Below are 144,179 nucleotides of genomic sequence, written 5' to 3' on the forward strand. Positions count from 1 at the left end.
TAAAAAACTAGTAACACTAACCTATGTAAGGGCATCAAATGTAATTACTATGTCAAGCGATTATTCTGTTATAACTTTTTATAATCAGGGCGAGACTTTGTGTTCACCATGTATATTTAATGCTGATACAATAATAAAACGCGTAACTGCCAGTGTGCTGAATACAAGTATGCAAAGGTCCATCCATTGTGCCGTACAGGTATCGGATGCCATTTTGTGGGTTGGAGCTCGATGCCTGCTGCACTTGGTCTGTCAGTACAAGGATGGTTAATGCTGGTTGTGGATGACGCAGGAGCCATCGTTCGATGATGTTCCTGTATGTGCTCGATTGGAGACATATCTGGTAAGCCAGCAGGCCAAGACAACATGTCAACACTCTGTAGAGCATGTTGGGTTACAACAGGAGTATGTGGGCGAGCGTTACTGTGTTGGAAAACATCCCCTGGGATGCTGTTCATGATGGCAGCACAAATGGTCGAATCACGAGACTGACATACAAATTTGTAGTCAGGATGCATGGGATAACCACGAGAGTGCTCCTGTTGTCCCAAAAACCGCACCTCAGACTATAAATCCAGTTGTAGGTCCAGTGAGTATAGCATGCAGACAGGTTGGTTGCAGGCTCACAACTAGCCTCCTTCTAACCAATACACGGCCGTCACTGGCACTTAGGCAGAATTATCTTTAATCAGAAAACACAACAGACCTCCACCCGGTGCTCTAATGAGTTCCCGCTTGACAACACTGAACTATTGTTATTTTAAGAGGCATTATACAATTCGACCCGCATATATTAGCCGTGCATGTTAAGGGGACACGATCCTGAACGTGCTGCATTTTTAGCATTATCTTCACTCTCATAGTGAAACTGATCTATAAATGAGAGATAGCTCAAAATACTTACACCCAAGTAGGGTCATTAGTCAAAGCATTTCCCAAAAAATCATTGAGATATTTATTATATTTTGGTACTGACAACAATATTTATAGTAGTATAAAAAACGGAACCCTATTTGGTACGGTACCATTTTCTTTGGAACCACTGACTGCACGGCTTGGAAAAAGTCAGAGTACAGACAACATTCACATAAGTGTTTTATGCCTCCAGTTTGCTTCTCTGATGCTGACCTGTGAAAAAGACATTTATTTTACTACAACAATAATATTTAAAAATGTAGCTCAAATATCACCGACATCATCATCATGTTATAAATTTTTTCAGGAAATAGTAGGCAAGGGAGGTAGAGGAAGGCATTCTAAATATCTGTACCAATTTTTGTGAGTTTAACTTCAGTCATTTAGGAGAAAAGTGTACCTGAATGCTGAAAATTCAAGTTTTCGGTAAATCGCAAAAGGGTGATTTACAGATTTAATAACTTATCACTATGCTACTTTAGAACATTTCAGCTGCACACTCCAACTGTCTTCCCGTTTCCTTATCCTCTATATTCTTTCTCTTCATTCTTTTCTTTATCCTTGACTCCTTGGTAGCAGCATCTGCAGCTGTCTCTGCTTTGATTATCCGCCACTTATCAATAGCAGTTAGAGCTGAAGCCATATTACTTCCCATCAGGATGTTTAATTTCTTCATAACATTGATCCTTGAAATTGCACCATCATTCAATGGTATTACTGCATCCATTACACCAATCTTCAGCACTGTCGGCCCAAAAAATACAGTTTTGGGTATTCTCTCCCATTCACAGCTGTTGAAGCTTTCATTAGCATTCTGAGAGAGACCATGCATACATTTCTTAAGTAGATTTTTGTTTGCCAGATCCCTATATATAGGCCTAATTGCCTCCATTACGGCAAGTGGTAAAGAATGCTTGTGGGTATACATGCCTGTGGCATTGCTCTCCCAGTACTTGCACCAGGAATCTTCCTCTTTTGAACACAAACCGTGCTGTGGGGTTTCATCTGTTGACACTCTGTGAAACCATGTTGCCCAAACAGCTCGTCTCAAGTTCTCCAAATCTCCTACATTTCTCCTTATTGCTAGTCCATAATGTTGAGTCAAAGAATCAATTTCACTTTTTGTAAGACGACCTGGACCACCAATGTGTTTTCTGTCTGACAGTTTTTTTCCACTGAAGTCTTTACATAATTTTCTCAGCCGAGCTCCCATTCTTTTTTGTGCATTCCCAGCACGTTCAAACTTTTTTATCAGAGTGTCCCCATATGGTCTGTCACTAACAACAGTAGTGTGTCCTTTACAGTCTCCATTCCCAAGGTAGCCTACATACCTCACACCACGACTGACCTCTGTTCTTCTAAAAACGTTTAGAACTCCTTTCGTTTCCATGTTTACACTTGGGCCATGGGTGCCAATAAACTTACTTGAACAACCCTGGCAGTGTTTTGTTAGACATTCATAACCTAGTATCTTACCATTTTCAATAAATGTGGCAGTTACAATCCCATTCAGAGAAATATAACCTCTCTTCTGCCAAGATCCATCAAATGCTGCTACATTTACTGTATTCTCAGACATGCTACTGCTTCTTCTGCTGCTCTTTTCACTAAATGTTCAATTACACCACATAAAGTATTATGTATTTATTTTGTTGTATCTGTCAAACCTCAGTGGAGGTGGAGGCAAATCCATCACTGCACAAAAAGTCTGGGCAGCTCTCCTTCCCCTTCCAATACATCGCATTGCATAAGCAAGCTAAATATTTACGCTGTAATGTCGACTGTCAGTTACTGGCGATGCTATAGTATCACTGTGCATTTTACACGAGTTACAGGCAATCACTAACTGACTTGAAAGATCCTTCCTCGCGGAAATGTCTTCAGAAACGTCAATCCCATCTTCACAATTGCAGTACTTACATTTCACAGCACTCTTCAAAAGTCTTGACAGCATGTTTAGGTTCACAATAACATTTCCGTCGCTATTGCTAATCACAGTACTACTAGGCTTGTTCTTTTTTGATTCAGAAAGCGAAAGTTTATGTCTACAAGCACTGCCAGTAGACATAGTTCCCGTGGGCGACTTTTGAAGCAACTGATGTACATTATTCGGTTGTGTTTGGAACTGGTTGTCCCGAAACTTTCGTTAGGGGCTAAATTTCCTCCCTCTCGGCATTTGTAGCACAGGAAACACACACCCAGAAACAAAATAACACACATTAACTACAAAACCACACACGTATGAAATCCGAAATCATATATTCTCAGATCTTTGTTTTCATTCGAACCATAGCCTTCTAGACATGCCTGTACTTTGGTTCCAGGAGTCAGTGCCTTCAAGAATACACCTGTGTTAACGATCCGTATCTAACGACGGAAAAAACGGAAGAACAGAATAATGCAGCACGTCTTCCGACTCACTTCAAACTGACTGATGGGCGTGGCCCCTGTGCAACATTACATTGAATCTCAATTTTAGAACGAACAGAAAATGAGAATGCCCATAAACTATAGATTTTTAAAATCGGTGTGAAATGGTCTTTCCTATAGACCAAGAAATTTTTTTTCAAATTTTTGGTCATTTTCACGAGCATGTCCCCTTAAAGCACCATTTCCAGGATGGGAAGGTGCGCCGGTCACGAATCGAGTTCGCTCAGCGAATTAACAACGAGGGTCGGCGTGTCGGCAAGCCTGGATATGGTTTATGCAGGGTGGTTCATTGATCGTGACCGGGCCAAATATCTCACGAAATAAGCATCAAACGAAAAGTTACAAAGAACAAATTTGTCCAGCTTGAAGGGGGAAACCAGATGGCGCTATGGTTGGCCCACTAGATGGCGCTGCCATAGGTCAAACGGATATCAACTGCATTTTTTAAATAAGAACCCCCATTTTTATTACATATTCGTGTAGTACGTAAAGAAATATGAATGTTTTAGTTGGACCATGTTTTTCGCTTTGTGATAGATGGCGCTGTAATAGTCACAAACATATGGCTCACAATTTTAGACGAACAGTTGGTAACAGGTAGGTTTTTTAAATTAAAATACAGAACGTAGGTAAGTTTGAACATTTTATTTCGGTTGTTCCACTGTGATACATGTACCTTTGTGAACTTATCATTTCTGAAACGCATGCTGTTACAGCATGATTACCTGTAAATACCACATTAATGCAATAAATGTTCAAAATGATGTCCGTCAATCTCAATGCATTTGGCAATACGTGTAACGACATTCCTTTGAACAGCGAGTAGTTCGCCTTCCGTAATGTTCGCACATGCGTTGACAATGCGCTGACGTATGTTGTCAGGCGTTGTCGGTGGATCACGATGGCAAATATCCTTCAACTTTCCCCACAGAAAGAAATCCGGGGACGTCCGATCCGGTGAACGACCAGTCCACCTGTCAGGAAATATGCTATTCAATACCACTTCAACCGCAACGCGAGCTATGTGCCGGACATCCATCATGTTGGAAGTACATCGCCATTCTGTCATGCAGTGAAACATCTTGTCGTAACATCGGTCGAACATTACGTAGGAAATCAGCATACATTGCACCATTTAGATTGCCATCGATAAAATGGGTGCCAATTATCCTTCCTCCCATAATGCCGCTCCATACATTAACCCGCCAAGGTCGCTGATGTTTCAGTTGTCGCAGCTATCGTGGATTTTCCGTTGCCCAATAGTGCATATTATGCCGGTTTACGTGACCGCTGTTGGTGAATGACGCTTTGTCGTTAAATAGAACGCGTGCAAAAAATCTGTCATCGTCCCGTAATTTCTCTTGTGCCCAGTGGCAGAACTATACACGATGCTCAAAGTCATCGTCATGCAATTTGTGGTGCGTAGAAATATGGTACGGGTGCAATCGATGTTGATGTAGCATTCTCAACACCGACGTTTTTGAGATTCCCGATTCTCGCGCAGTTTGTCTCCTACTGATGTGCGGATTAGCCGCGACAGCAGCTAAAACATCTACGTGGGCATCATCATTTGTTGCAGGTCGTGGTTGACGTTTCACATGAGGCTGAACACTTCCCGTTTCTTTAAATGACGTAACTATCCGCGAACGGTCCGGACACTTGGATGATGTCGTCCAGGATACCGAGCAGCATACATAGTGTAAGTAGGCTGTTTATGTTTTCTCTATGTACGTAGGCTGTTTATGTTTTCTTATTGGCAACGTTACGTAGCGCTCAATATGAAAATCACTGGCTGTGCTGTGTGCAGTCTGTCGCTAGTTTACATTGTTGTCTGCCATTGTAGTGTTGGGCAGCGGCAGCTGGATGTGAACAGCGCGTAGCGTTGCGCAGTTGGAGGTGAGCCGCCAGCAGTGGTGGATGTGGGGAGAGAGATGGCGGAGTTTTGAAATTTGTCATGAACTGCTATATTTATATATGATGATATCAAGGTAAATACATTGTTTGTTCTCTATTAATATCTTTCATTTGCTAACTATTCCTATCAGTAGTTAGTGCCTTCAGTAGTTTGAATCTTTTATTTAGCTGGCAGTAGTGGCGCTCGCTGTATTGCAGTAGCTTGAGCAGCGAAGATTTTTGTGAGGTAAGTGATTTGTGAAAGGTATAATTTAATGTTAGTTAGGGCCATTCTTTTGTAGGGAATTTTGAAAGTCAGATTGCGTTGCGCTAACAAAATATTGTGTGTCAGTTTAAGCACAGTCATGTATAATTGTTCAAAGGGGACGTTTCATATGTCGACCCTTAGCCTAGGATACCTCACTGGAATCTTCTGATTTTTTCGTGTAGTTTGTGTATTTAGTGTAGCTTTTGTTTATTGCTAGCGCGTAATTGTAGAGAGAATCTCCTTTGTAGTTGTAGCCTTTCATTGTTGTACAGTAAAACAGTTGTGGCATGCATATAGATTTGCACCAAGTAGTTCGCAGCTACGCTTGCAATTAACTAGATATTATTTTCAGTGCTATGTTAATGTGTTCTCCTATTTTTGCACTTCAAATTGTGCTTTTCTGTGTTATCGTGTGAAATATTGTGACAATTATGGCGTGTGAAAAACGTAACACTAGGCTCCAAACTAAACTGGGAAATAATAGTGACGACGAGCGTAGCTTATCAGCGCCGCAGAGTAATGAATTTACTAATGTTCAAAGTAGTAATTTGGTAACTGTGCACAGGGAAATGGAGCGGGCGTCAAACAATGGCGTGGACAGTGGAACAATTAGTGAAGAGGGAAGCATTATCGATCGATCGGTCGGCAATAGCTCGCCTCAGGAAGCCGAAATGACACGACACGATCTCGTAAATACTGTAGATTCAGGTTTTGGATCCTCACCGTTTTCTCAAATAAGTCAAGACACATTTTCTGCTTGTCAAAATGTGAATGTTTCCGGTGTAAATTCACTGCCGAAAAGCACTGAGGAACATGTTTCAGACACCAATGCATTGTTATTACTATTAATACAACAAATGGGACAAACACAGCAAAAGCTTCAAAAGTTAGACACAGTGGAACAAAATCTTAAAAAGTTAGACACAATGGAACAACACCAGAGACAAACACAGCAACAGTTAGACACAATGGAACAAAATCTTCAAAAGTTAGACACCACACTTGAACAAACACGTGAAGATTTAACTACTGAGTTACATAACATTGAATCGAAATGTCAAAAAGTCTGTAATGACGTAAAAACACAAATTTGTGAGCATTTTCAACCTATTTTTTCGCGGCATGCAAATGCATTACAGAATCACGAAGCAGCCATAAAAGAACTGCAAACCATTGTTCATGAAAATCATGAGACCTTGTGGGCTAAAATTGACTCAGTTGCATCTACCGATTCGGTTAAGCAACTTGCAAAAACTCAGAAAAACTTGAAGGACACAGTAGATTCGATTTCAACACAAATGGACACTCTGAAACTTGGTTCAGAAAAACACACTGAGGAAATAAGTACACTATCGGAGAAAGTAGCCGAACTTTCGGATCAGGTCACTAATCTATCTACAAAGGTAGATGATGATCTGAATGACACAAGACCTGTAGCCTTCACTGACACAGAAGAGTATGAACAAATTATAAAATTCAAACAGAATCAAAATCAAATCAATACACAGTACAAAAGAGAAATCCGGGAAGTACAAGATCAGCTGACACAGGTAATACAAGAATTACGTATTTCAGAGGATACTCTCGCCCCAATACAGGAAGAGGGACACAGAAATATGGAACAGCCACAAAATAATAACACAGGGCATTTCGGAAGTTATGAAAGAAATTGGCAATGTGCACCGAATTTTGAGATGGAACGGCCGACACGACCTAACAATGACCGATATGCGACTCGCCGACATGATGATTTTGACTATAAGCTGTTCATTACTACACGTAAATTCAAAACATTTAAGAATTCTGGCAACGACATTCATCCACAAGCATGGCTCCATCAATTCTCGCATTGTTTTCCTCCCAACTGGTCGTTAGAACACAGATTAGAATTTATGTGTGGCTACTTGGAGAATGAACCAGCTGTAAGAATGCGATCGGTAATTCACGATTGCCACAGTGAAGGAGAGTTTTACCATGCCTTCCTCTCAGCATATTGGTCTCAAGCCACACAAGACCGAGTAAAACATAGCATCATAATGATGAAACGTTTCGAACAATCTGAATTTTCCAGTCTTATGAAATATTTTGAAGACATGTTGCATAAGAATCAGTATCTTTCAAACCCATACAGCCCCTCAGAACTCATCCGCATTTGCTTAATCAAACTGCCTGAACATTTACGACATATTATTTTGGCAGGACGTTGCAAAGACAACATTGAAGCATTTCAGGGACTCTTACAAGAATTAGAAATTGACACTGACAATCGCGGAACGCGAAACCAGGAACACAACAATTACAAGTCACATCCGTCACAATTCCGTGACGACAGAAGCAATAACTATACACGACAAGCCTATTCTTACAACGTAAATCGTGACCAAAACAGACACCACCCGTATTACAACCACTGGCAGAGTAAGAGTTACAGAGAAAGATCGCATTTCTGTAGTAATGAATATGACAGAGATAACCATAGAAACAGACAATATGGGAACCAAAATAATTATTATCAAGGGAGACAGAATAACTTCAGACGCAACAGTTCGGCGCACAGTTACGATTCAGGGAGAAATTCTCCACCACGTGACGGACGACGAAGAAACTACGGAACCTACCGACATGACGACAGACGATATATTCGTAACGACAGACCTGAATTGCATCAGAACTGGCGGGATTCAAACAGGGCAGGGCCTTCTCGTCAGAGTGAATTTGTAGAAGTTAGGTCTCCTAATCCCAATAACGGCGCGCGCCAACAAAGAGACAGACAATGACTCGCACAGCAGGCAGCCGCGTGCGCCCGCTGGCTCCGAGAAAAATAACATAAGACTCTAGCCTTGAGAAAAATTTTAGCATTCTTTACCGATGTATACAACATGATAATTGCTTTGAAGTTGAAACCCTGTGTACTAGGAAGAGTAAAGGTTTACACCACATTTCACATGTGAAACCATTTATTGAAAGATAATCTGCTTTTTAACTTTGTCTCTGCCATAAAACGTTTCACTTCACGTTACTAGTATCCTTTAGAAACTGTTATCACGTAACTATGTTTTGAAGCTTACTATCCAGTCTAGAACCTAGGGTACATATTTAGACAGTAATTACCACTGCATTGTGATAGTGAACAGACGACACAGTGTTGTTATTTGTACATTCTTGCTTGTTAGTGGCACGATTATGTAACGTCTATAAGGCTTACATACTTAGGACATATACTGGTACTGCTAATGAGATTTTAATGCAACATTTTGGTTTACTTGAAAATACATTATGGATTTAAAGTACTTTCTGTGAGATACCAGACGACACAGTGGTTAGTTTATGTGACATCTACACGGTTTTATCACGACGCTACTAATGAGTGACAATTTACAATGTTGTTTTTGCGGTGTATCTGTTTTATATCTGTACAGTTTTTCTGAATTTTTCTGGAAAGTAAAACATGTTTTAGTAGTAACTTTTGTGGTATAGCTACAAGGAGACAGCCTTTTCCGTAGCACCACAATACGTTACAGCACAGTACTTTCTTCATCACGACAATAAGCGTAATAACTAAGATATCTATACGCAAAGCATTTCACTTTTGTTTATCATGAGGTAAGTACGTTGACTTTTGCGGAACTTAGCTTTTGGAGGACAATAACTACGACACTTCCACAGAGATTATCTTACAACAAGACGCACAGTTTAGCGCTACTGTACACGTATTTGAGTGATTAATTTTGTACTTAAAAGATTAATTTTTAAAGATATTTGAAGTACAATGATACAAAGGTTTTCCGTGATACATTTCATTCCATTGCTGTAATCTGTAACACCTGAGGGTATAATTACATTAATCCTCAGGGGGGTACATGCTTACTTTGTGTACCATGTGTGTGGCAACCACAAGGAACCCTAGCTAATATGGTATTTGCTTATACAACTTTACACATCGGTACCATATTTCTCTAACACACAAATTACACAGCTATCTGATCATGTAACTGAGAGATAAACTTTTTTTATTACATCAGTGACAGATGTTTACGCAATTACACAGTTGGATAACTTCACACTTATGAAATTGTATTTTGTCTGTACTTTGTGAAATGCTCATATTTTTTCGGAACCATTGTGATACTATGAGAGCTTTGAATGATGTATTTGGTATGGATTCATGACTTTTAAAGTACGTTTGAGGCAGATGACACTTTTGACATGAGCAGAGAATTTTTTTAATTATTGGAGGAAGCTACGACGATTTTGAGATTTGACTGAGGTGTTATGATGTTATTTTTACGACGACGATGTGTATTATGCTGCTGAGGTATGTTTATGATTAATAGGCTGAGGCTATATGAGTTATTTGATTATGCTTCATATTTATAATGACGAAATATTGACAAGTGTCGATGGATACGTATATGTGTAATAAGGTAAGGAGTAATGAATAGTGGGTAGGGACTCTTGACTTGTGAAACAGGATGTTGGAAACCAAGAATCGTACTTTAAGAGTTATGAAATGTGTGTAAATGCGTGAATGTATCACAATGCCGGCGAAAATTTTTTTGGACACTTATATTTATAGGATTTTGTTTCTACAGATTTGCAACGCTAATTCTTGACCTGTGAAATATTTTTATGTGAGACTGTCACTGTAGCGGAAACTGCTGTCATAAATATTTCCGTAAGAAAGTTAAGTGACCACCTGCACGTAATGCGCGCGGGCACCCACCTGAGCGACAGCCGCCCGAATAAAAAAAAAAAGCCATTAGCCTTTCAGCGGCACAGGTAGAAAAAAAAAAGGGGAGGCCATTGTCCGTGCTACTGACATTTCCTTGTTGAAAGCATACTGTGGAGCTCGTAATTTATGATATTTACTGAAATGCCTAATAAAATGACAAGAAATATTTTTACATCTGCACACCTGATTATGACAAGCGTCTTTCTATGAGAGTTGAGAGAATTTCTACTAATTTATGAAATGTCACATGACTACAGAATGATATTTTTATGCTTTGCTTTTCATAGTTGCTTATTTCATTTGATATCTGGTTTCCAGCTGTGTTGCAGCACTGCTTTTATAAAATGAAATGCATTTGCTAATGTGAACACTTTCTGTCAACAGATCTATTAAATAATTATTTTGTAATCCACATTCTTTAAAAAAGGAGCACTTGGAAAGGAAAGAACAATAAGAAGGGATTAGTAACAGTAACTGGACACACAATTTTCTTTTCAAGTACATGGTAATATTTTTTTTTACAATAAGTTGTTGTGGTGCACCACTTTAATTACATAGATATTAAGATGTGAATATACATTTCCCTTATCTGCATTGTTGTTTTTACTGTAATATTTTTTCTGCTTGAGCTATGTCATGTTTAGGTATAAGTTACTGATGTTTGCCAGGCGTAGTGTTACTGAATTTGACTTTGTGTTACTCTGCTAAGCCAATTTTACTACTCATTTATTTTTCTTGTTGCTGCACATTGGCTCATATTAGTTGTAATGCTGAATTGCTTGGTAATTTAGATTTACTGTAGCTTGCTTTGCGATTTTCCATTTTTTTTCATTGCTGTTTATAGTAATTGTTTTATGTGCTGCTGCATTGCCTCGTTCCTTAGTTTAGCATCTGAGCTCATTAGATTTAAGTTAGCTTAAGAGGGGGTAGACTATATAAGAAACTGACTATGGAGAATAGGTAAAGAATGCATTGAGAAGTTACACGAAAAAAAGTACAGAAAACAGGTTTAGGTAGGATTTTCTTGGAAATAAATGTTGAGGTAAGAAATGTGTGAACATATAAATACAGAAAGCATGCTTAGATAGAATTTTTTTTGGTGGAAACAAAGGATGAAATAAGAGGAAAGATATATGAAGTTTTGGGTTGGACTGCAGTACCACATGTTACACTGACAACGAACCCTGTCCTTTCCTATTGGTGTTATCCCACTATGTGTTTGTGTACCCTTGTGTATTTGTTTTCTTCCTGTCTCTGTGTAATTTCATAGAATTTTTTTCTTCTTTTAATATTAAGCTACATTCACTATGATGAGGAATACTGTTATCCTCGAATATAATTGGCATTAATAATATGTTATTTACTTTGTAAAGATGTTAGACATTATTAATTCTGTTCTGTCTAATGCTCATGTGTGAAGTTGATGTTTCAAAAGTTATTGTGATCTTTTATGTATGTACTCATGTCATAATTCCACTGATGTATATGTTAGTTCGATTCTTTTGTAAAGCCTGTACTACAAATGTTATCTGTATTGTTATGTTTTTAATGATGTATTGTGTACCTTTGTTATTGTATTCTTATGTTATGAAATTGTAATTGTCACCAGTTCATGATATTATTAACTTGTTAGTTACACTTCACTGCACACGTTTCTGTTGGTCATAGTATATGGACAATATGTGAGAAGTAGGGACTGTTAGTGTTTGCACGTGTGTTAATAATTCAGCAAGGGACTGGATAACAGCATTGCTGGTTCTAAGGACAATTCCAAAAACTTTGTGAGTGCACAAGTGGTGGTTTATGGACTTGCTATATTCTCCGCAAGACTCTTCGATGGTGAATGTGCACCTGCACAATCGCAACAGATGGCTGCTGGCCTTCTCTACAAGGACTACAGTGGGTCTGCATCTATGATGACCAACCAACGCCATTATTTCTACAAGGACTGCAGTGGGTCTACACCTCTGGTGGCCCACCAATACCACAATCTCTACCAGGACTACAGTGGGTCTGCTCTGTGATGACCTACCTACCAATATTCTTCAAAACTTCGAATGACTCTGCTGTGGGTTTGCTCCATTGTGGCCCATTACCTGTCAGCATGTCAAGAGTCAGCACTGTCTTTCCGTTGGAAGGACAACACTACTTCTTCAGGACTGCATGGAAATCCACTGTGTGCAATTTCTTTTACTAATGAGACTTTGTGAAAAAAAACCTGTAATTACTATTATGATGAATGATCAGGACTATCTTTATGGACTGTGAGAAAATTTTAGCTTTTGACCAACATTGTATCAATAAGTGTGTGCATTTGATTTCTTTGTTATTGTAATTATGAAAATTTTTTTCAAATCTGTATTGGGCATTGCCCAAACCAATTTGTAAATTTTTTTGTGGGGAGCATGGGGGCTATGTAAGTAGGCTGTTTATGTTTTCTCTATGTAAGTAGGCTGTTTATGTTTTCTTATTGGCAACATTACGTAGCGCTCAATATGAAAATCACTGGCTGTGCTGTGTGCAGTCTGTCGCTAGTTTACATTGTTGTCTGCCATTGTAGTGTTGGGCAGCGGCAGCTGGATGTGAACAGCGCGTAGCGTTGCGCAGTTGGAGGTGAGCCGCCAGCAGTGGTGGATGTGGGGAGAGAGATGGCGGAGTTTTGAAATTTGTCATGAACTGCTATATTTATATATGATGATATCAAGGTAAATACATTGTTTGTTCTCTATTAATATCTTTCATTTGCTAACTATTCCTATCAGTAGTTAGTACCTTCAGTAGTTTGAATCTTTTATTTAGCTGGCAGTAGTGGCGCTCGCTGTATTGCAGTAGCTTGAGCAGCGAAGATTTTTGTGAGGTAAGTGATTTGTGAAAGGTATAATTTAATGTTAGTTAGGGCCATTCTTTTGTAGGGAATTTTGAAAGTCAGATTGCGTTGCGCTAACAAAATATTGTGTGTCAGTTTAAGCACAGTCATGTATAATTGTTCAAAGGGGACGTTTCAATAGCACACGCCCGTTGGGCATTTTATCACAATAGCCATACGTCAACACGATATCGACATTTTCTGCAATTGGTAAACGGTTCATTTTAACACGGGTAATGTAACATGAAGCAAATACCGTCAGCTGAGGGATTGTTACGTGATACCACGTTTGTGACTATTACAGCGCCATCTATCACAAAGCGAAAAAAGTGGTCCAACTAAGACATTTATTTTTCTTTACGTACTACACGAATATGTAATAAAAAAATGGGGGTTCCTATATAAAAAAAACGCAGTTGATATGGCAGCCATGGCAGCGCCATCTATCGGGCCAACCATAGCGCCATCTGGTTTCCCCCTTCAAGCTAGACGACTTTCGTTCTTTGTAGTTTTTTCGTTTGATGCTTATTTCGTGAGATATTTGGGCCGGTCACTATCAATTGACCACCCTGTAGATGGTTTTCCACATCCCCATAGATGAATACCGGTCTGTCACCCAAGTCCCGCCTCCGCTACACAGTTCGCAAATATTTAGAAAACAATCGCCCACTCCCACATGCATAAATCTGCACTCAGACGGTTGAGATACACATATTCCGTCCCACGGTGTAACAGAATGACAAGAGTAAAGGTATGCAGCCACTGCTTAAAACTAACCTTGCCAGATTCGTACAACACCCATGCCGATCCTGTTTTGATGTGGGACAACACACAAGAAAAAGAATAAGAAGCTCTATGAAATTTCATATCGATTGATGTACGAGGAGGTACCCAAAGGAAACCGAACTTATTTTTTTGGTGGGCAAAGCTTTTTTAGTACCACGTTCTGCCGCTAGAAGTGCGTAGAGCGAATATTCCAGAGTCAGTAAGCCGAGTGCCGTCACTGAAGAAGGTGAGGACTAAGCTATGGAGTAATCTCAAACGTTTCATTGGTTTTCCCGTTTCAGAAATGATGAATTTGGTACATAGGACATCCACAACTCGGAGGCATGATAATTAATTTTCAGATATCCACTACAGTGCACTAATATTTATTTAAACCACTACCGGTTTCGAGATTTTGAGGTCCCATCTTCAGGTGTGTGAAATTATAGTACCTGGTAAAACATAACAAGTGGTTGGGTCAGTCAGTGAAATAGTTCCAATCACTGCACAGTGGCGGAAACTGTCTGATGCACGGTAGGAGTGCCAACCACTGCTGTCAATAAGTTTGCCCTGACTGGGCTGACCGCACATTATGTATTACGAAATACTATTAATGCATTGGTTTAAATAAATGTTGATGAAATATCAACTGATAACAAACTTCGTTCTGGTTGTACTTCCGCGGCCCGAACACATGAAAATTTTGAAAACATTCGCGCAATCATAAACGCAGACTATTGCAGAAGTCGGGAGTGACTTAGAGCTCAGTGCAGCGAATTGTGACAAAAGATTTGGGAATGAAAAGATAGCTGCCAAATTCGTGCCACGGCTGCTGACTGCTAAACAAAACGAAGGTGGCATCTATACATGCTGTGCTTTGAGAGAAATGTTCCACAATGATCGAAACTTCTTTTCAAAAATTACCGCAGGTGACGAAACTTGATGCCACGCTTACGCTCTTGAATCAAAATAACAATCAAGCCAGTGGAGGACTTCACATTTGCCTCTCCCCAAAAATTGCACATAAAAACAATGCCGATTTGTTCTTTCGATGCTCAGAGGAGATGTCCATTCAGAGTATGTTTTGTGGGATCAGACACCAGGCTTACTATTTGGAAATTCTGAAAAGACAGCGCAACGGTGTGCGGTGGAATCGGTCTGATTTGTGGCAGTCGTGTGACTGGTTTCTCCATCGTGACAATGCTCTACTCACACAGCCCTGTCTGAGGGCCAATTTTTGACCAAAACTAGTATGATCCCTGTTCCTAACCCAACCTTTCTCCATGTGACTTTTTTTTGTTTCCTGGAATGTAAAGAGACATGAAGGAAAGCATTTTGCTGATGTTGCATTATAATAAGTGAAATTCATCTGTGGAATAGTAGAATTTGACAAGGAGCAACTTTTTAAGATAGTTTTCAAATTTTACTTTGCTGTCTGTCAGACATTTTATATCACAGGGTAAGTGATCAAAAATTTTTGTTGCAGGATTGTGCACCCATTTTTGTGGTAAAGACAATCTTAATGTGGAGTAATAAATGTCATTTTTCCTTCTGGTACTGTAATTATGGGCATCATTGTTCCTTTTGAAACGCAGTGGATCCAACAGACATCATGAGTGAATAAATATGCTATGAAGCAGTAGTCAGAATGCCTAACACCTTAGACAGATGCCTATAAGATGATCGCGGGTGAACACCACATACATTCCTTCAACACATTTTTGGGAACTACTGAAGAATGGGATACAACTCGTCGGCTTTGACCAATGACGTCATAATTTACCAGAGATAAAGTACTACACAGATTTAACAGAAAAGACGGGAGTTCAGAAACTAAGGAACGCAGGACAGAGACAATAGATGGTAGACATATATCACGTATATCCATATTTCTAACATAAAGTATATTGCTTGTTTGAGTCCTACTATCCTGTTCTCCAGTTAGAATACTTAATAGGAGATCGAACTGAGGAACTTGGAATGCTCTGTTGTGTTGAAGGAATTCTGATGCGGATTCTGGTAAGTTGGAAATTTAAATACAGGATTGAAGCAGGAGAAAATAGCTATTGTCAAAACAGATTGAATCCTTTAATATTATAAATTATTCAACAAAACGGTAAGATTCTTCTGCTCTGCGATAGTGAACCTTATATTAGAAGACTGAGCAGTTACCATATTGCCAAATATATATATACAGTATATAAGAAATACCCAGATGCACTTTACTGCCAAACGAATTAAAACTCTAGTATAATGTATTGCCTCTTTGCTAAAAAATTTCAACTCAGTCTTCTTTATACTGTCAGCTCAGTCTAAATACTGATGAGAATATATATTATGCTTATTTAGGGGAGTTTTTCTTACTTAATTTTATAGACCGAATACTATTTTTATGAAGGCCTCCAGAAAGCAAGTTTTGTATATTAGGTTAAAAAATAAATAAATTTTTTTTCAGAGCAAATAGAATCATAAGTTTTTTACGGTCCTCTTTACCAAATCCGACCTCCCTCCCCCTTTGACAAGATCCTGGGTGAGACCATTTGAAAGCCAGTGAATGATACTTTTAAGGACCTTGATTAGCATTTTTTCTGTATGCTCGGACTGATTACGGTACTAGTGTTATCTGCAAAAATACTAATTAAGCTTATTGTACATTAGTCAGAAGATCGTTTAAACATATACTGACGGAAAATCGCAACCCCAAGAAACAGTCCCCTACATAAATGAAAGTTGGTAGGCGTGTTTCTGCAACATGATGTCTGTTCAAATTTCGCGCCATTCGCATAAGACTGGCGCCAGTAGAGCCAATATGAGGATGCAAATCAGGTTTGCTTTAAATACACGCTGTACTGGTCATGAGCATTAGATACCATTGGGACTGGACGTGGTAAATAAATAATGCCTCCTGTCGGGTAGACCGTTCGTCGGGTGCAAGTCTTTCGATTTGACGCCACTTCGGCGACTTGCGCGCCGATGGGGATGAAATGATGATGATGATTAGAACAACACAACACCCAGTCCCTGAGCGGAGAAAATCTCCGACCCAGCCGGGAGTCTAATCCGGGCCCTTAGGATTGACATTGTGTCGCGCTGACCACTCAGCTACCGGGAGCAGACACTGGACGTGGTGTATTGATGTTAGTGAAGAATGACTTTAAGGTGACAAAGACGCCATCATCAGCACCTCACTGAGTTTGAACGAGGTCGTGTAATAGGGCTACGAGAAGCTGGATGTTTCTTCTGCAGAAAGACTTGACAGGTCCGCGTGGCACTGCCGAGAGGGAAGGCCATCGTGTTCGGTGTATGGCTCTGGCGCATCGTTCTGCACCTACAGCAGCAATTTGAGCATCAGTTGGCACTACATGACGCAACGAACCGTTACAAATTGGGTACCTCAAGGACAGCTCCGAGCTAGAGGCCCTGTAGAGTGCATTCCACTGACCCCAAACCACCGCCATTTGCAACTTCAGTGGTCTCAAGCAGGAGGGCTTTTCTCTTGAAAGCTGGTTCTGCCTCGGTGCCGGTGATGGCTGTGTATTGGTTAGGAGGCCAGTTGAGAGCCTGCAACCAACCCGCGCCACGCGGAGTGGTCCTGCGGTTAGAGGCGCCACGTCACGGATTGCGCGGCCACATCCCGCCGGAGGTTCGAGTCCTTCCCCAGGAATGGGTGTGTGTGTTGTTCTTAGCATAAGTTATTTTAAGTAGTGTGTAAGTCTAGGGACCAATGGATGACCTCAACAGTTTGGTCCCTTAGGAATTCACACACATTTGAACCAACCCGCGTGCTAGACACACTGGCCTGACACTTGGAGTTATGGTCTGGGGGGTGTGATTTCGTATGACAACAGGAACACTCTCGTGGTTATCCCACGCACTCTGGCTGCAAATTTGTGCATCAGTCTGGTGATTCGACCTGTTGTGCAGTCACTCACAAGCTGCATTCGAGGGGGTGCTTTCCAACAGGATAACGCTCGCCCACAAACCGCCGCTGTTGTAACCGAACATGCTGCACGGAGTGTTGGTATGTTGCCTTGGCCTGCTCGATCACCAGGTATGTCTCCAATTGTGCACGTGCGAAACATCATCGGACGATAACTCCAGCGTCATTCACAAACAGCATTAATCATCTCTGTATTGACTGATCAAGTGCAACAAGCATGGAACTCCATCACACAAACTGAGATTCGGCATCTGTACAACACAATGCATGAACGTTTGCATGCTTGCATACAGCATTCTGGCGGTTACAGCAGTTGTTAATGCATCAGCATTTCACATTTGCAATCGGTTATCTCGCACTTACATTAACCTGTGATCTTGCAATGTCAATCACTTAAATATTTTACCTACACAAATGCACTCCCGAAATTTCATTACTCCGCATAAATTATTTTAACGTGTTGCGATTTTTTCCGTCAGTGTACACGAGTAACAACAGTGGATCTAATGTTGAGCCTTGGGGAACCCCATATGTGACTTCTCCCGTTCAGAATAGTGTCCCCGGACTACATTTGCTGAATTAGTAAGAACAACTTTCTGCATTCTTTTGGCTAGAATGGGACGCCTGCCGTTCAAATTACGGATTACGCCAACCGGATGTCTTCGTGTTGCGCATCCAACGATACTCCACACCATCAGGCCGAGTGCAGCCCCCGTACGACGACGGCGGCTAATGCAGTCTCCTCGGTGCTGTCACGCTGGATACGCCCATTGTAATGTTGTACGAAAGATCAGAACACATATGAAGAGACGCCGTTATGCCGGTACTGTGTCCAATATTGTGCCTGAGTCCCACTGTCACCGCTCCTCTTTCTCTTTCTCTCTCTCTCTCTCTCTCTCTCTCTCTCTCTCTCTCTTCGCTGCAGCCTCAAGGGAAGCCACTGTGTGTGGGCCTTGCTGGAAGTCCGCAGTGACCCAGACGTCGTCGCGCCAAGTCCAACCAGGTACGTCACATGGCTGTATGGTCCTTCTCGGTCGAGTGAACAATGCTTCTATCCTCTCTGGCGCTAGTCGCACAGGGACTTTGAAATGGAGGGTAACACTGAACACTCTGTATTCGCATGATGGTCGAGTCATACTGACTAACGCGAGGTACAATTGGGCCAACCACAATCTCTACAGGCCATGGCAGACGTTTCTCCTTTGTGCTCGATCTTCCCACAAACGAGTAACATTCAGATTCTGTTTCTGAATGAGAAAATGGCTGCTTATCCATGTGCCACTGCGCTGAAATGATAATTATTTGCAAATCCGAGCATGTAGAAGGAGGGAGTGTTGTACCTAGAGGATAGTATACATAGTGTACAGAGTGTAAAGGAACTGCTCTTCACACTTTTTTTCACGAAGTGTAGAAGAGCAGGATATACTATAGGTAGTTATGAATCTTGCGATTCACTTCCTGATTTCCGTAACACACGAGGTATGTTCGAAAATTCCTGAACTTAGTCCACAAAATTTTTCTACGGTAACCTTTTACTTACTACGCATGGGCTTCTTCGAAATACTCTCCTCCACAATTGATATACCGATCGCAACGCCGTTTCCACTTCCGGAAGCAGTGTTAGTACGCCTCTTGCTGGATCGCGATAAACGCCGTCTACGAAGTTTCTTTTATCTCGTCTATCGTTGCAAATCTTTGTCTTTTCTATAGGCTTCTAAACTATGGAGATTAAAAAATGTCGGCAGGGGCCAGGTTTGAAGAGTACGGAGGATGAGGCAGCAGGTGATGAATGTGCGGGTGCGTTACCGTGATGCAAGAGCCACGAATTGTCCAACCACATTCCAGGCCGCTTCCTTCTCACGTTTTCTTGCAAGCGTCGCAACGCGTCGCTGTAGTAGCGTCGATTAACAGTCTGTCCTTGTGGCACGAATTCATGATGAGCTAATCCTTCAAAGTGAAAGAAAATTATCCTCATGGCTTTGACATTTGACTTGACCTGACGAGCTTTTTTTGGTGTTGGAGAACTGATAATTAAATCGCCACCTAAGCTGCAAACAGGCGTTGATATACATCATTGGAGACATGTTGAAAATGTGTGCACCGACCGTGACTCCAACCCGGGATCTCCTGCTTACATGGCAGACGCTCTATCCATCTGAGCCACCGAGGGCACAGAGGATAGTGCGCCTGCAGGGACATCCCTTGCACGTTCCCCGTGAGACCGACATTCCCAACATGTCCACACCACTACATTCGTAGTGCGCCTAACAGACGTTTGCCTATCACACTCATTACTAGTGGCAGATTAATCTACCAAGTCCCTTACGAGTTGGGGCATAGCATGTGCGTTCGCACAAGAAGGTCAATGGCAGGGTAGCCGTATTTTAACTATATATGAAGGATACGAAAGAAAAGGATCTCTTTTTGTGGTCACATTCTGAGGACACCAGAAACCAGATTATCAAGGAAAATTATTGAGAAACTCTGGAATTTGAAACAACAAGGAGGATGGCTTAAGGAAATAAGAGAGGATATGGAAGAACTGGAAATAACTCTGGATGATTTGCAGAACAAAACGCCAAATTTAAAGAAGTTGAGGGACACAGAAATAAGATTTAAAACAAAAATTGACAAACGACATACAATAAAAAGGGTATTTACAGATAAGGAACGACGAAAAGCATCGGAACGAATGAAGAGATACTGGGCCACTCGGAAGGGGAAAATACCAAAGAAGAGGACCAGAAATGATTGACTGAAGTGGTCCAATGAGGCCGTAAAAGCAGAAGAAGAAGAAGAAGAAGAAGGTAGTATCTGTTCCCGAAAGAACAGATACCATTGATGACCGTGCAGCTTCTTTAGAATGAAATGATAATTAGATCGACACCCTAGCGGCAAACAGGCGTTGATATGCATCATTGGGGATATGTTGAAAATGTGTGTCCCGACCAGGACTCAAACTGCCATGTAAGCAGGAGATCCCGGGTTCGAGTCCCGATCGGGGCACACGTTTTCAACATGTCCCCAATGATGTATATCAACGCCTGTTTGCAGCTAGGGTGTAGATTTAATTATCATTTCATTCTACAGAAGCTGCACGGTCATCAATGGTATCTGCTCTTTCGGGAACAGGTACTACATTCATATATAGTGTTTGAGAACCTTTCCCGACCCATTGTGAAGATTGAATCCTGGTCTCAACATCATAACCATAGACTCACGTCTCACCACTAGTTATGATTCTCCTGAGGAACATCTGGTTCTCATTTGCGCGATCCAAAAGCTCTTCACAGACTGCGAAGCGAAGGTCTTTCTGGTCTTGACTCATGAGCCGTAGGACGAACTTGGCGGCAACATTATGCATTTCAAGATGCTGTGACAGGTTTTCATGACATGATCCAACTGAAACGTTACATTCTTCTGTAATCTCTCCGACAGTCAGTCTTCGATTGGCATGCACAATGTCATTGATGTTCCTGGCTTGAGCGTTGTCGGTAGACGTCGAAGGGAGTCCTGAACGAGGGTCATCTTCTAACTTCCGTCCGGTCATTTTGAAGCCGAGTGAACCATTCGTAGCACCGAGTACGGCTTAAGCGTTCATCACCGTAGGATTCCAGCATCAAGAAAAAGTTTTTGGTTCAAATGGCTCTGAGCACTATGGGACTTAACATCTATGGTCATCATTCCCCTAGAACTTAGGACTACTTAAACCTAACTAACCTAAGAACATCACACAACACCCAGTCATCACGAGGCAGAGAAAATCCCTAACCCCGCCGGGAATCGAACCCGGGAACCCGGGAGCGGGAAGCGAGAACGCTATCGTATGACCACGAGCTGCGGACGAAAAGTTTTTCCTGAGTTCCACGAGAATTGTGCCGAATTATATAAAATTAATGGTTACAATTATATTAGCTAAGAATACTTTATATATGGGATGAATAAAGGGTTCAACTATGTGTTATCTGCTTCAGATTCACATTATTGGTTAATAGTAGCATCTTCCAGTTGTTGTAAGCATCACCCCGACTGTTTTTTGTTATGTGTGTGGCGTCTTCCTGGGATCGAAAGCAGTAAAGCGTAGAATAAAGGACGCTAGCAACTTGGGCTCAGCATACAGCTCTTAATTTGGTATCCCTGTGATGGACCAAGACAAGAACTGGTCACCACATGTCATGTTTGGGTGTTGCAGATCCATTCCCGAGGCCTGGTGTAGAGGAGAAAACAGAAAAGCGAAATTTAATGTACCTAGAATTTGTTTTGAACCAATAGACTATAAGATGGGCATGAAAACCAATGTTTCTGCGTATCATACTTGCATCATCTCTTAGGCCCATTCACTCAGTGAGCAGTTACCTTTTCCTCCTCCTCCTCCAATACTGAAAGAGTGTGAAGATTGCAGTAGTGAATCAAATGCCGAAGAAGACTTCTTAGAGGATGCTACATATCACTACCCCACACAAAATGATTTAAATAACTCAGGGATCTAGGACTTACAAAATATAATGCAGAAATCCTAATGTCGAGACTAAAGGAGTGGAACCTATTGGGAAAGAGTTGCAAAATATCCAACCAGAGGAAACACCGTGAAACTTTCTCACAGTAGTTCACTCGGACAGACAAACTGTGCTATTACCACAATGTGCTAGGCCTTTTCAATGAAATATTGTTTAACTATGATCCAATGAACTGACGATTCTTCATCGATAGCTTCTGCAGTTGTCCGAAATCTGTTCTCCTCCATAATGGAAACAAGTATTCTTCAGTTCCAACCATTCATTCAAGTCACCTAGAGGAAGATTACCCAAGTGTTCAACATCTCTCTCAGGTGGTAAAATATGCTGAGCATCAAAGGGATGTAACTGATGATTTCAAAATGATGGCATTTTTGGTGGGATTGCAAGGAGGAACACAAAGAATACTGCTTCCTCTGTCTTTGGGATAGCAGGGATACAGGCAGTCACTGAGACTGTTGAGTGTCCATTGAGGACGGCGTTTGTGGCTGGCCAGAAAAACATGAAGTGGGAACCCCTTGTCAAACAGGAAAAGATTGTAATGCCTCCCCTCCATATTAAGCTTGGACTTATCAAGCAATTTGTAAAGGCGTTAGACACAATATCAGACGCAATGAGCTACCTCCAGAATGTGTTCCCCGAACTATTAGACACTAAGGTGAAGGGTGGAATTTGGCTGGGCCCCCAAGGGAAAAAATTACTTCGTGACGACATATTCAGCAAGCTTCCAGCAGTTCAAAGAAACGCCTGGAAGAGCGTCTGGGATGTAGTGAATGGTTTCCTATGGAATCACAGGGAGGACGGTTGCAGGTATGTGGTAGAGGGTCTTTTGTAGAACTACAAAGCAATGGAGTGCAGAATGTCTCTGAAGTTGCATATACTTCACTCACACACAGACGTTTTCAAGTCTCATGTGGGTGCATATTCAGAGGAACAGTGTGAAAGGTTCCATCAGGACCTTCAATTGTTTGAAAGAAGGTACTGAGGCAGTATAATGAGCGAATGCTTGGTGATTACATCTGGAGACGGATCAGTGAGAGTGATGTAACTTAAAAGAGGAAACGCAGGAAGGCAACACAAAAAATGGTTCAAATGGCTCTGAGCACTATGGGACTTAACTTCTGAGGTCATCAGTCCTCTAGAACTTAGAACTACTTAAACCTAACTAACCTAAGGACATCACACACACCCATGCCCTAGGCAGGATTCGAACCGGCTACCGTAGCGGTCGCGCGGTTCCAGGCTGTAGCGCCTAGAATCGCTTGGCCACACCGGCCGGCAAGGCAACACATTTCCAAGAACACTGTAAACGACATGTAAACATTTTCATGTACTCTAACACTTTTGTCATACATAATTACTGCATATACATTTTATACCTGGTATTTAAGAATTTATTTTGTTTCATTTCAAGGGTATATGTAAACGAGTATTCATTGCTCCAAATAAATGCATTTTCCTAAAAATTAAGAAAATCGTTGCCATTTCCCTAAAAGCAATTTCCCACTTTCAACATTGTGTTTACATACTGTTTTGAAACAAACTGCATCAGGATCAATAAAAAATGAAATCAAGCATAATCTTTTACATGGTGTAATCATTCAAGGAAATAAAATTGATATTTATGCTTCAGCTTATGAAATAACAATGATCTGTATCTCTTTGGTTAACAATTATCAATTATATCGATAGTATATGCATATCTTTGTATGTGAAATTTATGTAGCGCTGGAATAATCAGCAAGTTGCTGGAATCTATCTGTCTGTTGTGGAGTAATGGGGTGGAAATGGCATGGGATGCAGGATTGGACGAACAACCAAACAAAAATTACAGCATCAACGAGCACAAAATTAAGTAGAAACAATGGACTTTAATTATTACCTTATTTAATTTTGCAAATGCTTGAAAAGTAAGAAATTTGTTAATTTCCTTGGTACTTCGATTATCGTAGTCAGTACAGCAAGGAATGGGTCAGACTAGGAACACGCGATGGTTTTTGGTCGCTACTTCAGTTTAGCGACTCATTTTGGAATCACATGAAGGAATGCGCACTAGAGACAGCCATAGGCGGTTTTCTCCATTTCCTACAGCTTTTGTTGTTATTAGATACGATGCTGCGTTTTGCACAACATTTGTAAATATTTCCTGTTCTACATACTTAAGTGCTTTATAATGCAGGGCGTCCCAGGAGGAATGGTCAGTATTCAGGGATATTACAGGAACAGTCATTCGAAGTAAAAAAAGCCTAATAAAGATGGGCTCTAAAGTGCATATCTTAAAGAGTTTCGAGCACTTGCTCACCTTTGCCACTGGGAAACACATCTCTTCTGCTGAACAAGTACTCGCAGCTCTTAAGACATGCATTTTGGAGCCCATCTTTACTAGAAAATGTATTTTCCTGTTTCGGTGGACACTACTTCCTCGCAAAACATGAAAAGCAAAGAGCTCACAGTAGAAGAGATTTGTTTCAAAATATCGAAGATGAAGTGCTCATAAGCTGTTAAGATATGCATTTTAGAGCCCATGTTTACTAACTTTTTCGCTTCACATAATCGTGTCTGTCATATATCACAATATTGACGATTCCCCCAACACACTGTGTATATGAAATTGGTTTATAATATATTTTTAATTCTGAAAGTACAAAATATTATGGTGAGTTGATTCTATAATTTTTTAGAACTATTTATATAACATGTGGACAGTTTGGCCATCCTTCGTTGGTCGTGCACTATCTTGTAAGGTTAATAACAGAAGAACATCTTTCACCCGACAAAATGTGATACTTGTGAATGAACTGAGTTTCTTTAATTTCTTTAATTGTTTTAGATGTCTTTAAAAGGGAAATTTCTTTTTGTTTCCAGTAGCTTTTATTTCAAAATTTATTTAACTTGTAATTGGTTTTTGGTAATGTTCTCGCTCAATTTGATTTTACTTATTGATTGCTGGTGTGCTGTAGAGTAATAATGTAACAGTTAGACTATTGAATCAGTACTGACAATGTTTTATCGCTGCACTTTTAAATTTCAATAGAATATACTGGGTGATAAAAAATAGTCAGTATAAATTTGAAAACTGAATAAATCACGGAATAATGTAGATAGAGAGGTACGAATTGACACACATGCTTGGAATGACATGGGGTTTTATTAGAACCAAAAAAATACGAAAGTTCAAAAAATGTCCGACAGATGGCGTTTCGTCTGATCAGAATAGCAATAATTAGCATAACAAAGTAAGACAAAGCAAAGATGATGTTCTTTACAGGAAATGCTCAATATGTCCACCATCATTCCTCAACAATAGCTTTAGTCGATGATTAATGTTGTGAACAGCACTGTAAAGCATGTCCGGAGTTATGGTGAGGCCTTGGCGTCGGATGTTGTCCTTCAGCATCCCTAGAGATGTCGGTCGATCACGATACACTTGCGACTTCAGGTAACCCCAAAGCCAATAATCGCACGGAATGAGGTCTGGGGACCTGGGAGGCCCATGACGAAAGTGGCGCCTGAGCACACGATAATCACCAAACGACGCGCGCAAGAGATCTTTCACGTGCCTAGCAGTATTTTTTTTTTTTTGTTCTAATAAAACCCCATGTCATTCCAAGCATGTGTGTCAATTTTTACCTCTCTATCTACATTATTCCGTGGTTTATTAAGTTTTCAAATTTATACTTACTTTTTGATCACCCGGTATGTTCCTAGTCACATGAAACTGTTTGTACCTTGGAACATGTTTTCGCATTTGCAAAAACCCTGATTTTCCGGAGTAATTTTTGTAACCACAGAAAAAGACTACAGCACATAAAAAGTGAATGCCATCACTTAATAATGGACTGCCAAAATATATTAAACTTCTGTTACAGGCGAAAGTATGGAAAGTGTTGCAAGATACAACAATGTCCTCTTACTAATGCCAATACTGCTTTCATGGTGCTACAGTAGTGTATTTTGACCAGACACTTCCGCTCTTTTAATTTTGCGATATTGATGTATCTACCTCTCTTCTTTAGAAATCGGATCGAATAAGTACGACATGATTAAGTAGTAGCGTACACATTTATGACACGTAACGTGCTGAAATAGGCATGTACTTACACATTTCTTTCAGGATTCGCCACCAAATTTTCAAACGTCAGCCAAGCAATTTAGTTGAGATTTGAATTTTGGGAGGCTCCAAGGCACATGCTTTATGTTACTGTTTATTAACGCTGAAGGCTGTGACGCCCCTGCGTTAAAGCGTCTAGGCGGCGTATCCAATGAGCAGGATCGCGAATTGTTCACGTGCTGGTCATCATCCTGTTAGAGCCGCCTCCGCAACTATCGCATTCGGTCCCAAGGACGTTTCGGTTGAGGCGGGACACTTAAATTTGCTTCGTCTCGCCGAAGTCTGAGTAGGCCGCCAAATGGACCACGTATCGAACAAGGTTTCCGTTAACACGTTGACGGAAATCACGACCAGAGCTAGTCATGCGTAGCTGCTGCCGCAAGGAATTAAGACCTGATTAATTTATATTTAAAAAGGCATATGTATTACTGACTGTAGTAGGAAATGTGCATTAATTAAATTATGTTAATAACTAAAATTATGTTAGCATAAACTGTATGACATAAGTCAGTTGAAACAATTGTTGAAGAACTGATACAAATACAATTTTTTCCACCGTGTAAAAATTCTAGAGACTGATGGATGGAGGTTACGGAACAAAAAATATCTAATGAACTTATGTCCGGAAATGCATCGTTTCCATACTAGAGACTACTTATTCAATCATACCCTTCTGGCCATTAAAATTGCTACACCACGAAGATGACGCCCTACAGACGCGAAATTTAACCGACGGGAAGAAGATGCTGTGATATGCAAATGATAAGCTTTTCAGAGTATTCACACAAGGTTGGCACCGGAGGCGACACCTACAACATGCTGACATGAGGAAAGTTTCCAACCGATTTCTCATACAAAAACAGCAGTTGACTGGCGTTGCCTGGTGAAACGTTGTTGTGATGCCTCGTGTAAGGAGGAGAAATGCGTACCATCACGTTTCCGACTTTGATAAAGGTCGGATTGAAGCCTATCGCGATTGCGGTATATCGTATCGTGACATTGCTGCTCGCGTTGGTCGATATCCAATGACTGTAGCAGAATATGGAATCGGTGGGATCAGGAGGGTAATACGGAACGCCGTGCTGGATCCCAACGTCCTCGTATCACTAGCAGTGGAGATGACAGGCATCTTATCCGCATGGCTGTAACGGATCGTGCAGCCACGTCTCGATCCCTGAGTCAACAGATGGGGACGTTTGCAAGACAACAACCATCTGCACGGACAGTTCGACGACGTTTGCAGCAGCGTGGACTATCAGCTCGGAGACCGTGGCTTTGGTTACCCTTCACGTTGCATTACAGACTGGAGCGCCTGCGATGGTGTACTCAACGACGAACCTTGGTGCACGAATGGCAAAACGTCATTTTTTTGGATGAATCCAGGTTCTATTTACAGCATCATGATGGTCGCATCCGTGTTTGGCGACATCGCGGTGAACGCACATTGGAAACGTGCATTCGTCATCGCCATACTGGCGTATCACCCGGCGTGATGGTACGGGGTGCCATTGGTTACATGTCTCGGTCACCTCTTGTTCACATTGACGGCACTTTGAACAGTGGACACAGGCGGCCGAATTTTACGACGAAGGAATTTCCAAGCTCGTCCATCGCTACGATAAGTGTCTTAATTTAAATGGCAACTATGTAGAAAAGTAGTATTGAAGTGTGGCTTTCATCTGCATATAATAAAAAAAATTTCTAGTACTTTATTTATTTTTAATTCCAAAACGTAATGTACTTTGTGGATAGCCCTCGTATGTGTTGGAAACATATGAATGGACTTAATGCACTGTCATCTAGCTACATTCACACTCTTGTATATGGTACTCGCAAAGCAGTGAGGGGTGGTTTAGCAATGATACAGAAATTGGGATGCAAGCTGCCGCCTCATTGGTCAGTCTTGAAATTATGGAAGAACTTGGAAAATTGCTAAAACTGATCGCACTATGAACTGTAGTGAGTCTTTTCCATCCTATCTGTTCACTGGTACGTTGTTGATTACCACATGATGATTGACTAACGTCACTGTTGATTAGCACATTATGACTGACTGACATCACATCATAGCGTACATGACTGCAATACGATGGATCAGTCGAAATGGGACAGCTAGACATCTGCTACCACGTCATTGTGAAAGATAACTTTAAAATGTAGAGGTCATCAATCACCCTGAGGAAGCTGTTTGGCAACTCCCCACAACGCCACAAAACTCCACTAGTTTCCATGTCACGACGTCTTTTGCATTTTTTTTTTGTCAGTACGCAACAGAACATCTGTCCTTTATTTCAATCATTCTGTGTGTATTGTGGGAACAGCAGCAGTATAATTTATACTGTGCAATGTCAAGTTTTCTGTGAGAACCAATGGATGGAGACCTGTTAACGTCGGTTTAGCACCTGACACGGGCCTCAAAGTCGTGGTGGAAGAAACAAAATGATGGTGGTGTATGTAGCTGTATTCATGCACTGCCTGGATATGTTACAGCTGAAAAAAAAACAATGTATCAAACAACAACACAGGGACCCTCTCTTTCAATTGATAGTATGTAGGATATGGCCCTCCCGCAGTATAGGTGACGAAACTTTACCCTGATCTATGGAAGTGACTTCGGTCACGAGCCACCAGCTCCAATGAACCAACACCTGTATATTTAATAAGATCGCCACATAGGCTATGGTCAATGCCGCCACACAGACGATATTCGTTTTCAATATATGAGGAGACAGGGATGCGGTAATATCTTATTGAGTTCTCTAACAGTTGAAGTTAGTGGAGTTTTTATAGTTTGTAGTTTTTCTTTGTTGGGTGGTACAAAATAAAGCGGAAGAAGAGAGTGTTTGGGTGACAGGCATGAATGCACCTTGTGAGATGCAGAGCTCCTTCGGACTGCAGTACTTGTATGTATTTTGGAGAGGTACCACAATGCACTAGCAAAAATGCTCGTACTTCTTCCATGTCCTGCACGATGTGGAGTTTTCCTAATTCTCCCAGCAAGCTGCACCATCCTATCTGCTAATATTATCATTTCTACTACTTCGTGTTGCAGGGGAAAGCTTCGTTTGGTGCTGGCCTTACGCATTGTACACAGTTGGCAGACCTACAATAACATGTTCCCATTTCCACCGAGTGGTCAAAATGCCGTCCTCTCACATTAACTGAGCTCGCCCCGTTTCTCCATGGGATGCAGAAGGCCTTAGATATAGTGCTCTTCGACTTCCGTTCAGGTCCAACTTAAATTGGGACGATCACATGGACGAAGCTGCAGGGAGGGTGCGGCAGAGACTGAGGAACAGTTGCAAGATACAGAGGGACTGTCTAAGAAACTGCACTGGAGTTTTTGCTGTATTGGATCCTTAGCAGATAGGTTCGAAAAAGGTGACTCGTTTAGAGATATGGGAGTGGCACAAATATGATTCACCAGTAGCTGTGATCGTTAAAAGACGTTTCTACAGGATCCAACACAAGTATTTGGTTGAACGGATAGACTTGATTGCAAATCACAGACAGCATTTCTACCAGAAAGCGTAATACTATCAGCGACTCTAGTATGTGCCTGTAGGCCCAAGACCACTTTTTATACAGGGTGACGACAACACAGTAGTTATGATCGCGTTTTTGGTGGCCAGCCTCAAATGTCAGTTTTCAGTAGTCTTCCTCAAAAAGAACATCGTCTTCCCTCGACGGATTCCCATTTAACCTATCTGGTGAACGTAATCCCACGGTTGGAAAAGAAAATTACTCACCATGCAAAGTGACTCTCGTGATCAATTTGTTAATCTGCCTATCAAGTTAATATCAATGATCTGCCGCCTGGTGGGTCGAAGAGATGGCTAGGACACCACATGGAATGGTTCTTGACAGATGTTTTGTTTCTTTTCTCGTTGCGGCGAAATCTTTGAACAAATTTTCAATCTCCCACCTACACAGGGTGGACTGGCTCTCATGATTTGCTTCGTAAACGCTGGTATGATATGCCACCACATTGGTAGAACGAGACCTGGTATAGTGTACAAAACAGCTACATCCTCTTGAATTACAGCTTTTTGTTGTCGAATGTAAAATGATTGTGTTTTATGCAACACGTGAGCCAACAGCGTTAAAGATTGTATTCTCTAATATTATTTAACGTGTCTAAAATGTTTGTAATACACACATACATGACAATTTATTTACAGACACTGATTTGAATGCGAGAGACGCTCTCAGGTAGTGTAATTTGTCCAACAGGCTTAAAGAAATTGCTTAAGGGGGGTAGGACGTCAAATGGGCCGACTTGAAGCAGGAGAGCCATCACAGGACATTTTAATTTCCAGTGACTATACTTTTACAAATAAATTCATCAAACTTTGTCAGCATCACCAGGAAAGATTCAGGATTCATACCCATTGCAGTGGAAGTTCGAAAACATAACAAAATAAATTTTCTTACGTGCGAAATTTCATCATTTTTTCACTTACTAATGGCTGCATTTGTTGCTATAGGTACACTTTTCTTCATCAGTTAGAGAGATTCTTCGATGAATTTTGCACAGCATATATATCATACTCACAGGTGTATGAAACTCTAGAATTTATTTAATTTATGAAAAAACGAATGAACTCTTATATTTTAAACTTTATGTTTAGAAAAAACACAAATTTTATAGTTAATTACCTCAATTTTTACCACAGTTTTTAATAGATTTGGAAAATTCTAGAGTTTCATACACCTTTAAGTATGGCTTGTATGATGTGGAAAATTCATCGAAGAATCTCTCTTACTTATGAAGAAAAGTGTACCTACAGCAACAAATGCTGCCATTAGTAAGTGAAAAAAATTGAACAAATTTCAAATATTAAAAAATTATTTCGTATGCTTCCGAACTTCCACTGCTAGGAGTGTGAATTCTGAATCCTTCCTGGTCATGCTGACAAAGTTTTATGAATTTGTTTGTAAAAGTATAGACAGTGGAAATTAAAATGTTCAGTGGTGCCTCTCCTGCTACAAGTCGGCCCGTTTGACGTCCTACCCCCCTTAACAGAGAAAGTTTTCTTCAGAGTTTAAATTCTCGCTTTTCTTTACTCCGATCACTATTTCGAAATAACAAGGACATTCTGTGGTGATCAGTAATTTTCGCATCAAATGTGGAAGTTTTTTCCCTGATTTTACGCAGGGTGGACATGTCTCTGCTGAACATCTGTAATCGACAGCGGTACACTTTGTTGGATGTCACAAAATAATGAGATGTAAATTGTATCCTGCAGATGAAGGTAAAAACTATACCGATTTTGCTCATAAAACTAAAAGAAAATGGACTGTGCCTATTCTGGTGGAAAGAGGTCGTTTATTATCGTCGCAGTTGTGTTTTCCTTCTTAATAGATGCTTGATTATAGGAGATGCATTGAAGTTAATGGTTCAAATGGCTCTGAGCACTATGGGACTTAACATCTGAGGTCATCAGTCCCCTAGACTTAGAACTATTTAAACCTAAGGACATCACACACATCCATGCCCGAGGCAGGATTCGAACCTGCGACCGTAGCAGCAGCGCGGTTCCAGACTGAAGCGCCTAGAACCACTCGACCACAGCGGCCAGTCATTGAAGTTAAATATAACTTGGTTCAAATGGCTCTGAGCATTAAGGGACTTAACTTCTGAGGTCATCAATCCCCTAGAACTTAGAACTACTTAAACCTAACTAACCTAAGGACATCACACACATCCACGCCCGAGGCAGGATTCGAACCTGCGACCGTAGCGGTCGCGCGCTTCCAGACTGTAGCGCCTAGAACCGCTCGGCCACCACGGCCGGCTAAATATAACTGTTACAGAGCAGTGCTCAGAACGACGTGCGCATGCTGGCTGGGCTACTAGAGATGTGGTGGCCGAGTGCTGTAGGAGGTCACAGCTGGTCTTTCCGACAAGTAACTAACTGTAAGGATAGTCCTCTTTTATCATGGTCTTATTCTGATGGATGTAGCTGCCGCACTCTATTGTATGTGTAGCTTTTGTCAGTGTCGATAATTCTGACCACCCAGCCACATGTTCGCGGAGATGCATTGTACTAAAGACACTGTACTGGTGTCTGTGGCGCTTTAGGCGGAAGGCTTCCTGTTTCCAAGTAGCCGACTTTTCCTCTTCTTCTTGCCTTTTGTCTACCTGTGACTGATTTCCGCAGACTGGAGACAGGATCTCTTTGTACACCACCAGTGGTAAGATAGAACAGTCATATATCTGTATCTACAGTGAGGAGAGGGAGGGAGAGAGGAAGGAATGTGATGTGGACGGCGGGGGGGGGGGGGGGGGGGGGGGGAAGACTACCACCAACAAGTTGGTTAGATTGTGAGCACCCATCGAGGAGAATGCATGTTCAACTACCACCCCCTCTGCAGTCTTTTGGGATGACGATCTTCCCAGTATATGTGTTACATTATGACCCATTTATTACAAGTGCTCGTTTTTTTTCACGATGATTTCAATGTGTAATTAGAACAGTGATGCATTTCCCATCAGTTGTGGGAAAGTGGACTGGCTTCAGTTATCTAGGCTGCAGGGTGATTGTCAAGCAGGCATCAGTACTGAACTCTGACGTCAAACAGCAATAGATACAATCTTCACTTATTAAACTCCTCTGTATCCAACACCAGCATCTCGTCAGTTGATCATATTTCCTGCCAAAAGAAAAAAGATAGTAGCTTACACCCCAACCTTTTTTCAAGCAGCTTGTAGGTGAAGTGTAGTTCGAGAGTGTCTGTCTCCAGTTTTCAGCGATATTGCGAAATTTTTCGCAGCAAGATAACACCAATTGTAATATATCGTCAATTTTTGAGCTGCATTGCGATTTTAGGCAGTCTGTGTAGCGCTATGCATATGGTTATGTAATTAAGGCCGTTACGATTATTTACTTAATTAGGACCGATCTTTACTTAATTTTCCCGACCATTATAAATAAAGTGCACTAACCTAAACTTTGTCTCCTGCACCTGGACATTTCCATGTGTTGGGGTGGGGGGAGGGGGGGGGGTGCACTTGGGCTTTCCATCCAGGACCAGGGTTCGAGTCCCAGAAAGGGTATCACCATTTTTAATTCCCTGCCATTTCCCAGATGGGGATGGGGTGGGATGTCAGTACAAGCCAGGGACAAAGAAATTCCAACCGCAATTCGAAATTCCCGACGAAATTCGCAATTCCCCTCATTAGGATAGGTGTTGGGGAGGGGGTGGTGTGGGGAGGAGGGGAGTGACCTGGGGCCCTCGAACAGGCTGAGAAAAACACGTGACATCATCTGGGAGTGGGGGTGGGCATAGTTGGGCACTGAGGTAATTATTGATCAATTTAATTAGTTTGCATATCAATTTGATATCAAATTTTGCACAGGTATCGCCATCTCTCTACTACTACCATTGGCGGCTGATATTTGTAGCTCACTCACTATCACAAATGAAGCTTACAAAGCCGGCCGCGGTGGTCTAGCGGTTCTGGCGCTGCAGTCCGGAACCGCGGGACTGCTACGGTCGCAGGTTCGAATCCTGCCTCTGGCATGGACGTGTGTGGTGTCCTTAGGTTAGTTAGGTTTACGTAATTCTAAGTCTAGGGGTCTGATGACCTCAGATGGTAAGTTCCATAGTGCTTAGAGCCATTTTGAACTTTCCGCTATACCCCTTTGGATACTGGTCGACTTGAGGCGACGCTCCTTCACCAACACAATAGCATGTATAATCGACTAAATAACATGAAAGGACGGCCACCCCAAGCGCAACTCGTTCGTCTAAAATATACCGACGCAGCCCTGTCCCAACACGGAGCCCCCATAGTCACGGGGCGACCACCCACAGAGTAGGCACGCTCCCAATGCTTCCACCAGGATGGAGAACACTTTTATTTAATATCAATGTAACTCTTTCTTGCAATCTGTTCAGACATTAGTCACGTCCATGCTACGTGTGTTGTTTCACTTCTGCATGCTCTCTGGGGCCCTGCATGATATTACGCAGGTCTACCTGTTTCTTTGGCTCTCCAGTGTATGTCAGCAGTGATGGTTATACCTCGAGGAAGCAATGCGTTGTACACCACACCGTCGCTGCTTCACCAGATACAGAACATTATCTTTTTTGGATGGGCGCAGGTCTTTGTGTGGAGAGATGCTGCTTTTTCGTGCTCAACCATTCCTTTCTTTTCATTATATTAGCATAAAGACACCGTTTCTCGTCACCAGTGACGATACAGAATAGCAATGGTAGGTGTTGTTCATGAGCCAATTGATGACGAGCACATGGAGATGGACATAGGGGCACCAGCTGACTTTTGCGAGTTTAGCTTCTTCGATCATGCAATACTCACACACCCGAATTTTGAACCTTCCTCATTGCATGCAAATACCGCACAATGGCAGAATGATCGCAGTTAATCACTTTTCTAGTTCTCGAGTTCACTGATGTGGATCATTCTCGATTAATGCGTTTAAACATTGTTTATTAAACCCTGAAGATCTTCCTGAACGCTGAGAGTCAATGATATGGAAAGGGTCCTACTTAAAGCGAGAAAATGATTTTCTTACTGTGCTTGGTCCAGTGGCATTATCCCCATACACGGCGCAAATGTTTCTGGCTGTCTCCACTCCTGTCACCCCTCTATTGAACTGGAATAGAATTTGTAAAGAGGCTGTTTAGGTTTTTATGTTGGTAATGCCACGTAGAGCTCTGTATAAAAATCGCTGACTGCACTGTGTGCAGTCTGTGGCTGGTTGGACTCATTGTTGGAATATTCGCTTGTGTAGTAGAGATGGGCAAACTGAAACACGTAACTGTTTCGAAACAAATGAAACAGTACAATGTAATGTTTCGATACGTTGTTTCGAAACAGTGAAACAGTTTGTGTTTTGTAATCTAATAAACCTACACATTTTATCATCTTGACTGTCTACTGTATAAGTATGTCCACATAAACACAAATGAGGTGCGAGAGCGCTAATCATATCGCAGAAAGTATGAAATTATCACTTGGGCGTCTTGGCAGTTTCGTACTTCTGCAGCAAATGCGCTGCTTTCGTGTCGTGTGACTTTCATACTTTTCAATTGGCTGAGGACAGCCATTGCTGAAGACAGAAAAGCCACCACGAACGGAACTGGAGGTGGGAGCAAACTGCAGAAACAACGGATATGCTACTGGGATTCCCACATTCCGTTAGTATGGGTAATATACCCATCCTGCTAATTTCCATGCACACAAAGGGAATCATTGAGGATAATAGGCACAGTGACTATAGACTCACAAATAACGCTAAATAATTCGAATAAAAAAATATAACAGAAAATTTTTTGTCTTTCAAGGTGTTTCGAACCGTTACTATAAATTCACCATGCTTCCTAGTCCTTCCCGTTCACCATTACACTATCAGTGATGTGAAACAGATTGCTTGCAATTATACCTACATCAAATTTATGTATATGTCTAATAACTGTCACTCTACGCCTTTTTTTATTCGAAATGTTGTAGGCTTACTTACGTTTCTTAATATGATTGCTGTACATGAAAAGAGAAGCATTTGTTATCAAAAAGTGTAATTTAACTGAATGATTTTCACATATTTGTTATTTTGAATGTGAATAGTATGCGTTGTTTTATTGCTTGGTTAGTGTTTATAAAGCAGGTGTTACGCCATCTCGGAATATGACGGTCAGCTAGAAACGAAGCTTTATTTTCGTACATCTTAAGCTTCATGCTATTGCTTGTCAAAAAGATTTTGACACTCTTGAAAGTGTTTCATGAAGTGGTATGTTAAATGTGTTTCAGTACCTGTGCCGAGCCCGAATCTCGTCCGACACAGAGGGGAATGAAACATCACTGTTTCGATACAATCAATCCGTTCCAAGCACTGGTGGACTGAAACAGCCTTATTCTGAAACAATGATACAGTTTCTGTGTCTGGCTCGAGACCGAATCTGGTCCAGTTATCCGAGACAGGGGTGGAATGAAACAACACTGTTTCGAAACAGTGAACCGTAGCCGTTCCGAAACACTGAAACAGTACCACGTATCGATACACTGTATCGAAACATAGAAACAGTGGCCAAGTCCATTGTGTAGTATTCGGCAGTTGGACGTGAACAGCGCGTAGCGTTGGGCAGTTGGAGGTGAGCCGCTGGCAGTGCTGGATGTGGGGAGAGAGATGCCAGAGTTTTGAGAGTTTACTATGAGCGGACGATCTGGACGTGTGTCCGTCTGAAAAAGGAAATCTGTAAGACTGGATGTCATGAACTGATACATATATATATATATATATATATATATATATATATATATATATATATATATAATGACCTTTGAACACTATTAAGGTAAACACATTACATCAAAATCTTTCATTTGCTTACTATGGCTATCAGTAGTTAGTGCCTTCAGTAGTTAGAAACTTTTATTTATCTAGCAGTATTGGCGCTCGCTGTATTGCAGTAGTTCGAGTAATGAAGATTTTTGTGATGTAAGTGATTCATGAAAGGTATAGGTTATTGTTAGTCAGTGCCATTGTTTTGTTGGGATTATTGAAAGTCAGATTGTGTTGCGCTAAAAATATTGTGTGTCAGTTTAGTGATGATCAGAATAAGTAAAGAGAGAACTGTCTGAGTACGTTCAGTTTTGCTCAGCCGTTTGAAAATCAAATAACGTAAGAGTTTTTCCAGCACTGTCATTCTTTACATACAAAGGGGAAGTTTCAAATTGTTGAAACGTTCCCATTTCTCCACTTGGCAGTCCATTTTCCAGCATCCACAGCTCCAGTCACTACCTCCAAATGACAAAATGACACTATGTAAACTCAAACAGCAACCGTGAACTACAAAAAAAATGATAATCAGTAAGTAAACCCTTAGCAAACGGAGGAAACCAGTTTGTAAAACAAAAACGCAACGAAATTAGGCATCAATATAATATAAACACTGAAGTGACAAAGGTCATCGGATAGTGATATGCATATGACGGTAGCATCACAACACAAGGTATAAAAGGGCGTGCATTGGCGGAGCTGTCATTTGTTCTCAGAAGATTCACGTGAAAAGATCTCCGACGTGATATGGCCATACAACAGGAATTAACAGACTTTGAATGTGGAACGATACTGGTAGTTGTAGCTAGACGCATGGGACGTTCTGTTTTGGAAATCGTTTGGGAATTCAATATTCCGAGATACACAGTGCCATGAGTGTGCCGAGAATACCATATTTCAGGCATTACCTCTTTGAGGTTCGCCGATGACACTGTAATTCTGTCAGAGACAGCAAAGGACTTGGAAGAGCAGCTGAACGGAATGGACTGTGTTTTGAAAGGAGGGTATAAGATGAACATTAACAAAAGCAAAACGAAGATAGTGGAATGTTGTCGAATTAAGTCGGGTGATGCTGAGGGAATTAGATTAGGAAATGAGACACTTAAAGTAGTAAAGGAGTTTTGCTATTTGGGGAGCAAAATAACTGATGATGGTCGAAGTAGAGAGGATATAAAACGTAGACTGGCAATGGCAAGAAAAGCGTTTCTGAAGAAGAAAAATTTGTTAACATCGAGTATAGATTTAAATGTCAGGAAGTCGTTTCTGAAAGTATTTGTATGGAGTGTACCCATGTATGGAAGTGAAACATGGACGATAAATAGTTTGGACAAGAAGAGAATAGAAGCTTTTGAAATGTGGTGCTACAGAAGAATGCTGAAGATTAGATGGGTAGATCACATAACTAATGAGGAGGTACTGAATAGAATTGGGGAGAAGAGGAGTTTGTAGCACAACTTGACCAGAAGAAGGGATCGGTCGGTAGGACATGCTCTGAGGCATCAAGGGATCACCAATTTAGTATTGGAGGACAGTGTGGAGGGTAAAAACCGTAGAGGGAGACCAAAAGATCAATACGCTAAGCAGATTCAGAAGGATGTAGGCTGCAGTACGTACTGGGAGATGAAGAAGCTTGCACAGGATAGAGTAGCATGGAGAGCTGCATCAAACCAATCTCAGGACTGAAGACCACAACAACTACAACCTCTCACCAGGGACAACACAGTGACCGACGGCCTTCACCTAAAGACCGAGAACAGCGGCGTTTACGTAGAGTCATCAGTGTTAACAGACAAGCAACACTGCATGAAATAACTGCAGAAATCAATGTGGGACGTGCTACTAACGTATCCGTTAGGACAGTGCGGCGAAATTTGGTGTTAATGTCCTATGGCAGCAGACGTCTGACGCGAGTACTTTTGCTAACAGCGTGACATCGCCTACAGCGCCTCTCCTGCGCTCGTGACCACATCCGTTGGATCCAAGACGACTGAAAAACCCTGGCCTGGTAAGATGAGCACCGATTTCAGCTGGTAAGGGCTAATGGTAGGGTTCGAGTATGGGACACACCCCACGAAGCCGTGGTCCCAGGTTGCCATTTCAGCTGGTAGTGGCTCCGTAATGGTGGGGGGATGTGTTTACATAGAATGTGCTGGGTCCTCTGGTACAACTCAACCGATCATTTACTATAAATGGTTACGTTCGGCCACTTGGAGGTCTTTTGTAGTTATTCATAGGCGAAATGTTCCCTAACAACGACACCATGTCAGTGGGTCACAATTGCTCACAATTAATTTGAACAAAATGCTGGACAATTCGAGCGAATTATTTGGCCAGCCAGATCGTCCGACATAAATTCTATCGAACATTTATGGGAAATAACTGAGAGGGCTGTTCGTGCACAACATCCTTCACTGGCAACACTTTCCTAATTATGGATGGCAACAGAGACAGCCAGGCTAAATATTTCCGCAGGGGACTTCCATCGACTTGTTGAGTCCATACCACGCCGAGTTGCTGCACTACATGGTATTAGAAGATATACCATGACTTTTGTCTCCTCAGGTACACTGTTGATAATATAATAATCTTGGATTTGAAAAATGACTTAAGTCCACATTTTCATGGTTTTGAGTTTGGGCACAGCAATTTTCCAATAGTCAACATGCATCGCTTAATACCAAAGAGACTATAGTCCCTAACTTCTGTACATCATTTCCAGTAACAGAACATTCGTGTTTACCGGCAAAATGATAATTGTTAACAGATTCGTGTATAGCTTTAAGTTGGTAAAACCCCTATATAACTTTTGTTTGTGTGGTAGGCCTGCGATACGTTAGTTGACAATGAAAATGGCGTCTAACAGCAGTTCTCTATGTATTGGTGTTGTTGAAAATGAAGAAAATAATGCGCAAAAGAGGAGGACAGGAATAAAAAGGGCTGCAGAATACAAGAGAGCTACGATAAAGCGTGCTAAGGTTAAAGGTTTGGAGCACGTAAATCACGTGGGTAAGCTAGTTTCAGCTAGACAAACAGGTCCTGCTTGCGCGTAAGCAATTTGGATTTCATTTCGTTTCACAATATTGTTGTACACAATATTCTTGTACACATCATTGTAGCTTACTGAGACTGGTTATTACTAATAATGCAGACTCTTGTTTATAAAAAATTGTCATATATTTCAGATGCAGGAATCAATGTCTCAACTTGATTTCCGAAAATGCATTGTTAGAAGCAGTTAATTACATGAATGTTTTTTACACTAAGAACGAACAAGATATGTCTTAAAGGGACAAACTGAAAGTATTGCCATAAAAAGACGAAGCGGAAGGAAAGGCGAGCCTGGTACTAGGGCAGCTATGTTCAAGTATTATGTAAAAGATTCAGACAAGCAGATAGAGGTATGTAAGAAAGCCTTCCTCAGTGTTTATTGTGTTATGGAATCCAGGATGAAGAGATTGTGACAGTTGCTGCTTCGTGGCAAGTCTCCTGAAGACTAGCGTGGAACAAGAGGCTGATATACTTGCTTTTATTCATGCCCATATTACGTCATTTCCAACTAAACAAACCCACTATGGAAACACAGATGTTTTCTACTTAAACAGCGAACTAACTTGAAAACTATGTCGGCCAGTGTGGCCGAGCGGTTCTAGACGCGTCAGTTTGGAACCGCGAGACCGCTACAGTCGCAGGTTCGAATCCTGCCTCGGGCATGGATGTGTGTGATGTCCTTAGGCTAGTTAGGTTTAAGTAGTTCTAAGTTCTAGGGGACTGATGACCTAAGATGTTAAGTCCCGTAGTGCTCAGATCCAGCCATTTGAAAACTATGAATGAAATGTTTCTTGTCAAATATCCTGATAGTAATGTGTCTTACCACTATTATCACAGATATTTCAATAACCATTTCTGTTTGAGATCTGGTACGTCCAGTGTAGACACATGCATTACTTGTGAAGAACTGAATGTTAAAGTGAAAAGCAACGCATTTTATGATTGTGTTAAACATGTGGCTGCAGCAGAACTCCTTGTTCACAAGCTTCGCAGCAAAAAGCTCTACAAAACACTAGAAGAGGCAACCAAGTTATGCACTGAGGGAGAGAATTTTCTTGCTTTAACATTTGACTGCATGCAAAATGTATGCTTGCCTAAGATACCAATTCAGGACATGTATTATTATCGTCAACTGACAATTCCAGTTTTCTCTGTGCATAACATGAAGACTAATTCAGTATCCTTCTACATCCACCATGAGGGGCAAGCTAATAAAAGTCCAAATGAAGTATGAAGTTTTCTCCTCCATTATTTCAATACCTGTGTCTCATCTAGTGTTAGAGAACTCTGGTTGTTTTGTGACGGCTGTCCAGGCCAGAATAAGAACTACACTCTCATCAGGTTTTTAATGGCTATAAGTGCTCAGAGGCCTTTTTTTGAACATCAGACTTGTTTTCCCTATCAGAGGACACTCCTTTCTGCCAAATGATAGGGACTTGCCAGTAGTGGAAAGACGATTGAGGCCTGTGGACAGACTCTACACAATGAAGGGCGTGTGTGAACACATAGTCAGCTCTAGCGCCAAATGAAATTTTACAGTTACAATCGTTGAAAGAGGATGTTTATGATTACAACAACTGGTGGGCACATTACTACAAAAGAAACGCAAATTCCATAGAAACGCCTGTTAAGGGCGTTTCTAGTTATAAAAAGGTATCTTTCATTGTTTCAACTTTTATGGAATTCTGCTTTTCTGCAGAACAGATCGGAATAGTTGTGGCAAAACCATTGATAGGAGAAATAAGTCAACATTCTTTCATCCTTGGGCCAACATATCCACACATCCCAGAACTATCACATAGACATGGTTATCCGAATGGTGTGTGTCCAATCAGTGAAAATAAAATTAAAGATACACGAAAAATGCTCAAGTACATTCCCGACTGTAATGAATCCAAAGCATTTTATTAAAAAATTGTAGCTTGGGAATCAAAGACAAATGAGCAAAATTGCCGTTTCGTTCTGGAAACTTTGTCCTGTATGTTTATTTCCCTGGATGATTTACTATTCTATGTATTCTGAATGTGTTTTTCAATAAAGAAAATACATTATTATGTGTTTATATGCATGAATTTTATTAAATAAGAAGCAAAACCGAAGTTAATTTGAAAAACTACTTAAGTCCTTTTTCAAACCAAAATTTGAACATAAAGGAAGTACAAGATCATGCTTTTCTAATGACAGTCTTATGTAGTTTCGGTGTATGTAACATACGCAATAATTTAGTGCAATACTCGTTTAGGCGACTGATGACCTCAGCAGTTGAGTCGCATAGTGCTCAGAGCCAATACTCGTTTCAGTAAGATAATAGACAGTTTTTGTTGTTTCTGAAAATGTACCTCTAGGGACTTAAGTCGTTTCGCAAATTCACGATTCAATTATGATTTAATTCTTTAAGAAAAACTATTCTTGGCTAATTTTATAGAACATGTACTATTTGTGTGAAGGCCTGCTGAAAGCAATCTATGTTCATAAAATTAGTAAATAAATAAATATGCTTTCAGCATAAAATGAAAAACGCGAGCCTTTTTAAGGCGCTTTATAACGCTCGGATTCCCCCCCCCCCTTTTTGACAAAATCCTGGCTCGTCCTTGGCTTCTTGCATCGAGAAATTGCTGTAACAACAAGCGTTAATCGGACTTACGCCTCGACAAATGAGCGAATTAGTACAGATGTTCACGGTCGTGCTGTGCACTGCAGACTAAAATGCTGATTTCAGTATCTGTCATTTTCTTTCCTATGTTAGATTTCACAATTGGCAGACGAGCGCGAATACAAATTATATAACATAGAATAAAACGAGACACTAAATTTGAAATCGCCAGTGTATAATAAATATTTAACAGATACACATTATGTTGATAAGCATTTTCAACTTCTCTCGATGTAATGAATAGTCCATTAAATTTCCGCAACATTAAATTTAATGGACACATTATGTTGTTCTTCATATTCACTTCTTTCGCTTTTAGTAGCAGGTATGACGTCAAACTTCAGTTGCTTAAGTACATTAATGTATCATTTTTGAGAATCTCGCATCAGATTAGCTTTTGATTACGGACATCAATACATAACGCAGTTTCATATACATTTTATACATCTTCTAACATTCTGAAATCAACTACGCATTTACCGGTGAAAAACTGCTCTGGATATGGTTGCTGCGGTGTGGCGTATGGAGGGGCACCCCAAGGCCAAATAAATAAATGAGTAGACTTCTCTGGAAGCGTTCGTCCAGTGTGTGCATAGCTTCGCAGCGTAGAGCATTGGTGCTGTTGCTGTTGTATTCGAAGGTCTGTATTACGCAATAATCTGTGTTGTATGACTGTTCTGTGTACATACAATGACAGTTGAGGATATACTTCCATAAATTGAATCCAGTCTTTCTACACTTTCCACTACAAATCCATTTCATTGCGTATGCCAGTAACCGTAAGTTCTTCGATAACTTATAATGCACTTTCACGTTATAATATTAATGACGACTGGAAACGAAATTTATGACATAAAGCAGTTAACAATGTGTTCCTGGAATATCATTATAATTATGATCGCGCGGTATAGCGGTGGCGACTTATCCATGTAGCACGTGTTACGGGCCCCGCAGCTGAACTGCCCAGTACATTGGGCGGAAATTAACTGATGACAGTTTTGAATTGAAAACAGTACTTTTTTGTATTATGTATGCATGGCTGTTCAGCATTTCAAGCACTACATGTAATAGGTCATTTACATAAAATAGTGCGTGTTTTGAAATGTTTTGGCGTATGATACTTTAGTTCATCATATTTCTCGTGTAACAAATAGGCACAAGAATTTTATTTGCAAGTTGTGTTCCACTCTGGTCTGCCGTTCATTATTTGAAATTGTATCACAACATTGTCAACAGAAATGGTTCGCTAATCATTGTTAAGAAAGCGCACCTAAAAACCGTTGATGTATCATCGCGTCAAACGAATTAGGCTTAAGCGAAACAAAATAGCTGCCAAGTTTGGCGACTTGTTTTTGAAAGTTAGTGCTGATGCAGCTCATTTAGAGCTATTTTTACGTTCCTTCACGTCTTTTCCACTAATTGTACATCCACTACCGGATGTTTCAACACATTTCTGCAAAAGTTTTCACGGGTGATTAATATGTAACCTAGTGTGCTTTTTGCAAGGAACATAGAATAAAGCTTTTTGTTTCCCGCCGCTATCATAGTGTTAGGTTTTAAGTTATTATCAGTATCGAGAAATTTATAAAAGACAGCACGTCTTTTCCATTAATTTGATGTTCATCCGCTACCATATGTTTCAACATATTTCCGCAAAAATTTTCATCCAAGCTTTAATGTTGAACCTAGTGTGACTGTTTCCCGCAGAATGTCGCAGTGTTAGGTTTTAATTTATTATATCAGTATCGAGAAATCTATAAAAGACAGTATCTGCTGCGACGGAGAACAGTCAGTTCCGCTTTGTGGTAATTTGAGCGACGATAAAAACCTTGAACAGCGGTTAATCCCCTCTTTCCACTTAGCGAAAAGCAAAAGTAAGAACGTCCTGGTCAGAGCCCGTATATACACTGTCTTAAGTAAGTAGTGATGTAAAATTTTGTTTGTTTTATGATGGAAGTACGTATTATTCATAAAAGTTAGGCCGAATAAAGTATTGTGACTTGACAGTGCTAGTTCGGCTACAATTAACGTGCCCTAAAATTGTCGTCTTCCACAGCATGTACATGAATATCCTGTGCGTCATAAATACAGTGCTGAATATTTGCAATACGGCCGTTTTCTGTATAAATATCTTCGTTTGTATGTTTTGTCGTATCAAGGTTACTAATAAATAGATTTTCACGTGGATGTATGAGTGCTGAAATCCCTCTGTGTGTGTGTGTGTGTGTCCCATGATAAGGCGTTTTCTCGTATTCTTTCTGTTCGTATAAAGACTAACTGCCCGAAAACCACCTTGAATCTGATTAAGAGGACCAACTTGAAACGACCTGGAGAACTTTTTTACGTCACTGTATAAAAAATTTCTTATTCGAGAGAGGAACAAATGTGGGATGACATTTAACTATTCACTCATCTAAATTCCTTGCTTTGTTAACGAAGCAAATGAACGTCAAATTTTGAATAATATTTCTTATGTTGCTCAGATAATGATTCAAAAGTCAAAATGGATAACATCTACTGAAATAAAATGTTATTAAACGTTACGTTCATATATTATATGTAAGTAAAGGCAGTTATATTTTTTAAAAAATTAAGCAAACTGGACCCCAGATTCGTAAATACACGGTGTACATGAAGTCCGGAAACGCTTTCGATTATTTATTGCACAAGATCGAAACACTGCACAGATATCATACATATCTCATTTTGAAGAGAAACCCAGAAAGTTTTTTTCGATGTAACCGCCACGGCGTAGTTTGGTAATTTGCCGATAGTCAGCGCTAGTCGCAACTCGCAAACATGGCGAGTCCAGGTGCGGAGAAGTGAGCCCAAAACAATGTGGCGCACTGTTTTCGGTGCATAGTCATACTTTCTTATTAAAATAGCGGTTATATCTCTTTGTGACGTCATAGACAGACAAATCATTTGTCTCGGACTATACTGAAAATGAGCCGCGGTTCTTGATCATTTGTACCTCCTGATTTTTAAAACGGAATCTCTGCAGGTGTTCTTTTGTAGTAACTTCAGTCTCGTTGGTTTTTACGTGGTAGATACTTTCAAACATTTTCACTTGAGCTTAAAAGCTGTTTTTTTTCTCACTTAATCCATTGGCAGCGATGGTTGACACTTCCGAGACTACATTCTAGGGCGTTGCATGTCGAACCACACGGAGCAAGGTGGTTCGGTGGTGCCGGCACTGAAGCTCAGCGTGTTCGCTAGGGACTGTCCACCTTCTGTAGTAAAAAACTGAGTGAAGTTCTCATCGACAGAATTTGATAGCTGTCGTGCTAGATAAGCAAAGAAACACTAGCGACATGACGACCAAGAAACAGATAAAAAAATTGGTTAGTACACTGGACTCGCATTCGGGAGAACGACGATTCAAATCGCGGTCTGCCCATCCACATTTAGGTTTTCCGTTAGTCGCTAAAGGCAAATGCAGAGTTCGGGGCACGGCATATATGATCCCTAATCCGAACTTGTATTCCGTCGCTAAAGACGTCGTCGTCAACGGGACGCTAAACTCTACCTTTCTTTACTTTTTTGTCGAACCGCTGGCCCTCTTGTTGCATACATAGTTGGTACGCTGTTGATACTGCTTATCCTCTCTGTTTTGATTCTGAGCTTCTGATAGGCACTGAGTAGGCATTCATTTTTTAACTTAGTTAACAGGCTTAACTGTGTACTGGAACATTAAATTATATTTATTCAGTTTCACTTTTTAGTAGTCATTACGTTTTTCAGAAATTGTTTGTTTTAATTACATCATAAAATTCATAACAAGAAAGTTCCGAATTAATTTTAACATTTAGCAAATGTTTAACAGTAGATTTTGAAAGTCTGCCCCTTTCTGCAGACCAGTTGTTCCCGATAATTGAAAAAAAAAAAAAAGCTCTCAGCTAGAGCAGGCGGTCCGCAGCTCGTGGTCGTGTGGTAGCGTTCTCGCTTCCCACGCCCGGGTTCCCGGGTTCGATTCCCGGCGGGGTCAGGGATTTTCTCTACCTCGTGATGACTGGGTGTTGTGTGCTGTGCTTAGGTTAGTTAGGTTTAAGTAGTTCTAAGTTCTAGGGGACTGATGACCATAGATGTTAAGTCCCATAGTGCTCAGAGCCCCCTAGAGCAGGCGCCCCAGGCAAATACAGCACACTTCAGATTCCTGTTAGTCCCGTCTTTGGATTTAAAAAATTCTTTAATCTTTGGTGAAGGAGTACCATTAATAACACTCTTTTGTTTTCACGTGGTCGTAAGCATCACCTTTCCCTTTATTTATTTTGCAGTACACAGTGTACAATAAACACGTTCATTATTACTGTCAAAGCACAAACTCAAAAATTTGTATTCCTGTTGCAGGTTAACATGAAACGCGCACTTCGTTTGCCCATTGCCCAACGATGAGACCAAAAACCAGTAGATATAAAATGGTGGAAAACGTGTAGAAAAGTCACTCCGCATGAGAAAACAAAATGAACACATTGCCCTTGTTGTGTTGCCGAATGACAGAATTTGTGGCGGAGCCCATCGAATCACCGCCACGACCGCGTCTAAAAACGCAATGTCGAACATACAGCGCTAAAATTTTAAAAAAAAAGAAAAAGAAATTTAAAAAAATCCCCGCTGGCCATAGAATTCTCAAACCCTGAACATTTTACCACCCCGGGCATTACTCGGACAGCACTAAAAACCAACACTATCCGGAATAATCACGGACGTGTGGTAACACTATCACTAGGAAAGATACGACATTTATTTACAACACTTGAAATATGTACAGAAATGTGTTATAATTTTATTGGATGGGCTTAGAAACGTTTACAGTTATGATGTACATCTCATCTTCATGTCTCATCCTCATCGGTTTCTGGTGAATAGTTGACTGTGGTTCAAAACCACAACTCTAGTCTTATTCCTCACAACACTGCTATGCACGGAGCAGCTGTTGAGTTTGCAGAAAACTTTAAAGGCTGGCGGAAGAAGTGAACCGATGGCGGTGACATCAAGCAAAGAACATAACTGTAGACCGAAACGTCATATGTTGTGTCTACAGCACTAGAATGTTAGGCTCTCCGCACACAGAAATATTCTGAAGCAACTCGTCGCCGACGTGAGCTGGTAAAGTGTCAGCAGCGAATCGCTTCCTGTGTAGTTAAAATATGACAAGTCAGACGGAGCCACTGCTGAGTGACATACCAGTTGATAGCTTACAGCGCGTTGCCAATCAGTTGCCGGCGACTCGGTCCCCCGCATTGCCAAGCGATTTGAGTTGCGCCGTGTCCTCGCACACAGCTCTGTATTAGTTTCATTTAAAGATGAAAGAGCAGGTTGTGAACATTACGTTTCTCCGGAAAGTCGAAAAACCTCCCATTTTATACAATTACAAGCTCCCGGGCTACTGCAGGAGAGATTTGACAGAGAAAGTGGGGTAGTGAAGTGGGAAAAGAATTTCAAAAATGGCTCTGAGCACTATGGGACTTAACATCTGAGGTCATCAGTCCCCTAGAACTTAGAATTACTTAAACCTAACTAACCTAAGGACATCACACACATCCATGCCCGAGGCAGGATTCGAACCTGCGACCGTAGCAGTCTCGCGGTGCCAGACTCAAGCGCCTAGAACCGCTCGGCCAAAACGGCCGGCGAAAAGAATTTCATATTACATGTGTAGTGTACTGTTTATCTATTGCTTAAAATAAAATTATCGGTACATCAATGAAGCAATGTACAAACAATTGTAAATTATACCGATAATATTCTTTTGTATGACTCAGCTTCTGTCATTCCATTAAACTTCATTGTCAAGTGGAAACGGACAGTTCAAAATGTTCAAATGTGTGTGAAATCTTATGGGACTTAACAGTCCCTAAACTTAGCCGGCCGGAGAGGCCGAGCGGTTCTAGGCGCTACACTCCGGAGCAGCGCGACCGCTACGGTCGCAGACTCGAATCCTGCCTCGGGCATGGATGTGTGTGATGTCCTTAGGTTAGTTAGGTTTAAGTAGTTCTAAGTTCTAGGGGACTGATGACCTCAGAAGTTAAGTCCCATAGTGCTCAGAGCCATTTGAACCCTAAGCTTACACACTACTTAACCTAAATTATCCTAAGGACAAACACACACACACACCCTTGCCCGAGGGAGAACTCGAACCTCCGCCGGGACCAGCCGGGATACGAACAGTGAAAAGCTACAAATCTCCGATACGTGTAAATACAAAAGTGTTAACATACAAATAATTTAACGAGCACAAACAACTATCACCACAATTCTGTGTATATTAATCTCAGGATATTTGGCTTTGAAAAGAAAAGGAACGATCTGTTATGGCGGGAAGAAGTCAGCTGCCCTAAATCACTGTAGCATTGGTTGTTCCTTCTATAAAAAACTACGAATTTCGAATCTGCCTGTTACAGCTCCTTGGCGGCTACAAACTGCCTGCAGTTTATATTTCTTTGGATCTCCGGAGGAATCCAGAATTTTCGTTGTTTTTTTTTATTCCTGTGTAATAATAATAGAGGATCGCTTCTTCCTCTGAGCTCGAATATGAACTCGACATGCCCAGTCTAACCAAAAGAGGATCGGGTGCGACAAACAATACTCCCTCTTCTTCACTCTTGCACACGGCAACTACGATTTCTCATTTCTGAGTTGCAAGTTAGTCGGCAAGCAGTTGCCGATGTTGATGGCCGATGGTTGCGTTGCTTTCCAGTCTCCCCGAGTGCAGGCTTCACGGCAGTCGTTGAGACAGGCCCTGCCTAGTGTATATAGAGCGGCTTCCCGGTGGAATGCACAGACGTTAACTATATCGACTTATCGGTGTTGGTTGCATCCAGTAACCATGCTGCTGCAGTTGCTCGTGCGTGTGCTTAACGGTACTTTCAAAAGCGCCGTCACGATAAGAATGGTTTTCGTCGCCGGGAGCAACAACTACTTCGGGAAACCGGCAACCTTCGTCCGGAAGTGATGGACAGAAATCGTCTAAGGACTAGACATTCTCCACAGAGGACGCGATTCATGAAACCGTTCACCAATCACTTCTGCGAAGAACCCATGATATTGCAAGACAATTCCAGATAGCTCAAAGGTTGGTTGTGAAAGTATTGCACGATGAAGAGTTGCATTTGCATTATTACATGTTAATAGCAACAGCCAAAAGGCCGCATTCGAAGAGTGCAATTTTGTGAATGCCTTTTGAACCAAGTGCAAGACAACGAACATTTTGTAAATAACGTGATATGTACGGATGAGACGGCCGTTGTGGCCGAGCGGTTCTAGGTGCTTCAGTCCGGAACCGCGCTGCTGCTATGGTCGCAGGTTCGAATCCTGCCTCGGGCATGGATGTGTGTGCTATCCTTAGGTTAGTTAGGTTTAAGTAGTTCTAAGTCTAGGAGACTGATGACCTCAGAAGTTAAGTCCATAGTGCTCAGAGCCATTTGAGCCATTTTGTTCTAGTCTCCACGTTACCCAGGGGAGCTTCATGCACTAGATCTTTATTTCTGAGGACACATAAACGAACATGTTTATAGTGATCCACACGACCTAAAAAGCTCGCGTGCATGCTGCTTCGGCAATGGTAGATAGAGGCGTGTTACCATGTAACACACGTCTTAGGTAACATACGTACGTATGACCCAGCGAGTGGTGAAGTGTTTGCTAATGAATACGGTCCTGAATTGGGATGAGGAATCGCATGCCGATTGTCCCGAGCGGCATTTTTTCGTCGTCCTGTATAATGTATTTGTAATTTGAACTTCCTGAGAGTATAATAGTCCTCTGATACCCTAAACAATTTGCGAATTTTTTGTGGAAAAGGACAACATTCCTCGCCCTGCAGATTGAAATGACAACAAATTTTCGGTGCTTACACAATGCCGGCTGGCCATTGCTGCTATTAGGTAGCACCGCTGTCAAATCTGATCGTCCCCTGTTTCGTTACATTGTTTCTGTTACATTGTCTTGACCATATGGTACGCGCGCATTTCCCCCACTCCCCTACTCCTCTACTCGCGAGCAAGAGCCTGAGCTGGCGCCAGTCAACGCCACCTAGGTGGCGTTCCGCCAGTGCTCATTCTCACATCAAAACCAGTGAGTTGCTAAACTCTGAACTATAGTTTGTGAGTGGCGCTGCTATTGACCTCATACTGTAACGGAGCAGTAAATCAATCAGCAGTCACGAAACTTACGCAGCAAAAACCTCCCTTGCGTGCGAATTGCTATAATAGCTCCATTTACTTTTCTTGGTAACTCAAACTGAATAAGTAGTTTTAGCTCACTTGTTACCGTCGAAACAGTACATTTAATTGCTATACGAAAACTATGTAACACGATTTGAAGAGGTGCGTTGTGATGCTTCCGTATTCAAATTTCATTGGATAGCGAACAGCCAATAACAACTCAGTATACGCCCTACCGGCGCCGGAAGTGGACAGCGAGCCTGAAATACCAACGCGATCAGTAAACACGTAGTCGCAGCAGAAGCGGTGTTTCAGTGGCGTCTAACTTTGTGTCTATAAAGCACATACCTTCCTAGGAATACAGCGTGCTGTAAGGTCTGTATTTAATTCTTTCCTCCCAGGGCCAAATTATTGTTGCAGCGTTCATCGCTGAAACAAGCAAGTCCATTATAAAAATGTGTAAAAGTTGCATGACAATGAAAAAAAGTGACCGTTCTTCGTCGCTCATCCCTCATTTTTTCGAACAATGGAATTTAAAAGCGAAACTCCTCTGCCTTTAGTGTATTTCTCAGTGGATAAGCTAGCTGACTCGCACTATATAGCGGATTTCAAACTGTCGCGAAACTTCCTGACGTAGCCACAAAATGTTTTTTAGAATGAATATTTTTCTTTGAAGCGCGTTTAGGAAATTTCGCGGCAGCCTACCCCGCCATACCTTCCTAGCAATTCTACACGAGCAATGCGCAAAATACAGTTTGGAAATTACGGTCCACAGAATTGAAAGCTGTGGCGGCGCGTCATGAGTCGTTTCGTTTGTTTTAATTATTTCAAAATATCGTTTCTTCGAAATTAAAATGAACTAAAAAAAGGAATTCTTCGCACAACTTTAACCAGTGTCATATATGGCAATTGTCATTGCTGTCTTTCTTGTGTTTAATGTGATGAAAATAAGTTTCAACCCTTTAACTAAGAAATTGGAAGTTATAAAATATTCTCAAGTCTGAGCAAAAATGTACTCAAAATTACATCCAGACTTGTCACACCATAAAAACTAAATTTTATAGGTATTCTAAAGATCTGAATTGCATGAGAATTTTGTACTGATTGACATCTCTGGAGGACGACGATGATGATCCCTCTCGCTCCCTTTTAACCCGTAAATTAGCAAAGTGCTTGAGAATGTACGTCGCACATAATACGGCACATTGTGCTAAGAATACAGTATGTTGCAGTGTAGAATTGCCACCGAATATTGATTCTTATGATGTTAATGATTGGAAGTAGGGTCTGTGGTATGGTAACTAACTTCTGAAATTGTGATCCCCAAAAGGAGCAAACACACAGGACGAAGTTGCTGAATAAATAGAAATATGTAATATCGTCTATAACGCCTCATTTTTTTCAGTGGAAGTTCGTATCTAATATGCTCACCAATAAACTGAGAACTTCATTTTACTTTACGTTCTAATGTCGTTGTCGAATTTTTACTGTCTTGTTTTCTGTTTCTGTGTTAAGTAGTTGACTGTTGACAGAGCATTGATTATTTTACTGGAAGAAGTCAATTATCTTTCTCACAGTATGAAATCAAGGTATATGTCCAACAATAGATTGTTTGACGTTAGTGAACCGCAAGTACTCGATAAATAGATTTTCACATTATGCGTAATAAGTACACGTTCCTGCTTTGCACGGTGCCTGATAATTACCAAGTCTGCGTTTATTTTCTCACATGTGTTCCTAAATGATTGAATTTTTCAGTAATTTGTCAGCCTGTTTCGGCTCTGGCACAAGTTGTTGGCTAGTTGCCTGTGGCTAAATGCGACGCAGTGCGTAGTAACAGTAAATATGCGTGCTTCAAACCGACGATGGCTGCGCGCGTGGGAGGACTGAGTTCATACTTGTCGAGCAGTTTAATCTCTGTGCATGTTAAGACCAGTATCAGTTGCAAAGCGATTTAGAAAAGATTGCTGTATGGTGTGGCGGGTGGCAGTTGACGCTAAATAACGAAAAGTGTGAGGTGATCCACATTAGTTGCAAAAGAAATCCGCTGGAATTCGATTACTCGATAAATAGTACAATTCTCAAGGCTGTCAATTCAACAAAGTACCTGGGTGTAAAAATTACGAACAACTTCAGTTGGAAAGATCACATAGATAATATTGTGGGGAAGGCGATCCAAAGGTTGCGTTTCATTGGCAGGACACTTAGAAGATGCAACGAGTCCACTAAAGAGACAGCTTACACCACACTCGTTCGTCCTCTGTTAGAATATTGCTGCGCGGTGTGGGATCCTTACCAGGTGGGATTGACGGAGGACATCGAAAGGGTGCAAAAAAGGGCAGCTCGTTTTGTATTATCACGTAATAGGGGAGAGAGTGTGGCAGATATGATACGCGAGTTGGGATGGAAGTCATTAAAGCAAAGACGTTTTTCGTCGCGGCGAGATCTATTTACGATATTTCAGTCACCAACTTTTCTCTTCCGAATGCGAAAATATTTTGTCGAGCCCAACCTACATAAGTAGGAATGATCATCAAAATAAAATAAGAGAAATCAGAGCTCGAACAGAAAGGTTTAGGTGTTCGTTTTTCCCGTGCGCTGTTCAGGAGGGGAATGGTAGAGAGATAGTTTGATTGTGTGGTTCGATGAACCCCCTGCCAAGCACTTAAATGTGAATTGCAGAGTAATCATGTAGATGTAGATGAAGTGGTTATACAAGTAGTAAAAGATCACCCCACTTTAATTTCGGTCGGCCGGCCGGAGTGGCCGTGCGGTTCTAGGCGCTGCAGTCTGGAGCCGAGCGACCGCTACGGTCGCAGGTTCGAATCCTGCCTCGGGCATGGATGTGTGTGATGTCCTTAGGTTAGTTAGGTTTAATTAGTTCTAAGTTCTAGGGGACTGATGACCTTAGAAGTTAAGTCCCATAGTGCTCAGAGCCATTTGAACCATTTAATTTCGGTCGGAACGGCGTTCCGGCATCTCCAGGGAATTTTTATTGGACTCACTGGAACAAGTCTGCGTCGGAGATTTTAAATAATACGCATGTATGCAATGTAACTATAATTTGCCTCTGCACCGTCACCAGTGAGCACGACAATGGGTGACCAATGTGATTGGATGGGCAGGTGCTTGGGGGCGAGGTACTGTGTGTGTGTGTGTGTGTAAAAATTTGCTGCAGGTAATATTGTTTACATTAAATCTTGTAGTTTTTTGTTATTATCGTAAGAAATTGTATTTTAAAAACATGAATTTCGGAACAGGATTTTGTTAAAAAATTGTTTTTCATTTCTGGACAGAAAAATAAAGGACAAAATGGAACAGATCAAAAAAGACGTTCTGAACTCCTGATCTTAGACATTATACTGTTTTGTAGAAGAAATTAGTCGAATTAGGATCACCGATTTGTGATTATGTATGCAAATATCTAGGTACAGTGAACAAAGTTTTAACATGAAATCGCGTAAAACTACAAGCTGCTTACCACAAAATAATTTTGCAGACCATAAAAAATACCGTGTAATTTAATACATTTTACTTTCATTTGAAAGGAAACAAAAATCCTTTAAGACGAGGAGACTTCGCTTCTCGAATGAATAAATAGGCCTACATCTGTGGCCAGGAGGTAACACAGATGTTGTCACTTAATACTTTTTTTCCGTTAGACCGAACGAAGTACATATTGGTTTCTATAATATAAAACTTTTTCAGAGTTACAGCTTGTTTGGGTACTGCCATTGTCTAAAAAGTTCGTTTCGTCATATTGGAATTCGTGATGGGTGTTCGAAATGTGTAATTTTTTTTTTATTTTTTCAAAATCGTCTCGTTCTTTTTCTGTTTTTAAATCTCTACTTATTTCTTTAAATAATAAATAGACTGAGTCACGAGAAAGGTCGTGTAGAAAGTTTTTGTAAATATTTCGTGGAAATTGGCTGCACTATGATGAATTTAGGTCTGCCACCGCTGTGGAAATGGTGACATTGCCATCTAGCTGTGCAGACGCCTCAACTCTAGGCAACAGAACTTGAGCAGAATCCGAGCCGGGCCTGATGATGGTTTGGAGGTAAAATGCATGTGTCTCAACCGAAAGGTCGCGGGATCGAATCCTGGCTGGATACGGATTTTTCACAGTCCGTTAATGTATCATTCACCTCTTAATTATGTGGACATAGCCAGCAGATTCCGTTTAAATTGTAAGTGTATTTTCGAGAGTAGAGTTGAAGTCGAGCTTGGAGGTCTAGTGGAAAAGTGGCATGCTTGGTAATGAAAATTTAGTGGGATCTAACTCCGGCTGAGTCTTCAATTGTTTTGTTTTTCTTTCTTAACCTAGTAATCACCTCTTAATAATATTTAAACAGTGAATGGCCTTTTCGCGTTTGGGCAACTGGCTAGGAAGACACAGTACGCCGAAGTGACTTCCAGTTGAATCACTTACACTAGGACATTGAGCCATGCGAAGGAATTTGTACATATACATACATTTTCCTTGTATTAAAGTCCCCACACGCCTTACTCTGCCTATAAACGGTGTCCCAAACCTTTGGGTCAAATTGAAACAGGTGATAGTGGGTCCACAACCGATTATATTGAGATATGGAAACAATGGTCGCAAATGTATGTTTATTGTGTTATGGACATACACAGCATACACTACATAACAATGTAGCCCATAGTAATTGTTCAAAGTGACGACCGCCAGTCTCAATGCATGTACTGCAACAGCACATGCAGTTCTGCCTGTCTCTCGCAAGGATCCCAAGTGTGTTATACACTGGAACAAGCAGCGGGTGATAAACGGCATATACCCAAGATGACCACCAAACAGACATACTATACACAACTTATCTCATAGCACATGTGCCATGTGAAAACCGCATGCATCGCACTGGCGCATTAACTTGTGCCGCATGCACACCACTATCACTTTTGACAGTTGTCCATCGCACCAAACAGTGTGTGCTGTGTCCATGGTGAGGTGTGTTACTGTGTGCTGTGCATGACGCGTAGTCAAAGATGGGACATTAATCGTCACAAGAGTTGGCAGACACGCATGTAATATACGGTCCGGCAGGGTGTAGTGCCTGTAAAGCAGCACGAATGTACAGAGAACACTTTCCCAACAGGCTTCATCCTAATTGGAAAAAGTTTATTTACCAACTTAATAGAGATGGGGTTAGTTTACGCCAAGGTTCCTGCCAAAGGCATGTGCGAACACCACACTTAGGGGAGATGGTGTTGGATCTTGTGGCTGACCACCTAGCAATAAACACCCACCAACTAGCCCATGAAACACGCAATTCAAAGGATACAGTACGCAAAGTACTGGTGGAACAGATATTATACCCCTGTCATAAAGAAAGTGGCAAGCACTGGGACCAATGGATTTTGAGCCCCACATTAACGTCTATCTATGGATCATCCACCGCAGTGCTGTAGTGCCGAACTTCGTACAGTTTTTATTCTTCACCAGTAAGACCTCATTCACCCATGATGAATGTTTTCAACATCCATGTCTGGAGTTATGACAGTCCCCACACCACCCACATCGGTGACCACCAGCATCGATTCTCTGTCAACGTATGGGCGGGCATTGTCCAAGATTGCATGATAGCACCAATCTTATATCTACTGCATTTATGACTGGTCCACGTTACCCAGTGTTCCTGTGAGATGTGCTACCACAATTCTTGGAGACTGTACTCCTTGTTATTAGTGAATTGGGTTGGTGCATCAGCCCACTTTGATTTTAATGCCCTCAAGCACCTGAACAACGCGTACTCCCATTGTTGAATTGGAAAGGGAGGTCCTGTCCCATAGCCCGATCACCAGATTTCAAACTCCAGGACTTTCATCTGGGGTTACATCAAGACGTTGGTGTATTGAACCCCCATAGAAACGGATGAAGACCTGCTCTCTAGTGTCGAAGCTGCCTGTGTCCTTGTACAACAGACCCCAAGGATCTCTGAGGTAGCGTGGAAGAACTTTAGGCACAGTTGCCAAGCATGCACTGACACTGCCAGTCGTTACTTTATTTTGAGCTACATTGTTGTGTACGCTGTGTGTTCCCATAACACAATAAATACACATTTCCAACCATTGGCTCCCTGTCTCAATACAAGTATAATCGGTTGTGGACTCTGTCATCTGCTTCGGTTTGACCCCAAAGGTTTGAGGCATCCTGTATATGAAGGCTAATCCTAGGAATTTTGACAAGGTTTTCATTAACAGGTATAGTGATTCACGAGGAAGTTGGTCTATTCTGTTTATAAAAATTTGGTGCAAATTGGCTAAACCACGATGAATTACTGTCTCCAGCCACGTTTTTCTGCCTGTATGTTAAGACTACTTTGTATGGATTTTGATGCTGCCAGAACACATGCGCGAGCGCCCCATCGACAAATGAGCGGCTGCAAAGCCTTGGATGCAAAGCTCACATTGTTAGCGGGTTGTCCGCGCAAGCTTTTAGGTACTGCTGTGTGCCGGAAGTGGCGAGTGCTGTTGAAATCGTTTAATTTTTGGTAAAGTGATGATATTCAGTTACCTTATGTCGTTTTCTGATTTTCAGTCACTGCACCGCGTAATACCTCTTACAAAAAATTACCGCTACATGCCTTTACACACACACCACTTTATCGGCCAACCAACCGATAGACAAATTTCGTTGCAGCCTACACGAGTTCCAATGGACTTTACTCAGTGTTTACAGCACTGCAGTGACAAAAGAACTTTTGTTGTGCCGTTGGTCCAGCAACGCTACACACGGCATAATTTGTTGGTTAAAGTTGGGGGAAGGGGGTTAGTCGGTTGCCCAAAGCGTCTACACGCATCCAGTTTGTTGGGTCGGTAGTAATAATTAAAAATATGTAATAAAAGGAAACATCTGCAGCCGTCGTTTCAATGTTATTACATTGCAATCAGTTTCGGTGATTCAATACATCATCTTCAGGCCTTAACTGATGCTGAGCGATTGAACTGCAGTCGTACACATGATCCCACCAGTGGCCAACATCTGTGAACTGGCTTTCATAGAATACTGTACATGCGAGGTTGTGACTGCAAACACGGTTGCAGACACAGCATCGCTTTTACAGTATCCTACAAAAACCAGTTCATTGATGTTGGCCACTGATGGTATCTGCTCAGCATCACTTAAATCCCAAAGATGGTGTACTGAGCCACCGAAACGGGGTGCAATATAACGACATCAAAACAACGGCTGCTTGTTTTTCATTTTATTATGTAAGTGAACGACTGATATCCGCAGACCATAAATCGCTGGGATGGACATAGGAAAAATAATTAAAAATAGTCCATATTAGATTCGAGCAAGGCATAAAATGTATAATCACTAAGATATATACTGTGTTGTGTTTTTGGTTCAAACTAGCTAGGTTTCAGAACGCTCTGTTATTAGAATCTTATCGAAATGGTGTATTGGATTTCCTGCAATTCCAGGATGGCTGGGACATTTCCTGAAAAGGTGTGGCATAGCGTTAACTAATGAACTACTGTTTTCAGCAAAGTCATAACCAAAGTTTACCGAGTACGACCACAGGCTGGTTGCTGCCTTCAACACTTGAACGGGAAAGATGTCTTTCGAAACTGGTTAGTTTTACTCCTGCTTAGCCAGTAAAACTTCATCGTGAACGGACAGTGTGTTAACTGGAATGAGCGTTTCTCACCGAGGCAGTACAATGTGTGATGCTACTCAAGATACTAAGCAGAAGCAAACCAGCATTGGTGGAGTGCATAAAAATGTAGTTCAAGTTACTTAAGTGGTTCAATCTGAGACGAGCGATAAGACACCTACAACTAATAAATATATCTATCGTATCACAACAGGGATTGCTGCTCCCAACTGTATTGTTCGATAGAAGTTTAGAGTCATCAGAAGTACTTCAAAGAAGAAAAACTGTTTCTCGACTTAGTTTCTCAGCAAAGCTTTTACGTTATGCATAACAATCAAAAATCACGGATGTTAGATTCGCTACGTCTGAGTGAACTACCGGGCATATTTTAAAAAAAATTTGCAGTGAAGAACGTAGTCGTTGGAGAGTTTATGTTTGATGGGTGTTTGGTCGTTCAGTGTTGTGTACGAAATATAGCTATTATATCGAAATTGCATTTAACTGCGGACGAAGAGCAGTACATCTTTCCATTCTTGAGAAGTTATGTGAGATGTACTGGAGGTTGTCCGCCATGCTGCCAGCTACGCAGCACGTGCCACACGCGGGGGAGGGGGGAGGGGCTGTTGCTGCCTGCCGTGCGAAGTGCAAAGCTGTCTCGCGATTCTTTTTTCCGTATGCTGCCGATAGGGCCGAAACAGGGTGGTGGGTGACCGTCCGGGGAAAATCGGGTGCAGGTGGTTTCAAGGACGCGCAAGTCACCCAAGTGATGTCCAATTGAAAGACTTCAATGAGGCTGTCATGCCACATGACAAGTTTTATTATTCTGAATACTTGTCAAGCTGACCATATACTACATGCTGACCATAAACTACTTGTGAAATTGAACAGTTGCATAAATACTTTTCTAACACAATGAATTCATAACTGTTGTATTTGTGAATGGTGGAACAAGAAATAAAGCGAGGCGTGAGTAATCAACGAGGTTTATTCTTCCACAAGCGAACACTTCAATGATGGAGCTAGTGCTGCCATTGGGACAGTGATCAGCAAAGTCCTTGGTTGAACCCCCTGTCTAGAGTGCCAGGTGATAGAAATCCATGAATAGACCAGTTCCATCCATTGTCTATATCCAGAGGACTGCTAACTGAACGGTGTGACGCTGAGGTATTGGCCGCAGGGAAGTCAAAGACAAGACTTCCGCCGTGAGGTGCTGTGTGCATCTACATAGCCCTGGTGGGGTTGGAAGATGCACACTGTCGAAGAGTCTAGGGTGGCGTGGCACTGTGTGATTCGTGATACCATCGTGCAGTTGTTTGACGTGGGTACACTGGCCAGAAGTTTCTCTATTACCGCAGAGACAGCTACGTGCATGGGCCACAATTGCGCTGTTCGAGTGGATGGCACTATGGATTAGCCAGAAATAGTTGATCGTGGGGTGTGTGAATCTGACCTGCGACTGTGTGAAGGCAGGCACCAAGGTGTAGATAGTGTTGATACCGTAGACTTCCCCCTCAAAATGCGTCACTGTGATGGGCCACAGTGATGTTTGAGAGATCTTGACCAGAGGCAGGATGTTGAGGTCAGGCTAGAAGCTGGATGTGGACTTGACTGACCTACATTCTAACAATTGTTGCACAGGTATCTGGAAAAACTGGAGGTAGAATGCACCTTCTACCTGTCCTGGTGTGGGGAATCCCACGATGGCGTAGGCAAGTCCATGTCCGTGGACACCGCAGTAGACGTGCAAAGAGAACAGTGGCTGCAGCTGAGATGGCAAAAGGTGCAGCGACTGTGGCAGTGACAACAGCAGTGGCAGCACCACAGCTTGTGATGACAGAGACTGCAACGCCAGTGCTGCCATGGTGAGGGGAGTAGTGTCCTTTGTTGAGCTGACCTAGGCTCCAAAGGCCGTGACGAAGATGGTTGCAATGTGAGACTCCTACTGGTAGCGCACAATAGGTGGTTCAAAACTTGCTGTGGTTAACTGCTGGGGGAGATGATCTCTGCCTGAGCACACACAGGAACAGAAAGATCCACAAAAGGATAGGGAAGACCTGCCATGCAGAAGTTCAGCCGAACATATTTCCCCGAAGCATCATATGGTATGTCGATAAGGACAGAACCAGAGCACTTCCCTTGGAGTGTGAATGAGTGCCTAATTTCGACATTTGCGCTTTGAAGGTGTGCACTAATCGTTCTGCTTCACCATCAACTTGTGATGAGAAAGATGCTGATCTGATCTGGGTGATGCCGTTTGCCTTGCAGAAGATGCGAATTCTGTTGAAGTCAGTTGTATATTGTTAGCAGGTACAATGGTAGTTGGTAATTTCTCTTGTCATGATATAGTTGCTAAAGCTCAAATTGTGCTGGTCAATGTTGTGGAACTCAGAGGGACCTCAAAAGGAAGTGAAATGGCACAGCTAAATGTATGCGAATTTGTTGTCAGGGGGTGTCTAGTCTTGCCAGTTGCAAAACTTTTGGTGAGGAGCAGGTAGGTTCTCAGCACATTCCTTGCAAGCATGTTCATGTGATCAATGACTTTGTCCATCCCCAGCTACTTGCAGTGCCGTCTAGCCAAATGTTTCATATTAATGATGCGCCAATGTCCTTTATGAAGTAATTGCAACACCTGATGCCACATAGATACCAGTATCAGCACCCATGTCTTTTTGTTTGGTGTGTGTGTGTAAGATCACATTATTTTGGACCAAAAAGGTGCCCTGCTGGAAAACCAATGCCGAAGGGACTCGTTCAGTAGTGATCAGTCGCAAGGGTAACCACTGTGGCTTCATTTACCCGGTCAATGTGAAAGCAAGAGCTTCGTCAAAAGATTCAAATTCCTCATCTGATCTGAGAGGAAGACGAGATATAGTGTCCACATTGGCGAGATATGCCCAGAAACGATAAAGAATCCCTCGGCTATAATTGGCCAGGGTAAGCGCTCATCATTTGCTTTTTTGTGCCATCTCGATGGGCACAGTTTTGGCTGGGTTGAGTAAACTAATGTGAGGCTTGTGGTCCATTAGCAGGAAAAATTTTCATCCCTAAAGATGAAAGTTGGAAATGCTGTACAGACAATTGCTAAGCCACCTTCTCTAATCAACTGTAAGGTACCTGAGCTTTGTTAAGCAGTTTTGAGGCAAAAGGAATTGGACAGCCCGTGGTACTGATCCTGTGGGATAGCACCAGCCCAGTGTCATAGGAGGAGACATCCACCATGAGGACTGTGGGTTCTGCAGGATCAGTGTGGACTAGACATCTGTCTACCAGACGAAGGAAACATTTTTCCACCTGAGAGCACATAAAGGTGCTGTGATTTGAGCAATATTAGGTATGAAGTGAAGATAATAAGAGATCTTTCCGAGAACAGACTGGAGATCAGTGAGATGTTTCTGGAAAGGGAGCTTCGAAATAGCCTCCAACTGTTTGGCGGAAGGGTGGACATGTTGGAAGTCGTTGATGTGACAGGGGTATTTGATTTGAGTACAGAAAAAATTGCATTTCTCCCAGTTGCATCTGAGTCCTGCGTTAGTGAGGGTTTATAAGAGGCTTTCCAGATTGTGGATGTGCGTCTCTGGAGTACTGCCTGAGATAATGATGATGTCCAGATAATTAGAGCAGGACATCAGCTCCTCTAAAAAGCTTTGGAAGATGGCCTGGGTAGAACCACTGCCGAAGGGTAGACGCTCATGCTGGAACGGCCCATTGTGAGTGTTGATAATGAGGAAGCGTTTCATTATGCCTTCCAAAAGGAGCTTCAAATAGGCGTGCTTGAGATCTATCTTCGAGAAGCACACACCCCCTTGTAATTTTCCATTAACTGTTCAGGGAAAGGGAAAGGGTACAAATCCATGATAGGCAAAGCACTGACGTTGGACTAAAAATCTCCGCAAAGGTGGAGTTATCTGTTGAGTTTTTTGACTATGACAAGAGATGACGCCCACTGACTGGCAGATATAGGCACGATAAACCCCAGGTCCTGCAACGTCTTCTTGAATTGTGTCAAGGGACCTGCTGTGCTTTGATGAATCGTCGCTATGTGGTATCTTTCAAGTTAATGTTGCCAGAAAAGTCTTTCGGCATACCGAGAGAGTCCTCGAAAAGCTAACTCTTTATCACAGAGCTTTGTGATGCTGCTGTTTTTTTTATTATTATTATTATTGGGGGAGGGGATTGTTCGTTGCCACATTATCTGATATTTGTAGTCCAAACATGTCAAAGGCATTGAGGCCAAAAATGTTAGGGCTGTCATAAGAGTGAAGCACCATGACTGGAGTTGCCTTAGTTGTAGATCTGTACTGCATCTGTAGAAGACAAGTGGCAAGGACAGCTCAGCGATTCCTTTGTATGTGGTGAGGGCCTGTGTCAGAGTTCAGAGTTGTTAGGAGCCAGGCTTTTCAAACGTGCACTTATTGATCAATGTAATAGAAGCACCAGTATCCAGCTGGAATTGGACATACTGAAAGAAAATTTTTTTGGGAAGCACGGAGGGATGCTGGGGACGACCGACAACCAGGAAAGATACGGGTTGTGGAAATGCTATAGCAGATTTGAGCCAGGAATGACTCATCAAAAACTGATGGGTTCAGTAGCACGGTTTCATTAATATTGACCTGATGGATAGGTATCCATTGCCTCAGAATCACGAGTGGCCATGTTAACAGACAGTCATTTAGTTTCTGTGAGCAAGCATCTTGGATGTGCCCAATCTTTTTAGAAAACAAACATTTGTTTTGGTAGAAATGACAAGTGTCTCTACCATGAGTGTAGTGCTGAGGGCAGGATTGCTATTTGCCGTCATTACACGGCTGCCTTGGGTGCATGGTAGGTTGTTTATGGTGCGTGGTGTGTGGAAGAAGCAGAGAACCCATGTGGAGAAGACCGACGGATGTTAAGAGTGGCCACCAGAGGCGGTGACTTTTCCAACTGAGCGGTGTCAAAAAATTTGTGTACCTCAATTATACCAATTACTTCCTTAGGCAAATTATCGAATAGTTTATGGGCTGCTTACCGAAGTCTGCAGTCAGAAACATTTCAAGAAATTATTTCCATAGCATGATGTCCATGTATGACTTACTGTGGGGACATAAAAATTTGAAGATGCTGGTCATACCTCTTAACTCTGAGCTATTGCCATTAGGTCTGGGTAGGATGGTGCATAGTTCAGAAGAACTTATACCGTGTGACGACAGCCTAGGAGTTAAAATACTTATCGAGAGGTGCAATGACTTCTGGGAAAGGAATTGATTCAGACTTGAGTGAAGGGACAAAGCTTTACGCAAATGCAGAAGGTATCCGTGCCAACTTCAGTTTGTATTCGACCCACTCCTCTCCAGCAATGTTGACCTCGCAGAACGGCAGAGCCAGTCAGTGTCTGCTGCCTTTGTCAACAGCATGAGTGTTAGCAGGGCTTTCTGCAGAAGGTGTCGAGTCCTCCAACAGCAATGTCACTTTGTCTACCAGTTGAGTGAAATCTAAGAAGTTCCTATAATGACGCGGGTTCCTCTTTTTGGGCAACTGCCATAAAAATTGCTCAGTGATCCCATGTTGGTAGTAATTAGATACAGAACTGGAAAGCAAAGATGTGCCACCACGTCAAAAATCGGAAACCAACACAAGAACCCGCATGTGTCGCCCCTAACTTGTTGTAGCGGTGAATGGTGGCACAATGAGTCGTGTGTGTGAGTTGCATTTGCAAGAGAGTGTACGGGGGGGGCCTATCTCTCTCTCTCTCTCTCTCTCTCTCTCTCTCTCTCTCTCTCTCTCTGTCTGTGTGTGGGGGGGGGGGGGGGGGTCGCACACCTATCTGCAACTAAGCATCTCCGCTATATGGTGAGTAGAGTAACAATTGTCCTTCTCATAATACACATATGATTAATGAATATTAAACCATTATTGTCCTTCTTTCCAAAGACATTTCTCATACTGACTGAATTTCTGTTTATGTTCCACATTTTTGTTATCAATCTTATTATGTGATTGTGAAAGAAAGTAACAATGCAGCCTGGAAGTTCATTCTGAGTCTCCATTTACAGGTCAATAACACCAGAAAGATGGTGTCACATAACAGTGATGTTCACTAGCTGATACCTCTTCAGATTCAAATTCTTTATCATCATTCAGCATTATTACATGCAATAGACTTCATTCATTATTACATGCAATAGACTTCATTAAAATGTAACCTATTCCTTCAAATAATAATCTTGAAAATTGCGTACTGAACCACTAATTCTATGACGCATGTGTGGATGCTTCACACTATAGCAGTTATCCTGAATAGGTGTTGCAAACTGCGTAGTGACAAAAAATGAAAGCCATAAATTTCATGTGGTACCACAACTGATGACACATTTTATTATGTATTAATATTTTTAGTGTTGATCAATATCCTTGATAAAACCATCACTTTTAAGATTGCCATAAATAATAATATGTACAAATAATGCAGAATGTTTTTGTACATTACAATGATTTATTACAGAATAATTATCATTGAGTAACTGATATTGATGAATCTTAATCCAAAACCAGCCGCTGTTAGAAATAAACTTGTCGTAAAACGTGCCAATGATTCGTTGCACTTGTCTTACAAGATCCCCTTCATTGACAGCTGGTAAAAATTCAACATAATCCAAAGTGAATCAATTTATTTTGTGTTCACTTTTCAGTATGTCATTTAATGTAAGTGGGAGTGATGAAAAGTAGTGAACCGATGACAGAAATTACAGACTGCCATATCTCATAGCCCCCCCCCCCCCCCCCGCCCCCTTCTGAGAAGTGTTTTCGATGGTGTAAATATATTATTGTCATTGTCATCAGCTTTTGATTATGAGGAGAAAACTCCAGACAAGAAAAACATTTGAAACATTTGTCTTTAATAAGGCGATAAGCGGATTTCTTAAAATTTTACAGTCCATGTCCTTTATTGCAAGTACGTATTTGAAATGTGATACAGTATCAAAATATAAACCAGTTTTGAAATGTACATATCTACATTTTATTTTTTCTCCGTGTTTGTACTTGTGTAGCATCCTGTTTTATAAAGACGTTCATTCTAACAGATAAATGTATTACATAAGCTAAGGTATAACATTTTGTTTATATCCTGTTTAACAATTTTCCAGTTTTGTTTTACGGTATTTATGATACTGTTTCTTCTGCTATGAAGTGCATAACCTTTTTAGAGTGTCAATTTGCCCACCTTCCATTGCAGAAGATGGCACCAAAGTACAAGTTGACTTACTATCCCTCCAAGGCAATAGGAGAACCTATCCGTTTGCTTCTGTCTTATGGCAAGATAGAGTTTGAGGATGACCGTTTTGATAGAAAGGACTGGCCTTCAATAAAACCGAGTAAGTTTTAAAATAAGAGTCTCTCATTATCTGACCTTTCTCTTATAATAAGTTGACATACTGTGGGTTTTTTTTTTTTTTTTTTATGTATGTAGAAGTTAGGGAGAAAGTTTTTCAGTGGGACCTTTTTAAAAAAAAAAAAAAAAATCGGTTGTAGGTGTTTATATTCTTCAGTGATTTTTTTGAATTCTTGAGACCTAAATATATCGAATATAATAAATTTTATTGTTGAGGGGCGGAAGAAACTGTCAAATGAGTGGAGTGATTTGTCCTCACATGCATATAATAGCCCGTCTTACATTTTTCAGTAATATATTCTGGACATTCTTTTGAAAAATATGCTCCTTTCACTCTAGAAGTCAGTCTTTTGTTAATTTTATTATGAGACTTAACATAAATTATCAACTACTGGAGAAAAGGCTTCTGTAACTTTTTATTGTCTTTTACTTGGAATTTTGTTCTGGTAATCTTGGATCCTTGATCTGAAATTTTCATTTTGCAGTGGAGTGTGCAGTGATATGAAACTTCCTGGCAGATAAAAACTGCGTGACGTATCTGTTTTTCGGGAGAACTTTTGTGAAGTTTAGAAAGTAGGAGATAAGGTACTTGTGGAAGTAAAGCTGTGAGGATGGGTCATGGAGTCATGCTTAGGTACCACAGATTATGGATCACTTTCCCATGAAAGTCAGGCATCCTGAGTTCGATTCTTGGTCCAGCAAACAGTTTTAATCTGTCAGGAAGTTTTAGAGTCATCCTTCCTTTGCATAACTTCAGAAAATAAAAATATATATTTAGCCAGTGGAATGGATGAATGTGATTGCTGTTTTTGTATTCTATTACATCCCATCTTCTTATTAAGTTTTTAAATTTTACCTGTTTTTATTTTACAATGTCTATATTGTATAGATTTGATTGTATGATGCACTCTGTCTGTTCTTGTAGGCACTCTGAAGAGGGCATGTTGATTATAAAACTTTGAATAGCACATTGAGATTTTGGCGATGCTATAAACTTATTGTGCTTTATTTAAAATCCCAATTTTCTGACAGTCCACAGCACATACAAATTTGCATAGCAAGCATAGATAATGAGAAACAAGTAGAATGAAATTTACAAAATAAGTTTCTTAGATGGCAGAAATACTTATACTGTACATATGCAGTCATTAGCAGCTATGACAGAGCTTTTCCACAAATTAAATTTATTTTTATTTTGTAAGGAATGTGGAGGTGGCTCTACCAGAAGTTAACAAATGCTTTGCGTACAGCCAGTTTAGAGTTGCATTTTTTGTCAGCATCAATCATATCTGTCATCTGGGTTCTGATGCCATCCTCAAATGCTTCCACCAACTTTTTGAAGTGCTGAAGACAGCTACCTTCTCTCACAAGATGGGAATGCAGCTCCCAACTGTAGTATTGTTCCTAAACTGACTGTGGTCTTCTGGTTTGTAACCATGTAAAAGGCTCCCATCAGTGCTGTGCTGATTTCATGTGAAAAATACTTGACCTACAAATCGCTATCCACAGGTACCAGAGTATTGACGGCTTGTACATAAGTCTATTACAAGTTAGAAAAACCTCTCCACAATTTCAATAAGTGGTTACATGTAGTACATCAAACAGTGAAGATCAGGTCTCCTGTATTTGTTATAAAGGAGAATATACATCCTTCAATTCAGTTCAATCCATCATATACATGATATAGGAAAAGAGAGCAAGAGCAAGATTTATGTTTTCGACAATAAAGGGAAATAACATTTTCTTAATCACACATTACATATTTTGTCTTCTTTTTATGTGCAAGTCGAAAAAAAAGGTTTGTGCAGAAAAATCAAAAGATGAGAACTGTCTCTTTAGACACAAAGAAATTCATCAACATTATAGAAACTTTGACCTAATAGTAGCCTCTTTAATTCTTTTTTAAATATATGTAAGTTTCGAACACTTTTTATTTCTTTTGGTAAGGCATTGAACATTATTTTGGTTAGATACATCACACTATTTTGGTACAGGGCTTTTGAATGGTTTGATAGTCATGTACTTCACTGTTTAGAGGAGAGAATTCTTGATTTGACTTCAGGAAACATACGGATTCATAGATGAATAAACTAGGTATGATCAAAATTTTCAACTCCTTAAAGAGTCCTCTACATGGATCTCTGTAGACAACACCCTTCAGAATACAAGTAGCTTTATTTTGGAGCTTAAAACAACTTTTTGTGAAACCTGTATTCCCCCAAAATATAATACCATATCTTATATTACTATGTAGGTAAGAGTAGTGGGCACATAGTACGTTTCTTGTAGTTTCCTTAATGTATAATAGTATTTACTAAGTTTTTTTATTCAATAGTTCAACATGTTTTTCCCATCCCAAGTTATTGCCCAGCCATACACCTAAAAATTTTGTACAAGAAGTTTGTTCTATCAGACATTTTCCAATCTCTACTCTGTTATTTTTTATTTTGTTCCTTATGTGCCTAAAATTCATCAAAGTGGTTTTTTTGTCATTCATAATTAAGTAATTGTTCTTGAACCATTCAGCTGCCCCAGTCATCGTTGAAGTTATTTTTTCTTGTAGGTCAGCTTCACTAACTCCCTTGATAAAGACTCGTATCGTCTGCAAGAAGTAGTGATTCTGTTCTTGTTAGATGGTTAGGAAAATCATTGATAAAAACTAAGAAGAGCAGAGGGCCTAGAGCAGAACCCTGGGATACACCACAGTTGACTTCCAGATATGTTGAGCAAGATTTTGTGCCATTATGTATTATTTCAACACTTTGATATCTGTTGCACAGATACGATTGAAACCAGCTGTATGCTTTTCCATGTACTCCATGGCAATACAGTTTCTCTAGCAAAATATCATGGCTGGTGAAGTTAAATGCCTTGGATGGATGTAAAAGTATTCCACAGTTGAAGTCCTCATTATCCATTGCAGTTAAAACCCGTTCCAAGAAGTGATACACAGTTGTTTCTGTAGGCTTCTTTTTCCTGAAGCCATTCTGTGCATTGGTTAGAATTTTACATTTGTTTAGGAAACTCAACAGTCTCTCGTACACAATCCTCTCAATTACTTTAGCAAAACCTGACAGTTGTGACAATGGTCTATAATTTTGTGTGGTATATGGACAGTTTTTTTTTTGTAAAGTGGCTTTATTATTGATTTTTTAAGTGCAGAAGGGAATTCACCAGTTTTAATTGATATATTAATAATATCAACTAATTCAGTTATTATTTTGTTTGCAATATGTTTTATGACATTATGAGGAATACCATCACATCCATATCACATTTTATTTTGCAGCTTATTAATTGCATTTCTTACTTCTCAGTGTATAACTGGGTACAAAATCATTGTCTTTTCATTTGTGGGAACTTTTGACTTACTACTTTTTGAGTTACCCAGGTTCTTGATAAGATTTTGTGCACTGTTAATGTAGTAGTCATTGAACATATTGGCAACAGATTGAGGGTCTTCAACAACTTTTCCTCCCTTTTTTATGATAAGATTATTGTTTGTCACTTTGGATTTACCAATGTTATGATTTATGGCCTTCCAAACTGATTTGGTTTTATTGCTGTTTTTTCTGATAATCAAATCACTGTTCAGTTTCTTTGCCACATGAATAACTTTTCTGTAGACTTTTGTGTAGCATCTAAGATATGGCTTTAATGCTGCATTATGCTTTGAATGCCAACCCAGATTTCTAAGAGTACCTAAGATTTGTTAATTCCTGCAGTTAACCATGAATTAGATTTGAGAGAGATTTTTACTTTTCTAAGGGGGAAAGCGACATCAAAGCAGTATTAGTAATCGGAGAAAAATGGCTCATATTCAGAGTCTACAGCTTTATTTGGATCTCTGTCCCATTCAGTACTGTACAATATGCTATGAAAATTCCTAAGGCTACTTTCATTAATGTATCTTGTTTCTATGTAGTTTCCATTGCCATGTTTTTTCCTAGCCATATTTTTTAGTAAGAGCTTGATTGCCATGTGGTCAGAGAAACAAGTATCTGTTACTTCAGCCTCATAACTACAGGTCTCTTTGTTAATAAACACCTGATCAATTGTCGTCTCACACCCATCTCCATACCTGGTGACACAAGTTACTGTGGCTTCTAAATTATATGAGGTGCAGAGATTTAGCAGTTGATCTTTGTGTGCTTTATTATTACTTCTAAAATTCATTCATTAGATCCTCAAGATTTTTAAAAAAAAATAAAGTAATATTCCCAGAAGGTGACCTATATATACAGACAATTACCAAACCACAGTCAGTCAGTTCACAGACACAGTATTCAAATTCTTTTTCTATACACTTTACTTTGTTTAACTTTACTTCTTTAGAATGAAGATTGTCTCTAACATAAATACAAACACCTCCATATTTGTACATTTCTCTGCAAAAACTGCTTATGATTTTAAATTTGGAAGGGCTGCTGTACATATTTGAAAGTTTTGCAACCAGTGTTGACTGACACATACAACAGATGATACTTGGTTAAAACTGTCTCTTAACAAGACTTCAAGTACACCCAACTTATTACATTACTTGCAGGCCAGAAAAACAATAAAATTAAAATCTATCATTAATCGACAACAGAATCATTGAAGATAATTTTCTGTAATTATTCCCACCTATTAACTGTGATAATAAATGAGATACTTTAACTAAAAAGCTGGCCGGAACTACATATCAGTAATATCAAAATCCAAAAGAGAATACCTGCTAGAAATACACTTAAAATGGACGCCTGTGGCTGTGACATACTTGTTGTTGCGTATAACTCAATAATGTATAATGAGATAAATAGAGGAGCAAAATGTAAGAAATCCGAATGAAGACATGCATCAGCAGTGCGTCAAAAGTATGTCAGATGTTTCTGCCCCCACCTACATTATGTACTGAAAGCTTCAAAAATTTATATTTCCCTGAAAGTGCCTTAGTGATATAAGGGAATTTTGTTCTGTCACCATAGAATGGGAGATGCATCCATTCAGAATGGGAGGCTGGGGCAGATATTCTTTTGGCTTTGTGTTAACTCATTTTCCAGAAGCTATGTTGGGCAGTTGGTTAGACAATCTATCCAAGAGGGAAACATCTGGCCTGTTGTCAACAGAAATGCCCTGACTTTTTGATCCACTGGATGCAGAGGTAGGAACTGGCGATGTCAAGGCTATTATAACATCATTGAACACTAGTATCATATGAAAAGTTAAGAAAGGTGGGAAGAGAATTCTCTTTAACACGTGTGACAATGCAATGATTAGAAACTGCCTGAACAACTGACCATAAACATTATCTCTGAGAAGGATAATGTGTGTTGTGTGTATGGCAGAAATTTGAAGATACTATAGGCCACATGCTAGGTGTGTTTGTGCTGTTAGAAGACAGTGAGGAATAACAAGGACTCGCAATAAAAATATTAGAATATTGTTACAAAGGCATAGGGATTTCTGTAAAAGTTTCAAACAAGACAAAAAAAATCTTTGATGCATGAAACCTAAACCTCTAAACAAGCTGTGTCAGAACCAGTTCATGAATTCAGTATCAATTTATTGCACACCAAGCTGTCAAAAATTTCATGGATCACAACATGTCTTGTGCTTCTGGTTGTCACATGGATGTGAAAATTAGAGAAGGAGAAAAATTCAGTATTAAATGAAAGACAATCAGTTGAGATAAATCTGCTGAAATTGACAGGGTGCAAAAAGTACGAGACAGTTCCCCCCCCCCCCCCCCCTCGAGCAATTCTTGAAACAAATCTATCACATTAATGGAAAAAGGCACATATTATTGTTAACAAGTGGGCTCACAGAATATAGGGATTGAACTGGAGACTTACCTCACAGAGAACAGTTTGCTTGCAGAATTTTGAAACACATTTTGTGCTTGTTCACAGTGAATCGTAGGTTGTGTACTAATTTGCACAGATTCTGCAAGCATCAGACATTAGCAGCCTAATTATAGTTCCAGATCATCACCTAGTAAACATAATATATGCTTAAGGAATTTATGAACTGTTGTGTGTACAAAGAGAAGACCTCTTTGATAATATAACCCAGTACATTGTTCTTAATAGGAGAAACCACCAGAAGTAACAGTAGTGTCCTATGTAATTAAGGAAATGTGGTAGGATCATTAATGTTCTCTCTCTCTCTCTCTCTCTCTCTCTCTCTCTCACACACACACACACACACACACACACACACACACACCTGGAAGGTAGTATTTTTATTTCCCTGAAGTTATTTGTAGATAACAGGACTGGATAAATATGCATAAACAGATGAAAATACTTAATGTTATTTGACTGTGTAATCAGAATTAATCACAACCAACAAGTATCTTGAAGTAGGTGTCTGGGGTAATTTAAGATGAAACAATTATGGCCTAAATCTAAACACCTGAAAGCCAGATGTTAGATTTATTGGCAGAGTTGTGGAGAAGTTTGGTTCATCCATCCCTGTAGATCACTTACCAAAAACCTTGTTCAGTCAATCCATAAATAACATTCATCGGTCTTTGGCCTTTACGCGGCGTGTAAGAAACTGCTTCTGAATGCACAGAAGGCTTCTCACATAATAGCCCTAATGATCAGGTACAATCAGCTAAATTCAAAGAGCTGCATGCTTTGTCGTAGGTTCCGTCCAAACAGCAGGTGCACTGCTGATAGCATTACTCTTAACATTGAGTGCCTACATTACAGTATAAGTCAATAACATGTTAATTGTACCCCTGTGAAGCCCAAGTTGGAATATCAAAAATATTATAAAAAGAATAGAGCACTGTTACCCATAAAAATGACACACTGAGTTGCAGACAGGCACAATGAAAAGACTGTTATACATTGAGATTTTCACCAAAGCTTCTACAGAAAAAAAAGAAAAATCCAACATCCACACAAGCAAGCATACCTCATGCACACATGACCGCTATCTCATGCCAGAATGCAACAAAAGCAGCAAAGTGGAGGGGGGTGGGGAAGAGAGTGCAGGGTAAGGGTAGGGGGAGAAGAGCACTGCCTGGTGGAGTGTGCAGGGGCTAGATGGCACCAGGAGAATGCTGGCGGGTACAATATCAGGAGGCAGTGGGAGAGGGGGCTGAGTGAAAAAGGAGAGGAGCAGAGAAGAGGAGGGGGTGCACATTGGCAGAGAGTGGTGCACAGTGAGGGTGAGACGATGTGAACTGGGAGAAAGTCATAGGACAGGGGGCAGAAATTTTTGAGTGGAGGGTGTGGGGACAGTAGGTTACCATTGTTTGAGGCTGGGATAATTTTGAGAATGGAGAATGGGTTATACAGATAACTTTAATCTGTGGAGTTTAGAAGAGCTGGTGGCGGTAAGGAGGATCCAGATGGGGGGTTGTGAAGAAGCTGTTGAAATCAGGCATTTTATGTACAGCTGTATGTTGTGAATGGTCCACTTTGTTCTTGACTACAGTTTGGTGATGGCCATTAATCGTGGTAGACATCTAGTTGGTAGTCATACCAGTATGAAAAGCTGTACAGTGATTGCAGAAGAGATGGTATATGACATGGCTGCTGTCTCACTGGTGACCTGCCCTACAGTGGGATAGGCTAAGTCTTTGAGAGGACTGGAATGGGAAGTGATGGGTGGGTGTATTGGACAGGTCTTACACATGGTTATGATCCTTGTGTCAAGGGATGGGGTTTTGAGTGGCATAGTGATGGACTAGGATGTTATGAAGGTTGGGTGGGCAATGGAACACCACTTTGAGGGGTGAGAAATATCTCGGGTAAGATGTCCAAAAATTTCAGGGCATAATGATAGATAATGAAAACCCTGACGAAAGATGTGATTCAGTTTTTCCTGTCTGGGATGGAATTGGGTGATGAAGGGAATGCTTCTTTGTGGTTTGTTCTTTGGGTGGTGGGAAGATTGGGAGTGTATGGGTCCATGGCATGGGGAACATGTTTGCAGACTAGGTCTGGGGGATAGTGCCTGCTTCTGAATCCCTTTGTGGGACCTTCAGCATACTGGAGAAGGGAGTTCTTATCACTGTAGGCACACCAGCTCTGGGAAAGTCATGATGACTTTTCGTGACTGCAGGTTCAAATGGCTCTGAGCACTATGGGACTCAACTGCTGTGGTCATCAGTCCCCTAGAACGTAGAACTACTTCAACCTAACTAACCTAAGGATATCACACACATCCATGCCCGAGGCAGGATTCGAACCTGCGACCGTAGCAGTCGCACAGTTCCGGACTGCGCGCCTAGAACCGCGAGATCACCGCGGCCGGTGTGACTGCAGGGAGCCACTGCTCATTGTCTTTCTAGAATGTGGTGCCACAGTTAACGACAGTGGTATATCGACGCCATCAACTCCAAAACACCCAGGAAAGTTGGACAGCATCATTGTGTTGCAGAACAATGCCTGCCCACATATAGGTTTGACTGTACTGCAGAAGTTTTGCTGAGAAGGCCTAACGCGTCCTCCATAAAGTCACAATCTCTCCATGTGTGATTCCCGTATTTTTGGAGCCCTGGAGAAAGACATTCGTGGCCATCGACTTAACTTTGTCCAAAGAGATGCGTGCCTGGGTACAATAATGGTTCCATAGGCAACCACAAACCTATGAAGGCAATGACATTCTTATCTCACAATGAGGTAAATGTATTAACAGTTATGGTGAAATAATAAACAGTTTACTTACTTTTTTCTGTCTGTCTTGTTTTCATTTGAGAGCCTGTAATACTGTAGGTCAAAGTTCTGTCTTGAAAATGAGAAATAGATAGTTCTTTATTAAAATCACTTCCTGAAAAATGTATATCTGTACATAAACCATTACTTAAAGTGTGATGCTTATGAGATAAAAGAATGAACATATCTGGTAAATCATATTCTCGATGAAGATGTGTTCCCCAATGTCTGAAAATGACAGTTACACTTCCAATTTATAAGAAAGGTGAAAGGAAAATCCCAAGCATTTATAGACCCTTATCAGTAGTTTGCATTATATCAAAAGTCATAGAAAACAGTATACATAAGAAAATTTACAGTTATTTTGAAAGCAATAAAGTACTGAGTAATAGCAAGTTTGGCTTTACATTTCAGCTATCAACCATAAAAGCACCAGAATGGCTACTCAATAACATATATGAAGGATGAGAAAAAGAAACTCACTTGGGTGCAACCCAATTAGATTTAAGTAAAACCTTTGACTCTGTCACACATGACATAATAATGATAAAAAGCTAGAACATTATGGTGTTGTAGATAAGCCACTACAACTATTTGAGTGATATTTAAGCAAATAAAATAAAATCTTAAGAAAATTGCTTTATTTTAAAGGCATTTAAACCAGATACACAAAGTGTTAAGTTACTGGGATTGCATTTAGATCAGAAACTCACATGGGATAAGCATACGAATTGTCTGCGTGGCAAACTTGCTTGTACTCTTTCAAGCTGACAAATATTATTAGTAAAAACTTATTAATTTCTTAATACTTTGCTTTCTTTCGATCACAACTGCACTATAGGGTACTACATTGTGGTAACTCAGTGAGTTCAAATACCATCTTCAAATGGCAGAAGAAAGCAGTTAGTTGTATATTAGTCCTAGCAACATGACAAAGCTGCACAAAACACTTTAAAGAACTAAAGATAATGACACTGCCTAGTATGTGTATCTACAACTGTTTAATATATGCTAAAGAAAATAATATATGCTAAAGAAAACATAAGAAATCTCTAAGATTCCAAGTCTATGCTTGTAATACCCAAAATAATAACCTAGATCTTCCGTACTCAAAACCGACATTTAACACATAAGAGCCATAAATACCTATGTTTGAAAATCTGTAACGAACTCCCAAAGCAAATGAGTGACCTACCAATGAATGGTTTTAAGCATACCATAGGAATGTTGATCAAATGTATGCCATACTACTCAATTGACGACTTTTTAAATAGTGATACACAGGAGATAGACAGTAGGCAGCCGGTAATTACATTACGAAGTATGCCTATATGTGTGTGACCATAATGTATAAGCATTTACACTTTTTTTGCATGGTACTTAAGTTAAAACATAATTATAAATGACACTCTCATGCAATATGTAATAATAATAATAATTATTATTATTATTGCTACTGTTATAGTAACACAGTATGGTACCACTATGTATAGGGGAAATGATAATTAAGGAAAAGGTGGGTTTGGGAGGGATGATTAAGATATTGATTTGGGGTTGATCCATCATTCTTCATTTTCTTATATTAGTTCATGGTTTTTTGTGGAATTTATTTATTTATTTTTCTGTGAACTTCTGGGTTTATGTGTCTGTATGTATGTGTTTTAGATATCTTTATGCATGTGTTTTCTTGTGATGTTGTGTTTCTTGGCGTATGTGGATACGTGATTTTTGTTGTCTCTCAAGGCGAGTTTTGTTTTTTTGCGGAAGAGTTTGCACATGGTAAGTTTAGTTTTTTATTTTTATGTTGTACTGAATTTGTCTTTTTTCATGTATTTCTTTGTTGTATTATATTGTTCTGCATTAAGTATGAGTTTGTGAGCTGCAGTACGGAATACACATTTTACAGTTGTCGCTCTTCTTCCCTTCACTATCACTAGTATTACTATGATTTTTTTTAGTCCATACTAGCACTACTGAAGGCGAAAAGACCGACATGTGTAAAATTTATATCCCGTGCTTAAGTTGACCTATATAGGTCAACTGACAAATAGGAAACTGGTGCTAGCTAAGATGAAAAAGCGATACATGTAATATTGGTATCATTTACCTATATAGGTCAACTGAAGAACAGGATACAAACATTATGTTTGTTGCTATTTTTCGGCTTCGGCAGCACCAGTATCCTATTCTTCAGTTGATCTATAGCTCAGCTGAAGAATGGGGTACAAATTTTACTGTTGTCAGATTTTTTGTCATCGCTAGTAAGACTATTATAATTTTCAGTCGATACTATTAGCATTGAAGACAAAAAAAAATTGTCCCATACTTGAGGTGACCTATATAATTGAAGTATTGTATACAAATTTTAGTGTGTCTCTCTTTTCTCGTGCTTCAGCTGAGGTACAGGATGTCACTGTTACTTACTTCGATTTCTTCATTTTCGTTAGCATTGTTGTCCTATTCTTCAGTTGACCTATATAGGTTAACTGAAGTAATGGATACAAATATTATGTATGTAGGTCTTTTTGCCTTCGCTAGTAATAGTATCTACAGAAGAACAGAGTGCTAGTAGTAGCAGACACGAAAAAAGCAATGCCTGTAAAATTTGTACCCTGTAATTTAAATAGGATACTAACATTAATGAAAATGAAGAAATCGACGTATGTTAAATTTGTATCCCATGCTGCAGTTAACCTGTACAGATCGACTGAAGTTCAGGATACGCTCATATGTATGTCAGCTGAGGTATTCCATTCTAATGTTACTTCTGTCCTTTTTTTATTTATTTTTTACAGAAGTATCCCATTTTTCTGTTGAGCTGTATAGGACAACTGAAGAATGGGATACTAGGACTCAAACAAGTGATATATTTAACATTATGTTCAAAATATTAATGGACGTGGTATACGTCTACCATCTGTTTTCTTTCTCCTGGATTCCTTTGTTTGTGAACACTCATTTCACCTGTTGAATCTGTATAAATCTCTGGTAAATTTTGATGTCATTCGTCAAAGCCAACAGGTTGTATTCCCTTCTTCAGTAGTCCTGTTGTTTATTGATTGTATGTTATGTGGTAGTTTCCTGAATATCTTTTTTCCAAGGTGCAGAACTCTTTATTTGGCAGAGCTTGACTTTTGTATGGTGGATATTGAGATATATTTTTTGCCTTGTGTTGTGAGTGTGCACATCTTCATTTTTGAGAAGAGTGCAGTACTTTCAGTCACATGTTGCTGTATGTATACTACAGTTTCCTATACAGGGTGTTACGAAAAGGTACGGCCAAACCTTCAGGAAACATTCCTCACACACAAATAAAGAAAAGATGTCATGTGGACATGCGTCCGGAAATGCTTAATTTCCATGTTAGAGCTCATTTTAGTTTCGTCCACCTACGCTCAATGGAGCACGTTACCACGATTTAACACGGGATACTCCACCTGTGCTGATAGAATATGTGCCTTTACAAGTACGACACAACATGTGGTTCATGCACGATGGAGCTCCTGCACATTTCAGTCAAAGTGTTCGTACGCTTCTCAACAACAGATTCGGTGACCGATGGAGTGGTAGAGGCGGACCAATTCCATGGCCTCCACGCTGTCCTGACCTTCAACCCTCTTGACTTTCATTTATGGGGGCATTTGAAAGCTCTTGTCTACGCAACCCCGGTACCAAATGTAGAGACTCTTCGTGCTCGTATTGTGGACAGCTGTGATACAATACGCCATTCCCCCGGGCTGCATCAGCGCATCAGGGATTCCATGCGACGGAGGGTGGATGCGTGTATCCTCGCTAATGGTGAACATTTTGAACATTTCCTGTAACAAAGTGTTTGCAGTCACGCTGGTGCGTTCTGTTGCTGTGTGTTTCCATTCCATGATTAATGTGATTTGAAGAGAAGTAATAAAATGAGCTCTAACATGGAAAGTAAGCGTTTCCGGACACATGTCCACATAACATATTTTCTTTCTTTGTGTGTGAGGAATGTTTCCTGAAAGTTTGTCTGTACCTTTTTGTAACACCCTGTATATGAAGGCTTGGAAGTGGGAGGATTTGCAGTTTTTTGCAGAGCGGCTTACAAGATTTTCTGTGTTTGGCACCTTCTGTGATTCTTATGATTCTTTTTTGGATTCTAAATAGCTTGATGGTGTTTGGAGAAGCTCCCCAGAAAATGACTCCATATTTCAGGATTGATTGGACACGTGCATAGTACACACTTTATAGGCAGTCTTTGCTACAGCAGCTTTCAAGAAAGCTCATCACGTAGAAGGATGTATTCAATTTTTTGTTGAGATTGTCAATATGAGTTCCCACCTGAGATTATCCTGGATCCAGAGCCCAAGAAACTGTCAAGTCAACTCTATTTACAGCTTTGTTTGACAGCTGGATATTGATAGTTCGTGGAACTTTTTCCTTGACATCATGGAAGTTGATTGCTACAGTTTTTCCTTCATTTCAGCCATTCTGCTGATCAATTGTCTTAGTTACGTTTTCTTGTAGTAAGTTTTGTGATTTTGTAGTAATGAGAAAGCTCATTGGCAAACTGGTAAGCATTTTGACAATGTATGTTTGTTTGTAGGTCATTATTTACATATGAGGCACAGCACTGGTCCCAGTATTGATTCTTGGAAATACCATATTTCGTGTCTTGGTAATCTGAGTAATGGTTTGTGATTTTATTGCAATAAATGTGTTGTGTTTCTACTGTTTGTTCCTGTCCACAAAGGTATAACTTGACCCAGTCATTAACTATGCCTCTGATGCCTAGTTGATTTAATTTCTGCATGAGTGCTTCATGATCAGTAATATGTTTCAATTTTGCAATTTTTAGACAAGAAGGGAAAGTCCCTGAGCCAGTGAACTATTGCATAAATATGCTAGTGGTTTTACAGTGAGTTCACTACATCTTTTTATTATGTTATCAGGTATACCAGCTACTCCTAAGGACTCTTTTGTTTTTAAGGTTTTTATGATGGGATCAATCCATACAAAGTGGTCCAATAAAAAAATAATTGGTTCTTGACCATCTCCGAAGAATTTTATATTTGCTGGGTGAATTCCCCATGTTTAGTATTCACAAAAATATTTTTTTTTTTTTTTTTAATTTAATGTTTATTATTTTGAAATGGCGGCCATATTTGTTCCAGGCTGCACGTGTTTTTTCGTATTTGCAAGCATCTATATTTTTACAATTATTCAGTAGTTGATTGTCCTAAGCCTTTCAGATAAAATGCATTTAGTTCAACACACTCTGGGCCTACAAATTAACATCATCACTTAGCTGAATGTATTTTTAATATATTTTTAATAGCTCATAGTTACCAGCCACAAATTAAAAAACAAAACCTCAATTTTTGAAGAGTAGTTTTCCAAAGATAGATTAATTTCTCAGCTTTAATAATTTTTCTGTTATAGAGTATCAATGGTGAGCAGCTTACACTTAAAAAATACACTATTTTAAAAAATGGATTTTTTAGTTTTTCCATTTTGTGGCCTGCAATATCTTTGTTGAGCAACCTGATAAAAATCTGAAAATTTCACAGTTAATAGACCTTTATGATATCAAACTTCAGCATAAATTTCAACTTTGAGATTCAGTTGGAAGTTATGGAAAAAGATTACAAACACAAGTCAAAAATACATTTTTTAACATTTGCGATATGTGGTAGGCTAATCAAATAAAGTATACAAATTGCATAATGTAACACACCACATTACACTAGGTAATGATTATTTGTCCAAACTGTGCTGTGGTAATTGTTTCAGCAGGCTAACAATTGCATCTGCAAGCCTATACAAGTCTGAATGTTGTCTTCCCCCTTACACCAACAATTGCGTACTCACGCTTATTTAGCCAGAAGTTCTTGAAGTGTGCAGTTGAAAAATGCTGTCTCAGTGTTCTGTTTGTGTTATTATTAATAAAGCATGTCATAAAAGTGTGTATTCTGTTCACTTAGGATTAGTTCTTCCTTGACTAATTCTGTTTGCCAAGGTTTTAGGTATTGGTATTGTATGGAAAGCAATATACTGCCCGTGATCATCACTTAATCCTGTTTTTATGGTTCCAGCCTGGAAGTTGTTTTTTCTGCATTTATGAATATTTGGTCAATGGGCAGCCATATTCATTGTAATCATGCTATTTCTGATGTGCAAACCACTGCAGAAAATATTAGTAAGATTATTAGTTAAAAGAAAATGCTGTCCTGGAGATCTAATAAAATTTCTGCAATCAGAGCAGAACAGTAATTTAAAATAATTGACAAATAACAAGTCACAATCAGGGGTGTAAACAGGGCTGTGTTTTGAAATTTTTGTGATGTTGCAGCTTTGTGTTAGGTGCATTGAGTTTTCACTCTGATATTCATGTTGAAATGCAGTGTACTGAGTCTTATTCAAACGCTTTTCACTCCTATCTACATCAGTGGATTGAGCAACTTGTTCCTAGCGAGGGAAGATGATATGTTGTAATGTCCTACAGTTAATCATGTAACTGTGTGTCATGTCACAGAATAAATGTGGTGCAGTGATTTTGTTTATTTTTTAAATTTCATTTAGATATGCCATTTGGACAAGTACCAGTTCTTGAAATAGATGGGAAGAGGATATATCAGTCCCTAGCAATAAGCCGTTATCTTGGTAAGCAGTTTGGACTGGTAGGTGACAATGACTGGGAAGATCTTCAGATTGACATGGTTGCTGACACAGCGATGGATTTGAAACTGAGTAAGTTTAGTATTATTGCTATGATTGTCATTTCTATTGCAAAACATAACTAGTTTTTCCTTGTAAATTTAAATTTAATCTAGTCACATGTGCTGTCCCCATTCTTCACACAGCCACAGACGTGCACCCTACATTACAATCTTCATATTTATTTTTTCTTTGATCTCATTGTGTTTTTATGTCAATTTCAGTTAGTTTTCGCCTTTCACTATCAGCCTGCTCCTTCGGGTTTCATCTTTTTTCCCCATACTACTTCTGTTTCATTCTTTTTGTGATTTTTTTCCCAATGTATTTTGGTGTATTATGCCTAACATTTTTTGCACATATTTCTACATTATTTACATTTTTTACACGTTTTTATCCTCCACCATGGATCCTACATTCTACATTTATGCTCCGCAAGCCACCCACCGGTGTGTGGCGGAGGGCACTTTACGTGCCACTGTCATTACCTCCCTTTCCTGTTCCAGTCGCGTATGGTTCGCGGGAAGAACGACTGCCTGAAAGCCTCCGTGCGCGCTCTAATCTCTCTAATTTTACATTCGTGATCTCCTCGGTAGGTATAAGTAGGGGGAAGCAATATATTCGATACCTCGTCCAGAAACGCACCCTCTCGAAACCTGGCGAGTAAGCTACACCGCGATGCAGAGCGCCTCTCTTGCAGAGTCTGCCACTTGAGTTTATTAAACATCTCCGTAACGCTATCATGGTTACCAAATAACCCTGTGACGAAACACGCCGCTCTTCTTTGGATCTTCTCTATCTCCTCCGTCAGACCGATCTGGTACGAATCCCACACTGATGAGCAATACTCAAGTATAGGTCGAACGAGTGTTTTGTAAGCCACCTCCTTTGTTGATGGACTACATTTTCTAAGCACTCTCCCAATGAATCTCAACCTGGTACCCGCCTTACCAACAATTAATTTTATATGATCATTCCACTTCAAATCGTTCTGCACGCATACTCCCAGATATTTTACAGAAGTAACTGCTACCAGTGTTTGTTCCGCTATCATATAATCATACAATAAAGGATCCTTATTTCTATGTATTCGCAATACATTACATTTGTCTATGTTAAGGGTCAGTTGCCACTCCCTGCACCAAGTGCCTATCCGCCGCAGATCTTCCTGCATTTCGCTACAATTTTCTAATGCTGCAACTTCTCTGTATACTACAGCATCATCCACGAAAAGCCGCATGGAACTTCCAACACTATCTACTAGGTCATTTATATATATTGTGAAAAGCAATGGTCCCATAACACTCCCCTGTGGCACGCCAGAGGTTACTTTAACGTCTGTAGACGTCTCTCCATTGATAACAACATGCTGTGTTCTGTTTGCTAAAAACTCTTCAATCCAGCCACACAGCTGGTCTGATATTCCGTAGGCTCTTACTTTGTTTATCAGGCGACAGTGCGGAACTGTATCGAACGCCTTCCGGAAGTCAAGAAAAATAGCATCTACCTGGGAGCCTGTATCTAATATTTTCTGGGTCTCGTGAACAAATAAAGCGAGTTGGGTCTCACATGATCGCTGTTTCCGGAATCCATGTTGATTCCTACATAGTAGATTCTGGGTTTCCAAAAACGACATGATACTCGAGCAAAAAACATGTTCTAAAATTCTACAACAGATCGACGTCAGAGATACAGGTCTATAGTTTTGCGCATCTGCTCGACGACCCTTCTTGAAGACTGGGACTATCTGTGCTCTTTTCCAATCATTTGGAACCCTCCGTTCCTTTAGAGACTTGCGGTACACGGCTGTTAGAAGGGGGGCAAGTTCTTTCGCATACTCTGTGTAGAATCGGATTGGTATCCCGTCAGGTCCAGTGGACTTTCCTCTATTGAGTGATTCCAGTTGCTTTTCTATTCCTTGGACACTTATTTCGATGTCAGCCATTTTTTCGTTTGTGCAAGGATTTAGAGAAGGAACTGCAGTGCGGTCTTCCTCTGTGAAACAGCTTTAGAAAAAGGTGTTTAGTATTTCAGCTTTACGCGTGTCATCCTCTGTTTCGATGCCATCATCATCCCGTAGTGTCTGGATATGCTGTTTCGAGCCACTTACTGATTTAACGTAAGACCAGAACTTCCTAGGATTTTCTGTCAAGTCGGTACATAGAATTTTACTTTCAAATTCACCAAACGCTTCACGCATAGACCTCCTTACGCTAACTTTGACATTGTTTAGCTTCTGTTTGTCTGAGAGGTTTTGGCTGCGTTTAAACTTGGAGTGGAGCTCTCTTTGCTTTCGCAGTAGTTTCCTAACTTTGTTGTTGTACCACGGTGGGTTTTTCCCGTCCCTCACAGTTTTACTAGGCACGTACCTGTCTAAAACGCATTTTGCGATTGCCTTGAACTTTTTCCATAAACACTCAACATTGTCAGTGTCGGAACAGAAATTTTCGTTTTGATCTGTTAGGTAGTCTGAAATCTGCCTTCTATTACTCTTGCTAAACAGATAAACCTTCCTCCCTTTTTTTTATATTCCTATTAACTTCCATATTCAGGGATGCTGCAACGGCCTTATGATCACTGATTCCCTGTTCTGTACATACAGAGTCGAAAAGTTCGGGTCTGTTTGTTATCAGTAGGTCCAAGATGTTATCTCCACGAGTCGGTTCTCTGTTTAATTGGTTGGTTGGTTGGTTGGTTGTTTTGGGGAAGCAGACCAGACAGCGAGGTCATCGGTCTCATCGGATTAGGGAAGGATGGGGAAGGAAGTCGGCCGTGCCCTTTCAGAGGAACCATCCCGGCATTTACCTGGAGTGATTTAGGGAAATCACGGAAAACCTAAATCAGGATGGCCGGACGCGGGATTGAACCGTCGTCCTCCCGAATGCGAGTCCAGTGTCTAACCACTGCGCCACCTCGCTCGGTTGTTTAATTGCTCAAGGTAATTTTCGGATAGTGCACTCAGTATAATGTCACTCGATGCTCTGTCCCTACCACCCGTCCTAAACATCTGAGTGTCCCAGTCTATATCTGGTAAATTGAAATCTCCACCTAAGACTATAACATGCTGAGAAAATTTATGTGAAATGTATTCCACATTTTCTCTCAGTTGTTCTGCCACTAATGCTGCTGAGTCGGGAGGTCGGTAAAAGGAGCCAATTATTAACCTAGTTCGGTTGTTGAGTGTAACCTCCACCCATAATAATTCACAGGAACTATCCACTTCTACTTCACTACAGGATAAACTACTACTAACAGCGACGAACACTCCACCACCGGTTGCATGCAATCTATCCTTTCTAAACACCGTCTGTACCTTTGTAAAAATTTCGGCAGAATTTATCTCTGGCTTAAGCCAGCTTTCTGTACCTATAACGATTTCAGCTTCAGTGCTTTCTATCAGCGCTTGAAGTTCTGGTACTTTACCAATGCAGCTTCGACAGTTGACAATTACAATACCGATTGCTGCTTGGTCCCCGCATGTCCTGACTTTGCCCCGCACCCGTTGAGGCTGTTGCCCTTTCTGTACTTGCCCAAGGCCATCTAACCTAAAAAACCGCCCAGACCACGCCACACAACCCCTGCTACCCGTGTAGCCGCTTGTTGCGTGTAGTGGACTGCTGACCTATCCAGCGGAACCCGAAACCCCACCACCCTATGGCGCAAGTCGAGGAATCTGCAGCCCACACGGTCGCAGAACCGCCTCAGCCTCTGATTCAGACCCTCCACTCGGCTCTGTACCAAAGGTCCGCAGTCAGTCCTGTCGACGATGCTGCAGATGGTGAGCTCTGCTTTCATCCCGCTAGCGAGACTGGCAGTCTTCACGAAATCAGATAGCCGCCGGAAGCCAGAGAGGATTTCCTCCGATCCATAGCGACACACATCATTGGTGCCGACATGAGCGACCACCTGCAGATTGGTGCACCCTGTACCCTTCATGGCATCCGGAAGGACCCTTTCCACATCTGGAATGACTCCCCCCGGTATGCACACGGAGTGCACATTGGTTTTCTTCCCCTCTCTTGCTGCCATTTCCCTAAGGGGCCCCATTACACGCCTGACGTTGGAGCTCCCAACTACCTGTAAGCCCACCCTCTGCGACTGCCTGGATCTTGCAGACTGAGGGGCAACCTCTGGAACAGGACAAGCAGCCATGTCAGGCCGAAGATCAGTATCAGCCTGAGACAGAGCCTGAAACCGGTTCGTCAGACAAACTGGAGAGGCTTTCCATTCAGCCCTCCGGAATGTCTTTCGCCCCCTGCCACACCTTGAGACGACCTCCCACTCTACCACAGGTGAGGGATCAGGCTCAATGCGGGCAGTATCCCGGGCAACCACAGTCGTAGTCCGATCAGGGGATGCGTGGGACGAGCTGGCCGTCCCCGACAAACCCCCATCCGGACCCCCACAGTGATGCCCATTGGCAACAGCCTCAAGCTGTGTGACCGAAGCCAACACTGCCTGAAGCTGGGAGCGAAGGGATGCCAACTCAGCCTGCATCCGAACACAGCAGTTGCAGTCCCTATCCATGCTAAAAACTGTTTTGCAAAGAACGTCTGAACTAATCTACAGAGAGCGCAGACAAATCAACAAAATTTAAACGGTTATTAAAATACAAGATTGCCTAGTAAATGCAGTAATGCTGCTACTTGCGCACTGCTGACACTGCTCGGCGGCGGAAGGAGACTACGCGAATTTACACTATTCAGGTACTAAAACGCGATGCTACACTCTCAAATACTATAATACGCCCGAAATTTATGAATTAAACAATGCAAGTACCAAAAACCCGCAAAGAAATTAAGAATTAAACTATGTAACAAATGAGTGAGCTAGGAGTATACGACTTGCTGCTGCAGCTGCTTATCCAACGGCGGCAGGGAGCACCTATATCCTTGGGGATATAAAAATGTAAAAGCTGGCATACTATGCTTACTTTCATTCCATAATGTCATATGGGATTATTTTTTTGGGGTAATTCATCATGCGAAGCTAAAGTTTCCTGGGTGCAAAAATGTGCAGTAAGAGTTATAGAACTCAAGAACATCCTGCAGAGGCCTGTTTAGGGAACTAGGGATACTAACTACTGCTTCCCAATATATTTTTTCCTTAATGAAATGTGTCGTTAAAAATATATCACTTTTTGAAACCAACAGCTAAATTCATGGAATCAATACTAGAAATAAGAATAATCTCCACAAGGATTTAATTTCATATAGTGTTCATTAAAAAAATGATGACCATTCCACCTGGGACCTGTGGAATGGTACATTAGCTTATTTGTTTAAGTTGTAAATATTTGTCATGTATTATTGTTTTTCTGACATGTTCTACATCCTGAAGGACCTCCTCACTATGGATCAATTGGAGTGAAAGTAAATATAATCTAATCCATCTGTGTCAATACAGAAAAGTTTCCTTATCCATGACCAGAACCAATTTCCACATACTGTTACTGCATTGTTGCTTGGCTCAGGGAATCCCCTCAAATGGCCTTAACATCAAATTACCCATCTCTAGCTGCAACCCCTTCTTCCAAAGTGACCTCCGTCTGTTCAGATTCCACCAGTCCTTAATCCTCACCAGTGTAGTTTTGCAAAACCATGTCAATCAGACCCAAACCTTCTTGCAATACCTCCTCTCCAACTGTAAAATTCTCCTGCTATGCAATCCCAAATTCATTTATCCCATATCACACTCTGAAACTCTTTCCCTCCAGGAACTAGAGCAGCATGCACAATGCCACCTCAAAAAACTCTCCAACCGGTTCACTTCCTACTCCCACCTTGGACTATCACTTTCTACTACCTCTACAACAACCTACAAACCTCTCCCACATCCCCTCATAGCTGACAAACCCTGCCTTGCAGATATACTACATTTACCCCACCTGCTAAAAGTCATGAACCTTTCCTCCAAAAGCCTTAGCCCCACAGAATATTAATCCTTTCCAAAGGCCTCATCTTTTGTCCAATTCCCAAATTAAATAATGCTGGGCTTGTTAAACACTTTCTCTCTTTCTCCCAGTCCCTACAGTGGAAACACTTTTCCGCCGCCAACCCTACCAATCAGACGTAACCAAAGATCTATGTTGAACCCTGTGTGACTCAGTTCATTCCTCCATCCAACCATGATCCACCCCCACTGCCCCCAAATCACCCCCTGTTAACTTTCCAGAGTTTAACTTTGAACCTTACATCACCACCATTGCCCAAATCCCTAAACATGAAAGCTAACCTTACATCTACAGAAAGAACCGCAATTCACTACCTAAACACTGATCCCAACCTTATTATCCTACCTGCTGACAAAGGCTCAGTCACTGTTGTTTTGAACTGCAAGGATTACCTGGAAGGAGGACTCCACCAGCTGTCAGTCATCCTCCTAAAAACCCTGCAGCATTGGCCCCTTTCCAGAAATCCGGCAGAATCTCCAGTCTCTCCTCAAACCATTACGCCAATTCCAGAACCTCTCCCCAGAGTCCATCTCTCTCCTCACCCCTACCACTCCCCGCACTCCTATCTTCAATATCTTCCTGAATTCAATAAACCCAACCACCCAGGATGTCCCATTGTGGCCTGTTACTGTGTCACCCACTGAGAGAATCTCTGCTGTCATAGAGCAACACCTTCATCCTATTACCCGCAACCTACCCTTGTATATAAAAGATACCAACTGTTTCTTCCACCAACTCTCCATAGTTGCTGTTCCTTTACCATGTGGTGCCCAGCTTGTTACTATTGACACCACCTCCATTTATACTAACATCCCTAATGCCTGTGGCTTTGCTGCTATTGAACACTACTTTTCTCAACCTACAACATCCTTCCTAGTCATCATGACCACCTATATCCTCCACAATTACTTTTCTTTTGAAGGCATCACCTACAAACAAATCTGGGGTACGGCGATGGGCACCATCCTATGCCAACCTATTCATGGACTGTCTAAAGCAGGGCTTCACAACATACGTGCTCGCGGAGCAAGCTGTGAGCAGCAAGGCGCGAGCACGGAGCAGCGCGTGCACACTACCCCCACTACCGGACCAGAGCGGAGAGTGGGGAGAGTCACGTGGGGCACACAACAGCTGCCGCCAGTCAATGTAAATCCGCGGCCACCTGCAGGGATATCACTCACGAATTATTACTGTGACAAATGAAACAAATAAAGGAGAATGTACACGTGCCACATAATTTTATTAGCTTTGTGTATGCCTCTACATTCGCATTAATTTGTGAACTGTTACACAATAAAAGGTGTCACTGAACTGTGGGATTCTCTGTTATCTTTTACTTTTTGCCCTTTACAATTGCGTCTGTGTTCGGAGTAATTGTTCTTGTGCATCGTAGGCGCAGCGTGCAGTTTAAATTTCGATCAGACAATGCATTTTTCAGGCACGTCTTGTTACATTTCATTGCAGAGAACAGTTATTCACAAACATACATGGAACCGAACATTGATATTATTGTAGCCGCCAGTTTGTGCAAATGAGGAAATCTATCCTGAGGGAAGTGTCTGTAAAATTCCAAAATGTTTTTCTTGTTCTGAAATTTGCCTCTGTATTCTGTCACACTGCAGGTCAATAATTTCTAGTTGCAGCTCAGGACAAATCTCTTCAATATTCGCTGAATATGGAGAGGAGAACAGATCAGAATTACTGTCTAGTGCTGTCATATCTTGAAAGCGTTGATCAAATTCTTCCTTAAGGGCAACTAAACTATGTGAATAACGTTCACAGTCTTTGTGAATATCTTGCATGGATGATAATTTAGGAAAATGAGCTAGATTTCCTGTTTCCAGCTGACTCACCCAAAGTGTCAATTTCATTTTAAAAGCTCGTATTCGATCTATGAAATGAGTAATTAGCAGATCTTTACCTTGTAGTGAAATGTTCAAAGCATTCAGATGGCTAGTTAAATCTGCTAAGAATGCGAGATCACATTTCCATGAAGGCTCTTTCAATTCAGGAACACACATGTTATTTATTTCCATGAACATATTTATCTCATCCAATAGGCAAAAATTCGATTTAATAATTCGCCACGACTAAGCCAGCGGACCTCGCTGCATTTTGCAACATCATCTTTTTCTGTAAACAGATACAATTCCTCCCAATGGGGGTTGAACTACGAAAGCATGGTTGGGGTTACACAACGGCGACTTGACATGATTCTTAACCAGCGAAGTGACTGTTAGAGCTGATCGTAGTACTTTTAACGTTACACAGTCGGCGCGAATTCAATAGGCACGCTGCGGTCCTATTCATACGTGCATGCGCATTTCCCCTCCCTCCCCTCCCCTCCCTCCCTACCTCCGCGACCTTGCACCTGCTCGCGAGCACGTGCCTGAGCAGACGCGAGTACTCGCGCTCAAAACCGGCCAGTTGTTAAGCCCTGGTCTAAAGGAATCCTTTCTAACACTCAGAATCATCAACTCTTCACTTGGTTCAGATTCTTTGATGACCTCTTCATGATCTGGATTGAGGGTGAGGGACATATTCTTCCAACACCTTCTCCTCCATTCACTTCACCTAGTCCTCTTCAACCCAACAAGCCACCTTTCTTGGTGTTGACCTCCACCTCAAAGATGGCTACATCAGTACCTCCACCGTATCAAACATCCAACCACCAGCAATATCTCCACTTGGGCAGGTGCCACTCATTCCATACCAAGAAGTCCCATCCATAAGGCCTAGCCACTCGTGGCTGTGGCCGTCCCTCATGAAATATACCAAGGGTCTCAAATGAGGCCTTCACAGACTGGAATTACCATCACAATCTTGCCCCAAGTCCCACTGTCTGGCAATCTTGCCCCAAGTCCCACTGTCTGGCCACAGAGGAGCAGTCCTCTCGTGGCTCAGTACCACCCGGAACTGGAGTAACTGAACCACATTCTCCACTAGGGTTTCGACTACCTCTCATCGTGCCCTGAAATGACGAATGCCCTATCCGCTATCCTTCTCACCTCTCCCACAGTGGTATTCCATCAACCACCAAACCAACACAATATCCTTGTCCGTTTCTACACAACCCCTGCTTCCCACCCCTTGCCTCATGGCTCATATCCCTGTAATGGACCTAGATGGAAGACCTGCCCCATACATCCTGCCACAACCACATACTCCAGTCTGTTCACAAACATAACCTATTCCATCATAGGCGGGGCTACCTGTGAAACCAGCCATGTGATCTACAAGTTAAGCTGCAACCACTGTGCTGCGTTCTACTTGGGTATGACAACCAGCAAGCTGTCTGTCCACATGAATGACCACCAATTAGGGTAATCACCTATGTAGGAGTAGTATGAGGAACAAGTGCCAATAAAGAGAGAAATTTCAGGATTTTGAGGGACACAGTACAGCATGAAAATTAAATCTGTAGCTGTGGAAACACTTTTTCGCCACCAACTCTATCAATCGGACACAACCAAAGTCCAATGTTGAACCCGTTGTGACTCAGCTTACACCTCCATCCAACCATGATCCACCCCACTCTCCCCAAATCCCCCCTGTTAACTTTCCAGAGTTTCTTAACTTCAAACCTTACATCACTACCATTGCCCAAATCCCTCAACATGCGAGCTAATCTTACATCCACAGAAAGAACCGCAATTCACCACATAAACACTGATCCCGACCTTATTGTGTTCTCTTCCTTCTCATATGCATAAAAAAATGGTTTACACACTTACTAACATAAAAATCAGCATTTAAATTACTGTAGGATTATAAATTATAAACTTATTTGAGCTGATTCATTTTTAGAAACACACGTTATATTATTTCTTGCAATGTAATTCATACACATAACAAATACTGTTTATGTTTAAAAGGATATTTCTTTTTGCACATGCCAAACTTTCCTTATCATTTAGGACCATATTGGGAAAGTCTTTACACAGTATGTTGTAATATATTTTCACTTGAAACTCTGCTTGGTGTGTGTTCATGTGAAGCTTATCTGTCCACAACCTTAGTCCCAGGCTGAAAGTTCTTTCAACAAATGCATTTGTTGGTAGAATTGAAAATAAAACTCTAACAACTGAGCCATTATTTCTTCCACTGCCATCCATTTACTTACACAAGTTTCTTTACTTTTGTTATTTATTGTAATGCTAAATGTAGTATCCTTGTCGCCACCATAGTGTCTCGTACTGTATGGAACCAAGGGAGAGGATGTTGTTATGAGTGGCCAGTGTCCTCTTTCTACAACACAAATACACATGTGAATTAACGTGGTTCTTTATTTACTTAACTTGAATAGAGTGTGTGTTGTGGTACAAGTTGATCAGTAATAATCCTCTTGCAGACAATATCGGTAATCTTGCTATTACAAACTTAAGTCTCACTGCTGGGAAAGTACAAGTCCCACTGTAGTCACTAATCAGATCACTATATACTGTCACAGCCTGTGATGTGAACTAAACCTGCTCTGTGATGAGCTGACAGACGCCAATAGAATGAGTCAGTCAGTGCTCCTCCGGTCAGCGGCAGTGGCTGTCTAGAGGGTGTGGGCAGCGTGTTGCTTGTCGGTGTGTCCCTGACCCCTCTCGTGATAGGCACACTTGATCCAGTACCTACTATCGATCTTCGCATTACATCTTTGCTGACCAGTGTGCTGGTCACAGCTTACACCAGCACACTAATTGGGTCCTTTACTACTAAAAAATAATCATCACTTTCTATTTTCTAAATTTAATTCCTGAAGCATTTTTAGAACAGAGTTGAAATCAATCTCCTTCTCCAAATAAATAATACTCCCTAATTACAATAGCTAGGATCAATACTAGTTTGTTTTCTTTTCTTGCTGTTATTCTTCCCAAAAATTTTGATGATAGAATCCGTTATCTGAGCACACTTTCCACGAATTTACAAGCTGGTGCAAGTTAATTTCCCCTGTGAAACCTGTTCATTCAGATTATGGAACCCACTGTTCTGAACATTTTGTATTAATTAGTTTTGCTGATGATGTGTTTGAAAAGTTATTTTATTTCAACGTTTTCAACCTAGGAGGTCTCATAAAAATCTAGTGAGCTAATAAATAGATTCAGAAAAGTAGATTATCTCAGAACTGTACGCCAATTTTTGCTCATTTCCAAGACATGTTTTCTTAAGTTCAAATGTAATCAATTCAGGAAATGCAATTAATGAAAGATTTCAACCAGCCCAAACTTTCAGCTTATGTTATGACCAAACCACTATAAATTTCTGGAATATGTTTACATACTATTGATGGGCTAAATTTTCTACACCCAACAACATTAGTAACAAATATGTAATTGCCATAATTAAGAATTACGTAATTTTTAATACCCACATTTTAGTAATCAGTGGGCTGCCATACCTAATAGTCAGGAATTCCCATAGTGTAAGCATAAATTGGTTCTGCTCATATCGATAATTTGATAAATAAAGCCTGACAGTCATTAATACATCTATTTAGAAAACAATAATTTGACCGAGGGAAATTTCAAGTAAGAATTAAATAACCAAAATCACATAATTTGTTGTGCGCGTCTCTGTAATGACGAAATGTGCAGAATTCCATAATTACACATCTCATTTTTCTTGGAGTTATGTAACTTGCTCCGAGGTTTTCAGTATTCTCTACGTTGTGTGCTCTAGTGATGATGTTTGAACGAGCCTCGGGATTATTGTAGGATATGAGCAGTTACTATTAGAATCAGCAATAGACTTAATAAGTAACATTCGTAAACATGCCACTATGTCTTAATGAACTATTATCATCATTCTGTGTGCCTTGCAGACAATTTGTTAATCTGCTATAGGAAAAATTACTTTGTGTGCCAATTAAGTCATGATTCTTATCCTTTCAATGGAGTATAATTTAAAGTTATCTTTCAAATGTGAGTATGAGGAGACCTGCATAAACATTTTGGGTCTGTAATGAGATCTGGTCTTTAGATATAGCAATCAAACTCTGAATAAATATGCGAAGTGGTTTTATGTACACAGTTGAAAAGAACTGCTGGACTTTTCTTTTTATTTATTAAGAGATACAATCCTATCACAAACATTTTTAACTAAAGGACCAGTGACCCAGCTATTGACAGACAACATTAATCTATAGGTAAGTCCACCTTGTATCTGTACACATTGATTGCATACCTTCTGCTGGCAGAATATTGAGACAGGTCACAGTTTTGAACCCAAAGAACCTATCTGATATTCTTTGCTCTACCTGTTTTTAAGGGATTCCATTATGGAAAACACTTCAACAGCCAACAATTATATCTTTCCAAGGTCTCCACAATAACATTGACATTTTTAGACAATTATAAAAAAAACAGCAATGTGTTTCAGAAACATCCTCATCACCATTCTGGAAAAACTTTAGTATGACTACTGGACAGTTCTCCCTCCGTGATACAAACTAACATCTTATGACTGGAAAGGAGTTTAGTAGCCTGTCAACAGCTGCATAAATGCTCAGTCATCTTGTTGGAACATGTCTTAAAATTGCCACGTATTCAGTATCACAAAATTCAAAAAACTCCTTCAAACCCTCTAATATTTTTAAATGGCAGGCAAAATAGTTACAAATTTTTGTAGCAGAACTCTAAATCAAAAAGTTGAAATTTATCAGTTTCAAACTTAGATGTGTTGATGCGTTATAGATTTTATGAGCTGAACGATTTGTTGGGATTAAAAAAATATTTTCATTTCTTAACAGTAAATACTGAACGTTTGTTCCCAAAGTTAATATGTGCACTACCAGCAGAGTATGAAGAAATGTTATTGAGGCTTAAATTGTACATTGTTAATCTGCCTTTAATTTGATCAAAAATAGCATTTGTCATGATGGTCACTATAATAGTCTAATGACCCATGTACTACACCTTTATTAAAATTTAGATACATAATCATAACTGGAAACGTTTAGAGGTATCACTTGCTGTTGAGTTAAACATATTTCTATCAACAAGGTCTTGATGTTGCTTTTGTTCTTTCCAAAGAAATGCTTGTAATGATTTCTGAATTTGGAAGTGTCATAGGCACCAATTTTGTGCCATGATCATAATAATGGTAAGGCACATTGAGTTAACATTGATACACCTTGGTCAATTCAGAAGTTGTAACGTTATCCTGTTGCATGCTGTTTTAGAATTTGATCCAAAAAATGAAATTGTTACCTTATTCTTGATTGAGAGGCTCACATTTGTTTGTGTTTTTGCCCATTTGCAAGTTTAGTAATGTCATTAGAGCCTCCATGACCAACACTAAATGTCTTATTACACATTGTTCATATGCCTTTGAACCTGTTACTTGCGCATGATGCCAAGAATAATGCATTCATTTCCCATTCCAAACACAAAAAAACTTTAGTTTTGGAGATACTTACCAGTTTACTCCTTTTTGTCACTATCTAGTTGTGGATCCTATTTATTTCTGAACTCTCCATTTTCATATACAACCACAGATTACAGCAGATTAAATTAATGTGTGTAGAGTAGCCTACAATATAACAAATGAACCAATAACTGAAAAGTTGAGATGAGTAACATAAGACAATCAGTTATCTGAAATTTAAATACATGTACAGAAAAAAATGAAGTAAGTCTAAAACACATTGTTTGTGACAAACCTGATCCTGCTCTGGATAGTTTAAAATGTATCTAAATGCAGGATTGTACTGCAAAATTTGGAATGGGTGGTCACCCTACCACCGACGTTCTCTGGCCAAGAAACAGCTGGACCACCAAGTTGCTGAGTGCACTGCCCAATGCAATGTTCTTCATTTTAATGATTGCTTCACAGTCTGTGCCATCCAGATCCTTCCTACCAACACTAGCTTTTCTGAATTTTACATGTGAGAACTCTTCCGTGCAATATATCCTACATTCCTCCGGCCCTCCCATGTCCTTGACGAATGCCTTGCTGGCCAAAAGCTAACGTTCTGACAGTCTTTGTGTTGCGCCTTTCTGTGATTCAGCATCTCCACTGTACGATGGTTAGCAACTATCCATTTCACTACACTGTTACATTCCATCCTGGATTTACCATTGTGTGTATGTATATGTTTCCTAATTCCAATGAAGACCTTTTCAGCCAAAAGCTAATTTGTTTGACAGTCTTTTTGTTCTAGCTATCTGTGACTCATCATCTATGCTATATGGTGAGTAGCAATCTATCCTTTACATAATATTGTCATTATTCCATCATCTATTTTCCCGTGTTAGAATAACAAAAATTTCCATTATTATTACCATAATTCGGTGTGAAGGTTTCTGCTTGTGTGTTTCAGGATATTTGCACTGTCAAATGAATTGCCAGTGGCCACTTTAAGCATTCTTATGTAGTCACTGAAAAGAATAGTTAACGTGTTTCTGTAATTTTCTTGTGTACATTGTGACGTTTATCATTTTCTCTGATGCTGCTGTGGTTCACCATAGTTAACACCAAGTGTAATGCCACCTTCTCTTTTTCTGGTTGAATGTACAGTATGTTAACACTGGATTGATGGTCGCTTATTATGTGCTGACCCTGCTAGTCTGCTCCAACTTGACTTCTTGCCCTGCTTGGTAACTCCTTTTTTCAAGTATGAATGCTTCACTGAAAGAGTGTGGTTTCTGCTATCTTTAGCTACGTAAATTATTTCCAACTGTGACTTTGGTTTAAGCACTGTTATTTTCTTGCATAAACTTCCACAATTGCATTTCACAACTATATGACAATAACTCTTAATCTGGGCCTTCATCCAGAATCAACCAGTCTCTCTTGTGTCTTTACTACTTCTATTGACATTTTTGGAGTGGTCTGCTTGCATATTCTATGCAGCTCCTCCAAAGCACCTTCAACTGGTGGCAGCATGAAATAGCATGCTCCATCAGCAAGCAGAGATGTCTGCTCACCGTTCAGGCTGCACACACAGGTAGTGTCGTACCTCACTTGATTCTGAACAGCTTTTCCACGGATAGTTACTCTTTCCCCCTTGTGCATAAGCTTGATGCAGTGTGCACCCCTCAACTCTTTCTCCCATCACACTAAAAATGCAGTTGGGCCATCCCTCCTTTGAGTCCACCCTAACTTGACATAGGTTCTCCTCTGTGGGGTAACCTACTCTATAAACCTCTCTCTCTCTCTCTCTCTCTCTCTCTCTCTCTCTCTCCTCACACAGTGCATCACATCACATCACATAACTACCACTATGAGGTATCCTAAGTCTTTCATTGCTCTTCAACCTTCTTGCCACATCTCCTGGTGCCTCCCTGCCAGACCTTTTGACTTTATGCTTTGTTTTCTGTACATCTTGTTCATGTCTTCCATTTGGTTTCAACATCTCCTTAGCTTCCCTACAGCACATTCCCTTCCCATCTCCCCACGTGTGTGACTGCATTCCCTAGCACTCCCATCGTTAGCTTGCTATCTCTTTCTTTATCTCCTTAGGAAGGTCCCAAGTTGTAACACCGCCGCCCCCCCCCCCCCCCCCCCAACCCTTCAGCCCCATCACTCCCCCGAAAAACATGACTAAGCTAACATTCAAGATGATGAATGTGTTCATATCACTGTATGAACCAGCCATAAATTATCATGAGTTGTACACAAAAGTTAGAAAACCTTATCCTGTCATTCACGGAAATTACTTACCGTATTTACTCAAATCTAAGGCGCACTTTTTTTCCGGTTTTTATAATCCAAAAAAACCACCCGCGGCTTAGAATCGAGTGCAAAGCAAGCGGAAGTTCTGAAAAATGTTGGTAGGTGCCACGCCACAACTAACTTCCGCCGTCGAATATATGTAGCACTACACAGGCATTCTTTGCAGGCACAAAGATAAATACTGGCGCCAAAACCTCTGCATCAGTAAGTAAATTAAAAAAAAAAAAATGTGGAAGACGAGCTTTTTTCTCCGCCCCGAGTTCGACCACTGCATTTTCATATATTATCCAATGAAGTAAATACAAATTCCGTATTGTTCATCTTCAATTGTAGCAGCATTTCAATGTACTACGAAAAATCCGACTGGCAAGACTGTTTGGGATGTTTGTCAATATGGCCAACTCTACGTTCTGAATTTTTTCCTACCTGTTAGAAGAGATTGTTGCTAAAAGAAACTTTTATGAATTGTGAATCACATGCAGTATTCTCTTGACCATAAGAATAATATGAATTTAAACATGTTGCCACGTATTGTTTCGTGTTTGTTGCTATCTCATTTAAATCCTGTCTGCCTAATAAATTACGAAACTAGAGTGAGACAAGAGCAAACGCGGAAGAATATACATATAATGTCACATTTATATTCGTGTTATTCTTATGCCTAATAGTGACACAGCCAGAGATAAAGCACGGCAATTGACTTGATTTTTAAATCTAAGATGACTCTAATTTCTGTGCAGAATTAATGTAATAAAGAGGCGCCTGCAAAGATTTTCAAACGGAAAAAAATTTTCGTTAAATTCTCGTTCAGAACATCTTCTATCATATGCAGTCTATTATTTGGTTCTTGTTGATCATTATCAAAGAAAGCAGCAGTGTAAGTAACAACAAATAGCAGTCTCTTGCCATTGTTTCGTTAATGAAAAAAAAAGGGGGGGGGGGGGGGGGCGGTAGCGCGCACAAAAGCAAGCCATGCCGTGAGCGGCGACAGGCCGTAAACACTCATTATCAGAATGTGACAAACAATGCATGACACAGTACAGTAATGCATTTTCAGCTTATAAGATTGATGTAAATACCTATAACAGAGAGAACGGCACTTATCATATCAAAGAAAAATAAGCAATCAATTCAAACCAGACGAACCACGTGAAAAAGGAAGGGTACCCGTATAAATACGGACGGAGCGCCTGATACATAGCAATGGCTACCTGGTAAAGCTTAACTGCTAAGCTTACGACTTGAACCAAACTACTGTAGCTGTATCGTCATTCATTCGACCTAAATTGTGTCTCATATTACAATGGACCAACTTTGCTTCGATTTGGAGGTGCGGCCTAAAGCTTTTCTCCCCCCTTGAATTTAGAGTCTCAAATTTCAGGTGCGACTTAGAATTGAGTGCGGCTTAGATTCGAGTAAATACGGTATTAGTATTGGAAAATATAAGAAAGTAATAGACTTTATTTTTTTCTGTTATGCTGCTGCAATATATCATGCATCACAAAATTCACAACTAGCTATGCTCAGCTTGCTGTACTATTCCATAAAGGTTATTCTGGCTGTTTGTAACGTTTTACCAGTTCCACATTATATAATCCTTTTTCCAATTGTGTAGTTGGTTGTACTGGAACAAAGCTTTCAGGTGTAGAATCTTTCTTACCATACATGATGTGCTATATTGATGGAAAAATTGGCTTGTCTCCTTTTTGATGTTTGGATTTAACTGGTGATCAAGAATCAATATCAATTTGACTATCTTAAATCCTGGAACATTTGTGTGACAGTTACGCTGCCGCACCCTTAGTTCCGTGCATAAACAAAATTGTCACTTACCTGTAATTGTATTTCATGCATAGACGTTGCTTCCAATTTAGGCCACTTAAACATTTTTAGTTATGGTTCCCCAATAAATAGTTTGCCCATCACTTCCACAGGTGATAAGCTCATTGTCATGTGTAGTTCACTGATGATAATATGAACTCAGGAATTAATTGTGCCCAAGAAGTATGTTTAGTAGGACAACAGATTCTACATAATCGTAAAAGCTTCATAATTCATTCAAAAGGGCTACTCTGTTGGTTGTATTTTGAGATAGATAAATGCTTAACTCTTTCCCATATCAAAAACACCTTGACTGAAAAACTGTGGATCATTATCTGTTAGTAATCTGTGTGATCTTCCTACACTTTTGAAATGTTTTTCTCAAACAGTGGCTCACTGTTTCTGTATTTGCATTTTTTTATGGGATACCATTTTACATATTTCAACCAGCACTCAGGTAGTACAAAATTATGCTATTCCCCCTCTACTCATTGGAAGTTGACTGAAAAAGTCAACTACAGTAAGGTTATGTAAACATTTGGTATTTTAGCATACAACTTATAACTCACAACTTTATCATCTTTCATTTTCTGGCATATTTCACAGGATCTTAAACCTAGTACTACTTTTCTACTTAAACCCACAAAGTAATTGAATTTGACCATGTGCTTGAAGCACTTAAGTACCCCAAAGTGTTCATATCTCTTGTGGATAAACTTAATAAGTTCTGCCTCCACAGTCATTATTATACATACTCTCTAGAAAGTCATATAGTTCTTACTCTCCAAAACAAAGCATCATCATGTATTATCAATTCAGCTGTGTTATTATTAACAACCCCATCTTGTTTCATGGTTAACCACTTATCTTTAAAATATGGATCCACAGGTGCATCTTGCATTATTTTCACTGCCAAGTTTTGTACATCGTTTTTGGTATAACTTGAGGCTAAAAAATGTATATTTAATGTAGGCTTACGTATTTACCTGACAGAACATTTTTATACATACAAAATTATCTTTCTGTATCACAAGAAGTGACAAATGCATATTTAGGTGAAGAAATTTCAGACAATTGTGATATAATCTTTTACATTCTTGTCAGAAAACATTTTTTTATCTACGTCATAAACTCAGAATTAGGATTTGATTAAATAACTTTGTTCACATTACCTTTTGATGCAACACCCACTTGCGCATAGGATGACTGCAAAGGTTTTTCAGCATCTTAAATAATTATGAAAGATTTCACCTGTGGCTGGGGTGTGGTTTTCAGCTTTTGTGTTGCTGCAGACAAACGTGCAAAGCCTAATATGATGTAAATCAGGTCGTGCTTCAGATCCATTTTTTTTAATGTCACTTGTACATCTTTAATGCAAGCTGCATCAGTGGCTTCAAAAGTGTCTATGAGCTAAGTGTGAAAAAAATCGTGGGCAGTAACTAAAGGCTTTGCAATAGAATGAAGTGAATGGATTTGTGTGAATTTACGATCTCTTACAGACCTAACTTCATCAAAATTATTATATTAAAAGATAGCTGCATTTATCAAGGTATCAATCAAGTTAAAATTGTGGCGACAAGCTAAATTTGGTGGTATATCTCTAAAAGCAGCAACACGGGCAGGTGCTTTCAAGAATACAGGGAAACAAAAGTCAGCATATGATTTAATTAATGCTGTTGGGCTTACCAAACCTTTGTATTTTAGGTGCTTATTTATCTTCTTTGTGGAGGATACCAGTGTGTTCACATTGCCTTATATTAGATATACTGTTTCAGTTGCACGATGCAGCACATGGGCTAAACATGTACTGTGCTTTAGGTTACAATAAAATATTTTAATTGCATTTCAGGCCTTTGTTATACACAGGGCACAATTACATAACAAGAAGACCTTTTTGCATTTGAAATTATTTGCTAACATTATTCCTAAGAAACAACAAAAATGTCCTGCTACATTTTAAAATCGCAATGTTCAGTCTGTAAGCGTTTTAGCAAATCCAGTCCCCTTGGTTTGCCGGTAGAAGGAAACTAGCATCCAGATTATCAAAAGGTGAGGAGTGGTGTTGGAAGAATAAGTTCCCATCGCTTAGTACAACACTGACAACACACATTTCATGCCAATCATCTGCTTCAGTAGAAATGTTGCTGGTCGCTGTGAACCCTGAAGTAACATGGAAGCACTTAATAAAGCAGCTCTTGATTAGTCTGATATTTAATTGACAAAACAATTAATATGGATATCAGGATGAGTTATAAAATTAATTTTTATGTTCGTTTAAGAAAATCATTCAAATTGCCCTCTTTCAAGAATTTTTAAAAGATAAAATCCCTGCATTTTTAAATGTGTGCAAGTGGAATCTGACTTTAATATTGCTTTTCACATACTTGTGCATATATTTGAAATAAAATCTTTTAAAAGGTGGTAAGATCTGGGATATTTTGTTTTATGTATTGTTCTAAAAGTAATGGGCATGCAGGATTCACCAGTTTCGGAAACTGTGTGCTTGCTGCCGTCAAAGCATCACATAAATCCACAAAAACTAGATTTTGCATTTGCACTAATAAAATGATTGCACACTTTGTACTTTTATGTCTTCTTGTAGTTTCACCTTTGCTGTATGACATGAAATATGTTGACTTCTGTCAACATCTTCCAAGCTGAACTACGGTGCTGCCAATATGAAAGGTGCTGTCTTGCAAGTTATTGTAATAAATGGACTCGAGCCAGAACAGTGATGTAACATCTGTTATAAATATCAATGTTGCATGACTGAACCTATTGTTCTTCGAGGGTTTGTGATAGTGTTAAAATGTCAGTGTAGAATCCTGTAGCTGTGTGGCCTAACTATTTGTGCAGTTCCCATGAGTACATGTTCTTTTATCAAAAAACAAAGTGCCAATAGGGGGTGACTGTCTGGCTTTGGTGAGCACTGTTAGCAAGTGGGCTTCACACAGCCTTTGTGAGGCCAGTTGTGGAGCTTCCTGATTTAGAAGTAGTGGCTCTGGTGTTAAAAGCTGACAACAGTTGGAAGAGCTGTGTGCTGACCACATGCCCCTCCATATCCACATCTATAGTTGAATTCTTTTATCTTGGCGGCTCGCGCATGCCCACCCAGACGCCGGAGATTGCTGCGTTGCCAGTTGCACACGACGCACGCGCCAAGAGAAGCAGCGCCATAGTATAGCATAGTTCGCAAGCTTACGTTTTGTGGGGAGCGTGCAGTACATGAAGTAAAATCACCACGGCCGCATTAACCCTTTCGCTGCTACATAGACGTGCTCCCTGCATTCCGCACTGTGCATGATTTTGTCACTGCACTGCTCGCCTGTGCAGACACATGGTGTTCCCACTGCTTTGACACTCTTATCATTCGATTCCACAAAAACTATTTGGCCCAAAAATTTGATTTTTACACATCTTCTTGACTGATACCTTCCCCCCATAAATGACTTAATTTTGTTTTGATGTTCAACGCAGTTATTATGCAGCATTAAATATAGTAAAGCATTGCACGAAATTTTGAACAGTTTGCAGAGGTAAAAGTCCATAGAGTATACTTTCCGTATGGTCGAATTTTTTCCTCTCATGAACCATGGACCTTGCCGTTGGTGGGCAGGCTTGCGTGCCTCAACGATACAGATAGCCGTACTGTAGGTGCAACCACAACGGAGGGGTATCTGTTGAGAGGCCAGACAAACGTGTGGTTCCGAAGAGGGGCAGCAGCCTTTTCAGTAGTTGCAGGGGCAACAGTCTGGATGATTGACTGATCTGGCCTTGTTACATTAACCAAAACGGCCTTGCTGTTGTGGTACTGCGAACGGCTGAAAGCAAGGGGAAACTACAGCCATAATTTTTCCCGAGGGCATGCAGCTTTGCAGTATGGTTAGATGATGATGGCGTCCTCTTGGGTAAAATATTCCAGAGGTAAAATAGTCCCCCATTCGGATCTCCGGGTGGGGACTACTCAAGAGGACGTCGTTATCAGGAGAAAGAAAACTGGCGTTCTACGGATCGGAGCTTGGAATGTCAGATCACTTAATCGGGCAGGTAGGTTAGAAAATTTAAAAAGGGAAATGGATAGGTTAAAATTAGATATAGTGGGAATTAGTGAAGTCCGGTGGCAGGAGGAACAAGACTTTTGGTCAGGTGAATACCGGGTTATAAATACAAAATCAAATAGGGGTAATGCAGGAGTAGGTTTAATAATGACTAAAAAAATAGGAATGCAGGTAAGCTACTACAAACAGCATAGTGAACGCATTATTGTGGCCAAGATAGACACGAAGCCCACGCCTACTACAGTAGTACAAGTTTATATGCCAACTAGCTCTGCAGATGATGAAGAAATCGATGAAATAGATGATGAGATAAAAGAAATTATTCAGGTAGTGAAGGGAGACAAAAATTTAATAGTCATGCGTGACTGGAATTCGAGAGTAGGAAAAGGGAAAGAAGGAAACATAGTAGGTGAATATGGATTGGGGCTAAGAAATGAAAGAGGTAGCCGTCTGTTAGAATTTTGCACAGAGCATAACTTAATCATAGCTAACACTTGGTTCAAGAATCATAAAAGAAGGTTGTATACATGGAAGAATCCTGGAGATACTAAAAGGTATCAGATAGATTATATAATGGTAAGACAGAGATTTAGGAACCAGGTTTTAAATTGTAGGACATTTCCAGGGGCAGATGTGGACACTGACCACAATCTATTGGTTATGAACTGTAGGTTAAAACTGAAGAAATTGCAAAAAGGTGGGAATTTAAGGAGATGGGACCTGGATAAACTGAAAGAACCAGAGGTTGTACAGAGTTTCAGGGAGAGCATAAGGGAACAATTGACAGGAATGGGGGAAAGAAATACAGTAGAAGACGAATGGGTAGCTCTGAGGGATGAAGTAGTGAAGGCTGCAGAGGATCAAGTAGGTAAAAAGACGAGGGCTAGTAGATATCCTTGGGTAACAGAAGAAATATTGAATTTAATTGATGAAAGGAGATAAAAATGCAGTAAATGAAGCAGGCAAAAAGAAATACAAACGTCTCAAAAATGAGATTGACAGGAAGTGCAAAATGGCTAAGCAGGCATGGCTAGAGGACAAATGTAAGGATGTGGAGGCTTATCTCACTAGGTGTAAGATAGATACAGCCTACAGGAAAATTAAATAGACCTTTGGAGAAAAGAGAGCCACTTGTATGAATATCAAGAGCTCAGATGGAAAGCAAGTTCTAAGCAAAGAGGGGAAAGCAGAAAGGTGGAAGGAGTATATAGAGGGTCTATACAAGGGTGATGTGCTTGAGGACAATATTATGGAAATGGAAGAGGATGTAGATGAAGATGAAATGGGAGATATGATACTGCGTGAAGAGTTTGACAGAGCACTGAAAGACCTGAGTCGAAACAAGGCCCTGGGAGCAGACAACATTCCATTAGAACTACTGACGGCCTTGGGAGAGCCAGTCCTGACAAAACTCTACCATCTGGTGAGCAAGATGTACGAGACAGGCGAAATACCCTCAGACTTCAAGAAGAATATAATAATTCCAATCCCAAAGAAAGCAGGTGTTGACAGATGTGAAAATTACCGAACTATCAGTTTAATAAGTCACAGCTGCTAAATACTAACATGAATTATTTACAGACGAATGGAAAAACTGGTAGAAGCCGACCTCGGGGAAGATCAGTTTGGATTCCGTAGAAATGTTGGAACACAGTGAGGCAATACTGACCTTAAGACTTATCTTAGAAGAAAGATTAAGGAAAGGCAAACCTACGTTTCTAGCATTTGTAGACTTAGAGAAAGCTTTTGGCAATGTTGACTGGAATACTCTCTTTCAAATTCTAAAGGTGGCAGGGGTAAAATACAGGGAACGAAAGGCTATTTACAATTTGTACAGAAACCAGATGGCAGTTTTACGAGTCGAGGGGCATGAAAGAGAAGCAGTGGTTGGGAAGGGAGTGAGACAGGGTTGTAGCCTCTCCCTGATGTTATTCAATCTGTATATTGAGCAAGCAGTAAAGGAAACAAAAGAAAAATTTGGAGTAGGTATTAAAAGCCAGGGAGAAGAAATAAAAACTTTGAGGTTCACCGATGACATTGTAATTCTGTCAGAGACAGCAAAGGACTTGGAAGAGCAGTTGAATGGAATGGACAGTGTCTTGAAAGAAGGATATAAGATGAACATCAACAAAAGCAAAACAAGGATAATGGAATGTAGTCGAATTAAGTCGGGTGATGCTGAGGGAATTAGATTAGGAAATGAGACACTTAAAGTAGTAAAGGAGTTTTGCTATTTGGGGAGCAAAATAACTGATGATGGTCGAAGTAGAGAGGATATAAAATGTAGACTGGCAATGGCAAGGAAAGCATTTCTGAAGAAGAGAAATTTGTTAACATCGAGTATAGATTTAAGTGTCAGGACGTCGTTTCTGAAAGTATTTGTATGGAGTGTAGCCATGTATGGAAGTGAAACATGGACAATAAATAGTTTGGACAAGAAGAGAATAGAAGCTTTCGAAATGTGGTGCTACAGAAGAATGCTGAAGATTAGATGGGTAGATCACATAACTAATGAGGAAGTATTGAATAGGATTGGGGAGAAGAGAAGTTTGTGGCACAACTTGACCAGAAGAAGGGATCGGTTGGTAGGACATGTCCTGAGGCATCAAGGGATCGCAAATTTAGCATTGGAGGGCAGCGTGGAGGGTAAAAATCGTAGAGGGAGACCAAGAGATGATTACACTAAGCGGATTCAGAAGGATGTAGGTTGCAGTGGGTGCTGGGAGATGAAGGAGCTTGCACAGGATAGATTAGCATGGAGAGCTTCATCAAACCAGTCTCAGGACTGAAGACAACAACAACAACGGTCGATTTTAGTTGCCACAGTGTTGAGAATGAAATGTGGACAAGATACCTAAATTTCATATAAAATTTACTGTATAACAATATCTCATTTAATTTAAGTACCACATAGGTGTCGTATGTAATATTGAGAAATATTTCATCTTTCGCGACTGTAACAAAAGTTTTATTTACACCGGTCATGTTTGGCTTTATTTTATAGCACTTCAATCAATCAAAAGGCAGTACACAAAATACATTAAACAAAACTGTGGACTTACAAAAACATTAGGACTTGAATATACCGTCTATCAGTGAAGTGCTCTGAGCTATGTCAAATATAATTTTTGTGTGTGGCACACACAAACAACATTTATTAGCTAAAATACTGATCAGCCAACACAAACGTTGAATATTGTGTTAACGCAGTACAAAACTACAAAAGGTGACTTGGCAATGGAGGAGACAAAATACTGTCCACTGAAGATGCTTCAAAAGAGAGAAACACGTCTGGTCTAAATAAGTCGCTTATTACAGTTGCAGAAGAGGAATATATTTCAGTGTAAATAAAACTTTTATTACAGTCGCGAAAGACTGAATATTTCTCAATATTACATACGACACCTATGTGGTACTTAAATTAAATGAGATGTTGTTATACAGTAAATTTTATATGAAATTTAGGTATCTTGTCCACATTTCATTCTCAACATTGTGCCAACTAAAATCGACCATATGGAAAGTATACGCTATGGACTTTTACCTCTGCAAACTCTTCAAAATTCCGTACAATGGTTTACTATATTTAATGCTGCATAATAACTGCGTTGAACATCGAAACAAAATTAAGTCATTTATGGGGAGAAGGTATCAGCCAAGAAGACGTGTAAAAATCAAATATTTGGGCGAAATAGTTTTTGTGAAATCGAATGATAAGTGTGTCAAAGCAGTGGGAACACCAAGTGTCTGCACAGGCGAGCAGTGCAGTGATGACAAAATCACGCACAGTGCGGAACATGGGGAGCACATGTCTGTAGCAGCAAAAGGGTTAATGAAGAGACAAAGCACTAGAAATTTCAAAAAATTGCACTCAAACGAATAAAATTCGTGAAGTATCGCACTTCAGTATTGTTTTTAAATAAAGAAAATATTACACACCGCACAAGGATTGAACTCTTAACCTATCGCATAGAAGCCCAACACCTTAACCGTTACACTAACGCAGCTCATCTGTAGTTGTTATTCCTTGAGATGTATAACACATCACGCAAAATACTGACAAACACTGTTGGTATGACTATGAATATTCACGCTTCGTCGAAATACAATAGGAAATAAACAATTACCGCTGTTCTTTATTGTGAAAAAGCGGTTCGTGAGATTGACACAAACACCTTTCCTTGCTATCGCCTGAATTAGGAGTCTTATTGCTTGTTTGGTTTAATTATTAATAGAATATAAAGCAATTGGTATAAAGAATGCTTTTTCCAAACTTTCTATAAAAGAAAGTCTGCTATCAAGACATTGCTTTTGTTCTATTACTTTATTTATGACTGCACGTTTCTAAAACTGAAGACACTCGTCCATGCTCTGCACTGCTGTCGAGATCTGGCAACGTCGTTCCCTGTCCATTGGCTGACACTGTTTTGTGACATCAGATGTGCAGGACGAACCTAAACTTGGCCGCCAACATAAATGACGTGAACTTTAGTGACACCTCTCAGCTGAGGATGACATGTTGGTTGGTTGGTACCATTGGACCTCCTGATGCCTGTTCAAATGGGACTATAAAAATAAAGTACATACACATATATAATTATGAAGAGAAATGCCTTTGAAATGCTCTGAATAATTGGCTTCTATGAGAGTTACATTACATTACCTTGCTTTTCTTATTTTTTTGTAACTCTGTTCTGCCTCGATTAAATTGAAAGTTGAGTCCTCATACCATCCATTCCAACAATGTTTTCATAATTTAAAACATTTCAACTCCATATATCTGTTGGAAAGAGCATTTATGTTTCTTCAAGTATGTTCTATTGTAACTTCATGTAAAGAGAGGAACATCACTCTGCAGTAAAAAATCATTAAAGTAGCAATACCAATGCAATCTGAAAACATGTAAGTGCCCTGTTCCTGTTTGTTACATTAATTTAGGTGGTTTTTCAAAGCTATTTGTAAGTGGAAGAAACTGAGCGAGAAGCCTAAAAACATCATTAAGAACCATATAATAGTCACTTTCAATTCTGTGACAACAATTATCTACCTGTATGGTGGACATTTTGTTAAAATAATCATTCTTTTATGCAGAGATAGACAAGTTTTTCTATGAACCTGATGAAGTTGAAAAGGAGAAGAAGAAGACAGCAATTCTTAATGAACTGGAGACAATAATTATGCCAAGACTTGATAATTTGGCTAAGGAAAATGGTGGTTATCTTGCAGCGGGCAAAGTAAGTATATATATGTTTGCTTGAAAGCAAAGGACTGTACATGCTACTTGAGTATAGTTTTCGATGGGCTTAATTCATTTTCATTGCACACTTCCAGATTTTCTGCTGAGGTTCAGTAACCCCACAGCTACAGTGGTGTTAAAAATACACAATATCTTTTGTTTCATTTTATCACAAGAACAAATTTTCTTCTCAGTACCAAGTTACAGTTGCAAGAAAATGTACAATAGACATAAAGTCATTGATACATTACCATGCTTTTGTGATCGCTTACTTTGTCCTCTTTATGTAATATTATTAGTGCATATGTATCCAAACAGACACGCATTTGAACACTCAAGCTTTTGATTTATAAATTATTATGTGACGTGCTGCAGCAGCAGCAGTAGCAATGTCATCATATACCATGCAGTGGAAAATCCAGGATGGAATGTAACAATATAATGAAAAGTATAGTTGCTACTCAACACATAGCAGAGATACCGACTCGCAGAAAGGCACAACAAGAACACTGTCGGAAAGTTAGCTTTCAGCCAAGAAAGCAGAGAGTGAGAGAGAGAGAGAGAGAGAGAGAGAGAGAGAGAGAGAGAGAGAGAGAGAGAGAGAGGCCTTGTTAGCTGAAAGCTAACTTTCTGATAGTCTTTGTGGTTGTGCCTTTCTGCAACTCAGCATCTCTGCTATATGGTGAGTAGCAACTATCATTTTCATTATATTGTCAACATACACCATCATTGACATGACACTGATGTTGGTAGTCAGTGACTTGCATTGCTGTTAATCCAACAGATACTCTACCAGTAATCAAATATGATTGTGGTGTTGGTGGTCATCATTGTAGACCAATGAGCTAGGGTGATAGGTCTATGCACTTTCCCATTTACAGCCATTCATATATACATACATCCAGTTTGAAAAGTGTCAGGGTACTCTCCAGTGCCCAGCAACCCTCTGTGTGCCTTAAAGTTTAGCACTGTTCTCCAGTTTCAGTTAACAGTGCCTGTCATCGACCGACATCAGTCTGATAAATTTTCCAGTACTTCTTACATTCTGGTTTTATTGTTTTGCTTTCTTAGATCATAATTATTTCATTTTGCCATATAAAAATTCTTTTTTATGTTATTTTTTTAATTGTCAAATGTGAGTGCTATTAATGTGCCATATCATACAGTGCTAAAGTGCTGATACATAGTGACTACTTACGCACACAAGATATGTAATCAGTGATGAGAACATATTTCAGTACAAACTTGTTGCCAAAGGTGACGGGCACATCTGAATTTATGTAGTTTTGAGAAAATGGTGATTTATTGCTTGTAAAAATTGTTGAAAAATCATGATCACACATAGTTACATAAGTCAGTTTATTTCAGAACTGGTTTGTCACTAACAGAACATCTTCAGCTGTCTGCATGCAACAAAAAACCAAAACAAGACACAGCAAGTTATTACAAAAACTATCATGAATGTAGTACAGAACCAACTGAGAATGTACACTGCGAATTTGTAATCAGATGTGCGACACGTTGTAACCACTATTTACTACCATGGCACAAGCCTATATCTCCATTTAAGTATAAATCAGGAGCACATACAACACCCAGTAATTCTGTGCAAAGCATTTGACAATACTCATGTAACATACAATTCTCAGTAATGAATATGTCAGCACATGTTGCAGTCAGGGCAGCCAGAACCTAAATATATCATTTTGAAAAGCTAAGACTGCTTCAACTTTAAATCCTATATTTATAGGCATGACCAGTTTCACATAATTTTAGCTGCATCGTCTGGTACAATAAAAGCGAGTCGTGTTCCGTTCGAGAGAAGAGAATGGGATGATCCAGTGTTCATAGTCAGCAATTTTTCACTAAGTAGTGCACATCAAGCATAAAACAGGGTAAAGTAACATATAGTGCTCCTGTGACAAGCTGCCATGATTCCATTATTAACAATATAAGGTGTAACAGTTGTAAATTGTCAAATCGTTATAGGTACTGAAAGCCAGCTAAAGCCGGATATAAGCTCAGCCGAAATTTTTGTGAAGAACCTAACGGTATTCTGAAAGGATAGGCTAAACACGGTTGGCGGTAGCGTGTTTGTTGCTGTCAGTAGTAGTTTAACTTGTCGTGAAATTGAAGTAGATATTTCCTGTGAGCTAGTACGGACAGAGGTCATTGTTGGCAACCAGAATAAAATAATAATAGGATCCTTTTACCGACCTCCCAATTCAGATGATATGGTTGCTGAAAGGTTCAAAGAAAACTTGAGTTTGCTTTTAAACACGTACCCGACTCATACGATAATAGTTGGTTGTGGCTTTAATCTACCCTCTATATGTTGGTGAAAATACATGTTTAATTCTGGAGGTATGCATAAAATATCATCCGAAATTGTGCTGAACGCATTCTCTGAAAATTGTTTCGAGCAGTTAGTTCATGGCCCACGCGAATAGTAAACAGTTGTGAAAATGCACTTGACCTCTTAGCAACAAATAATCCTGAGTTAATAACGAGCATCAAAACCGATTCAGGGATTAGTGAGAACAGGGTTGTCGTAGCAAGATTGAATATTGTAATCCCCAAATCCACCAAAAATAAGCAAAAAATATACCTATTCAAAAAAGCAGATAAAAATTCACTTGACACCTTCCTGAGAGACAATCTTTACTCATTCCAAATTAATAATGTAAGTGTAGACCAGATGTGGCTTACATTCAAAGAAATAGTATTGGCAGCAATTGAGAGATTTATATCAAATAAACTAACAAACGACGGAGCTGAACCTCCTTGGTACACAAAATGGGTTAGAACACTGTTGCAGAAACAATGAAATAAACATGCCAAATTTAAACAGACGCAAAATCCCCAAGATTGGCGATCTTTTACAGAAGCTCAAAATTTAGCGCGGATATCAATGCAAGATGCTTATAACAATTTCTACAATGAAACTTTGTCTCGAAACCTGACAGAAAATTCAGAGAGATTCTGGTCGTTTGTGAAGTATGTTAGCAGCAAGAAACAATCAATGCCTTCTCTGCGTGATAGCAATGGAGATACTATCAAAAACAGTGCTGCCAAAGCAGAGTTACTAAACACAGCTTTCCAAAGTGCCTTCACAAAAGACGAAGTAAATATTCCAGAATTCAAATAAAGAACAGCTTGCAACATGAGTAACGCAGAAGTAAATATTCTTGGAGTAGTGAAGCCACTTAAATCACTTAATAAAAGCAAGTCTTCTGGTCCAGACTGTATACCAATTAGGTTCCTTTCGGAGTCTGCTGATGCATTAGCTGCATACTTACAAATCAGCTAAACGTCCGTACCCAAAGACTGGAGAGTTGCACGGGTCACACAAATATTCAAGAAAGGTAGTAGGAGTAATCCACTAAATTACAAGCCCATATCGTATATATATAAAAAATAGGGAAACATTCCACGCGGGAAAAATATATTTAAAAACAAAGATGATGTGACTTACCATACGAAAGCGCTGGCAGGTCAATAGAAACACAAACAAACACATACATACACACAAAATTCTAGCTTTCGCAACCAATGGTTGCTTTGTCAGGAAAGAACTCTTTGTCTTTAAATATGTGTGCTTGTGTCTGTATATGTGTGGATGGATGTGTGTGTGTGTGTGTGTGTGTGTGTGTGTGTGTGTGTGTGCGCGAGTGTATACCCGTCCTTTTTTCCCCCTAAGGTAAGTCTTTCCGCTCCCAGGATTGGAATGACTCCTTACCCTCTCCCTTAAAACCCACATCCTTTCGTCTTTCCCTCTCCTTCCCTCTTTCCTGATGAGGCAACAGTTTGTTGCGAAAGCTTGAATTTTGTGTGTTTGTTTGTGTTAGTTTGTGTGTCTATCGACCAGCCAGCGCTTCATTTGGTAAGTCACATCATCTTTGTGTTTATATATATATAAAAACAGAGAGAGAGGGAGAGGGAAACATTCCACGTGGGAAAAACATATCTAAAAACAGGTATACACTTGCACACACACACAAACGCTTTGCTTTTACATATGTCTGCTTGTGTCTGTATTTGTGCGGATATATATGTATAAAAACAAAGATGAGGTGACTTACCGAACAAAAGCGCTGGCAGGTCGATAGACACACAAACAAACACAAACATACACACAAAATTCAAGCTTTCGCAACAAACTGTTGCCTCATCAGGAAAGAGGGAAGGAGAGGGGAAGACGAAAGGAAGTGGGTTTTAAGGGAGAGGGTAAGGAGTCATTCCAATCCCGGGAGCGGAAAGACTTACCTTAGGGGGAAAAAAGGACAGGTATACACTCGCACACACGCACATATCCATCCACACATACAGACACAAGCAGACATATTTCTATATGTGTGTGTGTGTGTGTGTGTGTGTGTGTGTGTGTGTATACTTGCCCTTTTTTCTCCCTAAGGTAAGTCTTTCCGCTCCCGGGATTGGAATGACTCCTTACCCTCTCCCTTAAAACCCACGTCCTTTCGTCTTTCCCTCTCCTTCCCTCTTTCCTGATGAAGCAACCATGGATTGCGAAAGCTTGAATTTTGTGTGTGTGTGTTTGTGTTTGTTTGTGTGTCTATCAACATACCAATGCTTTCGTTTGGTAAGTTACATCATCTTTTTATATAGTGTCAAAACATTATGAATTAACTCGAAGAAAACGGTCTATTATTGACAGACAGTCAACATGGGTTTAGAAAACATCATTCCTGTGAAACACAACTAGGTTTTTATTCACATGAAGTGTCGAGTGCTATTGACAAGGGATTTCAGATCGATTCCGTATTTCTGGATTTCCCGAAGGCTTTTGACACTGTACCACACAGGTGGCTTGTAGTGAAATAGCTTGCTTATGGAATATTGTCTCAGTTGTGTGAATGGATTTGTGATTTCCTGTCAGGGAGGTCACAGTTTGTAATAACTGACGGAAAGTCATCGAGTAAAACAGAAGTGATTTCTGGCGTTCCCCAAGGTAGTGTTATAAGCCCTTTACTGTTCCTTATCTATATAAACGATTTGGGAGGCAACTGAGCAGCCGTCTTCAGTTGTTTGCAGATGACCCCGTCTTTTATCAAATAATAAAGTTATCAGAAGATTAAAACAAACTGCAAAACGATTTAGAAAAGATATCTGAATAGTGCAAACAGTGGCAGTTAACCCTAAATAACAGGAAGTTGACCATAAATAACAAAAAGTGATCAGAATAACAAGGTCATCCACATGAGTGCTTAAAGGAACTCATTATACTTTGGTTACATGATAAATCAGTCTAATCTAAAAGCCATAAATTCAATTAAATATCTAGGTATTACAATTATGAACAACTTAAATTGGAAGGAACACAGAAAATGTTGTGGGGAAGACTAAACAAAGACTGTGTTTTATTGGCAGGACACTTAGAAAATGAAACAGATCTACTAAGGAGACTGCCTACAGTACGCATGTCCGTCCACTTTTAGAATACTGCTGCACGGTGTGGGATCCTTACCAGGTAGGACTGATGGAGTACATTGAAAAAGTTCAAAGAAAGGCAGCACGTTTTGTATTATCACGAAATAGGAAAGTGAGTGTCATGGAAATGATACAGAATTTGAGCTGGAAATCGTTAAAAGAAAGGCGTTTTTCGATTCAACGGAATCTTCTCACGAAATTCCAATCACCAACTTTCTCCTTCAAATGCAAAAATATTTTATTGACGCCAACCTACATAGGGAGAAATGATTGTCATGATAAAATAAGGGAAATCATAGCTCGTACGGAAAGATGTAGATGTTCATTCTTTGTGCACGCTATACGAGATTGGTATAATAGAGAATTGTGAAAGTGGTTTGATGAACCCTCTGCCAGGCACTTAAATGTGATTTGCAGAGTGTCCATGTAGATGTAGCTGATGGGGTCCCAGTCCCCCATTTACTTACAGCAAATGTGCACACTGGATTTTTGTACTAACTGGTGGCGTGTCAAGATGCAACTGTGGAAACAAATGCCAGATAGTGACGTGCGTGTGTGTGTGTGTGTGTGTGTGTGTGTGTGTGTTAGTTTGTGTTTGTGTTTCTATGTACTGTCAAAATTTTAGAAATATCATCTGTCTTTCCATGAAATTTTGAAACAACCTGGCACATGCTGCACTCATTTCTTGCAAGTTTCCGTTGATAGGCCTAAGATGTTTAAATTTGCAACCTTGAGTGTCTCATACACGATGTTAACGCAGTTGTATTAATTTCAGCTCTCGTGGGCAGACTTCTATTTTGTTGGTATACTTGACTACCTCAATTATATGGCTGGGTTTGACATCACAAAGGATTGTCCGAACCTCATTGCACTGAGGAAAAAGGTCCTTGAACTACCAGGTGTCAAGGAATGGGTGGCTAAAAGGCCATACACAGAACTATAAGTTTGACTGCTTACTTTGTTTTGTACGGTCTACAATGATGAAAAAAATTATGAATTGTTGAACAGAAAGTAACTCTGCTTAGATGTTAGTCTTTATGTTTCTTATTAAAATACTGCTGCAGAGAACTTGAAAGTAATGTTTAATGCTAAAGCTTAGTTTGACTGTTACTCTTTAAATATGTTAAAGTTCATAAAGAAGCAATGTGTCATTTTCTTGTATGTAACAAATGTAACACTTTTTTATGTTTAATTTGTTCAGTAAAATTTGTATGTACAAAAAAGTAGTCTTGTATTTGGTACCATATTTATTTTAATTAATCTTCTATAGGTCCACTATTACCACAAGTCTCGAACAAATATTAAGTGAATAATCGCTAAATACAATAACAGGAAATTACTCAGGCAATCCTTGATATCATTAACAATAGAGAACATTATAATGGCAGTGTCACAAAACTTTTCAGTTTTCAATCGTAATCACAAGAGTAACTTTGATTACCTCTTGCTACTGAACACTACACCATTAATACTTGTCTGATTATCAATTTTGACTGATTATCATCATCCTACCATACAACAGTCATTACTGCAGTAACATGTTGGGAATATTATACACCATGTTGTACATAAATAGAAAATGAGTTTCTAGTTACATGTTTTATACATCATACATAAACATTACAATGTGGAATGTGTCAGCTGACTAAAATTTGGACATGCTTCTTAGTGAAGTATATTTCTGTAGTTGTTCGTAATGGGATATTTATATCTATTTAATTTCTTTGCAGTTTAAAATGAAGTTAAGTAAAAAAACCTCAGCTGTTAGCAATCGAACAGAAGGTTTGCGTGCATGTGTGTATTTTTCCAGTTCTTGTTTTTATCATTGAACACACAAGAACTTTAAACTACCTTGCTGATATGGTATATTAGCTGGTGGTGATGGTGTATTTCTGTCAGTATAAAACTGGATAAGCTGCCCTGTGTCACAAGTTTGAAGAGCTAGTTCATTTGTGCAAAACCAGTTAATAAGTTCCACAAAGCATTATTTAGTATTTTTCATTACTGTTGAGATTTACCCAATTTGACAGCTGTCCTAGTATTGTCTGAAAAACGGACAATTCAAATAAAATTCACAAACAAGACATATCTCCATGACCTGTAGAAAGCAGCGTAACTAGCACCTTATGTTGAGCTTTGATTTTGGTGGTCTCCCTCTTTACCAGAGTGCTACTTGCCGATTCTCACAAACTGATCAAGGAGAAAATAAACTCAACATTGACTGACCTCTTTATATTTGTCCTCACATCAACATTATTATTATTATTATTTCCTTCTTTTCTCAGACGTTATGTCTGGTAAAAAATGGAAAGTGACGCGGACCTTGATCAAGCGTGACTTCCTTTTAACTGTACGGTATATGTTATATTGCATTTAGGTACTTTCAGGTGATTGAACATGTATCAATAATTACGGATTTCTGTAGTTGTATATATAAGTTTGGATGTAGCTGTATTGCATTGATGTACTGGTGGATATTGTGTGGTATGACTCCTGTAGTTGATAGTATAATTGGTATAATGTCAACTTTATCCTGATGCCACATGTCCTTTACTTCCTCAGCCAGTTGGATGTATTTTTCAATTTTTTCTCCTGTTTTCTTTTGTATATTTGGTGTATTGGGTATGGATATTTCGATTAGTTGTGTTAATTTCTTCTTTTTATTGGTGAGTATGATGTCAGGTTTGTTATGTGGTGTTGTTTTATCTGTTGTAATGGTTCTGTTCCAGTATAATTTGTATTCATCATTCTCCAGTGCATTTTGTGGTGCATACTTGTATGTGGAAACGTGTTGTTTTATATGTTTATGTTGTAAGGCAAGCTGTTGATGTATTATTTTTGCTACATTGTCATTATTATTATTATTATTAGTAGTAGTAGTAGTAGTAGTATGAACTAGCATATTGCATTGCCATACCGTGCCCTCTTCACAGGTACTCATGAAGCATTTCAAAGAAAAATCTCTCTAAATAGCTGCACCAAAGCCCACATGCTTTTACAGATATGTTGATGGCATGTATGTAGTGTGACCACATGGAGTGAAAGGCTTCAGGAGTTTCTCCAACATCTGAACTCTGCGCCCCACCATCAGATTCACTATGGAGGTGGAAGAGAATGGCAAATTCTGCTTTTTGTACCCATAGTCAAGCACAAAGCGGATGGCTCTATGTGACAAAGTGTGTAAAGGAAAACCAGCCATACCAATTTGTATCTCCATGCCTCCAGCTGTCATCATGCACCACAGCATGAGGCGGAACAACATAAACTGGTCTGCAGGGCATGTGCAATATCAAATGAAGAAATTGTACCAAGGTAGCTCAACCATCTTCAGGATGTATTAAAGAAAAATAGATATGTTGGGAGACAGGCAGAAGGTACAGGCCCAGAAAATAGAACACAAACCATCTCCATAAATGCATGCACTATGGTGGAACATGAAAAGGGGGGGGGGGCCTCTGTAAACTGAGGTCTGTCATATTCCACACAAATGTGGTAAGGCAGACGTTGTGGGCAGTCGAAGAAATGTGCAAGAAGTGCAGGAGACACCCGTAATTTAAGAAACCAACAAAATCTGTGGTTGCAAAACATTACGTGCCTACTGAGGAATGCAATAAAATATGAAGAAACAAAAGTGCTGAGATGGACCGTGTCAGTTTGAGACTGTCTTCTAAAGGAGACTGTTGAAACATGGGTGGCCAACATCCTGGTCAACAGAGACAGTGGCTTCAGTCTCAGAGTAAAGCATGGAACCCAGTGTTCAGCCATCTGTAGTTATAATGTCAACCATGTGTGTCTTCTGCAACTGATGGGTAGTATCAGAAGCACTAAGGGGCCAGTGTTTGCACCTATCATTTGGCAGTCATTCCCCCCCTCTGCCCCCCCCCCCCCCTCCACCACCACTCCACCTGACACGACATGCAAATGGGTAGTGACAGAAGGGATGGGAAGCAATAGCAGTAGAAAGGAGGTATGTAATGAGGATACTCACTCTACAGTTATCACCTGAAGATGACGGCAAGGTGTGCTGTCGAAATATCGTGTTTCATAAACAACAGCATATGGCTGTACACCTGAGAGTAATGAAAACAATTTAAATAAAATATAAAATCATTAGCATAGAGCAAGAAAAGTAGTGAACTCATGATTGAAATCTCCAGTATGCCCACTGTTACTTTTCCCAATGCAGGTGATATGTGGTGTTTTTGTGAATTGAACAGCCTAGTGTACCTTTCGGCATAAGTACAGTAAATAACAGGAAGTTACACAGCATAACTTGATATCATTAACTATGGAGAGCATTAAAGTTGGAGTGTCACAAAACTTACCAGTTTTCGGTCTTGATCGCAAGAGTAACTTCGATTACTACACTACACTATTAATACGTGATCTGATTACCACTTGTAATTATCATCATCCTGCCATACAATAGTACTGCAATAACATGTCAAGAATATTATACGCCATGTTGTGCGTCAGTAGAGAACGAGTTTCTTAGTTACATGTTTTGTACATCGTACATAAACATTACAATATGGACTGTGTCAGCTGACTAAAACTTGGACATGCTTCTTAGTAAAGTGTATTTCTGTAGTTGTTTGTAACTGGCTATTTATATCTATTTAATTCCTTTGCAGTTTAAAATGAAGTTAAATGAAAAAAGCTCAACTGTTAGCAGTCAAACAGATTTCTGAAAAGACACTGATGTCTACAGCCTTCCAGGATTTATTTGAAGACATTTTCGTGTTGCATGTTTTTAAGGAGTAGTGGAGGGAGAGGGGCAGGAACTCAATGACAAATATTAGTCTTTAAAACTAGCATTGTATAAATCAAACTTCATTGCAGTTAATATTTTTTAAGCTTTCTCTTAAATCAAATTTTGATAAATGATTAACCAGGATATGGTTTTTTAAGTGTTTCTGGCCTGTGTATGCAATGAAGTTATTATTTAACTTACAGCATATCATATTTCTAACACACACATAAAACAGAATATCCTTGTGTTTAACTTCCACTTGTCGGAAAACACTATCTGAGTGCTACTATCTTGAGTAACTCAAGTATTGATACATATGACTACATCATAATTTCAATGGCCTTAAACAGCATCTCTGGATCATGTTTTTCATCAGATTCTTTCATGAAATTTACAATGAAATCTCCACAAATTGGCAACCTTTCTGATTTGCCTGACTGTACAATAAGTGATCAAAATTTATCATGAAAATATCTCTCTGACCTGGTGGGACCTGTATACTAAAACATTTACAAATATTTCTTTTTCAAATACAAAATAACACGCATACACTTCCTTACTTTTATCTCTACCTAAACTACAGTTTGTTAGTTTTGGTTACATAAATGATGTAATAAACTGTAGAATTACCGATAGTATTGGTAGCATTGCTAGCGAAAGAAACATAACTGAGTAGGGAAAGAAACATAGTTGAATGTGTAAGAGACAAACTAGGAGCCGACGATTTTATTTAGTTTTTTGTTTGTTTTGCACACAATTAGAACTGCTTATTGTTCTGTGTTAGTCCATAATCTTACAAAATATACATTGCATCATCATCATCATCATCATCAAGACTGATTATGCCTTTCAGCGTTCAGTCTGGAGCATAGCCCCCCTTATAAAATTCCTCCATGATCCCCTATTCAGTGCTAACATTGGTGCCTCTTCTGATGTTAAACCTATTACTTCAAAATCATTCTTAACCGAATCCAGGTACCTTCTCCTTGGTCTGCCCCGACTCCTCCTACCCTCTGCTGCTGAATCCATGAGTCTCTTCGGTAACCTTGCTTCTCCCATGCCTGTAACATGGCCCCACCATCTAAGCCTGTTCGCCCTGACTGCTACATCTATAGAGTTCATTCCCAGTTTTTCTTTGATTTCCTCATTGTGGACACCCTCCTGCCATTGTTCCCATCTACTAGTACCTGCAATCATCCTAGCTACTTTCATATCCGTAACCTCAACCTTGTTGATAAGGTAACCTGAATCCACCCAGCTTTCACTCCCATACAACAAAGTTGGTTGAAAGATTGAACGGTGCACAGATAACTTAGTCTTGGTACTGACTTCCTTCTTGCAGAAGAGAGTAGATCGTAGCTGAGCGCTCACTGCATTAGCTTTGCTACATCTCGCTTCCAGTTCTTTCACTATGTTGCCATCCTGTGAGAATATGCATCCTAAGTACTTTAAACTGTCCACCTGTTCTAACTTTGTTCCTCCTATTTGGCACTCAATCCGTTTATATCTCTTTCCCACTGACATTATTTTCGTTTTGGAGATGCTAATCTTCATACCATAGTCCTTACATTTCTGATCTAGCTCTGAAATATTACTTTGCAAACTTTCAATCGAATCTGCCATCACAACTAAGCCATCCGCATATGCAAGACTGCTTATTTTGTGTTCACATATCTTAATCTCATCCAGCCAGTCTATTGTTTTCAACATATGATCCATAAATAATATGAACAACAATGGAGACATGTTGCAGCTTTGTCTTACCTCTGAAACTACTCTGAACCATGAACTCAGTTTACCGTCAACTCTAACTGCTGCCTGACTATCCATGTAAAGACCTTTAATTGCTTGCAAAAGTTTGCCTCCTATTCCATAATCTCGTAGAACAGACAATAACTTCCTCCTAGGAACCTGGTCATATGCCTTTTCTAGATCTATAAAGCATAGATACAATTCCCTGTTCCACTCATAGCACTTCTCCATTATTTGCCGTAAGCTAAAGATCTGGTCCTGACAACCTCTAAGAGGCCCAAACCCACACTGATTTTCATCCAATTGGTCCTCAATTAATACTCGAACTTTCCTTTCAACAATACCTGAGAAGATTTTACCCACAACGCTGATTAAAGAGATACCTCTGTAGTTACAATCTTCTCTGTTTCCATGTTTAAAGATTGGTGTGATTACTGCTTTTGTCCAGTCTGATGGAACCTGTCCCGACTCACAGGCCAATTCAATTATCCTGTGTAGCCATTTAAGACCTGACATTCCACTGTATTTGATGAGTTCCGACTTAATTTCATCCACCCCAGCTGCTTTATTGCACTGCAATCTATTGACCATTTTCTCCACTTCCTCAAATGTGATCCTATTTCCATCATCATTCCTATCCCATTCTACCTCGAAATCTGAAACATTCCTGATTGTATTTTCACCTACATTGAGCAACTCTTCAAAATATTCCCTCCATCTGCCCAAGGCATCCACAGGGTTCACCAGCAGTTTTCCTGACCTGTCCAAAATACTTGTCATTTCCCTCTTACCTCCCTTTCGAAGACTGCTAATTACGAGTACACTCCAGAATGGTTTTCCAGCAGCTTGACCCATAGTCTCCAACCTGTTTCCAAAGTCTTCCCAAGATTTCTTCTTGGATGCTGCAATTATCTGTTTGGCTTTGTTTCTTTCTTCAACATAACTTTCTCTGTCTACCTGAGTTCTAGTATTTAGCCATTTTTGATACGCCTTCTTTTTCCTTTTGCAGGCTGCCTTGACTGTGTCGTTCCACCAAGCTGTTTGCTTCATCCTACTTTTACACACTACTGTTCCAAGACATTCTTTAGCCACTTCTAGTGCTGCGTCCCTGTACCTTGTCCCTTCCTTTTCCAATGACTGTAATTGACTACATTCAACTAACTGGTACCTTTCTGAGATTGCTGTTATGTACTTGTGCCTGATTTCCTTATCCTGGAGTTTCTCCACTCTTATCCTCCTACATATGGACCTGACCTCCTGCACTTTCGGCGTCACAATCCCAATTTGACTGCAGATTAAATAATGATCAGTGTCATCAAAGAATCCCCTGAATACATGTGTGTCCTTCACAGCCTTCCTGAATTCCTGGTCTGTTATTATATAGTCAATGACAGATCTGGTTCCCCTGCCTTCCCAGATATACCGGTGAATGTTCTTATGTTTAAAAAAGGAATTTGTGATTACCAAGCCCATACTGGCACAGAAATCCACGAGTTGTTTCCCGTTCCTGTTGGCCTCCATATCCTCTCCAAATTTACCCATAACCTTTTCATACCCTTCCGTTTGATTTCCAATCCTGGCGTTAAAATCACCCATGAGCAGAACACTGTCGTTGTCCTTTACTCTAACAACTACATCACTGAGTGCCTCATAAAAACTATCCATCTTATCTAGATCTGTCCCTTCACAATGCGAATACACTGACACAATCCTAATTTTCTTGCTAGACACTGTCAAATCTATCCACATCAGTCATTCGTTTACATACCTTATTGCAACTACGCTGGGTTCCATTTCTTTCCTGATGTAAAGCCCTACGCCCCATTGTGCTATTCCTGCTTTGACTCCTGACAGGTAGACCTTGTATTCTCCCACTTCCTCTTCTTTCTCACCCCTTACCCGAATGTCACTAACAGCTAAAACGTCCAGCCCCATCTTACTTGTAGCCTCTGCCAGCTCTACCTTCTTCCCAGAGTAGCCCCCATTGATAATAATAGCTCCCCATCTCATTACCATTTGTTTGCCACGTTGTATCTTAGGAGTCCCTGGTTTGTCAGTTAGAGGTGGGACTCCGTCACCTCCAAAGGTCCGAGGCATTTTGGTCTGATTGTTGCCAGCATCATATTTAAAGTACCAGGGAAGCAGGTTGCTAGCCTTACTTGCCCCGAGTCCCATTGGGTTTTACCCCTAACGGCTGAGGATTTGGTAGTCTTTGCCGTATGAGCACAAAGGTGACCACGACTCAGAATATGTCTGAGATGCCCAGCCTTATTCCAAAGTAACTGGTATCCCGACTGTCGGGACCACTTACTTGGCCACTCATACGTTGCCCGTGGTTCATGAACTAGGACATGACTAGAGGAACCCACACCATGAACCACTATACATTGCCTTTTATAAGTAATAAAAACTATGTGTGTGAATGTAACCAAACAATTACTTTTGGTGCAGGTACAGTTTACAAGCACAAATATAAAAAGAATTATTATTGGTATTTTGTACTCAATAGAACATCCTTCATCATGATCAAAGGCAGTAGTTGAATAGCGTGAAATTTGTTTATGAATAACAGAAACATATTCTGACATGGTTTTTGTTTTGCATTTTTTAAACTTACCTTTCTTCAGGATATTGCGTTTTCTAGCGCTATGTGATAAATCTGTATCGTTTTATATGTTTACTTCTGTTCTGTGTTACAAATCAACAATTTTTGAATAAAACCTGAATTAAAGATTGACAGTTTCAATATTGCCATAAATATAGTATATCTTTAAGTTACAGACAGGATGATAACTACATAGAACAAAAATGTTCTGTAGATTATGTGGCCCTTTTTATATCCTCAGTTTGTAGACAGTTCACGGCTTCCAATTTCTAGGTGAATCTAGTAAAACACTTATCACATATGCAAACAAAATGAGGTAATGCCCATTAGGTATGCAACACACTTAATTTACAGGTAACACAAAACACATTATTAACCACACAAATTCACCATGACATTTGTTCAGAAACAAATGAAACATCATTCAAGACCACATGAAATAAGAAACGCAATGTTTACTGGCACAATACCAGAGGACCCACACCACAAGGAGTAGCATTAGGCAAAATGACGATGCAAAGCACATCAGATCATCGTTGCTTGTCTCGGTGAGTTCCGTTAGATGGACAGTGAGGTAGATGTTTTCTGGCCTGACACTGCAGGAGCAACTGTACTAGAACTGGAACTCTGGCTGCAGCTGCAACTGGTCTACTGGAGGCTGTGTCTGGCCTTACACACCCATCAGGCAGAACTATTTGTGTTCATGTGATGTGTGGGTCATGTTCTTTGGTAGCAATGCTGCTGGTTTCCTGGTGCGCGCACTTCTCGGAAGTGTAGTTGGTGCCCCCTGGTGGAGTGTGGAACAAATGGCGTAAACCAAACTGTTTTTATGCAACACAATGTTCTGACATGCAATGCCCATTTTATATGAATACGCAGGCGGACAGTGGGTAGGAAACTCCGCATGGCCGAGACATTGGACTGCCAGTGGATATATCCATCCCACTTAAGGAGATGGCAAAGCCATCTTGGAAGAGGCCGGCCATGGCTGCTGCATTGTGGCGAAGGTGCAGAGCCGCATTGGGCGCACTAATGAGAGGGAGCATGATGGCCGGGTAGGGCAACCCAGTTGAACACCATTTGAGTTGCAGCTTGTGGATTCAAACAGATGCTGGCACAAGAGCCATTAAAGGCACTGGAGCCTAATGTTGCAAAGGAACCTAACTGGGAGGTGCTGGACCAGCCCAGACACATGGGCTATGGACAGGTTGACTGGATATAAACCTTGAAGTAGAAGATAACAATGAAAAAGACTTCTGAGCTTCAGGTGTAGGGCCCATTACATTGGAGACAAGAATAGAAAAAATACATAAAACACTGTATAACAACTTCCAGAAGCTCAGTGCAATTTGCATGAAAATATAAAATTGAACCATTAAGTAACACAGGAAAATGGTCCAAACAAAACAAGCATGCCATGTCTGTGTAGGGGAACATAAATGACCATTGCAGGAAGTGATGTGGAACACTGGGTGTCGGCAGAGCTTGCGGTGAAACCTCAAAGAAGCCACAACCCACAGCCTGCATGAACATGCAATAGGATCAGTGGCGCATACTGGGATGGAGAGCGGGTGGCAAGACTGGCAGCAACAGTGGGAGCAGCCACATGGCCGGCCACAGCAATGCCAGTGGAGACAACTGGACTGGCTATAGCAATGGTGGCAATACGACCAGCCCTGGCCAGGCCAGTGATGAATACATTAAGACAGCTGGCATCAGCATCTACAGAGCTGCTGATGGCTGGTTGAAACAGGGCCGGCGGTGTGAGTTAATGAGCATTTCGCTCTCATTTAAGTATATGGCAGAAAGTCAGGCTTCAGGGATTGTGAAATGAACCCCATCATCCAGGTCTGTCTGCCACAAAGGGTGCAGATTCACCCTGAGATGGGGAAACCCACGGGCATCTGTTGTCTACTGAGGCCTAAGCACTGTAGTGTGCAAGTGAGACACATGAGAACCTACGTCACAGGGAAATCCAGTAGAAGGCATTTGTGGCCAGGGAGACATAGCAGTGTTAAATATGGTGGACCTAAGATCGGCCATAAAGGGAAACATTTATGGAAACTATTTAACTCTGTAGATATTCAAGAAATGAAGCCACAGTAATTTTAATCTGCCATCCTCCATAAATTTTCATGGTGATCCCAATAAAACTTTAATATTGATCATATCTATAATAGTTTAGGATTTACTGTTAAAGTGAAATTAACAAGTTTTGTAACAAAGACCTCAATGCTAAAATCTGAACGCTTTGGTCGGTCTTACCAATCGACATTTCTTACAGAAGTGCATCACTAAAATGACAAATGTTGTGAATATCAACTCAACTCAGTAACTTTATTTGTTTGAAAGATAATAGTAAATTTAAACTATCAGTATTTTCAGTTAAGCACCAAATCATCATTTCCTCCACACAAAACACATAGAACGATGACAACCTCATTGAATCATTAGGTAATAGAATATTTGTTGTAAAGTTGAATGCATAAAAGCTACTTTTTTATTTATTTATTTATCAGAAAACACATTGGTGCAAGACTGTCGCCCATGACATTCAAAGTTAAAAAGGAAATTCTATTGGTTTTATGTAAAAGAATGTAAAGTTTATTATATCATGGGTATTATTGTTACTTTATTTAGAACGTGAAAAGGTCAAGCTTTGATGAAATGTAAAATAATGTAGAATAAGGTGTAGCCAATCAGGTGGACAGCCTTAGGAAAGGGAACTGCCCTAGTCAGTTGAGTGAGGATGTTTGGCATTGGAAAAAGTGGCTGGGGACAGGCAGAGGGACAGTTCAAATTGAGATGCAAAAATGGACAGTCGGTCTTTAGGGAGCTAGAAAGTGAAACGACTTAGAAAATTTCGCGTTGTGTGGTATCGTGGGACTTAGTCTCTGAGTGATGAGCAGCCGCACGCCTGGTGTGAGCTCTAACTTTTCGTGTAAATATCAAGGTGGGGTATTGGGCCTGCGTTTTACGATGAGATTGTGAATGATCTAACTGTGTCAAAGGGATATGCCCTCAAGTGTAATAGTAATTTTAAATACGACCACTTTTGCTAGTAGTTTTCTTTCTGAATAAATATTATTCTAACCATATTGCAGCTGTGTGGCCTATATCATTTGTGGGTTGTTAATTTAGTTCCCGACGTTGTTATTACTATTATTATGTTACATTAACTTTGTTTCATACAATTTCGCAAACTTGCCATTAGCCAGACAATTTAACCAAAGGGTCACAAGTGTCTTAATTTAAGGCGTGTAATGCGACACATGTGGTTCAACCCCTAGACGAGTTTGGGCCAAAACATTTCGATGAAGAGGAAGCACATGTGAGCCTGAACATCTTTGGGATGTTAGCTCGCAGGATTTACAACAGGACGAACATTGTTGTGACAGATGTGTTGATGACTAAGAGAGTTGGCTGTGACAGGGCTGGTGATGTACAGACTGACTGCATGACTGATTTCATTGCAGGCGGACTTGGTGATGCTTGTGGGCTGACTGTTACAGGGCTGTCGATCTGCGGACTGTGGAAAAGTCTGATGCCACTGTTGACAGGCTTGGCTACAAGAGAGACAGCTCTAATAGAGCGGGCAATGACGGCTGAAACCAACGACAAGAGAGGTGGCATCTGACGGTATCAGAAGCAAGGGCTGGGCTGTGAGCGGTGGGACTGCTTTCATGGAATTCTGTGAACATGAAACTGAATGTTGCATGATACAACAACATAGCAAACAACCTGACTGAAGGTGGTCCAGTATGCCACTTCTGGACACCCCATCCAGACCGTGTTCATGAATACTCATTGGAACACTTTGGTGAAGACTGGTAGGCGAAGATGCCGTGTCGAAGTGTGCACATGTTGCATTTGTCTGTCACTACAATTAAAATGCACAAGTTGTAGTCTACATCTTCTGGATGAGAGTCCAAGAAAACCCAACAACACAAAAACACAAGAAAGTGACCACTGCACTGCTAATTTGGCATGCCTTAAGCTATGAAATGCAGTCCCAGTTGTTGATGGTACATGACCCTGTCTTCCTCCTGGCTGTCAATCACCTGAAACTTTGTTGCAGGAACAGGAGCAGCGTGAGATACGGCTTTTGCAGCCAAAAGCTGTGTTAAGTCCTGCAGCAGTTTCTGAATTTGCTGCTCCTGTCAGTGAACAACATGAGACAGACGACTTCACCAATGGGATAGACATGGTAATGTAAAAGGACACTCAAACCCGAGACAAAAATACACTGCCAAGTCTGGGACTTGAACTGTCACAGAAATACAAAAAAAGGCACTAATTAACCATTGTAAACAATACAGACCAATAGCATCAACTAAGAGAATTTCTTTGGCAACAACACATGAATGGAAGACAACCAGTGGGACACAAAGGTACCATCAAAAGATTTGCAGAATGCAACTAAAGCCACTGAATATAGGCTATGAGAACACCAAACACAGGAAAACACTGCCCTCTCAAAACAAAGCAGCACACAAGGGAAAATCCATTTGCTGAAACTTCATAACCAGTGAGAAAAAAAATAGACCGCTACTCCAGCAAACAAACTAGCACACAGCAAGAGCCGTAGACCACATGAGAAAAGTCTTGTCACCAATGAGCTCTATGGTGGACAAGGCAAGTGTACCAAAAAGCCACAGTAACAACTATTTGCTAAAAGGTGGATGAGGGGAGAGAAAAGAACTTTGATAAAGTACTTTAACACAGGTGGACACAGACTTGTTGCCAGTTTCCTGTCGTACTCTTTATAGGCAGTTGCTTTCTGTGTTAAAAGATGAATCTCAAGTTGCAATATAAAACACTTTATTGACTGCACAAATTCACAGTGATGTTTGTCCAAAAACAACAGCTAAAAGATCGTTAAAGATCACTTGAAACAACTTGCGTGATACCAGATCTTTTGGGGGGGGGGGGGGGGGGGGGGGGGAGAGGTAGGTGTGCTTGCTTGTTGTGTCTGTCTCTCTTTTACTGATGTTTGTGGGTCTGTTATTTTATTGTAATTTTCATGACTTTCTGTGTTGTTGTGGTCTAATAATGTAGTACCTGTTATTTTTTCATGATAGTCCATAGAAATGCATGATCATGAATTGACATGCCCTGTATGATTTGAGATGAAAATGCCCTAATGATATTCCCTATAGGTTCTTAAGTCTTCCCTGTCTCATTTTTATGCGTATGGACTATTAATAATTCTTTCGGTTCTGTTGTTATGGTCTCAGTTTCTCTGATTATAGTATGTATATCAGGTGAAACAAACTTCTATACAGTGCCTCTCCTTCATATTTTAGTATTTCAGCTGGAATTCCTCCCAATTGCCTTACCATTTTTAGGCATTTAATACTTTCCAGCATGTGTTCATATGTTGTTTCTGGAATATGATCATTGTAAGAGCTGCTGCTGGAATTTGTAATTGGCGAGTCTGGATCAGAGCAGTCAACTATATTGTCAAAATATTACTTGCTTGTTGATAAAATTTTGTTTGGTTCATTAGGCAAATCAAATTACCATCCTTATACTTCATGGCCTTATGTTCGTGATTAAAGCTTCTTTCAGTTTTGTTGACTGTGTCGTACATTTTTAATTTTATTTATTTATTTATTTGGTCCTGTTGAGTACATATTATACAACCAGTGTACAAGTAATATAGGACAAGTCAATTGATACAATACAATAGTATATGAACATTTGTATTGTATTGTATTGTATCTTTATTGATCCAGGCAATCATAGTATTGTACAGCTGTACATATGATATTGGATAGGTCAAGAGAGCTATTTACAAGTAATGTTTACAAATTGATTTTTACATTATTTTGTTGCAAGGAAATTCTCTATCTTAAACAAAACAGTTAATACAAATCATAGAATTGTAAGGTTGTACATACGATATTGGACAGGTCAGGGGAACATGTTTACAAGTAATATTTAATAAATTGATTTTACATTATTTTGCAATGAGGAAGTTAGCTATCTTTAACAAAACAGTAAATACAAATGTTGTATGGTAAAATACAAACAGCCAATACAAATGTAATTTAAAGTAGTCCAGTGCATTTCATAGACATGCACAGTATATAATAATCCAGTATATTTCATAGACATGCACAGTATATAATTTTCAGACCTAATTGAACATTTATCATATTGTTTACATTTTTAACCCCTTTCAAATAATGATCAACTGCATAAAAACAATGGTCCAAGAGATATTTTTTTAACTTATGTGAGAAGGCTCTTGGGTTCTTTGTTGCTTTGATTTCATTGGGTAAATTATTATACATTTGTATCCCAACATTTAAAACACTTTTTTGGTAGCAGGTAGTTCTGGACTGAATCATATGTAGGTCAGATTGCTGCCTTGTTGCATAGTTATGAATATCTCCATTGAATTTTAGTGTGCAGTCATTGTTTAACAGGTATGACTTGACAAATGAGACGATATTATAAATGTAAGCAGAGGGCAGTGTCATAATGCCATTTGTTTTGAAATGTTGTCTGCATGATTCATTATGGCTTAGATTACATATTATGCGTATTGCCTGTTTTTGCATTTTGAAAATATATCTACCTCCAGGTGAGTTCCCCCAAAATATGATTCCATACTGTAATGTAGAATGGAAGTAAGCATAATATACATGTATGAGAACAGATTTTGTGACTGATTTTTTGAGTACCCTTAAAATGTAACACACAGTTGAGAGCTTTTTTGAGATATAGTTTGTATGAGTCTCACACTTAAGATTTCCTTCAAGCCATATGCCAAGAAACTTGACAGAGTCCACACACATAAGCTCTTGGTTATTTAGAATCACATTGGGCGTTTCTTGTTTTTGGGATGAGAGTCTGAAGTTGATGTACGTTGTTTTCTGTATGTTTATAATCAGTTTGTTCTCGTTGAACCATTTGCTGAGTGACGACATAAGCAGTTTAATTTTTTGGTTGTGGTCCTCTGCATCAGTACCCTTTATTAGTATCCTTGTGTCATCGGCAAATAGTGTGGTACGTCCTGTAGCAAGCTTCGTGCTTATATCATCAATGTATAGCAGAAACAGTATGGGTCCCAGGATTGAGCCTTGTGGCACACCATATCTAATGGGCATTGTGTCAGAGGAGTGGACAGTAGATCGATGGGTGGTTGTATTCTTTTTTTCAAAATTAATTTCAACTTTTTGAAATCTGTTTGACAGGTAACATTCTAACCATTTGTTTGCAATTCCTCTTATACCTTTATTTGCTAACTTCTTAAGGAGTGTGGTATGGTCAATTACATCAAAGGCTTTGGATAAATCTAAAAAGATACCAGTAGTGATTTCCTTATTATCCAGTGCTTTTAAGGTTTTGTTGAGATACTCATAAATAGCTGTGGTAATTGTCTTTTGCTTTCTAAAACCATGCTGGTGTTTTGTCAATAAGGATAGTTTATACATCACATTGCACAGACATTTGTTTATTTACCAAGAACAATTACTTACATGCAGTATTAAAGCCTGCCTTATGACAAAAACAGTTTAAGTGACTGTTTAAAATAGTAGGATTAGTGAAAGCGCATATTTTTATGCTACTAACATATATAAGCAGGTAACTTTGCTTCATGGTCATGGTTTGGATTGAATACAAATTTTAACTGCATTCCTGAAGAAGAGGTTTAAGTGAATGCTCAAGAGTGTGGGATACATGGGAGTTCACATTTTCTCATAATGTCATAGATAAATTTACATTTTATCACCACAATTTCAATTAAACTGCAAGTAACAGCATCACACTTTATCTTTAAGGAAGTGCTTTTCTTAGGCAGTTTCCCCAACTCTTTATTCCTTATAACTTTAAGTATTCATTCATTTTATAGAAAGTTTGTTTGATGAGGAGTAATTTCAGTTTCCTTTTGAAAACCTATACATTATTTCTTTTTTTATATTGATAGAGAGCTTATTGAAGACCTTTATACCTGACTCAGTATTCCCATTTGTACTTTAGTGAGAGTTGCAGAGCCTTGGCGAAAATTTTTCACCTGTCTTGTGTCATGGTTGTGAATGTCACAATTTTTCTGAAACAGTTCCCTATTGTTGGCTACAAATAACATCAGTGAGTATATATACTGACCTAGGATTGTAAGTATCCTGAGAGATTTGAAGAGACCTCTGCAAGAGGCCTCATTAGGGACCCCACATATTAGTCTCACTGCTTGTTTTTGTATTTTGAAGACTTTTTCAACAACTGCAGCATTTCCCCAGAAGATTATGCCATAAGACAGAACAGAATGGAAATATGCAAAATATGACAACAACATTATTTCTGATGGAGAGTTCTTATTGCAAAACATAATGAGCTAAGTTTCTTGACCAGCTGATCAATTTGTTCTTTCCATCTTAGGTGACTGACTATCTGGATACCTAGGAATTTTGTATGTGTGGTTTCATTAATTTTGTGATTGTTAACATGTATTTCAGAAACTTTATTTTTTTCAGAAAGTGTATCATATTGGTTTTTGAAAGATTTAAGGTTAGCCTATTCACAGTGAACCATTTGTGTACTTGAGTAGAGACTGTCATGGCTGTATCCTGCATTGTGGAGTTGGGTTCTTGTATGAGGATACTTCTATTGTCGGCAAACATTGCTATTTTTGCTCTGTTATTAATTATGATTGGTAATCATTAATGTAGATTAGGAAAATTAGTGGCCCAAGAATCGAGCCCTGTGGGATTCCATACTTCATATTTCCCCAGTCTGATTTTAATACTGTACCTGTCCCCCTTAAGACAACCCTTTGCTTCCTGTTCTGTAAGTATGATTCCACCCAAATCAAAGATTTGTCTTTAATGCCATAATGTGGAAGCTTTTTTAAGAGTGTGTTGTGATCTACACAGTCAAATGCCTTTGCAAGGTCACAAAATATCCCCATTGGATACCTTTTGTAATTTAGTTAGCCTAAAGTTTCATGTGTTAGGTTAAATACAGCTCTGTCTGTGGAGGAGCCCTTACAAAAGCTGAAATGTGTAAGAGCCAGTGAGCCATTTTGTGTAGTATGACTATAAATCCTATCATACACTATTCTCTCAAAAACCTTTGATAACATTGGCAACAGAGAGATGGGCAGATAGTTGGATATTTCATCCCTTGCTCCACTTTTGTGGATTGACATCACTCCTGCTTGTTCTAATATACCTGGGAACACACCAGTTTTCATAGATTGTTTGGACAAATAGCACAATATATAACTGATTAAGTCTGCACATGATTTTAAAATCCTACTTGATATGCCACCGTATCCACAGGAATCTGAGTTTTTGAGTAACTTTATGGGTTTTTTTTTTTTTTCAATTTCTTTAGGAGCTGTACTTCTGAAATGAAGTGCTACTTTAGATGTTTTTTACATGCAGTTAAGTAGTTCAGTAGCTTCTGTGTGAGACTGTTTATTATGGTTCACTGTTTTCTCAGCTGTAGTGAGAAAAAAATAGTTGAAATCTGAGGCTGCAGCATTGTGGTTATTATTGTCAGCTTTTATGTTCCTATTTGTCTCACTTTTTATGATGTGCCATATGGTTTTTATTTTATTGTTTGAGTTGCTAAATTTTTGTGCTTAGTGCAACTGTTTGGCCTTCTTAATTGCTGATTAAAATGTTATTATTTTGATAATATTTACAAATATTGTGAGTTGTTTTCGGTACCAATATGGTTTCTTTCTCTTGCAATTTATTTTATTTGCCTGTTTTTGTGCCTGCAGATATGTCAGGATTCTTATTTGCTTGGAGCCATTTTATGCATAATTTCATAACCTTGTTTTGAGCTTCCTCAAATTCTTGGTCAAACTACTTATTCCTGCTTTTTCTCACTTTCCGTAGGTTATTACTTGCAGCGGTGACGACGACTTCTTTTATTCTACCCCGGCACTTACTGCTCGTAATTTCATAATTTTCTCCCATACTACTTAGAATGTCAAATCGGCCTGAGACTTGACCTTTGTATTTTAGTATTTCTGTTCCAATTATTTTTTCCAGCTTAATTATGGTCATGTTTCCAGGTCAAATTTCTGTTATAGTTGCTGCTTTCACCGTGACTCTCATCATACTTATTACTAGGGGTTGTCCGACCACATTTCCTCTCGTCGGAAGTATCGTACATTTCTAATTGCCTTTTATGTCCGTTTTATGTGCGAACAACTGGAATGGATCTGATTGTGACCAGTAGGTCGTGGGTGACGCTAAAATTTACCATAAGATGTCATTTTGAAAGACAAATGCGTAAAAAACTTATGATGACGTAAAGCTGTATCAAACTTAGGGGACGTGTGGTATGATTAGACTACCACATTCAGGAGTTCAGATCTTCTTCGTATATGACAAGTTAGAAATGCATTAGGATCCACAGACGAAAAACTAACCAAGAACACCTACAATTTATTGTAGGTGGTCTTGGACTAACGAGGGGCGCGGCCTCATACAGTTACGGTTAATATACATAAGAGCGGTGTTGGTAAACCATACGGTAGCTAACATACAATATAGCAATGAGTACTACCTTACTGGCAGTACTGCGTATATGTATTACAATACATATAAAATAAAGGTATATTGCAATTTCCCCCATAACCCGCTCGTTTCTACATATACTTGAGGCTCAGGAGACCCGTGGGTAGCGTGGCCGAGCGGTCTAAGGCGCTGGTTTAAGGCACCAGTCTCTTCGGAGGCGTGGGTTCGAATCCCACCGCTGCCATAAATTTTAACATTGATTTCATGTACGTTTCTCATAATCCTTTGAGGTTTAAAGAGAAATCCTATTACTTAGATGTAACGATGCGTGCTCCAGATATACCCCATTGATTTTGCGGACAACAAGGTATTCATAAAAAATCTGTATACCTTTTTTTTCGGAAAGCAGAATAATTCCTTATTATGAAACCTCGAAAGAAGTAACTTTTCATCGTCAGGTGACGGGGAGTATCACCTGGCTACAAAAATGGGTGAGTCACAAAACACAATAGTTTCAAATGTAGTGCGCTTTTTTCTGTTCTTATTCAGTGTAACTGTCGTATGACAGGTTTCAACTGGAGGCTCTTCATCGTTGTCTGATCTGACCATCTTACTTCATCTGTTTGTATGTTCGTCCATTTCTATTGTCGTCTATCACTGCAGTTTTTTTCGTACCTCATCCCATTTCCTCTTTCTGATCACTTTCAGTTCCGTTTCAGCCGCGCTCGCGAGTGGCCGCTGATAACTGCTGCGCTGCACTTCAGTGTTTACATCGCTGTACTTGTGCTTCGCCGAGTGCCGTCCGTCCGTTAATCTCCGTGTTCGTTCCTGTTCCTTGTGATCTGATCGCTCCTTCTGGTCTTGCTGCTGCTACTTGGAATTTCGGTTGTTTAACCGAAATTACTTCGCTGGATTAACAATGGCTACAAACCTCAGGAAGAATACTCTGGTATTTGCTTTTGACAAAGAATCCCGTCCTGTTCAGCCGACATCCCTGGAAATAGATGACTGGATTACACAGGTAATTGGTCTAAATTCTGAAACCGTTCATACCTGGCAACTGGATCAGGAAAAATACTGTGTTTTTGTCAAGTTAATCAGTGCTTCGACTGTTGATAAAGTGTTACGAAAGTGGGGCTATGAAGTAGATTTTGTGCATAGAAATGGTTATAAAAGTAAGGTCTCCATCTATAGAGCGGACATTTATTACAAAACCGTTCGTGTCTTGAATCTCCCCATTGAAATTGAAAATGATAAGATTAAGGAAGCTCTTTTAAACTACGGAGACGTTAAATCAATTGCAAATGAAAGATGGTCGCCTCGCTTTAAACTGCAGTGTTTTAACGGGGTCCGCTGTGTAGAGATGGACGTTAAGACGAATATTCCGTCTCACATAACTGTTTGTGGGTATAAGGCACAAATTGTTTATACAGGTCAGGAAGCTACATGTCATATATGTAACGAAACCGGCCACTTCAGACAGGAATGTCCGCGGCGAACTGTTGTGCTTAAAAGTAATTTGATACAGCGTCAGAAGCTTACCTTAAATGATCTGTTACCAAAGAATAGCCCGGAACAACTGGTTGAGGATGTTAACGCAGCGGGACAAGCTGATGTCTCCCTTCACGATAACAGTCAATTTCCCCCGTTAACAACAAAAGGAAACCCCGTTGCCACTACTCGTGAAACTGAAATGCAACCGAAAAAACGACCTCTGGAGATAACTGATAGTTGTTCAGAGGACGAGCTGTCTTGTCCCACTCCCTCACTTCGCAAGCAAAAACAGTGCGATGAGAAGGCAGAGGAACCTGAAGGCAAAATGCGAATGGAAACTAATGAACAGAAAGATAATACACATACGGTACCAGAAAATGAAAGGGGTGGAAGCAGCATTAATTTGCAAGAAACAACAGGTGCAGTAACCGATTGCAAAGATCAGAATCTATCTGTTAATAACCAAATTCAGGGAGAGGATGCAAAACTGCAGTCTCCATTTGTTTCCCTCGATCAGAAAGTGAGTGAAATTAATAAAGAACGAGGAAGTGGTGGCCAAACTGAAATCACGGTCAACACCTCAGGGCAGGCGCCGGCAACCGAAATTACTAAAGCGTCTGCTGCTGCTCCAGATAAACCGCGAAGTAAAATACCGACGCAACCAAATGAGAATGTAGCTCGTAACCAAGGGAAAGGAAAATCCAGTAGGGGCGACCCAAGCCCAAAGAATGTTCAGTCCGAAAGGGTCGTACGCGAATCACTGGAGGAAAAATCAGAAAGTTTACCAGGACATCAGTCTGCTTGCGGTACAAGAGAAAACATCAGAAGTAGAAAAAAACGGGACAGTAACTAATAAACTGATTGAAGTGTTATTCCATGCTCAGCCTTCCGAGAAAACTGTTACAGCTTAACTGAACCCTGAACCACAGTAAACTAAATTAGTTCAACAAAACAACTACATAGTGACAGCACAATGACGCAATCTTATTCTGTCACCACTATAAACATAAATAAAATCACGACCTGTTTGAAATTATCGGCCCTTAAGGAATTTTTGTACGAATCCGCGACTGATATTGCCCTGTTACAAGAAGTTCTAATTTCGGATTTGGTAATTCCCGGTTTTGTCAGTTACATAAATGTGTCTCCCGAAACAAGTGTTGGAACAGCTATTTTGGTAAGGGAAGGGATTACAGTAAGCGAGGTGGAACGACTGGAATCCGGAAGGGGAATAGGACTAAATATCTATGATGTGACTATCATCAACTTGTACGCCCCTTCAGGAAGTTCTCATCGAGCTGACAGGGCACGTTTCTTCAAAGATGACTTGATATACTTGTTAAGGAAATCACCAAGACAGTTATTACTTGGAGGTGATTTTAATTTTGTTTTAAATCGAAAAGATCAGTTACCTAATTTTAATTTCTCAAGTGAACTAAAACAATTAGTTACTGGTTTAGAATTAAAGGATATATGGGAAATCAAATACCCCTCCATTGTTGAGTTCACTTATGTCACGGCAACATCACGTAGCAGGATTGATAGACTATATATTTCTAAAAATCTTGTAACTTCCGTGACAAAAGTAGAAACCATTCCTATGTACTTTTCAGACCATTCAAGTGTCTTAGCTTGCATAAATCTAACAAGACAGCCGGTTCGCCGGTTCAAGAATCAGTGGAATTTGAACACTTCCTTGTTAGTTAATCATGATTTAGTAGATCTGATTAAAGAAACATGGGCAATATGCCTGCGAGCCCGTAGTAGATATGCCACTGCTATTGACTGGTGGGTTAAAATGGCAAAGCCAAAGTTGAGGAAAGTTCTTATTCAATACAGTGCCCAGAGCGCAAGGGAAATGAAATGCACTATAGAGTATTACTATTCCGTTTTGAGAGATCTATATGATCAAGTCTCAGCAGGTTCCTCACTTCGGATAGTAGACATAAAAAAAGTCAAAGCCAAGTTACTTAATATCAAGAGAAGTCAAATGGAAGGGTTGAAAATAAAATCGAAGGCAAAGTCGTTGTCAGCAGATGAAACTACTTCCCTATATCATTTAGTCAAGCATACGAAAAACGGGAGAAGGACTTTTATTGAAGAAATTCGAACAAAACACGGCACGATTCTCAGAACCCAGCAGGATATCATGAACGAGATTTATCGCTATTATTGCGAGCTATATTCTGTACATCAAAGTAGTGATGCTTCCTTGGAAGAATTCCTTGACATCCTAGCCCCACAGCTGACAGAAGATGACAACGAAAATTTTCTCGAGGTTGTCAGTGAAGAAGACGTGTATGAGACTCTGTGCGCCTCGCCACCAAAAAAATCCCCAGGACCGGATGGTCTGCCAGCAGAATTTTACGTCCGTTACTGGCCAATAGTAGGTGCGAAAATCACGGACATTGTAAATGAGGTTATTCAGGGTAAAATGATTCCGGCTGAGTTTAAGGAGAGTAAAATTGTTCTGGTGCCAAAAAATAATGGAAACAAAGATTTAAATAACTTTCGTCCAATTTCATTGCTGAATTCTGATTATAAATTAATAGCTAGAATAATAAACAAGAGAATTTCATGCCTTACAGATAAAATTATTAGTCAACATCAGAACTGTGCGCAAGGCAGAACCATTTTTCAAAATCTAGCGGAATTCAGGGATATCATTGCAATAACTTCTGTAACAAACATAAAGTGTGCTTTATTGTTTTTAGATTTTTATAAGGCGTTCGATGTAGTAAACCATGAATATCTTCTACAGACATTGAAGAAAATAGGTTTCAACGATAGGGTTATACAGTTGATTAAGAACATAGCAACTGGAATAAATGCTAAAATAGCGGTGAATTGTCAACAATCCAGGCCGATGCAAATACAACGAGGTGTTCCTCAAGGAAGTCCTCTGTCCATGTCGCTCTTCGCAATTTCGCTGGAACCTTTCCTCCGACACGTCCATGCTACATTAAAAGGCTTAACATTATCAGGAAACAAAACAGTTATAAGAGCCTATGCTGACGATATAGGGGTAATTATAAGGAATAATGACGAGGTAACCACGCTAGCAACAGTGATTGATTCGTACTGTAGAGCATCTGGAGCCAATGCAAACGGAAAAAAAAGTAAGATGTTAAATCTCAGAGGTTTTGATAATATCAACGTCGAGTGGGCAAAATTAGTCCGACAACATAAAACACTTGGGATCACCCTGACAGCATGCCCTATGAAAATGACGGCTTTAAATTGGAAAGTTGCAGCAGATAAAGTGCAAGGAGCCATTGTAGAGAACTTAACTCGATATATGAACCAAGTTCAAAGAACACAGTATATCAACTCATGCATCCTTGCTAAGGCTTATTATACTGCCCAGCTGTTTCCAATACCGAGAATGATAGCGAGGAGAATAATGTCCAAAATCACAAAATTTTTGTGGAGAGGTGAAGTGTGCAGAGTACCTGCTAAAGTAGCCACTTTAGATCCTAAAAATGGTGGACTAGGATTAACTGATATAACGGATAAAGCCTCTGCTCTTTTTATCAAAAGGCAAGTTAATTTAATAAGAGACTCACGAGAAAGCATAACCAGCCAACTTTTCGAGATCATTAAACCTCCAAGCCTGCTTCCCCCGATTGACGTGCAGAATATCAACAGTCGCTTACAGCACGTGAGGATTTTCTACGTTGAGTTTAGTTATGTCAGTGTCGAACTCAGGCAGTCCCGACACTTAACATCGAGAGCCATAATGCGGGAACGAAAGAAAAGCGAAGGAAGAAACAAAATAGAACGACACTTTCCAAACATTGAGTGGACTGAGATTTGGAAAAACATTAGTTCTAATGTGCTCACGTCTAATATAAAAACGTCATGGTACAAGACAGTTAACAACATAGTTAGCACCAATGAAAGACTGCACGCAATCGGACTCTGTGAAACAAATTTATGTCAACAATGCCATCTAGTTGACACAGTAATTCATAGATATACTTGCAGTGGTCACATGAATAGTTGGAAGTGGATCCGGGAGCAAATAGCTCTGATTACAAGAACATCCCCTGAGTATATATCGCTGTCATTGATAAACAGGCCTGAAGCACGCTATTTCCCAGAAGCAAAAAATAACGCTGTGTACTGGTTGCTGGGAAATTTTGTTAACTACGTCCTTAACAAATTAGGATCCAATAGCATCATAGAGTTCAAGGTACACATGCTGTGTGAGTTCCACAAAATTAGAAGCTATTCGAATCACAAGAAAAAGTTCGGTAATATGCTAAAAATTGTATTTGAAAGAATGGGCATTGGTTAATATAAAAAAGAAGACTGTGTTGACAGTGATGTATTGTAGTTACCTTAAGGATACTATTTAAGATTTTACAGTATATTTATGATGTGTGCTTTCTGTACTTCAGAGAGCAGTTTTTTGAAATTTATAAGCTAATGTACAGAACTTATGTGACATTGAGATTGTGTGTCTAATAGTGCCAAACACAAATCATGAAAGGTGCATTATTGGATTATAATAGAAATTTGGAAATAGACAGTTTTTTATAGAAATCTCCTTATCGATTGGTTAAAACCATAAGATTCTATCCTATAAATGTAATATTCAATGGCTGGCACATTGCCCTGTTCATTTTTGCAGTGAAAGACTGATTATATAAATCTGATCACTTCAAATACTTAGATTCAATTAATGTCCAGTAAGTGTAGTTGGAAGGCTAGTCAACTTTATTATATATCTCCTTTCCGCCATTCTCAAGTATTTATGCTTAATTTAATTCTTTCTGGTGATTTAGTCAGTAACACAATCTTCTGTTGTCTTTCCTTAATGTCAGCGCAATTGAAATGATCAAACCGCTTTGTTCAAATAACTTCATGTATGTATAACTTAGTATGCATTTGCGATGTGTAACATTGTTTTTTTTTTAATAAAGGTTTTATATATATATAAAAAAAAAGAAGGCACCAGTCTCTTCGGAGGCGTGGGTTCGAATCCCACCGCTGCCATAAATTTTAACATTGATTTCATGTACGTTTCTCATCATCCTTTGAGGTTTAAAGAGAAATCCTATTACTTAGATGTAACGATGTGTGCTCCAGATATACCCCATTGATTTTGCGGACAACAAGGTATTCATAAAAAATCTGTATACCTTTTTTTTCGGAAAGCAGAATAATTCCTTATTATGAAACCTCGAAAGAAGTAACTTTTCATCGTCAGGTGACGGGGAGTATCACCTGGCTACAAAAATGGGTGAGTCACAAAACACAATAGTTTCAAATGTAGTGCGCTTTTTTCTGTTCTTATTCAGTGTAACTGTCGTATGACAGGTTTCAACTGGAGGCTCTTCATCGTTGTCTGATCTGACCATCTTACTTCATCTGTTTGTATGTTCGTCCATTTCTATTGTCGTCTATCACTGCAGTTTTTTTCGTACCTCATCCCATTTCCTCTTTCTGATCACTCTCAGTTCCGTTTCAGCCGCGCTCGCTAGTGGCCGCTGTTAACTGTTGCGCTGCACTTCAGTGTTTACATCGCTGTACTTGTGCTTCGCCGAGTGCCGTCCGTCCGTTAATCTCAGTGTTCGTTCCTGTTCCTTGTGATCTGATCGCTCCTTCTGGTCTTGCTGCTGCTACTTGGAATTTCGGTTGTTTAACCGAAATTGCTTCGCTGGATTAACAATGGCTACAAACCTCAGGAAGAATACTCTGGTATTTGCTTTTGACAAAGAATCCCGTCCTGTTCAGCCGACATCCCTGGAAATAGATGACTGGATTACACAGGTAATTGGTCTAAATTCTGAAACCGTTCATACCTGGTAACTGGATCAGGAAAAATACTGTGTTTTTGTCAAGTTAATCAGTGCTTCGACTGTTGATAAAGTGTTACGAAAGTGGGGCTATGAAGTAGATTTTGTGCATAGAAATGGTTATAAAAGTAAGGTCTCCATCTATAGAGCGGACATTTATTACAAAACCGTTCGTGTCTTGAATCTCCCCATTGAAATTGAAAATGATAAGATTAAGGAAGCTCTTTTAAACTACGGAGACGTTAAATCAATTGCAAATGAAAGATGGTCGCCTCGCTTTAAACTGCAGTGTTTTAACGGGGTCCGCTGTGTAGAGATGGACGTTAAGACGAATATTCCGTCTCACATAACTGTTTGTGGGTATAAGGCACAAATTGTTTATACAGGTCAGGAAGCTACATGTCATATATGTAACGAAACCGGCCACTTCAGACAGGAATGTCCGCGGCGAACTGTTGTGCTTAAAAGTAATTTGATACAGCGTCAGAAGCTTACCTTAAATGATCTGTTACCAAAGAATAGCCCGGAACAACTGGTTGAGGATGTTAACGCAGCGGGACAAGCTGATGTCTCCCTTCACGATAACAGTCAATTTCCCCCGTTAACAACAAAAGGAAACCCCGTTGCCACTACTCGTGAAACTGAAATGCAACCGAAAAAACGACCTCTGGAGATAACTGATAGTTGTTCAGAGGACGAGCTGTCTTGTCCCACTCCCTCACTTCGCAAGCAAAAACAGTGCGATGAGAAGGCAGAGGAACCTGAAGGCAAAATGCGAATGGAAACTAATGAACAGAAAGATAATACACATACGGTACCAGAAAATGAAAGGGGTGGAAGCAGCATTAATTTGCAAGAAACAACAGGTGCAGTAGCCGATTGCAAACATCAGAATCTATCTGTTAATAAACAAATTCATGGAGAGGATGCAAAACTGCAGTCTCCATTTGTTTCCCTCGATCAGAAAGTGAGTGAAATTAATAAAGAACGAGGAAGTGGTGGCCAAACTGAAATCACGGTCAACACCTCAGGGCAGGCGCCGGCAACCGAAATTGCTAAAGCGTCTGTTGCTGCTCCAGATAAGCCGCGAAGTAAAATACCGACGCAACCAAATGAGAATGTAGCTCGTAACCAAGGGAAGGGAAAATCCAGTAGGGGCGACCCAAGCCCAAAGAATGTTCAGTCCGAAACGGTCGTACACGAATCACTGGAGGAAAAATCAGAAAGTTTACCAGGAAATCAGTCTGCTTGCGGTACAAGAGAAAACATCAGAAGTAGAAAAAAAAACGGGACAGTAACTAATAAACTGATTGAAGTGTTATTCCATGTTCAGCCTTCCGAGAAAACTGTTACAGCTTAACTGAACCCTGAACGACAGTAAACTAAATTAGTTCAACAAAACAACTACATAGTGACAGCACAATGACGCAATCTTATTCTGTCACCACTATAAACATAAATAAAATCACGACCGGTTTGAAATTATCGGCCCTTAAGGAATTTTTGTACGAATCCGCGACTGATATTGCCCTGTTACAAGAAGTTCTAATTTCGGATTTGGTAATTCCCGGTTTTGTCAGTTACATAAATGTGTCTCCCGAAACAAGTGTTGGAACAGCTATTTTGGTAAGGGAAGGGATTACAGTAAGCGAGGTGGAACGACTGGAATCCGGAAGGGGAATAGGACTAAATATCTATGATGTGACTATCATCAACTTGTACGCCCCTTCAGGAAGTTCTCATCGAGCTGACAGGGCACGTTTCTTCAAAGACGACTTGATATACTTGTTAAGGAAATCACCAAGACAGTTATTACTTGGAGGTGATTTTAATTGTGTTTTAAATCGAAAAGATCAGTTACCTAATTTTAATTTCTCAAGTGAACTAAAACAATTAGTTACTGGTTTAGAATTAAAGGATATATGGGAAATCAAATACCCCTCCATTGTTGAGTTCACTTATGTCACGGCAACATCACGTAGCAGGATTGATAGACTATATATTTCTAAAAATCTTGTAACTTCCGTGACAAAAGTAGAAACCATTCCTACGTACTTTTCAGACCTTTCAAGTGTCTTAGCTTGCATAAATCTAACAAGACAGCCGGTTCGCCGATTCAAGAATCAGTGGAATTTGAACACTTCCTTGTTAGTTAATCATGATTTAGAAGATCTGATTAAAGAAACATGGGCAATATGCCTGCGAGCCCGTAGTAGATATGCCACTGCTATTGACTGGTGGGTTAAAATGGCAAACCCAAAGTTGAGGAAAGTTCTTATTCAATACAGTGCCCAGAGCGCAAGGGAAATGAAATGCACTATAGAGTATTACTATTCCGTTTTGAGAGATCTATATGATCAAGTCTCAGCAGGTTCCTCACTTCGGATAGCAGACATCAAAAAAGTCAAAGCCAAGTTACTTAATATCAAGAGAAGTCAAATGGAAGGGTTGAAAATAAAATCGAAGGCAAATTCGGTGTCAGCAGATGAAACTACTTCCCTATATCATTTAGTCAAGCATACGAAAAAGGGGAGAAGGACTTTTATTGAAGAAATTCGAACAAAACACGGCACGATTCTCAGAACCCAGCAGGATATCATGGACGAGATTTATCGCTATTATTGCGAGCTATATTCTGTACATCAAAGTAGTGATGCTTCCTTGGAAGAATTCCTTGACATCCTAGCCCCACAGCTGACAGAAGATGACAACGAAAATTTTCTCGAGGTTGTCAGTGAAGAAGACGTGTATGAGACTCTGTGCGCCTCGCCATCAAAAAAATCCCCAGGACCGGATGGTCTGCCAGCAGAATTTTACATCCGTTACTGGCCAATAGTGGGTGCGAAAATGACGGACATTGTAAATGAGGTTATTCAGGGTAAAATGATTCCGGCTGAGTTTAAGGAGAGTAAAATTGTTCTGGTGCCAAAAAATAATGGAAACAAAGATTTAAATAATTTTCGTCCAATTTCACTGCTGAATTCTGATTATAAATTAATAGCTAGAATAATAAACAAGAGAATTTCATGACTTACAGATAAAATTATTAGTCAACATCAGAACTGTGCGCAAGGCAGAACCATTTTTCAAAATCTAGCGGAATTCAGGGATATCATTGCAATAACTTCTGTAACAAACATAAAGTGTGCTTTATTGTTTTTAGATTTTTATAAGGCGTTCGATGTAGTAAACCATGAATATCTTCTACAGACATTGAAGAAAATAGGTTTCAACGATAGGGTTATACAGTTGATTAAGAACATAGCAACTGGAATAAATGCTAAAATAGCGGTGAATTGTCAACAATCCAGACCGATGCAAATACAACGAGGTGTTCCTCAAGGAAGTCCTCTGTCCATGTCGCTCTTCGCAATTTCGCTGGAACCTTTCCTCCGACATGTCCATGCTACATTAAAAGGCTTAACATTATCAGGAAACAAAACAGTTATAAGAGCCTATGCTGACGATATAGGGGTCATTATAAGGAATAATGACGAGTAACCACGCTAGCAACAGTGATTGATTCGTACTGTAGAGCATCTGGAGCCAATGCAAACGGAAAAAAAGTAAGATATTAAATCTCAGAGGTTTTGATAATATCAACGTCGAGTGGGCAAACTTAGTCCGACAACATAAAACACTTGGGATCACCCTGACAGCATGCCCTATGAAAATGACGGCTTTAAATTGGAAAGTTGCAGCAGATAAAGTGCAAGGAGCCATTGTAGAGAATTTAACTCGATATATGAACCAAGTTCAAAGAACACAGTATATCAACTCATGCATCCTTGCTAAGGCTTATTATACTGCCCAGCTGTTTCCAATACCGAGAATGATAGCGAGGAGAATAATGTCCAAAATCACAAAATTTTTGTGGAGAGGTGAAGTGTTCAGAGTACCTGCTAAAGTAGCCACTTTAGATCCTAAAAATGGTGGACTAGGATTAACTGATATAACGGATAAAGCCTCTGCTCTTTTTATCAAAAGGCAAGTTAATTTAATAAGAGACTCGCGAGAAAGCATAACCAGCCAACTTTTCGACATCATTAAACCTCCAAGCCTGCTTCCCACGATTGACGTGCAGAATATCAACAGTCGCTTACAGCACGTGAGGATTTTCTATGTTGAGTTTAGTTATGTCAGTGTCGAACTCAGGCAGTCCC

At 40.0% G+C, this 144,179-nt stretch overlaps 1 protein-coding gene and 1 non-coding gene across 4 annotated transcripts; both read left to right on the forward strand.

The window, feature by feature from the left end:
* The first annotated feature begins 43,013 nt into the window (after positions 1–43,013).
* LOC124619445 (glutathione S-transferase-like) lies at positions 43,014–114,350 on the forward strand. Of its 3 annotated transcripts, none has more exons than XM_047145837.1 (5): positions 43,014–43,082; positions 65,449–65,587; positions 80,814–80,981; positions 107,532–107,674; positions 113,900–114,350. In XM_047145837.1, the coding sequence occupies exons 2-5, from the start codon at positions 65,452–65,454 to the stop codon at positions 114,065–114,067; spliced, it is 615 nt and encodes a 204-aa protein (XP_047001793.1). In that variant the 5' UTR covers positions 43,014–43,082; positions 65,449–65,451; the 3' UTR covers positions 114,068–114,350. The 3 variants fall into 3 exon arrangements, with proteins under 3 accessions (XP_047001793.1, XP_047001810.1, XP_047001800.1); XM_047145854.1 differs by lacking the exon at positions 43,014–43,082 and adding an exon at positions 50,765–50,883; XM_047145844.1 differs by lacking the exon at positions 43,014–43,082 and adding an exon at positions 50,844–50,982.
* An 18,530-nt stretch (positions 114,351–132,880) lies between these two features.
* Positions 132,881–132,962, forward strand: Trnal-aag. Its single transcript has one exon. It is a non-coding gene; the product is annotated as a tRNA-Leu (tRNA).
* Positions 132,963–144,179: the final 11,217 nt, after the last annotated feature.

This window comes from Schistocerca americana, chromosome 1 (genome assembly GCF_021461395.2).
Source record: "Schistocerca americana isolate TAMUIC-IGC-003095 chromosome 1, iqSchAmer2.1, whole genome shotgun sequence".
NCBI lineage: Eukaryota > Metazoa > Arthropoda > Insecta > Orthoptera > Acrididae > Schistocerca > Schistocerca americana.

Coding starts and splice junctions, on each gene's coding strand:
- LOC124619445 (XM_047145837.1), top strand. CDS start 65,452: ATGGCACCAAAGTACAAGTTGACTTACTATCCCTCCAAGGCAATAGGA. Junction 65,588..80,813: donor CTGGCCTTCAATAAAACCGA/GTAAGTTTTAAA, acceptor AATTTCATTTAG/ATATGCCATTTGGACAAGTA. Junction 107,675..113,899: donor GTTATCTTGCAGCGGGCAAA/GTAAGTATATAT, acceptor TATTAATTTCAG/CTCTCGTGGGCAGACTTCTA.